This window comes from Heterodontus francisci, chromosome 10 (genome assembly GCF_036365525.1).
Source record: "Heterodontus francisci isolate sHetFra1 chromosome 10, sHetFra1.hap1, whole genome shotgun sequence".
NCBI lineage: Eukaryota > Metazoa > Chordata > Chondrichthyes > Heterodontiformes > Heterodontidae > Heterodontus > Heterodontus francisci.
Window position 1 is genome coordinate 89,947,049 of NC_090380.1, and position 125,021 is coordinate 90,072,069.

Genomic DNA, 125,021 nt, shown 5'->3' on the forward strand with positions numbered 1-125,021 from the left:
CAATACACCAAACATCTCAGTGTGCATCAGCACCGGTGTTCTCCTGTAGGCTGCCCCATCAAAGTCCTTATCCGAGTCTCTGGCAGCGTTCTCCAGTGAGCTGGTACACAAACTATCCTTCCTCCAGCCTGGCTGCCATCCACTCATGCCCGGTGAGTCACCACATGCAAATCTCGACTCGATACTACCCTCTAAGGTATGTGCAGTGCCAGTATCTGGTGACCACACTGCAAGCCCGACTGACAATCTTAAATTGGTTGTCAGCGTAATTCCTAGCACACTGAGGAGCAAATGTTGTCCAATCACATCTAATGTTGGAGACTGTGTTTTGAGTTTTGCAAGCACGGGCTGGCTGGGTACAACCTGTACCTTGCCCGTTGCGAACAACGGAAGGGACATGTTGTTTGATATGATCTGATTGTCAGTTGGGCTCGCAGTGTGGCGCATTTGTGCGTACTGTAAGCTATATATATTAATACACAGGGCCATGTTCTTTGCAGACAGAAAGAACATGTACACACACGGTGCCTGTTTCAGCTAAACAAAGTAAATGACAGCCATTCGCTGATTCATTCTTCAGGGCAATGCCTTGACCAATCAGAGTCAAGCTGCCTGGTTTAAATTTCTAACAAAGCTGGGCAGTTAACTGTCAGTCACCACAAACTGGTGCATTCTCCATGGCAACGCCTCTACCACAGTCCATTTGCCAACCAATCAGAACTCTCTTCTCATACAGTATAAATGTGTTGTTTTCCCTTACATTGGTATTCTCATGAATTGTCCTGATGAGTGCAAGATGAAAAGCTTCGACAAAATGCCTTTATTTTAAGCAATAATCAAGTTCTGTACTACCAAACAACTATCTGATAATTCAATTTTTTAGCATACAATTTCTCATTTTGCAGTGTCATTTATGTTCCTCAGTTCAACAAATAATTTTGAATTACTGTGATTATATTTTAGTATTGCTGAAAATAGAGACATGTTGTCAAAGCTTTTCGTCTTGCATTCATCAGGACAATCTGCAAGAATACCAATGTAAGGGAAAACAACAACTTTATACTGTATGAGAAGAGAGTGCTGATTGGTTGGCAGGATTACACTTTAATTTTTGGTCCATTGTATCATGTGGTAGATTTTCTTAAAAGAATAACCCAGAATTTTCTGTAATAATAACGACAAAGCTATCAATGCTCACCATTACTACTGAGTAAAATGGACAGAAACTTCTGCAGTCTGCACATATTCAGTAAAACACAGATATCCAGAAGTTACTATCAGTGATATGCTGCTCCTCCATAGGTTGCGCAGATAGAATCTGCACAGAGGTCATAAGAACATAAGAAATAGGAGCAGGAGTAGACAATATGGCCTCTCGAGCCTGATACACCTTTCATGGCTGATCTTCTGCCTCAACTCCACTTTCCTGCCCACTCCCTAAATCCCTTAATTCCCTGAGAGATCAAAAATCTATCTATCCAAGTCTTGAATATACTAAACAATGGAGTATCCACAATCCTCTGGCATAGACAATTCCAAAGTTTCACAACCCTCTGACTGAAGACATTTCTCCTCGTGTCAGTCCTAAATAATCAACCCCTTATTCTGAGGCTATTCTCCTGTGTTCTAGATTCCCCATCCGTGGGAAACAACCTCTCTGTATCTTCCCTGTCAAGCCACTTCAGAGTCTTGTGCACTTCAATGAGATCACCTCTCATTCTTCTAAACTCCAGAGGATAGAGGCCCAATTTACTCATAAGATAACCCTCTCATCCCAGGAACCAGTCTAGTGAACCTTCACTGTACTGCCTCAAAGGCAAGTATATCCTTCTTTAGATATGCCAGTAGGTCATTGTAGAGTCATGAATTTAGGCTAATTTCCCAACATTTTCACTCTAAAAACTGATGCAAATGTTAGGGCTTGTATGATCAAGAGTTTTTAATGCATAATAAGTGATAATAACTGCTGAACAATCTCTCTGACCTGCAAATTTAATTTTATAAATGTAGAGTCTCATTCCCTCAGGAAAAAAAAATGAATGATGCAGATTTTTTAAAAAATAGACACAGACGTGTTTAGGAAGGAAATTTCAGAGCATGGGGTCTAGACTCCTGAAGGCATGACTGCCAATGGTGGGACAAAGGGAGTTGGAGACATTGACATCAAGAGTTGGAGGAAAAGAGACAATGGCAGAATAGGAGTCAAGAGAGGTGATGGGAGATAGAACTGGTGTTACCAGTTTACATGTAGAAGCTGACAGAATGTCTATGGATGATCTTGCCAAAGGACAGTATGTAGATGAGGAAGAGGAGAGAGCCAATGACTAATTCTTGCGAGATTCTATTTTGGGGTGAGCAGGAAAGCCCCACAGACAGTTGAACATGAGGCCAGGTCCATTTTCACTCTGGGTCTCATTTAAATGCAAACAAAGGAAAAAATGACCAGGCACATATATTTGAAATTAATAATTTTCTCAAGCATTTCATTGTAAAATTATTTTAAACTTTACTAATAGCCTGGTTAAAGCAGGTTGCCTGTTAAAATAAACTGGTGCATGCCTCTGTTATTTTAGTGCAAGACCAGCAGTGTTTTGTTAGGTTTCTGACTTGAAGATGATACACCATATTGACTTCAAATGCCAAATCATGTTTCTGAAAGTGACCCTCTTCGAGAAAGCAATGCTCACATGTCAATCAATCAGATTGCTGGATTATAAGTGACAAGTTGCTTGACATCCTTCCATCTACAAAAGAGGATGGACACACAGCAATTAGTCCATTTAACAAAGAACAAAGAACAGTACAGCACAGGAACAGGCCATTCGGCCCTCCAAGCCTGCGCCGATCTTGATGCTTGTCTAAACTAAAACCTTCTGCACTTCTGGGGACCATATCCCTCTATTTCCATCCTATTCATGTATTTGTCAAGATGCCTCTTAAACGTCGATATCGTACCTGCTTCCACCACCTCCCCCGGCAGCAAGTTCCAGGCACTCACCACCCTCTGTGTAAAGAACTTGCCTCGCACATTCCCTCTAAAGTTTGCCCCTCGCACCTTAAACCTATGTCCCCTAGTAACTGACTCTTCCACCCTGGGAAAAAGCTTCTGACTATCCACTCTGTCCATGCCACTTTGTAAACCTCTATCATGTCGCCCCTCCACCTCTGTCGTTCCAGTGAAAGCAATCCAAATTTATCCAACCTCTCCTCATAGCTAATGCCCTCCAGACCAGGCAACATCCTGGTAAACCTCTTCTGTACCCTCTCCAAAGCCTCCACGTCCTTCTGATAGTGTGGCGACCAGAATTGCACACAATATTCTAAGTGTGGCCTAACTAAGGTTCTGTACAGCTGCAGCATGACTTGCCAATTTTTGTACTCTATGCCCCGACCGCTGAAGGCAAACATGCCGTATGCCTTCTTGACTACCTTATCCACCTACATTGCCACTTTCAGTGACTTGTGGACCTGTACGCCCAGATCTCTCTGCCTGTCAATACTCCTAAGGGTTCTGCCATTTACTGTATACTTCCCACCTGTATTAGATCTTCCAAAATGCATTACCTCACATTTGTCCGGATTAAACTCCATCTGCCATTTCTCCGCCCAAGTGTCCATGAGGGACCTTGTCAAAGGCTTTACTGAAGTCCAGATAGACAACATCCACTGCCCTTCCTTCATCAACCATCTTTGTCACTTCCTCAAAAAACTCAATCAAGTTAGTGAGACACGACCTCCCCTTCACAAAACCATGCTGCCTTTTGCTAATAAGTTCATTTGTTTCCAAATGGGAATAAATCCTATCCCGAAGAATCCTCTTCTAATAATTTCCCTACCACTGACGTAAGGCTGACCGGCCTATAATTTCCTGGATTATCCTTGCTACCCTTCTTAAACAAAGGAACAACATTGGCTATTCTCCAATCCTCTGGGACCTCACCTGCAGCCAATGAGGATACAAAGATTTCTGTCAAGGCCCCAGCAATTTCTTCCCTTGCCTCCCTCAGTATTCTGGGGTAGATCCCATCAGGCCCTGGGGACTTATCTACCTTAATGTTTTTCAAGACGCCCAACAGCTCCTCCTTTTTGATAATGACATGACCCAGACTATCTAAACTCCCTTCCCTAGACTCATCATCCACCAAGTCCTTCTCTTTGGTGAATACTGATGCAAAGTACTCATTTAGTACCTCGCCCATTTCCTCTGGCTCCACGCATAGATTCCCTCCTCTGGTAGTCCATTTAGGTGGAGTGTCTTCTCTTCTCTTGGTGTATCTTTGCTGATGGTTGTGAAGACCAATCCTTGAGAGGTAGGTTCTACCACGTGACGCACGTGAAGCTGCCAAGTGATGTTGTGAGTTGTTGTTTTTGACATTGACGCCTGTTGCCAAGCTCCTGTAGCAACTGGTCATCGTGGTAGTGCACACCAGTCCACAGGATGTGTCGCCATTTCCCTCTTTCGCCAGCCCGTGTCTCCCAGGTGTGATAGTCGACATTTAGAGCCTTCATGTCACGCTTGCAAGCATCCTTGAAGCAGAGCTTTGAGCACTCCACTGGTCGTCTGGGCCCCGCTACTTCACCATACAGAGGGTCCTTGCGTATGCGACTGTCTTCCTGCAGACGTGCTCGATCCACCGAAGCTGCCTCTGTTTGATTAGTGCCAACACACTTGGGAGTTCTGCCTTTGAGAGGACTGCTGCATTTGTGATTTGTCCTGCCAGGATTTATTCAGAATGTGCCGCAGACAGCGAGGATGGAAATTATTGCGCTTCTTTTTCTGGTATTTGTAAGTATCCCATGGTTCACTTCCACACAGCAAGATGCTGAGAACGCAGACCTTATAAACCATCAGCTTGGTGCTAAGGGTCAGCTTGGTGTTATCCTATGCGTGTTTCGCGAGTCGGTCAAAGGCGGTAGCTGCTTTCCCTATGTGTGTATCGATTGTCTGTCACCATGGACCCAAGGGAGCAGAATTTGCGAAATATTTCCAGTTGGGTGTTATTTGTGTGTCTGGGGTAGGGATGCAACACCTTGTCCCATGAGCACGGTTTTCTTGACACTTATTGTCAGGGAGAACAAGTTACATATATGGGAGAGACTGTCCATTAGTCTTTGTAGCTGAGTTTCTGTGTGAGCGACTAGCGCAGCATCATCAGCATGGCAACACGTAGTAACAACACTATTAGTAATACTTGGCATACTATAATGCTTTATGCCATGGAAGCATCGCAGAACACTTCAACATGGGTTACTTTAAGACAGCCATGATTGTTGTGAAAGCAAACAACTGTCAGCTTGCACCAGTAGCATCCCACAAGAGAATAGAAGCAAAATACTGCAGACACTGGAAATCTGAAATAAAAACAGAACCTGATGGAAATACTCAGCAGCTCTGGCAACATCTGTGGAGAGAGAAACAGTTAACATTTCAGGTCAGATACGACTTCTTCAGAACCACAATAAAATGACTGACCAGTTAACTCAAAGGAAAGGCAAATACTGTGGATGTTAATAATCTGAAATAAAAACAGAAAATGCTGGAAATACTCAGCAGGTCTGGCAGAATCTCTTCTTCTTTGGCCTACTTGTCTTGAGAGACAATGGGTAAGTGCCTGGAGGTGGTCAGTGGTTAGTGAAGCAGTGCCTGGGGTGGCTATAAAGGCCAATCCTAGAGTGACAGACTCGTCCACAGGTGCTGCAGATAAAATTGGTTGTTGGGGCTGTTACACAGTTGGCTCCTTCCTTGTGCTTCTGTCTTTTTTCCTGCCAACTGTTAAGTCTCTTCGACTCGCCACGCTTTAGCCCCGCCTTTATGGTTGCCTGCCAGCTCTGGCGATCGCTGGCAACTGACTCCCACGACTTGTGATCAATGTCACAGGACTTTATGTCGCGTTTGCAGACGTCTTTAAAGCGGAGACATGGACGGCTGGTGGGTCTGATACCAGTGACGAGCTCGCTGTACAATGTGTCCTTGGGGATCCTGCCATCTTCCATGTGGCTCACATGGCCAAGCCACCTCAGGCGCTGCTGGCTCAGTAGGGTGTATATGCTGGGGATGTTGGCCGCCTCGAGGACTTCTGTGTTGGAGATACGGTCCTGCCACCTGATGCTAAGGATTCTCTGGAAGCAGCGAAGATGGAATGAATTGAGACGTCGCTCTTGGCTGACATACGTGGTCCAGGCCTCGCTGCCGTAGAGCAAGGTACTGAGGACACAGGCTTGATACACTTGGACTTTTGTGTTCTGTGTCAGTGCGCCATTTTCCCACACTCTCTTGGCCAGTCTGGACATAGCAGAGGAAGCCTTTCCCATGCGCTTGTTGAATTCTGCATCGAGAGACAGGTTACTGGTGATAGTTGAGCCTAGGTAGGTGAACTCTTGAACCACTTCCAGAGCGTGGTCGCCGATATTGATGGATGGAGCATTTCTGATGTCCTGTCCCATGATTTTCGTTTTCTTGAGGCTGATGGTTAGGCCAAATTCATTGCAGGCAGCCACAATCCTGTCGATGAGTCTCTACAGACACTCTTCAGTGTGAGATGTTAATGCAGCATCGTCAGCAAAGAGGAGTTCCCTGATGAGGACTTTCCGTACTTTGGTCTTCGCTCTTAGACGGGCAAGGTTGAACAACCTGCCACCTAATCTTGTGTGGAGGAAAATTCCTTCTTCTGAAGACTTGAACGCATGTGAGAGCAGCAGAGAGAAGAAGATCCCAAACAGTGTAGGTGCGAGAACACAGCCCTGTTTCACGCCACTCAGGATAGGAAAGGGGTCTGATGAGGCGCCGCTATGCTGAATTGTGCCTTTCACATTGTCATGGAATGAGGTGATGATACTTAGTAGCTTTGGTGGACATCCAATCTTTTCTAGTAGTGTGAAGAGACCACATCTGCTGACGAGGTCAAAGGCATTGGTGAGATCAATGAAAGCAACGTAGAGGGGCATCTGTTGTTCACGGAATTTCTCCTGTAGCTGGCGAAGTGGATCTCTCTGCTCGAAAGCCACACTGTGTCTCAGGGTGGACACACTCAGCCAGCTTCTGGAGCCTGTTTAAAGCGACTCGAGCGAAGACTTTCCCCACTATGCTGAGCAGGGAGATTCCACGGTAGTTGTTGCAGTCACCGCGGTCACCCTTGTTCTTATAGAAGGTGATGATATTGGCATCGCGCATGTCCTGTGGTACTGCTCCCTCGTCCCAGCACAGGCAAAGCAGTTCGTACAGTGCTGAAAGTATAGCAGGCTTGGCACTCTTGATTATTTCAGGGGTAATGCTGTCCTTCCCAGGGGCTTTTCCGCTGGCTAGAGAATCAATGGCATCACTGAGTTCCCATTTTGTTGGCTGTACGTCCAGCTCATCCATGACTGGCAGAGACTGGGCTGCATTGAGGGCGGTCTCAGTGACAACATTTTTCCTGGAGTACAGTTCTAGGTAGTGTTCCACCCAGCGGTCCATTTGCTTGCATTGGTCAGTGATTGTGTCCCCTGATTTAGATTTGAAGGGGGCAATCTTCTTGATGGTTGGCCCAAAAGCTCTCTTAATGCCATGATACATTCCTGTGATATTTCCGGTGTCAGAGGCCAGCTGAATATGACTGCATAGGTGTTGCCAGTAGTCATTTGCATAGTGCCTGGCTGTTCTTTGTGCAGCGCTTCTGGCTGCTTTAAGTGCTTCAGATGTTAACTCGCTGGGGGTTTTCTTGTAGTTCAGCAGTGCAATGCGCTTAGCGGCTATGACAGGTTCCAGCTCTTCAATGTGAGATTGAAACCAGTCTGCATTCCGTTTCACACAATTTCCATAGGTGGTCATTGCTGAGTCGTAGATGGCATCTCTAATGTGGGCCCACTTGGTCTCTGCATCCCCTGTGGGAGTGTTTTGGAGGGCTTTTTCAAGTGAATTTAGAAACTTGCATGACAGCTGTGGATGAGAAATTCTGCTCGTGTTGATGCGCGGGCGGCCCTTCTGCTTGGAGTGATGCAGCTTCTTTGGTTTGAGACTAACCTTGCTGCACACCAGGGAGTGGTCGGTGTCACAGTCTATGGAGTGTAAAACAGAGTTAACGCTTCAACTCAAAGCAAACAGCTGCCAATACAGGCAGACCTTCTGACCTTGCCGAAGTACCAGACCAGAGTGGAACCTCATTTTTTTTTTGCACAAATTGAGTTTTTATTATGTATTATTTATTTCCTTTACAGCAATGGGGAACTTGACAGCCACAGCAAAATTGACTCTGAAGGGGACCAGCAGCCCCAAGACGACCTCATGCTGCTGCTTGTTTATATTGAACAGCATAGACGGTGTGTGGGCAATTAGGAAATGCGATTTATATTTTGAGCACACAAGTGATAATATTACTGGTGAAATCAGGATACATTTCTTCTCGGAAAATGTATGACGTTAAGCTTGTATTGTTGGAGAAAATAATGCAGAATTATAGCCTACCCTTCCTCACACAACAAAGAATAGATGCTTGAAGATTTTGTGACTACAATAGTCGACTATATAATCAAAATGTATGGATTCCTCGTTGAATCAAATCAATGAGTGGAAAACAAGTGGGTTTGTCAACTAACTGAAATCTTAACCTTTCTCCACATAAACATGTACACATGCGAACCTGACAGAGTTAGGAAGCTCTGACAAAGTTTTGACGGTGCCACATCGACCCTCGGAGGCTTGCGCCCGCAGTTACACCATCTGCCCGGGAGGTGGCGCAGCTAAGCACGCCTGGCAACGTAGGGAGGATTGGCAGCTGAGCCGACCATTCGGAGGTGGCAGATAACGCGTCAGGCCCGAGTTGTGACCAATAGGCGTTCCCAACGGGCGGGGTGGGCGGGCCAGGCCGCCTGTATTCTTCACAGTGGGAGCGCTGCTGCTACTGCTGCTGCCGAGTTGGAGTTTAGCGGAGTTGGACGACTTTTAAACTCTTCGCTTCAAAACAACACAAAAAGAGGAGACGAAAGTATGACATTTGGAACTTCCGGAGAAAGGATCCCTTCACTTTGAAAGAGTATATTGAGGGGAGACTACATGGAGCATCTTTAAAGCACTTTGGGGCAAGTCAGTCAATATTTAAATTAGTCAAATCTCAAAAGAGCTGAAATCCAACTGTTTGTTCCATTGTATCTGTACTTTTTTTCTCGGGATGGTGCTTAGCAACAATATCTGGGCTTTAATTACGCTAAAACGGCACCATTATTTGACTCATTGTCTGAATATGAAGCAACAGTGACTCATTATACGCCCGGGCAGATTTGTGACTAAATAATTATTAATCTGCACTGTTTTCCCATTTACAATACACCGGGCCACCCCTCTTAACATATGGGAACAGTTAGTTGTCACGACTGCGGCAATGTTGCTGGACCAGAGCAGTCTAGCCATAATAAAAACAGAAAATACAGCGGTCTGGCAGAATCTGCGGAGAGAGAAACAAGAGTTAACGTTTCAAGTCTGTGACCTTATTTTGCAGCCAGTTGAGCCAGAGTATGTTTCTCTGAATAAAGTGAATGAAATAGTTGAGTGTTCGATTCAGCGAGCTTGCAATGTTCGTTCATTTGTCGCTGAGTAGATTCGAAGAGTGAAAAGGGCATTTTCAGTTAGTTTGCTTTATAAAGATCCTTTGCCGCCTATGATTTGTATTTAGTTTTCATTCATCTCTTTCATTCGATCGTTATATTCAACCATCAACTAGGAAGATGGGTGACTGAACAATGCCCTTTTCCCGTCCCCATATTCAGTGCTGCAGTGTCCTCGACAAAAGATGTACTTATGCAGGGTTGCTTCTTCCGCGTTAGACATACATATTTATCCCGTGTATCATTAGGGCTGAAAGATTGGTGAAGTTTCTCCACGGAGAGAACTGGATTTCATATTTTTTTAAAGCGTGAGTTTTGTATTCAAACCAAGTTGCTACTTCTGCCAGATTGTGGAATATTCACTTGGGCAACCTTGATTCATGCAGCTTTGAATAGTTTGGGTGGAATTTACCAATCAAGCATAATATTATCCATAGAATTGACATGTGGTTTATGGTCAATCTACAAATTGTTCAGCAGCATCAAAGATTGTGTAATAAGCATGATCTGTCACGATTTGCTCAGTTTTATTAAAAAGGTCACTTTTAAGTAGAATCAAATATCAAGTTCGGTATTTCCGAACCAACATAATCCAACATCCAAATCAATCAGTGGCTGATTCTGCTACATGACAACAATTCTTCCAAAAGAAACACTTCTGAATAAGAAATCTAAAGTTTATAAAGTATGTTTTATCAGTTTCAAAAGGGATTTCATTATAAATGTTTGTGTGAACTGATTTTTTTTGGATAATATTTATTTAGGAACGCACTGCCTGAGAGTGTGGTGGAGGCAGATTCAATCATGACTTTCAAAAGGGAATTGGATAAGCTCCTGAAGGAAAAAAATAATGAGGGCTATGGGGAAAGGGCAGAGGGGTGGGAGTAGCTAAATTGCTCTAGCAGAGAGCTAGACAGGCCTAATGGCCTCCTTCTGTCCTGTAACTGTTTTATGATTATATCTGTCTACTTTCATAATCCTGTGAAAAACATATCCAAATTAAGTTTCTTAGTCTTGTGCAAATTCCAAATAATGCTCCATTTAAAAGAAATGCATTTATCATACTATGATTGGCATGGCACATTTACACTGTTAATTGTGAGGCATGCTAACCAGTAGGGTTCCAGGTTTCACATTGATCTATGGCATGCCAGCTGTTCTCAGTTGGAACACTGGTGCGAGTTAAGTACCCCTGGATTAAGGAGGAGAAAATCAGCTAGGGTTTCTTCTCTTGTTGTAAATGCACGGACAGTGGTTGAGGACATGATCAAACTCAATCGGTGATGCTCCCACAGTTGAATACTGTGCTGACTCACATTGTTAAGGTTCACACATGAAATAATGGCTTCTTGAGGAAGATACTGGGTGGTCTCTGGCACACAAGGAACTATACACCTTTAAAAGAGGAGAAAGAGAAAACAAATTGCCAAGAACAGTGGCGCAGTGGTTAGCACCGCAGCCTCACAGCTCCAGGGACATGGGTTCGATTTTGGGTACTGCCTGTGCGGAGTTTGCAAGTTCTCCCTGTGACCTCGTGGGTTTTCGCTGGGTGCTCTGGTTTCCTCCCACAGCCAAAGACTTTCAGGTGATAGGTAAATTGGCCATTGTAAATTGCCCCTAGTGCAGGTGGTAGGGAATATGGGATTACTGTAGGGTTAGTATAAATGGGTGGTTGTTGGTCGGCACAGACTCAGTGGGCCGAAGGACCTGTTTCAGTGCTGTATCTCTTAAAAAAAGAAGCCTGTAATAGACAAAATCAGGGTGATTTTTATGACCCAAGTAGAGACAACTTTAAAACTAAGAGATATGAACCCCCCCAGACCGATTAAAGAATTACATGACAAGTTTTCATCTTAAGACTTTTAGTATAACAATTAAACTAAAAATTAACATTAACTAAACAGTAATTAATAGGCAGCTAATACATTAAATTACAAAGAAAGGTATTTCCCATTAACTTATTTATGCACTTGAAGACCCCACACCACATTTATACATTACAGTGTTCTCATCGAAAAGGTATCCTTGCAATTAAAAGTCCCAAACTCCTCCAGCTTCAATGGGTTGGATCTCCCAGTGTCCTTCTCAAAGCCAACATCCTCTTCATTCACTTCTACCGAGCGCATTCAACCGGACTTCTATTAATAAGGCAATCTCTAGCAACCATGTTGGTCTTTTCTCCTCTGCAAACCTCGAGCCTTTGAAACGGGTTCAAATCATAGCAGCTTTTTGCTGTATCGGTGATCTGAGAGCAGCTGTCTCCCTAGAAAGAGCTCACTGGTCTTTCTCTCTCTCATCATGCTCTGCATCTGACTGCTGATCTTCGTTTCTTCCTCTCAGCCCCTAGACCTGGGAAAACCTATTGAATTTATCCAGATCAAAAGTCAATAGTCATTTGCCTTTTGCAATTCTCAGAAACCATATAAGTCTGACCATAGCAAAACTAGCTGGGCCTTCCTTTGTTTCCAGGTGTTAAAAATTGCAACTCAAACCTGCATTTTTAGAGCCCCAGGCTCCCTATTTACAATCTGTGAGCCTGGGAGAGCAAAATCCAGTTCCGAAGAAGGGTCACTGACCCGAAACGTTAACTCTACTTCTCTTTCCACAGATGCTGCCAGACCTGCTGAGTGAATCCAGCATTTCTTGTTTTTGTTTCAGAGCAAAATCCATTGTCTTCTCTGTGTTACAACCTTGCACCTTTCTTTCAAAAAGGTCTTTGATCTGGATTCCTTGTTCTCATGGTAACCAAAAGCCCTGGCTTGTCTCTGAGCAGATTTTAAATGCAATCACATTTTCCTCCGAATGTCCATTTTACACTGCACTGCACAGTTTTCAAAACATAACCATACTACAACATCCAGCATTCATAACATATACACTGTCATCTCACCTCCGGGACTTAACTGTCAAAGCTTCACTTGATGGCTCAGTAAGTAAATACTGTGCCTGATATATAGAACAGAGAACAGTATAGCACAGTACAGGCCCTTTGGCCCACGATGTTGTGCTGACCCTTTAACCTACTCTAAGATCAAACTACCTACATACCCTTCATTCTACTATCATCCATGTACCTATCCAAGAGTCGCTTAAATGTCCCTAATGTATCTGCTTCTACAACCACCGCTGGCAGTGTATTCCACGCACCCACCACTCTCTGTGTAAAGAACCTACCTCTGACATCTCCCCTAAACCTTCCTCCAATCACCTTAAAATTATGCCCCCTGGTGATAGCCCTTTCCGCCCTGGGAAAAAGTCTCTGGCTATCCACTCTATCTATGCCTCTCATCATCTTGTACCCCTCTATCAAGTCAGCTCTCATCCTTCTTCGCTCCAATGAGAAAAGCCCTAGCTCCCTCAACCTTTCTTCATAAGACATGCCCTCCAGTCCAGGCAGCATCCTGGTAAATCTCCTCTGCAACCTCTCTAAAGCTTCCACATCCTTCCTATAATGAGGCGACCAGAACTGAACACAATATTCCAAGTGTGGTCTAACCAGGGCTTTATAGAGCTGCAGCATAACCTCGTGGCTCTTAAACTCAATCCCCCTGTTAATGAAAGCCAACACCCCATACGCCTTCTTAACAACCCTATCAACTTGGGTGGCAACTTTGAGGGATCTATGGACGTGGACCCCAAGATCCCTCTGTTCCTCCACACTGCCAAGAATCCTGTCTTTAAGCCTGTATTCTGCATTCAAATTCGACCTTCCAAAATGAATCACTTCACACTTTTCCAGGTTGAACTCCATCTGCCACTTCTCAGCCCAGCTCTGCATCCTGTCAATGTCCCGTTGCAACCTACAACAGCCCTCCACACTATCCACAACTCCAGCCACCTTTGATTCATCGGCAAACTTACTAACCCAGCCTTCCACTTCCTCATCCAAGTCATTTATAAAAATCACAAAGAGCAGAGGTCCCAGAACAGATCCTTGCGGAACACCACTGGTCACCGAGCTCCAGGCTGAATACTTTCCATCTACTACCACCCTCTGTCTTCTATGGGCCAGCCAATTCTGTATTCAGACAGCCAAATTTCCCTGTATCCCATGCCTCCTTACTTTCTGAATGAGCCTACCATGGGGAAACTTATCAAACGCCTTGATAAAATCCATATACACCACATCCACTGCTCTTCCTTCATCAATGTGTTTTGTCACATCCTCAAAGAATTCAATAAGGCTTGTGAGGCATGACCTGCCCCTCACAAAGCCATGCTGACTATCTCTAATCAAACTATGCTTTTCCAAATAACCATAAATCCTGTCTCTCAGAATCCTTTCCAATAATTTGCCCACCACCGACGCAAGACTGACTGGTCTGTAATTCCCAGGGTTATCCCTATTCCCTTTCTTGAACAAGGGAATAACATTTGCCACCCTCCAATCATCTGGTACTACTCCAGTGGACAGTGAGGATGCAAAGATCATCGCCAAAGGCGCGGCAATCTCTTCCCTCGCTTCCCGTAATATCCTTGGGTATATCCCGTCTGGCCCCGGGGACTTATCTATCCTCATGTCTTTCAAAATTTCCAGCACATCCTCCCTCTTAACATCAACCTGTTCGAGCATATCAGCCTGTTTCACGCTGTCCTCACAAATGTCCAGGTCCCTTTCACTAGTGAATACTGAAGCAAAGTATTCATTTAGGACCTCCCCTACCTCCTCCGACTCCAGGCACAAGTTCCCTCCACTATCCCTGATCAGCCCTACCCTCACTCTGGCCATCCTCTTGTTCCTCACATAAGTGTAGAACGCCTTGGGATTTTCCTTAATCCTACCCGCCAAGACTTTTTCATGTCCCCTTCTAGCTCTCCTAAGTCCATTCTTCAGTTCCTTCCTGGCTACCTTGTAACCCTCTAGAACCCTGTTTGATCCTTGCTTCCTCAACCTTAAGTAAGCTTCCTTCTTCCTCTTGACTAGCTGTTCCACATCTCTTGTCATCCAAGGTTCCTTCACCCTACCATCCCTTCCTTGCCTCATCGGGACAAACCTATCCAGCAGTCGCAGCAAGTGCTCCCTAAACAACCTCCACATTTCTGTTGTGCATTTCCCTGAGAACATCTGTTCCCAATTTATGCTCCCCAGTTCCTGCCTAATAGCATTGTAATTCCCCCTCCCCCAATTAAATATTTTCCCATCCCGTCTGCTCCTATCCCTCTCCATGACTATAGTAAAGATCAGGGAGTTGTGATCACTATCACCGAAATGCTCTCCCCCCGAGAGATCTGCCACCTGGCCCTGGTTCGTTGCCAAGCACCAAATCCAACATAGCCTCCCCTCTAGTCAGCCTAGCTACATATTGAGTCAGGAAACCTTCCTGGACACACCTGACAAAAACTGCTCCATCCAAACTATTTGCACTAAGGAGGTTCCAATCAATATTAGGGAAGTTGAAGTCACCCATGACAACAACCCTGTTACTTCTGCACCTTTCCAAAATCTGCCTCCCAATCTGTTCCTCCGTGTCTCTGTTGTTATTGGGGGGTCGATAGAAAACTCCCAATAAAGTGACTGCTCCTTTCCTGTTTCTGATTTCCACACATACTGACTCAGTAGACAAACCCTCCTCGACGACCTCCCTTTCTGCAGCTGTGATACTATCCCTGAATAGCAATGCCACTCCCCCACCTCTTTTACCTCCCTCCCTATTCCTTTTGAAACATCTAAACCCCGGAACATCCATTCCTGCCCCTGTGATATCCAAGTCTCCGTAATGGCCACAACATCGTAGCTCCAAGGACTGATCCATGCTCGGTTTAAGTTCATCACCCTTATTCCTGACACTTCTTGCGTTAAAATAGACACACTTCAACCCATCATACTGGCTGCAACTTTGCCCTGTCAACTGTCTAACCTTCCTCACAGACTCTCTGAACTCTGTATCTGCCTGCTCAACAGCTACCCCATCCACTGACCTGTAGCTCCGGTTCCCATCCCCCTGCCAAACTAGTTTAAACCCTCCCGAAGAGCTCTAGCAAACCTCCCGCCCAGGATATTGGTGCCCCTCCAGTTCATGTGCAACCCGTCCTTCTTGTACAGGTCCCACCTTCCCCAGAAGGTATCCCAATGATCCACATAACTGAAGCCCTCCCTCCTACACCAGCTCTGTAGCCACGTGTTCAGCTGCACTCGCTCTCTGTTTCTAGCCTCACTATCTCGTGGCACCGGTATCAATCCTGAGATTACTACTCTGCTCGTCCTGCCTTTTAGCTTCCAACCTAACTCCCTATAATCGCTTTTCAGGTCCTCATCCATTGTTCTAGCTATGTCATTGGTACCGATGTGTACCACGACTTCTGGCTGCTCCCCCTCCCCCTTAATAATCCTGTAGACTCGATCCGAGACATCCCTGACCCTGGCACCCGGAAGGCAACATACCATCCGGGAGTCTCGTTCGCGACCACAGGATCTCCTGTCTGTTCCTCTAACCATTGAATCTCCTATCACTATCGCTCTCCTATTCTGCCCCCTTCCCTTCTGAGCCACAGAGCCAGGCTCAGTGCCAGAGACCTGGCCGCTGTGGCTTTCCCCTGGTAGGTCGTCCCCCCAACCGTATCCAAAACGGTATACTTATTATTGAGGGGAACGGCCACAGGGGATCCCTGCACTGTGCGCCTAATCCCTTTCCCTCCCCTGACGGTCACTCAGCTACGTTTATCCTGTAACTTAGGTGTCACTACTTCCCTATAACTGCTCTCTGTCACCCCCTCAGCCTGCTGAATGATCCGAAGTTCATCCAGCTCCAGCTCCAGTTCCCTACCGCGGTCTGTGAGGAGCTGGAGTTGGGTGCACTTCTCACAGGTGAAGTCAGCAGGGATACAAGTGGTGACCCTTACCTCCCACATCCTGAAAGAGGAGCATGCAACTGCCCTAGCTTCCATCCCCTCTGCTCTAAATTGACAACAGAGAATAAAAATTTAAAATAATAAAGGAAAACCTTACCTTACCAAACCCTCCACACAAGAGTCCTTTTTTGTTGGTTAGAGGAGGAGGATGGGTGGGAGACTCTACACGTGTAGTGTTTCGGGTTTAGCCACTGCCCAAATATATAAGTTCACTTACCCAGCAGTCCCCGTGTCACGAGGTAACTACTTTATTGCTCAACTTACCTTCCCGTTTCTGGCGCGTTTTTTGAAACCTCCGGTCCTGTTGCTCCTTGGGCTGCTCTGGCTCCTCTCTCTCTCTCTCTCTCATGGGTTTTGGCGCGTTTTTTTTTTAAACCTCCGGTCCTGCTGCTCCTCGGCTGCTCTGGCTCCTCTCACTCTCTCCTTCACGGGTTTTGGCGCGTTTTTTGAAACCTCCGGTCCTGCTGCTCCTCGGGCTGTTCAGGCTCCTCTCACTTGCTCTCTCACGGGTTTTGGCACGCTTTTTGAAACCTCCAGTCCTGTTGCTCCTCGGGCTGTTCTGGCTCCTCTCACTCTCTCCCTCACGGGTTTTGGTGCGCTTTTTGAAACCTCCGGTCCTGTTGCTCCTTGGGCTGCTCTGGCTCCTCTCACTCTCTCCCTCACGGGTTTTGGCGCGCTTTTTGAAACCTCCGGTCCTGTTGCTCCTCGGGCTGCTCTGGCTCCTCTCTCTCTCTCTCACACGGGATTTGGCGCGTTTTTTTTTTAAACCTCCGGTCCTGCTGCTCCTCAGGCTGTTCTGGCTCCTCTCTCTCTCTCTCTCACGGGTTTTGGCACATTTTTTGAAACCTCCGGTCCTGTTGCTCCTCGGGCTGCTCTGGCTCCTCTCTCTCTCACGGGTTTTGGCACGTTTTTTTAAACCTCCGGTCCTGCTGCTCCTCGGGCTGTTCTGGCTCCTCTCACTCTCTCTCTCACGGGTTTTGGCACATTTTTTGAAACCTCCGGCCCTGTTGCTCCTCGGGCTGCTCTGGCTCCTCTCTCTCTCACGGGATTTGGCGCGTTTTTTTTTAAACCTCCGGTCCTGCTGCTCCTCAGGCTCCTCTCACTTTCTTTTGGGCCTCCTTATCTCGAGAGACAATGGATACGCGCCTGGAGGTGGTCAGTGGTTTGTGAAGCAGCGCCTGGAGTGGCTATAAAGGCCAATTCTGGAGTGACAGGCTCTTCCACAGGTGCTGCAGAGAAATTTGTTTGTTGGGGCTGTTGCACAGTTGGCTCTCCCCTTGCGCCTCTGTCTTTTTTCCTGCCAACTACTAAGTCTCTTCGACTCGCCACAATTTAGCCCTGTCTTTATGGCTGCCCGCCAGCTCTGGCGAATGCTGGCAACTGACTCCCACGACTTGTGATCAATGTCACACGATTTCATGTCGCGTTTGCAGACGTCTTTATAACGGAGACATGGACGGCCGGTGGGTCTGATACCAGTGGCGAGCTCGCTGTACAATGTGTCTTTGGGGATCCTGCCATCTTCCATGCGGCTCACATGGCCAAGCCATCTCAAGCGCCGCTGACTCAGTAGTGTGTATAAGCTGGGGGTGTTGGCCGCTTCAAGGACTTCTGTGTTGGAGATATAGTCCTGCCACCTGATGCCAAGTATTCTCCGAAGGCAGCGAAGATGGAATGAATTGAGACGTCGCTCTTGGCTGGCATACGTTGTCCAGGCCTCGCTGCCGTAGAGCAAGGTACTGAGGACACAGGCCTGATACACTCGGACTTTTGTGTTCCGTGTCAGTGCGCCATTTTCCCACACTCTCTTGGCCAGTCTGGACATAGCAGTGGAAGCCTTACCCATGCGCTTGTTGATTTCTGCATCTAGAGACAGGTTACTGGTGATAGTTGAGCCTAGGTAGGTGAACTCTTGAACCACTTCCAGAGCGTGGTCGCCAATATTGATGGATGGAGCATTTCTGACATCCTGCCCCATGATGTTCGTTTTCTTGAGGCTGATGGTTAGGCCAAATTCATTGCAGGCAGACGCAAACCTGTCGATGAGACTCTGCAGGCATTCTTCAGTGTGAGATGTTAAAGCAGCATCGTCAGCAAAGAGGAGTTCTCTGATGAGGACTTTCCGTACTTTGGACTTCGCTCTTAGACGGGCAAGGTTGAACAACCTGCCCCCTGATCTTGTGTGGAGGAAAATTCCTTCTTCAGAGGATTTGAACGCATGTGAAAGCAGCAGGGAGAAGAAAATCCCAAAAAGTGTGGGTGCGAGAACACAGCCCTGTTTCACACCACTCAGGATAGGAAAGGGCTCTGATGAGGAGCCACCATGTTGAATTGTGCCTTTCATATTGTCATGGAATGAGGTGATGATACTTAGTAGCTTTGGTGGACATCCGATCTTTTCTAGTAGTCTGAAGAGACCACGTCTGCTGACGAGGTCAAAGGCTTTGGTGAGATCAATGAAAGCAATGTAGAGGGGCATCTGTTGTTCACGGCATTTCTCCTGTATCTGACGAAGGGAGAACAGCATGTCAATAGTCGATCTCTCTGCACGAAAGCCACACTGTGCCTCAGGGTAGACGCGCTCGGCCAGCTTCTGGAGCCTGTTCAGAGCGACTCGAGCAAAGACTTTCCCCACTATGCTGAGCAGGGAGATTCCACGGTAGTTGTTGCAGTCACCGCGGTCACCTTTGTTTTTATAGAGGGTGATGATGTTGGCATCGCGCATGTCCTGGGGTACTGCTCCCTCGTCCCAGCACAGGCATAGCAGTTCATGTAGTGCTGAGAGTATAGCAGGCTTGGCACTCTTGATTATTTCAGGGGTAATGCTGTCCTTCCCAGGGGCTTTTCCGCTGGCTAGGGAATCAATGGCATCACTGAGTTCCGATTTGGTTGGCTGTATGTCCAGCTCATCCATGACTGGTAGAGGCTGGGCTGCATTGAGGGCAGTCTCAGTGACAGCATTCTCCCTGGACTACAGTTCTAGGTAGTGCTCAACCCAGCGGTCCATCTGTTTGCGTTGGTCAGTGATTATGTCCCCCGATTTAGATTTGAGGGGGGTGATCTTCTTGATGGTTGGCCCAAGAGCTCTCTTCATGCCATCATACATTCCTCTGATGTTTCCAGTGTCTGAGGCCAGCTGAATATGACTGCATAGGTGTTGCCAGTAGTCGTTTGCGCAACGCCTAGCTGTTCTTTGTGCAGTACTTCTGGCTGCTTTAAGTGCTGCGGATGTTAAATCGCTGGGGGCTTTCTTGTAGTTCAAAAGTGCAATGCGCTTAGCGGCTATGACAGGTTCCAGCTCTTCATTATGAGATTGAAACCAGTCTGCATTTCTCTTCGCACTTTTGCCGTAGGTGGTCAAAGCTGACTCATAGATGGCGTCTCTGATGTGGGCCCACTTGGTCTCAGCATCCCCTGTGGGAGTGTTTTGAAGGGCTGTTACAAGTGAATTTAGAAATTTTTGTAACAGCTGTGGGTGAGAAATTCTGCTTGTGTTGATGCGCGGGTGGCCCTTCTGCTTGGAATGATGCAACTTCTTTGGTCTGAGTCTAACCTTGCTGCACACCAGGGAGTGGTCGGTGTCGCAGTCCGCACTGTGGAAGCTGCGTGTGATTTGACCACTGTTTAAGGCGGCTCGCCTTGTGACAATGAGGTCTAGCTGGTGCCAACGACGTGATCTTGGGTGCCTCCATGAAACCTGGTGACAGGGTTTAGTGTGAAAGAACGAGTTGGTGATGCAGAGGTTATGATAGGTACACAACTCAAGCAGTCTCTGCCCGTTCTCATTCATCCTTCCAACGCCATAGCGCCCAAGGCAGGAGGGCCATGAGTCATGGTCGGCCCCAACCCTGGCATTAAAGTCCCCCAGCAGGAATAGGTGTTCGGTGTTGGGGATGCTGCTAATGATGTTATGGAGTTGTTCATAGAACTGGTCTTTAGCTTCAGGTGCGGAACAGAGTGTTGGAGCATAGATGCTGAGTAGGTGTACTGGACCAGAGGTGGTGAGCAGTCGGATGGACAGTATGCGTTCCGAGCCATTTGAGGGAGGCTCTATCATGCTGAGCAAGGAGTTTCTGATGGCGAAGCCCACTCCATGCTGTCTTGGTTCTTCAGGATCCCTGCCCTGCCAGAAGAAGGTGTAGTCTTGCTCTGCTAGAGAGCCACTCGCGGGGAGGTGAGTCTCCTGAAGTGCTGCAATGTCCACATTGAGTCTACTGAGCTCGTTGTTAATGATGGCGGTCTTCCGAGAATCGTTGATTTGTGTAAGGTCTTCCGACAGGCCAGGACACATAGTTCTGACGTTCCAGCTTGCAAAGCGAAGGGCTGGTACCTTCTTTCCTTTTTTCATGTTGTTTGGTGCGGTGTATCAGTCCACCTTTCGGGCAATGACCCTGAGCTCCAAGCACCCATTGAAGCAGGCAGACTGTGGCGGGACAGAACCTTATTGACCGGGGGCTGCCCGGTTTGAGGCGGGCGGTAGCTGTCCAGTGAGGTGCAATGACCTCTCCCACCGACAAAGGCAACCCGTGGCGCCCAGTTTCTACGCCAATTTATCTGGACTTATAACCCGTAACTGCTGCCTTCCGTGTTGTTTCAGTCGCTGTGAGGCAACTATGGAGTGACCTCTCCATGGCGCATGCCTGGGCAAATTTATGGAGGTTGAGAGTTGCCCAGTCGTCAAAACCCCCCTCTCGGCCTTTCTGGTGGGGTCCAAAGGAGTGCAGGACACGACGTTTGGCACCAGTATGGCTGCAGGAACTGCCGGAAACATGCCAAAGGTGACACATGACCGCCTACGGGGTTCCGCTCCGGATTTTCTGTTAGGGTTTACTCCCTTAGCCTTGGTCTCTCCCGAGACGCCCACAAGGCAGTGGGGTTGTTGGGGCCCCTACACAGGTGTAGGATGGTGCCGGTGGGAGGAGGGGATGCAAGGGGGAGGGGTAGAGGGAGGGGGTGGGGGGGGGGGTGCAGGGGAAGGGGGTGCGGGGTGAAGATGGTGCGGGGGGGGCGGGCTGGGACGGGGTTGTGAGGGGGTGAGCTGAGAGGGTGGAGCAGGGAAGGGGACGGGGGTGGGGGGGGTGGAAGTGGGGTAAAGGGGGGGGGGGGGGTGGAATCTGGTGCAGGTAATAAGCCATTTCCTCAGTGCCCACCATCGACGTCCGGAAAGCTCATCCACGTCCTTCGGGAGGTGAAGCATCATTTGGCAGACTTAGAGGTGATTACATTTGCTAAGGGTTTTTTTTTGCAGTGGTTTAAATAAAGGCATGCAGCATTGCCGACAGTGCGCTGCAGATGCTCTCCGAGCCATCTCCCGCGGGCGCTTTGAAGTTGCGGCCGGGGGGGCCGTTCGTGGATGTTTTGGGTGTTCGGGGCACCTTTTCACAGGACTTCTCTCGGGTCCCGCAGCTCCTTCTTCACCTCAATGGACTTACCGCATGCCGTGGCTGCAGACACTCTGGACTGTGAAGACAGCAGGATCGGAGATTAAAGTATCGGCAGCTGTGCTCGTCAGTTTCATCCGGATCAATTTCATTGAGAAAACAAAGAGCAGGTGTGGCTGGGTGAGGGCAGTGGGCCCAGGTAACATACACTAAACTAACTGTTAACTTTTAGATAGGGCTAAAATGAACTGATTTAAAGAGCCAGGGGAATTTAAACAGTTTAAGAGGGCAGATTGGGGGAGAAAACGTTAGGGATGGGAGCAGATGGCCATGGATAGAGTTGAACAGCAAGGGAGCTTCCAGCCCAGGAGCCATCCCAGGTTTGATCCTTAGCAAAGATCATGGATATTTCACAGTGTCATGAGATATTTCAAGTTGTCAGATGAGAGTAAATTTACCAATTCTATACTACCAGCTGGGAACACAGAATGGGCTCAGACACTAGAGTGCTGATTTTTTTCAGCATCAAGCTCAGGATTATTGAATTCAGCCTACAGTGATGCACATTTGAGGAAACATATTTTCGAACTTACTATTTGTTATAATTTTTGTATGTGAAGTTATTCAATTACCTTATTACATCTAAAAAGTACCACAAATTGAACTTTTAGGGATTAAATAGAATCCACCTTTAGTACATGCAAATACTGTATAAGGAAAGAATTGATAAAATCCTGATATTAAGCAGATCATTACCAAGTATGATTCCACAGTATACCTGATGTAGTTAGATAGGTCATAAACATTTTTTTATTGTTTTAACCTGTAAGTCTTCCAGTTTATTACATGTAATGGGATTTCACATTTTCTTTTTTAAAAAAATGTTTCCCACCAATTTTACTTCACTCTCTTCAACTTCTGAAGGTGTTGTTTTCTCACTGATTAATGGTTCTGCAGGTATCAGTTGCCTGTTGTAAGCTTGCCCAAACTATTCATGTGTGAGGTTTGACAATGAGTATCTTTAGGCATTTTGCCCAGGAGGAAATTGATTTTGATCCTGTGTTTACCCAAAGACCACACAGACTGTTTCCAATAGGGGTCACTGCATAACAGTCAGGAGTCAGAATCCTGGCTAATTTTTATTTGCACTTATTAAAGTAATGTGTCTGGGCAGATTGCAGTTTCTCAACTGTTGCCCCATCTGAGACAAAGTAAGGCAACAGAATTTGAATGTCAAACCATGGATCTTCTAGTAGGTACAGCATTGTGCCAAACTTTATGTAGAAGGTCAATGGATGAGCCAACTCTGCTTTTTTTTAGTTTTTAGTTTAGTTTAGTTTAGAGATACAGCACTGAAACAGGCCCTTCGGCCCACCGAGTCTGTGCCGACCATCAACCACCCATTTATACTAATCCTACACTAATCCCATATCCCCACCTGTCCCTATATTTCCCTACCACCTTCCTATACTAGGGGCAATTTATAATGGCCAATTAACCTATCAACCTGCAAGTCTTTGGCATGTGGGAGGAAACCGGAGCACCCGGAGGAAACCCACGCAGACACAGGGAGAACTTGCAAACTCCACACAGGCAGTACCCAGAATTGAACCCGGGTCACTGGAGCTGTGAGACTGTGGTGCTAACCACTGCGCCACTGTGCCGCCCTTCCTTCCTTCTCTGCCCCCACGACTCCCTTTGCAGAAGTACTATACCTTGATTCACTGCCTGACCTAAAGACCCAGATGAAAATGGGAACTCAATGGGTGGAATTTTATGGGCCCTGCAAAAGCAGATTTGGTGGGATGACTTAATCAGGCATGAGTTGCTTTTTTGAATTTCTGATGGCAGGATTTTGTTTACCGAAATTAAGTCGGCGTCGTGTTTGCGGCGTTCCAGGGTTCCCCCTACATGGTGGTGGATTGCAACTTTGCATTCATTTCCGTACCATGAATACTCATTACCCTACACTTAGTTCCAGTTAAATACTACTACCTGCCAGATTAATTGAACAGCGAGCAGTATTCCCGTGCCACTAGGCGCTCGTTCATTTGAACTTGGCATGCAACAGTTGGCTTTGTGCAGTTGAGTCTAAGGTCAGTGTTTTCCTTTCTTGAACTCATTGACAAAAGGAACACGAACATTGGAATGGATGTTTGTCTCCAGACTCCAGAAGGGCGATTCTTCACAGGGAATGGCGGCGAAGGCATGGTTGGGTCTACATGGAGGAGCAGGGGAAGCTACTCGGGTAGCACAGGGTGGGGTTATCGGGTCTACATGAAGGAGCAGGGGTGGTTACTCAGGGAGGACAGGGTGGTGTTACCAGGTCTACGTGAAGGAGCAGGGGAGGTTTTTTATTCATTCATGGGATGTGGGCATCGCTGGCTAGGCCAGCATTTATTGCCCATCCCTAATTGCCTATAAGAAGATGGTGGTGAGCTGCCTTCTTGAACCACTGCAGTCCTTGGGCTGTAGGTACACCCACAGTGCTGTTAGGAAGGGAGTTCCAGGATTTTGACCCAGCGACAGTGAAGGAACAGCGATATAGTTTCAAGTCAGGATGGCGTGTGGCTTGGAGGGGAACTTGCAGGTGGCGGTGTTCCCATGCATCTGCTGCCTCTTGGTGGTAGAGGTCTCGGGTTTGGAAGGTGCTGTCTGTGGGGCCTTGGTGATTTGCTGCATTGCATCTTGTAGATGGTACACACTGCTGTCACTGTGCATTGGTTGTGAAGGGAGTGAATGTTGAAGGTGGTGGATGGGGTACCGATTAAGTGGGCTGCTTTGTCCTGGATGGTGTCGAGCTTCTTGAGTATTGTTGGAGCTGCACCCATCCAGGCAAGTGGAGAGTATTCCATCATAGTCCTGACTTGTACCTTGCGATGGTGGACAGGCATTGGGGAGTCAGGAGGTGAATTACTCACCGCAGAATTCCCAGCCTCTGATCTGCTGTTGTAGCCATAGTATTTATGTGGCTAGTCCAGTTCAGTTTCTGGTCAATGGTGACCCCCCCCAGGATGTTAATAGTGGGGGATTCAGTGGTAGTTATGCCATTGAACATTAATGGGAGATGGTTAGATTCTCTCTTGTTTGGGATGGTCATTGCCTGGCACTTGTGTGGCATATTACTTGCCACTTATCTGTCCAAGCATGGATGTCGTCCATGTCTTGCTCTATATGGACATAGGCTGCTTCAATATCTGAGGAGTCATGAATGGTGCTGAACATTGTGTAATCATCAGTGAACATCCCCACTTCTGACCTTATGATGGAGGGAAGGTCGTTGATGAAGCAGCTGAAGATGGTTAGGCCTAGGACACTACCCTGAGAAACTCCTTCAGTGATGTCCTGGGACTGAGGTGATTGACCTCCAAGAACCACAACCATCTTCCTTTGTGCTAGGTATGACTCCAACCACTGGAGAGTTTACCCCTTGATTCCCATTGACTCCAGTTTTGCTAGGGCTCCTTGATGCCATACTCAGTCAAGTGTTGCCTTGATGTCAAGGGCAGTCACTCTCACCTCACCTCTGGAGTTCAACTCATTTGTCTGTGTTTGGACAAAGGTTGTAATGAGGTCAGAAGCTGAGTGACTCTGGCGGAACCCAAACTGAGCATCACTGAGCAGGTTATTGCTTTTTAAGTGCTGCTGATAGCACTGTCGACGACCCCTTCCATCACTTTGCTGATGATCAAGAGTAGTTCTGGAGCAAATGTCTTCAATACCATTGCTGGAATGTTGTCAGGGCCCAACATGGCCTTTGCTGTGTCCAGTGCCTTCAGCTGTTTCTTGATATCATGTGGAGTGAATCGGATTGGTTGAAGACTAGCACTTGTGATGCTGGGGCCCTCAGGAGGAGGTTACTCGGGGAGGACACGATGGGGTTACTGAGTGCATGGGGGAGCAAGGGAGGTTACTCAGGGAGAACAGGGCAGGATTACCAGGTCTACGTGGAGGAGCAGGGGAGGTTGCTCTGGGACGATAGTTTAAGGTTACCGGGTCTACATGGAAGAGCTGGGGAGGCAGGAGGGGAGCGTCCAGGATATGTAATGGCTGTTATTGCTGCTGAAGCTGGCTGTGGGCAGCTGTGGGGTTGTTGGGTGGATTTGAGTCTTACAGTCAACAGATGGTCATGAAGGGCCTAAAGGGAGAGATGAGTGCTGTCAATGTTGAACATTTCAATGGTAACAGGAGTTGGAACAGTGGAGGAGGAATACTTGAATAAACTGTGCACAGTGATGGGGGAGGTTCAATGGTAGTGGAGGGAAAGGTTAAGGTTAGATTGGGTGGGTCAAGGGTGATGGGCTCAGGCTGGAAGGTGGCAGGAGGAGGTTGGAAGGTGGGGAGACTTGCCTTAAATTGTACCTGCACCATGGGAGGAGACAAATGATGTTGTATGGCTACGCAACCTGGCTGCATTTCTAAGGGACAGAAAAGAAGACTGCACATTGCCTGGATGGTTCAGCTGACTGGAAACAGAAGGCTAAATTGGAATGCTCTGCTCATTTCATTATTTGCAAAGCTGCAGCGACATAGGTGTCATACCCCCAATTTTTCTCATAATACGGGAAGAGGAGCAGAGGGAGCAACTAAGGATGGATCTTACCCCAAACGCATGATGCCTGAATGCCAGCAACAGGCAGAACAGGAAGGTGAGGATTCTGTGACTGACAACATCCTGGAATGGCATTTTTGAAGACTGGCACTGGCGTGTAATCACATCCTCAGGATGTGGATAAATCACCTTCAAATGTCAGAGAAGCAATGCCAAAAACGCCCAAGGATTTTTCATGAAATGATCACAGAAATTTCTACGATCCTACAGCATGACCTGCAACCACTTGGGTTTGGTGGTAAACCCATCACTTGCCCTCAAGGTGACTGCTGCACTCAATTTTTGCCTATCAGTGTCCTCCAAGGATCAATGTGCGGCATATGCAGCATTTCACAGTCTGCGACCCATAGGTGTATCAAAGAGGTGACCAATGCCCTATTTCGTCATGCCAATGAGTTCATCTACTTACCTGTAGATGAGGACAGCCAGGCAGCAAGGTCTGCGGCATTCAATGCCATCGCTGTTTTCTCTAGAGTGCGAGGGGTGATCGATGACACTCCTGTGATCATTAGAGCTCCCTGGGAGCAGCCTGCTGCATTTGTGGTTCACAAAGGCTTCCAATCCTTGAACAAACAACTGGTTTGCGACCACAGGAGAAAAATAATGCAGGTTTGCACATGTTTCCAAGGGAGCTGACACGACTCGTACATTTTGAGGAAATCAAGCTGGCAGGAGGTTTTGATGAACCAGCCAAAGTAGACGGCTGCATCCTGGGTGATAAGAGTTACCCCCCTTTCTACATGGTTGATGACACCAGTGCGATATCCCCAAAGCGCAGCTGCAGATAGATGCAAACCTGCTCACACATCCACCAGAGCTATCATCAATAACACCATTGGCATTTTAAAAATGCACTTACGCTGCCTTGACTGGTCTGGAGGAGCTCACCGCAACATGCCAGAGAGGGTCTCATGAGCCATTGTTGTCTGCTGTGCATTACACAACCTGGCATGTAGACACGGCTATTTTCTGCAGGCAGAGGAACAGGAGGAATAGCAGTCCTCTGCAGATGAGGATGACCATGAAGAGGCTGAGGAGGAGGACAGCAATGCAAACAATGTTGTTATAGATATAAGGACCATATAAGGAAAAACATGCAAGGGATTTCAGGGAACACCTCATATTTGCACATTTCAGCCAACAATAACCCAATCTAAAAAGTTGGGAGGAGGAAACATACATTCTTCTAATATGTTCACATATGCTTGAGGTCTTAATCATTGCTGCAATCAAAAAGAAGGGCTCTTCTGACAACAGCACATGAACCTGCAGTGGAGATTTGGCAAATGGCCTGTATGCTATCCGTTTCATTGAAAGTGACATGTTTCTCCATTGAAAGCGTTGTCATACATCCAAGCATTAACTCGCACACGTAGGATACAGCACTTTGATGTGACCACCAGATCTAATGTTCTCTGGGCTACAATGCAACAGGGAAAACAACAATGATAGAAAATGAACGTTGTGACTGCAGATCCATGAATGGAAGGCATGTTTGGAGTTTGAACATTGACAAATATACAGACATGATATAGCCATCATTGAGGACTGAAGGCTAACAGCAAACTGTAAAATGGACACTTTCTGAAAGACATTGCAAGCAACAATGCATTCCTGCCATATGCCTCCAATAAACATTTTCCTTTTCAAAAAAAACCAAGCAAATGCCTTACAGCATTAAATATTAAACTAAATAAATATGTGTTGAAAATGGACCAAAATGTGGACAATATTTACAACACCCCTGCCACTTTCGTGCTCATAGCTTTTTCATCTTACGTTTCCTACCACTATGTCTAGGTGCAACCCCAACATTAGCAGCTGAGGTGGAGGCAGTCTGCTCAGTGTACTGTCCCATTGCTGTGGTTGACTGCGGCGGACGTCCTCTGGAGGAACGGGCCTTGGCTCCATCTGACTGGGCGTCTGCAGCACTGGTATCTCCCGTCTGCTCGCCTACTGGAGGTAAGGGGATCAATGTTGGGTGGAGGACGAGACGCAACTTACCCTGGGGGTGTACTGAGAGGAAGGTGCCAGGGCAGCTGGCATGCATTTCTCCTCCATCTGTGTGGATGATGGCACCTGCTTGTCTCCCTCAGGGGAAGAAGCATCTGTAGGGAGGTCCAGGTTCCTCATTCATCTCTCGCTTAGACTCTGCTGCATGGAGCCCACAGCAACAGCGATGGAGTGCAGGACAGATCGCATATGGCTCAAGTGCTCAACCAGACTTACCACGGAGCTTGCCAAACTCTTCACTGAAGAAGCCATATGCTCATATGCCTGTGACATGGCAGATGTCATGGCTTGCATGGACTCCTCCATGGCATATGCAAAGCCACGCATGACCTCAGACATCTCTGACATATTTTCCACATGGCATTGCTGCTGCACATCCAACATACTTCTTGTTGTAACAAACAGAAGATCATCACGAGCTTGGGTTTGAGCAGGGGCCTGGTCCCCAACAGTCCTCTGATTGTAAGGGGGCTCAGCTGGCACATACTCCTTCAGCTGCTGGGATGTGTCTGTGTTGTGACCCGGCATCTAATCTTAAACTCCCCACGGACCGTGTGGATGTATCTGCGCTGGCGGAGTTGGAAAAAGAGACAGGTGATGGTGCACCCTCTGGGACATTGGTTTCATCTTCCTCCCCAGAGGAGGATTCTTGGTCCTTGCAGCATTCTGTGGCTCAAGCGTGGGCACCTGCAGTGGAGACACAAAAGAAGCGCTTTCAGCATTTGATGCACATGAGTTCATATACTTTCCTTTGGTGTCCACAGATGGCTGCAAGAGTGGAGAAGACACTTCATCCTTACGCCTTGAGGATCCTGCCTTGCCATCTCTGATCGCCCTGCCTTCCTCCTCCCTCGCAATTTCCGACACTTCCTCCTCAGCTGGGGTCAGCACCCTGATATCAGGGTCACCTCCTCCGATTTTAGCATGCTCATGCTGGTTGTAGGTGCATTTATCCTGCAGGAGACAGTGCAGATTTAATGACATGTCAAAAGATGCATCACAACCATTGCATTCATGCATCAACATTACTCATTCCGTAGTGGATTTCGCATGACACATCCAAACACTTAAACAATGTCTCATGAAAATGTGCTATACTGGATGATGATTTTAATTCATCAGTTGGAATTCCACATTAAACTTTTAAAAAGGAAAGTTGGAATCCTACATTCAACTTTTAAAAAACTGGCAGCTAAGATGGCCATCACAACTTGCATTGAAATACCTCACATTCCAAGACATTGAAGTGGAAACACACGTCTAAATAGCTGTCATTCAGAACAATAGCTCGAACAGTTGAGTGAATGATCAGGCATCGCCTTTGTTAATAAGACATTCAAAGCCATCTTAGAGCATTCACCCAAGTGGAGACAAACCTCCAGGGGATAATCTTTGAAATGATAAGACTTGAGAAAGATTTGGGATTCTTAGACTGAGATCTATTAAAGTGGAAAAAATAATATACTGAAAGAATCATGTGACAGTCTCCCCAGTCTATGTGAAAACCTGGAGTTTCTGTTACACACGGCAGACAAGCTTTGAGAGCTAATCAGTGCAGGACCCCAGTGGGGCTGTGTGTGTCTCTCTCTATCCAGGTAATACTGCAAGTTTCAAAACCTGTCTGTGCCTGTGGAACATCTAAGTCTATCATTGCTACAGACAGAGACCCCTGGAGGAGAAAGCCACCTACATCACTGTCTCCAAGAAAACCCTGAACCAGGTGTACTTCTACCAGCCAGGAACTTCAGGATTACGACCTCAGCCGGAAGACAACTGAATTGCCAGATCCCACAGACTGTATATTATTTTTACTTGTTTTGGACTCTAATCCAACCAAACTATTCTTCATCACTTTTGTGTGTGTGTGTGTGTGTGTGTGTGTGTGTGTGTGTGTGTGTGTGTGTGTGTGTGTGTGTGTGTGTGTGTGTGTGTGTGTGTGTGTGTGTGTGTGTGTGTGTGTGTGTGTGTGTGTGTGTGTGTTTGAAAGTTGGAGTGTAGCTTATTATTTTACTTATATCAGGTTTTGATTTTAAGTACAATAAAGTAATCTCTTTTTTGGCTAAACTCAAGAAAACCTCTTTGGTTCTTTTATGATCATAGCACACAAAGGATTAAACACTCACTGAATTGGTAAATATATCCACTGTTTAAAAAGGAATAAATCCTGTTGCAGTCAAACAAGAAGAGCAGGTGTGTTGCTGCATTAATGCCAGTCCTTCCATCACAAGGTCAGAAATGAAGCTGTTTGCTGATAGTGTTCTGCCTCTCACAACTCTTCTGATAAAACAGTAGCCTAACCTACTCCACATGGCATTACATCTAGACTTGGGCTGATAAGTAGCAGATGACAGTCATGCCACATAAAGTGCCAGGTATTAATAGTTGAACAAAAAAAACGCAAAACACAATGCAGGACAGAGCAATTTGCTTGGTCAGTGCCTCTGCCACTGAACTCAATATCCACCTCCTCCACCATGGGTTTACTGTGACTGTAATATGTACTAGCTACACTGTAGATTGCAGAAACTTGCACATTTACTTTAACAGAACCAACCAGCCCCATCACCTCCCTCAACAAGAAGGACAACAGTAGCAATATTGTGGGAACACTATCACTGCCAAATTCACTCCAGGGCACATACCATGCTGACTTGGATACATGTATGTATATGTTATGTATAAAGCACTCCTACATCTTTCCTTAGGATAGCAGAAAGTCACACATGTCAACTGGAGTCATTGCTGGAGAGATTTTCGTGTTAACATTTCACAAGCCAGTCTTGTGACTAAAATTAATAAGCAGCGGATTGTGTCTTATATGAAGAACTATTCCACCAACAAAGGCAAAACGTGTGCATTACACCAAAGAAACTGTTTATTAAGGAAGGTTCACAGCAAAACCTTTGTGCACAAATACGGAACCCAAATGATTGGGAAGGATGCTCACAGCAGATTGATGGGAACCATGGCAGTACACTTTGCATATTGTTACGACCAGGTGAGAACTGTGTCTAGGGGTCTTTTGCTGTCTTTACCTGGTCTTATTGTAACAGGGTTTAATATTAAACACACTGTGTTTTGAGCTCTCCCTTTGTGAATCCTTGTTCACAGCTTTCCAATTATAAGGAAAAGCAAACTAGGTTTTACTTAGGTTTAAAGAAGAAAAAATGAAATTTATTAAACCTTAAACTTAAACTCTAATACGGTTAACGCCTACGGATATACAACGCCCCCACGCTAGCATGCACACACAATACACACATGCAAATAGGGACAGGAAAGAGAAAAAAATAAAATGGAGAGGTTTGAGGCAATTTCAGAAGAGTTTCTTGTTTGCTGTGCTTCGAGCTCACTGTAGTCCTTTTGTAAGTAGTCTTGCTTTTCGTTGGGGCCCAGTATTCTTAAACCTTGTTCACTGTAGGAGACTTTTCTCTCTTTGAGGTTCACGTGTCTTTACAAGATTCAGTTCCCTAAGAGATAATCAGGCAGACAGGAGAGGGTTCTGCCTCAGTTCCAGGAGCACACGGCTTTCTGAGTTCAAATTCTGTTCTTCCAATTTAAAACTCCCCTAGTTGGCCAGCAGATGGTCACATGACTGACTGGAGAGGTTGGAAAAACTCGGATTGTTTTCACTGGAATGACGGAGGTGGAGGGGCGACATGATAGAGGTTTACAAAGTTATGAGCGGCATGGACAGAGTGGATAGTCAGAAGCTTTTTCCCAGGGTGGAAGAGTCAGTTACTCGGGGACATAGGTTTAAGGTGCGAGGGGCAAAGTTTAGAGGGGATGTGCGAGGCAAGTTCTTTACACAGAGGGTGGTGAGTGCCTGGAACTTGCTGCCAGGGGAGGTGGTGGAAACAGATACGATAGCGACGTTTAAGAGGCATCTTGACAAATATATGAATAGGAAGGGAATAGAGGGATATGGGCCCCGGAAGTGCAGAAGGTGTTAGTTTCGGCAGGCATCAAGATCGGCGCAGGCTTGGAGGGCCGAATGGCCTGTTCCTGTGCTGTACTGTTCTTTGTTCTTTGTTCTTTGTCTCTTCTGTGTATTGGGGCAGAGACTGGTTTCTCATTGTTCCAACACTGTCTGTTACTATGCAAATGTCTTTCCAGTCACGGGCTTGCAATTTTAAGTTTTAATGTTCATGTGGTGAAATAATGTTTGCCTCAGTCTTGGTAGTTGGGGGCTTGCCTGACAATATGGTCGTGGAACCATCTTGCAAATTGATTCACTGTGGTGGCAGGACAGGGTGTTCAGTGTGTTGCTACAAAGGCAGCCTAGAAGTATACAACCTTTAGTTTCTGTTCTGGCAATTGCATCAAAGGATAGTCTGTCAGTACTCAGTATAATGCTGAACTAGGTCTAATTAATAGATTGATTAATAATGTCTTACAACAGAATGGTATCTCTCTGGCAACTAATTAACATCCCACTTCTGTCAAGTCTATTGAAATCCCTCCAATATTATTCCTGTGCCAAAAATAATTAACTTTTTTGTACCAGTGTAGTTTGCTTTTGGTAATTACCAAGTACAATGCCATTTAACATCAGAAATTCGAAGTAAGTATTTTGTTTTTACTTTATTTATAAAGGTGTAAGTTCCCCCTTTTCCCTTTGTAATTTAATCCCTTTCTTTATCTTTGTGGCCTGATTGTTGTCCAGCCGACAGTATGACTTCCTTCAAAGGACACTGCCAGTTTTGGCGGGAGGCACTAGGAACTACCTAGGTGTGACTCTCCCCTCTAATGTTCCTTCCTCAAAGCTGGGCAGACAATTATCATCTTCTAAGAAAAAAGAATCGGAAATTCCTTGCAGCAGTACATCTTCAAACTCATTCTGTGACATTATGTTAGCACCTTGCCCCAGAAAATAACTTTTACAGATGACGCTTGACAAAAAAAAAGATTTTGAAAGCAGAAAAGCTATTTCCATGCTTAAAGAGTGAATTTTCCAGCCACAAATAATAAATGATGAGCACCTATTATGGGATTTCACACATATGACTCTGGTTTCATACATTTCAAAGTGGTTTCTCATCTGTTGTTGCCTATGGAAACTTGTGATCTGAGGGATGCTGTATGACACATATTCCCACCCCAGCCAGCCTCCAGTACTCCGTTTACATGACAACTGCAATTGAAGTTGCATTTTACTAATAGTGCATTTATTTATGCTCTCTCCCGAGGAGTAAAAGTGCTGCTCATCTCGATTTCTTGCTTTTAAAGTATCCTTGAATGAGAACGTAGATAGCCTGATTAGAATTCTGGCTGTGTTTGTTTTTGTTTTGGTATACACTGTAATGTGAAAACATCACACCCACGGACTGCTTTTGAAACAGGATGGCTTGTAAATGATGCAGAAACTGATTTTTTCCCAGATTAGTAATTTCAAATTGAACCCAATCCTCTGGGAGAGGGATTGAATTGCTTATGCAGGCATTATACTTCCCCAGCTGATGTGAAGTAAATATGCTACTTCTCTTGCGCTGTCCTTACTACCGTCTCCACACACACACTACATGCTATAGTTTTCTCCGAAATTCTGTGCCATGCTGCACATATGTTGTATATGTGACCGTACCAGTGTTACGACTGAGGTGGGAGGAGTACACAGTCTTTTCGAGTTCCACTTCTCCACAGGTCACAACATATATTTAAATGTTTACCCAGTTACCGGTACGGTCAATCATATACTCCATTCTTTATCCCAGAATAAAACACACCAACCAGGTTTCTTCATAAACAACAAAATTATCAGTTTATTATAAAACAAGACTTATCCAGTAATGAAGCAAAGCCTTAACACACAGATTGAGATATGAAAGTTCCCTTTTAAAATTCCCCCCACAGACACACGCACACTGAAAAAATACAGAAATTCTCTCTGCAGAGATCTGCTACAAAAAAAAGAATACTTTGGCCAAATACTTTCTAATTCTTGAAGAAAAAAGAGAAGATATGGAAGGAAGTCAGTGGTCCCTTTTGGTCTGACATCTGGGTACACGGAGATGGGTCACTGGGATCTTTTCTAAAGCAGTTATTTTCAGGCAGCATTGAGAATTAATCTGGCAGGTTTTTCCAGCTTCTCAGGAGAGATGCAGCATCAGGGATTTTAGCGCTCTCACACTGGATCTTTGCAGGGTTTCTTCAAAGAGGTAGAGAAAGAGGTGAGCTGGGTGGTTTCTTTTTTCTTGGCAGGCAAAACACCAACTGTCTTCAAAACAGTTCACACCCCAACTGAACTGTAAACAATCTAAACCCCTAACAGACAGTCAACCTCCTGACCTCCATAAACCTTGACATGTGGCTTCCTGTAAACATCTTCCCCCGGTCACCAAGGTTTCTGTTGTTTATTGAGCTTAAAGCACATGATTTCCAGCACAAGTTGTTTTCAAACAACATCTCAAGTGTCCTTTCAGTGAACTTGGTAAAAAAAAAACACATCCATGGAATCTTTTCAGTTTTAATACAAGTCCTCAAAAAATAAGATATTAAAAAATGGAAGCACTTTCATAACAACCAGTAACACATTGAATTTGTGGGAGAGACTTCATACCCCAATATGCACACTGTAGCTAATGTTGTACTGGATTTTGAAGTTGGATTCCAGGACCATGGCATCTGCGAGTCTGTTCTGTAATATCTGGGTTACTATACTCTTTGTACTGAATAAAGATAGTAGTCTGTGGGGTAAGGTAACTGAAGTTTATTTACAAATGTCTATCATCTATGGCTGCCACTGCAATACTCCTCACATGGGGCTCTGTACAATCAATGACATCACATCCTGTAATAATGCTTACAGTCTATTTACATAGCTACCTAGTAACAACCTACATCTCCCCCCAAGTCTCTGACTTCATTCATCAGGTTAAGTAACTCTGTGGTGTTCTTACAGTTCTGCCGCAACGTGTTCTCCTTTCACCTGAAGATGTTTGGGGTTTAGAGTCTCTTGGTTCTTCCTGTTCACTTTCTTACATTTGACTGGAACTATTCGATGACTCTAGTTCGCTATCTCGGTTGTCTCCTGGGTTGTGTGTTGATTGTCGTATCATCGGTTCATCAACTCTTTCCATTTGTTTCTTCTGTGGAACTGGTAGCAATGATCTTCTCTTTCTTCTTATCATCCCCTGGTTGGTCTGGACAACATACAATCTTGTATATGGTGATATCTTTATCACTTCTCCGTATCTATTCTGATCTTTAACCCAAAATGATTCTGCAGGTTGGATTTCTCACTCTGCAGCGTCTATCAAAGTTCTCAGCTTGAATTGACTGCTCTCTATCCTCTCTCTTTCACACTTTTTCCAAGTCTTCAGCACTAATTCGTGGCTTTAGTGTACTTTGGGAGAATAGGAAGTTGTGTGTTCAGTCTTCTTCCCATTAATAATTCACATGGGGCTAACCCATTCTGGAGTGATGTAGATTAATAGCTCAACAAAATCGTTGTTTTTCTTCAATAACATCTCCACAGTTCTTATACCTCTCTCTGCTTCTCCATTGGCCTGAGGATACCTTGGTGAACTGGTGACATGAACAAATCCGTATGTTTCAGTAAATGCTTTGAAACTTTGTTTGTAAAATTGCGGCCCATTGTCCGATATTGCAAAATCTGGAATGCCATGTGTAGCAAACATTTCTCTTAAAGATTTGATCACAGCTTCTGAACTCTGGCCATGTAGTAACCTAACTTCAACCCATCTCGAGTAATAGTCAACTACAATAAGGAACATCTTCCCTTTATGCTCAAAGAGATCCATTCCTAGACGATCCCATAACATCTCTTGTCTGGTAGTAGCACATGTGATGCAGCTGGATACCATTTCTTCATTATCTTTTGATATCCCGGGCCACCATACTGAGTTTCTGGCTCTTGCTTTATATTTAGTGATTCCTAAATGACCTTGGTGTAATTTCACCAAGATATCCAATCTTAAAGCTCTTGGGGTGGCCAATCTTTCATCCTAGACTAGCAATTCGTCCATAATACTCAAATGATCTCTCTGCTCATAATATTTCCTTAAAACTGGGTTATGTGGCATATATGCTGTCCATCCATTTTGACAATATCCTCTTATTCTATCGCTACCTTGTTTTCTTATTGCAAGTTTCTGATTTCACTCAATTTTTTAGCTGTTGTCGGCAAATTCTTGGTTATTGTAAAAGCAAAGACTTCTACTTTCTCCAGAATTAAGACATCCCTTTCTCCAGGTCTTCCAATTGCTGCTGTTGATAACGCATCTGCTGTTATTTGTTGCTTATCTGGAACATATTCAGTTGTCAAATTAAACCTCATTAGTCTTAGTCAAAATCTTTGTACCCTTTAAGGTAACTTTGCTAGCTCTTTGAATTCAACAGTGTCATGAGTGGCTTGTGGTCAGTTTCAATTTTGAACTTAAGGCCCAATACTTAGTCGGAAAAATTTTTGCACACCCACATTGCTGCCAACACTTCCTTCTCAATAACTGCATATCTCTGTTCAGTGTCAGTTAACGAACAAGAAGCAAAATATACAGATCTGCGTCTTCCATCCTTCTGGATTTGGAACAAGACTGCACCTAATCCTGTTGCTGATGCATCTGCCGCTGTTATCATTGTTAGCTCTGGATCATAGTGCGCTAACACTTCTGATGAAGTTGACATCTCTTTGATTCTCTCAAAGGATTTTTTCTGGCTTCCTCCCCAATACCACATATTACTGCTCTTTGGCAGTTGCCACAAGGGCTTGTTTATCGTAGCTAAATTTACTAAGAATTTCCCTACCTGATTCACTATTCCTATGAATCATTGTAGTTCTGTTATGTTCTTTGGGAAATCTTTTATTGCCTTCATCGTCTGTGGATCTGCCTTGATGTCTGACGCATTGATTATTTGACCAAGGAATTTCACTGTTATCTGCGAAAATACACACTTCTCATTTAACGTGAGACCTGCTTCTTCTAGTCTTTGTAATACAGCTGTTACCCTTGTGTCGTGTTCTTCCTGGTTTGCTCCGTGAATGAGGATGTCGTCCATGTGACAGATTATTCCCTCTACGCCTTCCTGGATTCTTGACATCGTTCTCTGAAAGATCTCTGGTGCCAATGTTATATCAAATGATAACCTCTTGAAACAGAATCTCCCAAATGGTGTTATAAATGTTGTCAACAATTTAGACTGTTCGTCCAACGGTAACTGCCAGAATCCACTGTTTTCATCTTATTTCATAAATATGGGGCTTTTTCCCAGTTTTGCTAAACTTTCATCCACTGATGCCATTGGGTGGATCTCTCTCTCTACTGCTTTGTTATATTGAGTGAGGTCTGCACAGATTCTTATGGATCCACATGGTTTCTTTACTGGAACCATACCAGAACACCATCTAGTTGGTTTAGTTGTTGCTGATAGCACTCCTTGGTTCTTTGTTGTTTTTATTTCTCTTTTAAGCTTTTCCAGGAGTAGGTGTGGGATCTTTTTCGGTGCGAATAAAAACTCAGGCTCTGCCTCTTTCCTCAGACTTATGTGATGTTCTGTTTTCAATTTTCCCAATTCTCTAAATAGCTTCGGGAATTCAGCCTCAAAATCTCTTGGTTGGTTCTCTTGTCCCTTAATTTCTTCTACCCTACATATTAGTTGTAAGTCGACACATGCCTTCCTGCTCAGTAATAAACAACTCTGATTCTTAATAATATACAGAGTTTTGGAAAGCTCTTTATTCTTGTATTTTAAAGTCGTTCTCAGTTCCCCTATAACTTCCAGTTCTATGCCTCCAGATCCATATAGCTTCTTGTTTGTTGTTCTAAAGCTTCCCTTCTTTAGCCATGGTTCCTTACCCGACAGAGCAGAAGCCATTGTGTCTAACTTAAAGCTAGTTTTATTTTCTCCTGCCATGATATCTGTTGTCCAGCAATTTTCATTTGCTCCTTGTATTTCTCTTAAGAAAGGAGTTTCAGTTGTTTTCTCATCTTGTACCTCGTTTATTCTCTTGTTTAAACAATTTCTCCCTTTGCCGGTCTGCAGCAGTTGCTTCTTGCTGCAACACTCGACTGGAAATATCCCTTTTTTCTACATAAGAACATGCTGCCTCCCTGACTGGACAATTTTCCAACCAATATCTCCATTGGCCACACTTACTACAAATCAATGTTGCTCACTCTGGATGCCTTTCCTGTTTTTCAGACTTTTTGGCCATTCTGTTCCGTTTTTTTCCACAAGCTCCACTGATTCTAATGTCTCCAAGATCAGACTCTCCCCATCCCCTCAAATTGCAGGTCAGTTATATTTTCTAACCTCCCACTGTCTGCTTAACTGAAAGTCTTCTCTCGACTGTAGTTGATCTGAAAGCACATCGTCAACAACTCTGACTACGATTCTATCTCAAATCAATTCCTCATGCAAGCTACCATACTCGCAAGCTTCAGCAATCTTGCTTAGGTCATTAATAAATGATTCAACGCTTTCCCTTTTTCTCTGGCTGCGCTTATTGAATTTTGCCCGTTCAACGATAACATTTTTCCTGATCTTGAAATACCCATCTGTAGCTTTTATGACTTCAGCATAAGTAGTTTGCTTCTCATTGATTCCTTGGGTTATGAGAGTTTTGTCTGCATACTGCCCCATGGTGTATAACAAAGTACTGACCTGCTCTTTGTCTGGTCTCTATGCTAAACCCGACACAGCGCCTCTTGAACCTTCAGACTCATTTCGGCCACACCTAGGCTTGGCCAGGACCTTCTACCAGCTCGAAGGCTTCTGGCAAGGGCAATGAGTTTTCTCAATGTTATTGTTTCTTGTCTTCTACAATAACTTTTCCGCTGCCACCATGTAATATCTTGGTTACTATACTCTTTGTATCGAATAAAGATAGTAGTCTGTGTGTTGAGGTAACTGGAGTTTATTTACAAATGTCTGTCATCTATGGTTGCCACTATACGCTCCTGGCATTTATGCAGTTAAATCTGGCTTCCATAGGCTGGCAGCAGACTTGTAGACCTGGATAAAATGCCAGGAACAGGCTCCTAGAATCCAACCTAAAAGAAGATCAATATTGAAAGTCCTTAAATTTACTTACTGGCTGGAGATGAAACCCAATATGGTAGAGAGCTCTTTCAGTGAGCATTGTGGTGACATGACATATCATATTTTCGTTGCTGTGGTCGTTCTAAATGTGATTCTGGAACTGAAGCATCTCAACTTGATCTGTGAGCTATTTATTTGAATGCATTTCATTGAAGGCAAATCAAAGTAACAGTTGACGCTTCTACACCATAACTTTAGAAACAAATTTCTGCAAGCTGTATGCAAATAATACATTACAATGGAGAGGCAAGAGACCTTCAGCTCACTTAAATTTATTTTTATCTGGTAAAGTTGAAGGGTAATTGGTTGTTAAAGAACTGCAAAATACGAGGTACTCTGTTTAAAGCTGTTCTAAAGTTGTCTTCAAAAGTGCTTGAACTGGTCAACCTGCTATGCCATATTGAACATAGTCACGTGCTGTTGGCAGGTTCAGAAGTTGGATGGAATTCAGTCACATTGAGGAGTTATCTATAATTAATTGGCATGTAGCAAAAGCTAAAATAACTTGATTAACAAGTAACTTTGCTTACTTGTTAATCAAGAGGATGAGTTCTTTGTGAATGTCACAAAGAGTTTCGCTCCTGTGACCTGGAATATGTCTCCAGCTTAACACTATTTTGTGGTTTGGCTCCTAGTTATGCACTGACTGAAGTAGTTTGATCTCTCCAGGACTACATTGTGTCTTTTAAAAAAAAACTTGCAGATAGGATTGGTAACAAATATTTTATTTTTGCATAATATCTGTTCATTGTTATCAGTGCCAACTCTAATATGTAAAGCATGAGTATTAGTATAATGTCTGTTTCTCGGTCAGTTCTTACAGTAAAAATCATTTCTGCTCAAAACCTTCAATAACACCGAGTAGTATTTGAGAAGGAATGGAAATGATTGATCCATATAATTGACTCTATAACAAAGTATGTGCATTGCTTACTTGATGTTTTTAGTTTTTTTTTCTGGGCAGGAAACAGTAATGTTTCCTGATTATGTGTGTGAGCAGGTAAGTGCAAAATATAAGAGCTTGCTAATCTGATGTATGATGACATTTGTTTCTTCCAATTGATTCCTGGTCATGAAGTGGTATTGAATCAGAAGTCCAGTTTAAAAATATTTTCTTAAAAGATCTGTAAGATTTAACCTTTTCAATGCCCTGTTGATTCTACAGAGGTCCCTGGGAGAGAACCTAATATTTATTCTTGTGAAGTTTATTCTGAATGTTGCTTTTGGATGTTAAATGTCAGTGGACTGATGTGCTAGCTGGGGGTTGTTGTAGGCATATTTTTAGAGAATGAAAACACCATTCAGGTATTCAGTCTGGTATCCTTAAGATAGGGAACAGAAATGGAATAGATGCACCACCTGAGTGGTAAGAAAACTGGCAGAAAAATAGTGGGGAATATAGTATAATGCTCCTTTAAAAGTGCCAGTGTATATAGTGTGGGTCTATTTGTTTAGAATAAAGTATCGCATGCTTATGTAGATGATGCATAATACAGAACAGTGCTTGTGTGGAAGGTAAACACCATCATGGATTGATTGGGCTAAATGGCCTATTTCAGTGTTGTAACTTCAATATATTTCTATGTAATACATTATGGGAAACATCATTAATGCCACAGTTGTATCTGGATGTGATTCAAGTTCTTTCTTTCCATCTGACAATATTTGCACAATCCACAGATTCATCAAGTGTCATTTGTTAGGGGATAGTTGGACCTAGTTTGATGTACATCATTCTGAAAAATAAACTCATCTGTGTGTTGAAGCAGCTTTATAATCAATGCCACTGTTGTTGACCATAAACTCCACGTACACCATTTTCCAGATGTTGACATTTCTCAATTTGCGGCAGTTTCGATGTCCATGTAGCAACAAATTCACTTTAAAATTTGGATTAATTTAAAATCATACTTTGCATGTGCGGATCATTACAGCAACATATATTGTGCTTCATTTACCTGTTTAACATTTCTGCAGCAAACTTACCATACACTTATTTGTTTATAACCTGTGACTTTTCTAATATTTGTCAGTTCCGAAGAAGGGTCACTGACCCGAAACGTTAACTCTGCTTCTCTTTCCACAGATGCTGCCAGACCTGCTGAGTGATTCCAGCATTTCTTGTTTTTGTTACCATACACTTTGTTTTGTTACTTTTAAATTTGAAGGAAGAATAACATTTTAACTGTAGCTAAAAGATTCTGAAGGGAAAAAAGAGCAAAAATACATTCAGGGAGTTTGTCTGCAGCCATTTTTGAACCGAAAAAGCATGAAAGCAGGAAGAGACACTGGTTTCTTCCATTATCAGTTGAGACCACATGATGAATAGTTTGACTTGATTATATTGTACACAGGAGGAATAGATTTCATTGTAAATGGGAATTTTACAGTTTCTGAATAACTCACCCATGCTGCAGAGACAAATTAGTTTTTGAGCCCATGTCTTTGGTGTTATATTTGTCCCACAATGCTCTTCTGCCAATTAAGGATGACCATGCAAAAAAAAAGCTCCCTAGAGAACATTAAAGGAGATAGCTGATAGGCTAAGGTGATTACATTAGAGTTTGTAATCTGGTTGTGCCATAGACTTGTCAGAAGTTGCTAAATAGTTAATTTTAAGAATTAATTCATGGAAGATTCAGAAAAATATTAAGAGGTTTCATGATCAGTGACTCATTTTCCCTTCTAGCAGATTTCTGAAACATAACTGTTGCTTTATCTTTGTACCTTTCTGGTGATTTAACAAGTCATTTTATACTGGTTGAGTAAAGTAACAAATTTACTTACACCAGTTCTCCAGAACTAGTGTCACAAGAGGCTACAGTACACAGTTAACAACTTAATTCTATATATCTGTTGTATATCTCATCAAAAGACTGGTTTAGATGAAGAAGGCTGTTAAGCCCATTTTATCTATTTTTTTCTAGTGCTGAATGGTAACGGGCACAGCACCTTGGGGGTGTGCAGTCTAGAGCACATTCTGGCACTGTGGGGCAAAAACTGCATAGCAAAGCGTAGAACTGCAGTGGTCATAGGGGATTTGTTAGTCAGTTTCTGCAACCACCCATGTGAGTCTCGCATGATGAAAGACATCACTGAAGGGGTGCAGGAGATTTTGTGGTGGTCCATATTAGAACCAAGAGCATAGGTAGGAAAAGGGTTGAGCTCCTACCGACAGTTTCATCAGCTAGGGTGGAAGTTAAAGAGCAAGACATTAAAGGTAGCAATCTCCGGATTGCTTCCAGTGCCACGTGTTAGTGAGTATAGGAACAGTAAGACAGACAGCTTAACGCACGGCTGGAGAAATGGTGCAGGAGGGTGGGCTTCAGATTCGTGCGGCATTGGGACTTGTTCGGGGCAGGAGGGACCTGTACAAGATAGATGGGTTCAACATAGCTGGGACAAATGTCCTTGTGGGGATGTTAACTAGTGACATGGGTGAGGGTTTAAACTAATTTAGCAGGTGGAGGAGAAACCATGAAGAAGCATTAGAGAAAAGATACAAGGTGCACAGAGGACTGGGAGAGACAAACAGCATGAGAATAAATAGTGGTTCAGAAATATGAGGGATCAGACAGGGAGAATTGTGAAGCAAATGGGTTTAGAGTGCATGTGCGTAAATGAATGGAACGTGGTAAATAAGGTTGGTGAGCAGTGTGCATAAGTAGCCACATGGGATTATGATACAGTGGCAACAATGAAGACATGGTTCTTGGCTACAAGGTATTCAGGAATGATAAGGAAGGAAAAAAATGTTGGGAGGGGGTGGGAAATGACAGTTTTGATTAAAGATATTGTTACAGCATTAGAAAGGGATGATGCACTTGAAGGTTCAAAGACAGAATCTAATTGATTAGAATTAAGGCACAATAGAGGAACTATTATACTTTTAGGTGTATAATATGGACAGAGGAGCAAATGTTCAGGAAATTTTCATAAAGACAGAAAAATAACAGTGTAAAGAGCAAAGAAGGATGCAATTCCTAAAATGTGTACAAGAGAATTTTCTTGATCAGTTTATTTCCAGCCCAACGAGAAAATAAGCACTGCTGGTTCTAGTTCTGGGGATTGAAGTGGGGCAAGCATGTTTCACTGGGAGAGCATTTGGGAAACAGTGATCACAATATTATTAGGTTTAGAGAAGTTATAGGCAAAGAAAATTTCTGAATTGGAGGAGGGCTGATTTTACTGAGTTGGAAAGGGATCTGGTCCAGGTGGATTGGAATCAGAGATTGGCAGGTAAAACAGTAAATGAGCAATGGGAGACCTTTGAAGAGGAGATAGTTCGGGTATAGACTGGACATTCCCATGATGGGGAAAGGAAGGGCATCCAAAGCTAGAGCTCCCTGGATGATGAAATATAGGGGCTGAATTTTTGCAGCCCCCGAAAGTAGGAACAGAGATGTGGGGGGGGGGGGGGGGGGGTGGCGTGGGGGCGGCCCGAAAATACCAGCGCCAGCTGTCAATTTCAAGGCACCGACCAGGGCACCAGCAGTAATCACCAAGCTGGGGGGAGGGAGGGTCAGGAATCCTGCTCTTCCTCCATGGAGACCAATTAAACTTGTTAAAAAGCTCATTTACAGCTTGTTGAAGGGGGAAGGTGCAATTTTAAAGGAGCGCACAGGTTTCAGAAGCTGTTAGTTTCTGAATAGCTGAGGAGAGGAGTGTGCACATTGGGGAACTGGTCATGGCTGTAGCAAGGCATCATCCTGGCCCCATAAGACGGTCAGCGAGGCAAAGGGAGACTGGGCACTTGGTGAGGGGGGGCCCTTGGCACTACACAGCTGGCAGGGAGAGTGGGAACTCAGCACCCAGGCTTTGAACAGTTGGTACCCCTGTGGCATTGCAGGAGAGGAAGAGCATGGGGCAAGACTGCCAAGGACAACTGGCGGCCAACTGCCCAGAAGGAAGGCTACGGCTGATAATGGGGGCACAACTGTCAGTTTCTGGGCTCAGTGGCAATGAGGGGCAACACCCTTCGCAGAAATGGCAGAACCCTGTGCATCAGAAGGGCATGGAGGAGGAAAGAAAGGCAGGAAGGCAATGGAGGCCAAACCCTCAGCACGAGATCGATTGCCAAGGACAGAGCTACGTGTGCCGCAGGGGACTGCAACTCCCCAGGCAGATGGTCACATCTGTGCCCTCGTCACCGAAGACATTGCACCTCGCAGCACTGGTTGCCGTGGCCGTCAAAGACACTGTAGCCTTGAACTTCACTTCTGGCTCCTTCCAAGGATCAGCTGCAGACCTTAGTGACAACTCAAAAATGGCTGCTCACCACTGCATCTCACTGGTCACTGATGCTCTATTTGCCAGAACTGCACAGCACATTCATTTAAGGGAAGACAAGGCCTTGTAGGGACAGAGAGCATTGGATTTCATCGCCATCACCGGATTCCCCTCGGTGCAGGGCATCATCAATTGCACCCATGTAGCCATCAAGACACCCAGTGACCGGCCAGAGAGATCCATCAACAGGAAGGGCTTCCACTCCCTCAACCTCCAACTGGTCTGTGACCACAACAAGAGCTTCCTCCATGTGCGAACTCACTTTCCTGGCAGTTGCCAAGACTCCTTTATCATCTGCCAGTCCTGGCTGCCTCAGATCTTCATAAAGCAAAAGAACAGCAGAAAGATGGATATCAGATTTCCCAGCATAAACTGCAAGGCCATTGATATCCTATCCAAGTTAAAGCTTTTTAAACAAAGAATGCAGTTATGCTTCACAGATAAAGCAGTTGTAGAACCAGAGAAGCAAGCTGTGGAAGTACTGATAGCAGTTGGAAATGAGGGGTTGTACAGAATCAATACCTCTGGCTTATCTGAAAAGGACCAGAAAGATCTCACAAAGATATGGAAAGTGCTGGAAGATCAGTTTTGGGTAAGAGTTAATTTTAGAATTCATCACCTGGAATTGATGTCCTACAGGGAACAGCCACTGGGATCAATAGATCAATTCATCAGTAGATGCTGTAATAAAGGCAACGAATGCAATTTTTATTTTATTCGTTCAAGGGATGTGGACATCGCTGGCTAGGCCAGCATTTATTGCCCATCCCTAATTGCCCTTGAACTGAGTGGCCATTTCAGAGGGCATTTTTTTTGAGAGTCAACCATATTGCTGTGGGTCTGGAGTCACATGTAGGCCAGACCAGGTAAGGACAACAGATTTCCTTCCCTAAAGGACATTAGTGAACCAGATGGGTTTTTACAACAATTGACAATGGCTTCATGGTCACACTAAACTAACTTTTTAATTCCAGATTTATTAATTGAATTCAAATTTCACCATCTGCCATGGTGGGATTTGAACCCACGTACCCAGAGCATTAGCCTGGGCCTCTGGGCTACCAGTCCAGTGACATTACCACTGTGCCACCGCCTCCCCTGATTTTCCAGAAACTGAGCTGCCAGAGTGAATAATGGAGCTGGTTATTGTCTCAACACCTATTGAAACATTTCAAAAAGATCTCTTGGGAATAAAAGGTCACAGCATTGATGCGCTGCTAGAAGATGGCAGGAAATACAAAACCATTGTAGCTGGACAAGGGCATCAGCAAACACTAGGTGCAATCGACAGTATCAGCATGATAACCAGGTCGCAAAAAGCAAACAAGCTGTGTAGTAAGTGTGGTCTGTCCCACTCACTGTGAAGTTATCCTGCATTTCAAGACCTGTACAAGGTGTGCGGTGCAAAAGGACACTGGGCCCGCCTATGCAAGAAATCTGGCTCCAAGGATGCAGCCAGAAGTCACAATAGGACATAAACAAACAGAATAAAAGCAAAATACTGCAGATGCTGGAAATCTGAAATAAAAACAAGAAATGCTGGAAATACTCAGCAGGTCTGGCAGCATCTATGGAGAGAGAAGCAGAGTTAAAGTTTCAGGTTAGTGACCTTTCATCAGAACTGGCAAATATTAGAAATGTAATAGGTTTTAAGCAAGTAAAGCGAGGGTGGGGCAAGAGATAACCAAAGAGAAGGTGTTGATAGGACAAGGTCACAGAGAATAACTGACCAGAAGATCATGGAGCAAAGGCAAACGGTATGTTAATAGTGTGGTGAAAGCCAAAGTGTTAGTGCAGAGAGAGTGTTAATTGACAGAAAAATGAACAGCCTGGCCCCAAGCACAAACATGAAAAAAAAGTGAGTAGGCACAGTAGAAACAAACTAAAATAAAATAGTCAAATAAAAAGAACTAAAAATAAAAATAAAAAGGGGGGCCCGTCGTGCTCTGAAATTATTCAACTCAGTATTCAGACCGGCAGGCAGTAGCGTGCTTAATCAGTAAATGAGGTGCTGTTCCTTGAGCTTGCGTTGATGTTCACTGGAACACTGCAGCAATCCCAGGACAGAGGTGTGGGCATGAGAGCAGGGTGGATGTGTTGAAATGGCCAGCAACCGGAAGCTCAGGGTCATCCTTTTAGACTGAGCGGAGGTGTTCCGCAAAGCGGTCACCCAATCTGTGTTTGGTCTCCCCAATGTATAGGAGACCGCATTGTATACTAAATTGAAAGAAGTACAAGTAAATCGCTGCTTCACCTGAAAGGAGTGTTTGGGGTCATGGATAGTGAGGAGAGAGGAGGTAAAAGTGCAGGTAATACACCTCCTGCGATTGCATGGGAAGGTACCGTGGGAAGGGGACGAGGTGGTGGGGGTAATGGAGGAGTGGACCAAGGTGTTGCGGAGGGAACGATCCCTTTGGAATGCTGACAGGGGAGGGGAGGGGAAGATGTGTTTGGCAGTGGCACCATGCTGGACGTGGCGGAAATGGCGGAGGATGATCCTTTGGATGTGAGGCTGATGGGGTGGAAAGTGAAGACAAGGGGAACCCTGTCGCGATTCTGGCAGGGAGGGGAAGGGGTGAGGGTAGAGGTGCAGGAAATGGTCCAGACACGGTTGAGGGGGGGAATCCTCACTTGAGGAAAAAGGAAGACATATCAGAAGTGCTGTCATGGAAGGTTGCATCATCAGAGCAGATACTTTGGAGGCGGAGAAACTGGAAGAATGGAATGCAGTCCTTACAGGAGTCAAAGTGTGAAGAAGTGTATTCGAGGTAGCTATGGGAGTCGGTCGGCTTATAATGAATATTAGTAGACAGCCTATCCCCAGAGATGGAGACAGAGAAGTTGAGGTGGGGGAAGGGAAGTGTCGGAGATGGACGATGTAAAGGTGAGAGAAGGGTGGAAATTAGAAGCAGAGTTGATAAAGTTCTTCAGTTCCGGGTGAGAGCAGGAAAGGCACCAATACAGTCATCAATGTACTGGAAAAAGAGTTGGGGAAGGGGGCCTGAGTAGGACTGGAACAAGGAATGTTCGACATATCCTAGCATAACTAGGACCCATGCGGGTACCCATAGCATAACCTTTTACTTGAAGGAAGTGAGTGGAGTTGAAGAGAAGTTGTTCAATGTGAGAACAACTCACAGTTCAGTACAAACAAACAGAAGACAGGCGCAGCTACAGGAGAGCAGCAAGAAGAGACCTGTCTAAACGCAGCCGATACACGAAGTCCACAGTGAAATAGACCCGAGACAAGGCTCAGTGATTCTCAGCTAGATGACAATCAGGTGTTTCACATTGTGAACCTGACACATTGTGTTTATGAAGTCAAACAACTGGAAACCTTTGCTACTATCAATATCATGTGCCCAAAGAACAAAAGAACAAAGAACAGTACAACACAGGAACAGGCCACTCGGCCCTCCAAGCCTGCGCCGATCTTGATGCCTGCCTAAACTAACACCTTCTGCACTTCCGGGGCCCATATCCCTCTATTCCCTTCCTATTCATGTATTTGTCAAGACGTCTCTTAAACGTCGCTATCGTATCTGCTTCCACCACCTCCCCTGGCAGCAAGTTCCAGACATTCACCACCCTCTGTGTAAAAAACTTGCCTCGCACATCCCCTCTAAAGTTTGCCCCTCGCACCTTAAACCTATGTCCCCTAGTAACTGACTCTTCCACCCTGGGAAAAAGCTTCTGACTATCCACTCTGTCCATACCGCTCATAACTTTGTAAACCTCTATCATGTCGCCCCTCCACCTCCGTCGTTCCAGTGAAAACACACTGCTGGCAAACACACACTCAGGGCTGAGAATGACACGGGAGCTAGTGCAAATATCTTACCAGTCTGAATTCTGAAGGATATGTGCCAGGGCCGTTGGAAATTAATGATACAACCGACAACGCCAAAGTTAACTGCATACAATGGGTCACCCATCCCTTGCAGTGGCACATTATGCAGATATGACAAGTTGGCATGGAAACCACAAATATGTTACCTGGTGGACACAGGCGGACCAGCAGTGGCAGGGCTACCAGCATGTAAGGACCTCAACATTGTGAATGTCCACCGATCCCTGAAGGTAGCAGGACAGGTTGATAAGGTGATTAAGAAGGCATATGGAATCTTTTCCTTTATTAGCCAAGGTACAGAAGAAAAGAGCAGGGAGGTTATGCTGGAACTGTATAAATCATTAGTTAGGCCACAACTTGAGTACTGTGTGCAGTTCTGGTCACCTCATCACTGAAAGGATGTAATTGTACTGGAGAGAGTACAGAGGCGAATTATGAGGATGGTGCTAGGACTGGAAAAATGCAGTTATGAGGAAAGATTGGATAGGCTGGGGTTGTTCTCGTTGGAACAGAGGAGGCTGAGGGGAGATTTGATTGAAATGTACAAAATTGTGAGGGGCCTTGATAGAGTGGATGTGAAGGGCCTGTTTACATTAGCAGAGAGGTTAGTGACTAGGGGACATCGATTTAAAGTGATTGATAGAAAGATTAGAGGGGAGATGAGGAAAATGTTTTTCACCCAGAGGGCAGTGGGGGTCTGGAACTCACTGCCTGAAAGTGTAGTAGAGGCAGAAACCCTCAACTCATTTAAAAGGTGTCTGGATGTGAACCTCAAGTGCCGTTACCTGCAGATCTACGGACCAAATGCTGGAAGGTGGGATTAGGCCAGGTGGCTCGTTTTGGGCCGGCGCAGGCACGATGGGCCAAGTGGCCTCTTTCTGTGCGTAAACCTTCTATGATTCTATAAATATTGGCCAGGACACCAGGGATAACTCCCTTACTCTTCTTCAAAAGAGTATCTTGAGACTTTTACTTTCACCTAAGAGAGTAGATGGGGGCCTTGCTTTAACAGTTCATCCAAAAGACGACACATCCTGCAGTGCAGCTCTCCTTCAGTACTGCACTAAAGTGTCAGCCTTGATTTTTGTGTTCAAATCCTGGAGGGGGATTTGATTCCACAATCTTCTGACTCAAACAAGAGTGGTACCAACTGAGGCACAGCTGACACTTATTTAACTTAAAATTTTCCCTTCTCTGCTATTTTTTTTCATATAAATGGAAGAGATTCAATCGCCCCAACCACTCAAACACATTACAAAATAAAGGAGCAATGCAAAGTTTAATTTGTCACTTAACACAAGTGTGGCACTAATAAAATCCAAGTTCCTAAATCATTCCAAAATTTGAAGACAGATTAAAAGATATAAAAACATGGCCCTGAAATTATATCGTGGGATACGACAAATGATTAACCCTTGTGGCTGAAATTTTCTCTCTCTGCTGTTTTAGCTAAGAGATTATTCCAGTCACTGGAACCTATCGTACATAAATTGTATATGTATTGTAACAAGCTGAAGCAGCCCCACGACCCAGTGGCCAATTAAGCCCACAGACTTGAACTTAAAACTAGGGAGGTTTATTCACCCACAGCAGTTGCAATAGCAAGTTTAATGGCAGCAATGAAAAATACAGTAACAGGGATTACGATCCAGCCTTCACCTCAGTGCCTTCCTTTCCAAACTCCTCTCTTCAAGTGGATTATTTTCCTGCCTTTTATTCTTACAGGCTGGGAAACATTCAATTAATGGCAATGATTTCTTAAAGTTATACTGCCTTGGTCATTCTAATTTTTTATATAACTTCTTATGGTTATACCGCTCTCTCAGATACAGAGCTGTCCAAAGACTATGGCCGTAATTTTATGTTGGGTGGGAAAAAAGTCGGGAACAAGCCCACCTCTGCTGGACCTGGTGAGCCATGCCAGGATTTTACGCTCCCCAGGCCCTGAATTGGACTTGGGTGGGACTTCCACCTTTCTGAGGCAGGAGGACCCACCTCCAAGAGCTGCCGGCCCACTGATTGGCCCAGCAGCGCCACTGCGAGCGGTGGCCACTGCTGGGACTGCATCCAGAAGACAGCAAGATTGTGGATGCTAGCCCCAGAAGAGTGGTAAGTTTTGGGGCCTCGCCAGGCACAATCAGGTGGGAAAGGGTAGGACTTTATTTCAGTATGTATACCTTATATCTTTTGGAATTGTCTCAAAAAATTTCACATACAAGGATCATTCTGAAATGCTATAGTTGTTGTTACATATATGGCAACAAACAACATAAATCACTAAGTCTACAAGACAGGTCACAATTGTGAATCAGAGCATATTGAGCAAAACATATTAGACATTGAGTGGGAAGGAAGAATGGATGCAGGTTAGGGTGCGAATGGCAAGGCTTCAGCTTCAGCTCCACCCACTAGTGATCAGCAGAGTCAGAAAGCCACTGTTACACAGTGTTAGCTGTGCTCACCTTAGGAGAAGAAAATTTAATTTGAAAGTATCACTAGTCCTCTTTGTTTGGAGTTGATTAAGGCTGTCTGTGTTTGCTGAAATAGTAATTTCTAAAAAAATAAAGTCAAAAACACATGAGAAAAATAAGGAGCTCTGCAACAAGATTAATATTGGTTCCACATACTGACTGGAAATTCAAAAGGGAGTAAATAAAGACACTGTACTAAATCTGTGGAAAATAGACATGTGGAAAATTGGAAGCTGTAATTTTGCCACCAAACCATTATCTCAGCAAATGACCTCAGTTTAACTGTAGAGACATCATTCATCTATTTTCAGTAAATAAAGCTTGTTTGTTAACAAAGCAAAAGCAAAAATCTATCTGTTGAAGCTGACATTGTGTGGAGGGGAGGGAGAATGGGAGCGGTTCAACTAATTATCATTTGCAAAGGAGGCAGAGTTACTTTAAGGGAGGTTCACTATATTTATACATCTGCTAGAACTTCCGAGACACCAGACAAATGAATACTTGTTCATATGACTAACTTTGTCCTATTCACAGAATCATAGAAAGTTTAAGGCACAGAAAGATGCCACTTGGCCCATTGTGTCTCTGCCGGCCAAAAAATGATCCACCGGTTCTAATCCCACCTTCCAGCATTTGGTCTGTAGCCTTGCAGCTTACGGCACTTGAGGTGCATATCCAGACTCCTTTTGAATGAGTTGAGGGTCTCTGCCTCAACTACCCTTTCTGGCAGTGAGTTCCAGACCATCACCCCCCTCTAGGTGAAAACATTTTTCCTCACCTCCCCTCTAATTTTTCTACCAATCACTTTAAATCTATGCCCTCTTGTCACTGACCTCTCTGCTAAGGTGAATAGACCCTTTTCAAATCACAGATTTTCTGCCATAGTGGTTATATAGATTACTCAATTTACACCACAAAGTATGGGAGTTGACATCATGAGGCCCTCAAAGCAGTACAAAGATAAACATCAAGACTAATGCCTGGCAGCAGACTGAACAGAGCTATGAGTTAGGGCTCATCCTCCTCAAGGAGACAGCTCAGAAGAGACATTAAAAAGGCATCCAAGATACTTTATCAAGCTAGAAATTTTAACTCGGAGCAATACTTCCAGATTTGCCAAAACAAGGACAAGCTTCAAGATTGCAAAGGGGGAACGGTGGCGTAGTGGCAATGTCACTGGACTAATAATTCAGGAGACACGGGTTTAAAATCCAACCAAGGCAGCTGGTGGAATTTAAATTCAATTAATTAATAAAAAATGGAATTGAAAGCTGATCTCAATAATGGTGCTATGATTGTCATAAATACTCATCTGGTTCATTAATGCTCTTTAGGAAAGGAAATTTGCCTTCCTTACCTGGTCTGGTCTACATGTAATTCCAGACCCACAGCAATGTGGTTGACTCTTAATTGCCCTCTAAATTGGCCTAGCAAGCCATTCCGTTCAAAGGCAATTAGGGATGGGCAACAAATACTGGCCTTGCCAGTGTCACCCACATCCCATATTTAGTACTGATAGCAGAAAATAATTATAGAGGGTGTTCAATAGCTCCAACAGGTAACAGGAAGCGTGACTGAGATCAGACGATTCAGTTAACAAAGTTTTAGATAATACAATAGGAAGACAGTAGAGTTAGTATGAGAATCATAGACAGATGTGTCATGTGCTGTTTATGTTATCTTATGCAACACAATGAAGTATGTGGATTTCAATTCCTTGAGGATCTCAAATAGGTTTATTAACAGCTAACTAGTATATAAAAATACAGATCAAACTATTTACAGAACCTTTGTCTGGGGACTTACAGTTGCAGAGTGACTGTGGCTCCTAGTCACATGACTACATCCTAGTAGTTAGCTCATTAGCACAGTGGCGCAGTAGTTAGCACCGCAGCCTCACAGCTGTAGCAACCTGGGTTCAGTTCTGGGTACTGTCTGTGCGGAGTTTGCAAGTTCTCCCTGTGACTGTGTGGGTTTCCTCCGGGTGCTCTGGTTTCTTCCTACATGCCAAAGACTTGCTGGTTGATAGGTAAATAGGCCATCATAAAAAAAAATTGCCCCTAGTGTAGGTAGATGGTAGGAGAATTGAGGGAAGGTGGGGATGTGAGAGGGAAAATGGATTAATGTAGGATTAGTATAAATGGATGGTTGATGGTCAGTGCGGACTCGGTGGGCCGAAGGGCCTGTTTCAATTTTGTATCTCTCTATGACTTAATTCTTAAACGGAGATCACTCTTAAGGTGATCATACAAAATCCCCTTTCTTTCCAAAAATAAGTCTCATATGCTATAAGTAAAAACACAGAAACTTGATAGCAAAATTATTTACACAGGGATAGATATATAGATATTATGAAATTTGCACATGCAGAAGCTCCAAAAGATATGATAAAGTTACCCAGACAATTTGATCTAGGAGGCAGTCCCACATTTAAGCTAGGAAGTGATACCTTTCTGGTTAGTGGTCATAGAGAGGAGGGTGTTACTGCAAGGTAGGCAATGGAACCCCAGGTGCTGGAGGACCCTTTGCCCTTATCCAACAGATATGAGGTTCTTGCTGCCTGTGTGGAAGAGGGCAAGGTCTGCAGGGTGGTTGAGCAAACTGCCCATGACATAGGAGACGACTCAAGTGAAGGGAGTGAAAAGGAATATTGTAGTGGTAGGAGACAGTATAGGCAGGGGTGCAGATACTGTTCTCTACAGCTGTAACTAGGACTTCCAAAAGTTGTTTTGCCTGATGGTGCCAGGGTAAAGACATCACCATGGCTCGAAGAACTTGACGTGGGAGGGGGAAAGTCCAGTTGTTGTGGTCTGTGTAGGAACCAATGACCTAGGTAGAACTAGGAATGAGGTTTTGATGAGAATTTGAGGAGCTAGAGTCTAAATTAAAACACAGAACCTCACCGGCAATAATCTCTGGATGATTGCCTGAGCCATGTACAAATTGGCATAGGGACAAATGGATTAGAAGGTTAAATGCATGGTTGAAAGATTGGTATGGGAGGCAGGGATTCCACATCATGGGCCACTGGCACCAGTACTGGGGAAAGAATGTGCTGTTCCATTGGGATGGATCAGTGTCCTAGTGAATCAAGTAACTAGAGCAGTAGATTCTTTTGGGCCTCCTTATCTCGAGAGACAATGGATACGCGCCTGGAGGTGGTCAGTGGTTTGTGAAGCAGCGCCTGGAGTGGCTATAAAGGCCAATTCTGGAGTGACAGGCTCTTCCACAGGTGCTGCAGAGAAATTTGTTTGTTGGGGCTGTTGCACAGTTGGCTCTCCCCTTGCGCCTCTGTCTTTTTTCCTGCCAACTACTAAGTCTCTTCGACTCGCCACAATTTAGCCCTGTCTTTATGGCTGCCCGCCAGCTCTGGCGAATGCTGGCAACTGACTCCCACGACTTGTGATCAATGTCACACGATTTCATGTCGCGTTTGCAGACGTCTTTATAACGGAGACATGGACGGCCGGTGGGTCTGATACCAGTGGCGAGCTCGCTGTACAATGTGTCTTTGGGGATCCTGCCATCTTCCATGCGGCTCACATGGCCAAGCCATCTCAAGCGCCGCTGACTCAGTAGTGTGTATAAGCTGGGGGTGTTGGCCGCTTCAAGGACTTCTGTGTTGGAGATATAGTCCTGCCACCTGATGCCAAGTATTCTCCGAAGGCAGCGAAGATGGAATGAATTGAGACGTCGCTCTTGGCTGGCATACGTTGTCCAGGCCTCGCTGCCGTAGAGCAAGGTACTGAGGACACAGGCCTGATACACTCGGACTTTTGTGTTCCGTGTCAGTGCGCCATTTTCCCACACTCTCTTGGCCAGTCTGAACATAGCAGTGGAAGCCTTACCCATGCGCTTGTTGATTTCTGCATCTAGAGACAGGTTACTGGTGATAGTTGAGCCTAGGTAGGTGAACTCTTGAACCACTTCCAGAGCGTGGTCGCCAATATTGATGGATGGAGCATTTCTGACATCCTGCCCCATGATGTTCGTTTTCTTGAGGCTGATGGTTAGGCCAAATTCATTGCAGGCAGACGCAAACCTGTCGATGAGACTCTGCAGGCATTCTTCAGTGTCAGATGTTAAAGCAGCATCGTCAGCAAAGAGGAGTTCTCTGATGAGGACTTTCCGTACTTTGGACTTCGCTCTTAGACGGGCAAGGTTGAACAACCTGCCCCCTGATCTTGTGTGGAGGAAAATTCCTTCTTCAGAGGATTTGAACGCAAGTGAAAGCAGCAGGGAGAAGAAAATCCCAAAAAGTGTGGGTGCGAGAACACAGCCCTGTTTCACACCACTCAGGATAGGAAAGGGCTCTGATAAAGTATATATATATATATTGTAACAGGGTGAGAGGGGGATGATATTTGATCCATAGCCTGAAATTTTACACCCCCGCCCCCCCCACAGAAGCGGCTGGTGGCGGTGGGGGAGGTGGGTGGGAGTGGGGGAGGGACGTAAGATTGAATGGGAGATGGGGAAGTGCCATTTCTGATGCCTTCCCACTGCAATTTTACCGGGGGCAGCGATGGTGAGAAACAGCCCGCCCGTCCCAGGCTAAGCAAGGCCCTTAAGTAGCCAATTAACTGCCATACATGGTGGCCTCCTAGCGGGCTGGGGGGAGCCCTCGTGATCAGGCACCCTATGCCTCACAGAGGGCCCCCCGAAGCCCCAACCTCCCCAACTGAAATAAAATCCTACCCTTTCCTACCTGACCCCCCTTGCCTCGCCAGGGCCCATCTGATTATCCCTGGTGAGGCCCCAAAACTTACCACTCTCCCGGGGTTAGCATCCACGATCCTGCTGTCGGCTGGGTGCAGTCCCAGCTGTGGCCACTGGCATGGCTCCCCAGGTCCAGCAGAGGCAGACATGTCCCCGACTTTCTGGCAAGTGTGCGGGGTCTCCCACCCAACATAAAATTACGGCCATAGTCTTTGGACAGCTCTGTATCTGAGAGATCGGTATAACTCTAAGTTATATAAAAAGTTAGAATGACCAAGGCAGTATAACTTTAAGAAATCATTGCCATTAATTGCCTTTAATCAGGAATGTCTCCCAGCCTGTAAGAATAAAAGGCAGGAAAAGAATTCACTTGTGGAGAGGAGGGAACTGAGGTGAAGGTTGGATTGGAATTCCTGTTATGCTGCCATTAAACTTGCTATTGCAACTGCTGTGGGTGAATAAACCTCCCTAGTTTTAAGTTCAAGTCTGTGGGCTTAATTGACCACTGGGTCGTGGGGCTGCTTCAGCTTGTTACAATACATATACAATTTATGTAAGATAGGTTCCAGTGACCGGAATAATCTCTTGGCTAAAACAGCCGAGAGAGAAAATTTCAGCCACATGGGTTAATCATTTGTCGTATCCCACGATATAATTTCAGGGCCATGTTTTTATATCTTTTAATCTGTCTTCAAATTTTGGAATGATTTAGGGACTTGGATTTTATTTATTAGTGCCACACTTGTGTTGTGACAAATTAAACTTTGCATTACTCCTTTATTTTGTAATGTGTTTGAGTGGTTGGGGCGATTGAATCTCTTCCATTTATATGAAAAAAAAATAGCAGAGAAGGGAAAATTTTAAGTTAAATAAGTATCAGCTGTGCCTCAGTTGGTACCACTCTTGTTTGAGTCAGAAGATTGTGGAATCAAATCCGCCTCCAGGATTTGAACACAAAAATCAAGGCTGACACTTTAGTGCAGTACTGAAGGAGAGCTGCACTGCAGGACGTGTCGTCTTTTGGATGAACTGTTAAAGCAAGGCCCCCATCTACTCTCTTAGGTGAAAGTAAAAGTCTCAAGTTTGAAGAAGAGTAAGGGAGTTATCCCTGGTGTCCTGGCCAATATTTATAGAATCATAGAAGGTTTACGCACAGAAAGAGGCCACTTGGCCCATCGTGCCTGCGCCGGCCCAAAACGAGCCACCTGGCCTAATCCCACCTTCCAGCATTTGGTCCGTAGATCTGCAGGTAACGGCACTTGAGGTTCACATCCAGACACCTTTTAAATGAGTTCAGGGTTTCTGCCTCTACTACACTTTCAGGCAGTGAGTTCCAGACCCCCGCTGCCCTCTGGGTGAAAAGCATTTTCCTCATCTCCCCTCTAATCTTTCTATCAATCACTTTAAATCGATGTCCCCTAGTCACTAACCTCTCTGCTAATGTAAACAGGCCCTTCACATCCACTCTATCAAGGCCCCTCACAATTTTGTACATTTCAATCAAATCTCCCCTCAGCCTCCTCTGTTCCAACGAGAACAACCCCAGCCTATCCAATCTTTCTTCACAACTGCATTTTTCCAGTCCTAGCACCATCCTCATAAATCGCCTCTGTACTCTCTCCAGTACAATTACATCCTTTCTGTAATGAGGTGACCAGAACTGCACACAGTACTCAAGTTGTGGCCTAACTAATGATTTATACAGTTCCAGCATAACCTCCCTGCTCTTTTCTTCTGTACCTGCCATTTTTACACCACCTTTAAGTTCCAGCCTAAATTGTGCTAGGAATAACAAAGTGTGTAAAATAATTGGTGCTACCGGAAGTGAAGCCATGCAAATGATTTGTTTAGACAAGGATGACATTGTGTGCAGGATTCTCCTCAAATGGAGTAGAATATTGCAAGGGTGGGTCATCTGCCTACACTCCCAATCTGTCCCAACCCCAACCCATTTCCCTGGGTCAAAGGCCATTACTGATGCAGGTCAGTCTTCTGATGGGATTCCTATCACCAAGCATCAGCCTGCCAGTGCCTGGCTGCAAAATCCAATAGTACTGCAGTGAGAAAGTGTATGTCAAAAGAATGTATATTTCTGTCAGTTACAGACAGTTAAATGTAACCATTTCAGAATTCTCAACAAATCTTGTGGAATTCCACTGAACCAGAGTTTTCAGTGGGCACCCTTGCATTGCAGGATGACACATCTATTTAAATGAAGCCTTTCGTATGTAGGTATGACGACAAATCATTTAGTGCATAGGGTGATACCCTTAGATTTATGAATGCATAGAAAGATAGAAAATAGGAGCAGGAGTAGGCCGTTCGGCCCTTCGGGCCTGCTGTGCCATTCAAAAAAGATCATGGCTGATCGTCTCATTCAGTACCCTGTTCCCGCTTTCTCTCCATATCCCTTGATCTCTTTGGCATTAAGAAATATATCTATCTCCTTCTTGAATATATTTAATGACTTGGCCTCCACTGCCTTCTCTGGTAGAAATTCCACAGCTTCAGCACCCTCTGAGTGAAAAAAATTTCTTCTCTGCTCAGTTCTAAATGGTATGCCCCATATCCTGAGACTGTGACCCCCGGTTCTGGATTCCCCAGCCATCGGGAACATCCACGCTGCATCTAGCCTGTCTAGTCCTGTTAGAATTTTATATGTTTCTATAAGATCCCTCTCATTCTTCTAAACTGTATTGAATATAGGCCTAGTCGACCCAACCTCTCCTCATAGGTCAATCCTGCCATCCCAGGAATCAGCCTAGTAAATCTTCTTTGCACTCCGTCCATGGGAAGAACATCCTTCCTCAGATAAGGAGACCAAAACTGCACACAATACTACAGATGTGGTCTCACCAAGGCCCTGTATAACTGCAGTAAGTCATCCTTGCTCCTGTACTCAAATCCTCTTGCAATGAGGGCCAACATACCATTTGCCTTCCTAACTGCTTGCTGCACTTGCATTTGCATTTCCAGGGTAAAGACAGTTCTACTGTCAAAATATACAAAATGTACATTAATGACAGTTTGCAGCCATCTCTCCTTTGCTGACTTTGTGACAGAATTAATTCTCATCTTGCATTGTTCAGGGTTTTTTTTTATCCTTCATGGGATGTGAGCATCGCTGGCAGGGCCAGCCCTTGAGAAGGTGGTGGTGAGTCACTTTCTTGAACACCCACAGTGCTGTTAGGAAGGGAATTCCAGGATGTTGACCCAATGATAGTGAAGGAACAGCAATACAGTTCCAAGTCAGAATGGTGTGTGACTTGCGGGAAACTTGCAGGTGGTGGTGTTCCGATGCATCTGCTGCCCTTGTCCTTCTAGGTTGTAGAGGTTGTGGGTTTGGAAGGTGCTGTCAAAGTATGCTTGGTGAGTTGCTGCAGTGCATCTTGTAGATGGTACACACTGCTGCCACTGTGCACCGTTGGTGGGGGGAGTGAATGTTTAAAGTGCTGGATAGGGTGCAGATCAAGCGGGCTGCTTTGTACTGGATGGTGTTGAGCTTCTTGAGTGTTGTTGAAGCTGCACTCATCCAGGCAAGTGGAGAGTGAGTATTCCATCACACTCCTGATTTGTGCCTTGTTGATGGTGGACAGGCATTGGGGAGTCAGGAGGTAAGGTACTTGTCACAGAATTCCTGGCCTCTGACCTGCTCTAATAGCCACAATATTTATATGGCTGGTCCAGTTAAGTTTCTGGTCAATGGTAACCCCCAGGATGTTGATAGTGGGGGCTTCAGTGATGATAATGCCATTGAAAGTCAAGGGGAGATGGTTAGATTTTCTCTTGTTGGAGATGATCATTACCTGGCTCTTGAGTGGTATAAATGTTACTTGCTACTTATCAGTCCAAGGGTGAATGTTGTCCAGGTCTTGCTGCATCTGGACATGGGCTGCTTCATTATCTGAGGAGTCGCAAATGGTATTGAACATTGTGCAATCATAAACGAACATCCCCACTTCTGACCTTATGATGGAGGGCAGATCATTGATGAAGTAGCTGAAGTTGGTTGGGCTTAGGACACTACCCTGAGAAACTCCTGCAGTAAGGTCCTGCGGTTTACATGTTTGGTCTGCAACAACCACAACCATCTTCCTTTGTGTTAGGTATGACTCCAACCAGTGGTGCGTTTTCCTCCCGATTCCCTTTGACTTCAGTTTTGCTAGGGCTCCTTGATGCCACACTTGGTAAATGCTGCCTTGATGTCACTCTCACCTGACCTCTTGAAATCAGCTCTTTTGTCCATGTTTGGACCAAGGCTGTAACGAGGTCTAACACCAAGTGGCCCTGGCAGAACCTACGTTAAGCATCTGTGATCAGGTTATTGCTATGTAATTGCTGCTTGTTAGCACTGTCAATGACACCTTCCATCACTTTACTGATAATCAAGAGTAGACTGACGGGGTGGTAATTGGCCAGATTGGCTTTGTCCTGCTTTTTGTGGACAGGACATACCTGGGCAATTTTCCACATTGCCAGGTAGATGCCAGTGTTGTAGTTGTACTGGAACAGCTTGGCTAGGGGCGCGGCTAATTCTGGAGCACAGGTCTTCAGAACTATTGCCGGAATGTCGTCAGGGCCCATAGCTTTTGCAGTATCCAGTGCCTTCAGCTGTTTCTTGATATCACTTGGAATGAATCAGATTGGTTTAAGATTGGCATCTGTGATGCTGCGGACCTCAGAAGGAGGCCAAGATGGATCATCCATTCGGCAATTCTGGCTGAAGGTGGTTACAAATGCTTCAGCCTTGTCTTTTGCATTGATGTGCTGGGCTGCTCTGCCATTGAGGATGCGGACATTTGTGGAACCACCTCCTCTGGTTAGTTATTCAATTGTCCACCACCATTCACGACTGGATATGGCAGGACTACTGATGAGCTTTGATCAGATCCGTTGGTTGTAGGATCGCTTAGCTCTGTCTATCTGGGGGTTATAAAGTTGCCACTTCCTTCCAAATGCTGCTGGCTGCTGTATTGGTAAATAGCTTGCCAGCCAGTTTCATTATTCCATCCCCCCACCATGTCGAATTTCAATTAGAATTATAGTTATATCACACTCTGAGAAGTTTCAGGCTCTTCCTGCTTCCATTTTGATTCACACTTTGCAATTGATGTATGCTGGTTTTGCTTTAACAGCTGTCCAACTTTAAGTGCAGCACTCATACCTTCACACAGGCTTGCCGAAAACCCCACAAGTTTTCTGGGCCTCCCACAGTAACTGGGTAGTTGCTGTTGGGGTGTGCATGTTTGTCCCACCAGGCAGTATTTAAATTTGCTTTTCCTGGAATTTGGAAGGGAGTCTGTGGCAGGCTGGTTGAGGCAGATGAGATTCACACCACATATTGGTGGGTCACAGGACTTGGAATTCTGTGGTCTCTGTCACTAATCGAATCAATGAAGATGTGACACTCCTTGAAACACTGGAATGCAGGTTGACCAATTAGAACAAAGAACAGTACAGCACAGGAACAGGCCATTCGGCCCTCCAAGCCTGCGCTGATCTTGATGCCTGCCTAAACTAACACCTTCTGCACTTCCGGGGCCCATATCCCTCTATTCCCTTCCTATTCATGTATTTGTCAAGATGTCTCTGCTATCGTATCTGCTTCCACCACCTCCCCTGGCAGCAAGTTCCAGGCACTCACCACCCTCTGTGTAAAAAACTTGCCTCGCACATCCCCTCTAAACTTTGCCCTTCTCACCTCAAACCTATGTCCCCTGGTAACTGACTCTTCCACCCTGGGAAAAAGCTTCTGACTATCCACTCTGTCCATGCCGCTCATAACTTTGTAAACCTCTATCATGTCACCCCTCCACCTCCGTCGTTCCAGTGAAAATAATCCGAGTTTTTCCAACCTCTCCTCATAGCTCATGCCCTCCAGACCAGGCAACATCCTGGTAAACCTCCTCTGTACCCTCTCCAAAGCCTCCACGTTTAGTTTAGAGATACAGCACTGAAACAGGCCCTTCGGCCCACCGAGTCTGTGCCGACCATCAACCACCCATTTATACTAATCCTACACTAATCCCATATTCCTACCACATCCCCACCTGTCCCTATATTTCCCTACCATCTACCTATACTAGGGGCAATTTATAATGGCAAATTAACCTATCAACCTGCAAGTCTTTGGCATGTGGGAGGAAACCGGAGCACCCGGAGGAAACCCACGCAGACACAGGGAGAACTTGCAAACTCCACACAGGCAGTACCCAGAATTGAACCCGGGTCGCTGGAGCTGTGAGGCTGCGGTGCTAACCACTGCGCCACTGTGCCGTCCTTCTGGTAGTGTGGCAACCAGAATTGCACGCAATATTCTAAGTGTGGCCTAACTAAGGTCCTGTACAGCTGCAACATGACTTGCCAATTTTTATACTCTATGCCCCAACCAATGAAGGCAAGCATGCCGTATGTCTTCTTGATCACCTTATCCACCTGCGTTGCCACTTTCAGTGACCTGTGGACCTGTACGCCCAGATCTCTCTGCCTGTCAATACTCCTAAGGGTTCTGCCATTTACTGTATACCTCCCACCTGCATTCGACCTTCCAAAATGCATTACTTCACATTTGTCCGGATTAAACTCCATCTGCCATTTCTCCGCCCAAGTCTCCAACCGATCTATATCCTGCTGTATCCTCTGACAATCCTCATCATTATCCGCAACTCCACCAACCTTTGTGTCGTCCGCAAACTTAATAATCAGACCAGTTACGATTTCTTCCAAATCATTTATATATACTGCAAACAGCAAAGGTCCCAGCACTGATCCCTGCAGAACACCACTAGTCACATCCCTCCATTCAGAAAAGCACCTTTCCACTGCTACCCTCTGTCTTCTATGACCGAGCCAGTTCTGTATCCATCTTGCCGGCTCACCTCTGATCCTGTGTGACTTCACCTTTTGTACCAGTCTGCCATGCGGGACCTTGTCAAAGGCTTTACTAAAGTCCATATAGATAACATCCACTGCCCTTCCTTCATCAATCATCTTTGTCACTTCCTCAAAAAACTCAATCAAATTAGTAAGACACGACCTCCCCTTCACAAAACCATGCTGTCTCTCGCTATTAAGTTCGGTTGATTAATAAATTAGGTTGATATATATTCACCCCCCTTTCTAAAGCAGGCTTTTTGTCTGAAACTGGAACTTCTCCAACACTGCTACAGTTCCATCTATCATACCAAAACACAAAAACTACTCCTATGAAGGCTATTGAAAGACAAATGATAAGATCATTATTTCTGAGAACTAAACAGATTCAAATTTCAATGACCAGCCTCAAGTTTCATAAGACTTCAGATGGTAGTCTGGAAAGAGTTCAGCCAAAGGTTGCAAATGGACTACTGTACTCTTGTCAGAGGGCATATTTCAAGGAAAGAAAGAGGTTTTTTGAAATTCCTGTTGGTTAGTTCGCTAAATTAGAAAGGAAATTGAATTAAATAGTATATTTTTCATAAGCTTTTCTACAACACTGGTGAAAACCAGGCAGCAGGCAGTTAGAGTAGCTTTGTAACCTACCCACACTAACCTCGCTGCCTTCTCATGGGTTCAGATAGTAACCTGCTGTTCTGAACAGACGACAGGGACACCTGCCAAAAAGCAGTGGGATCCTTCTTTAAATATGCAGTTCAGTCTTCGATTATGTCATTGAGGCCCGACTGCAATCTTAACCAGAGGTCTGTGCCGAAACACCATTGTGGCAGCAAGAAGAGGCGGACCCAGGAAAGGGACAGATGCTAAGTTGTGTTTTTCTTAATTTCCTTGTGGGTCAGGTGGAGCAGGAGTGCTCCCCCAGTCCCTGCAAGGAAATCATGGGCCTCCACTGCCCTGGCCTTCCCTCCCCCTCACCCAACTATGATGCCTTCATGACTACACAGCACCCCCGCCCTCGCCCAACCACTTTCTTGAATGCCACGGACTGTTAATTCAGCACCCTGGTGGCAGTCTGGAATGTTGCTGCTGCCTGCTTGATAGCTACCGTTTCCAGGCGGGAATAAAACTCCTGGGCCTCATGCTGCAGAGAGCTGGCTGGTGTGTGTTGCAACTCAGCCCCCACCCACACAACTCTCAGATGGGAGTTAAAATCAGGACTTGTATTATATAGAACTGTTTTAAAATGTTAGGAATCTGTTAATTGACATATCATTAGCTACTTTGGCATTTTCATGCCATTAAAAGCACACTGCTGGTGCTGAAGTGGGAGAAGCCAGAAGTTATGACCTGGAGCTAGGATTATAGTACATTCTTAGAGAAGGATAGGGACACTATAGAATGTGTGGACTGAATATATTGTTGATATTTGCAAGCTGGTGTAACGGGCATAGGAAAATGTGTGTTTTGCTTACTTTAATTTGTTAGTAATGTAGACATAATCCCAAAGAGGTGAGAAGGTTCAGCAACTGGTCACATGCCAGAATTTTTTTACTTTCTTGGCTTAATGTGTTCATTTAAATGGTTTCTGTAGGGATAAATGAGCTGGCGTGGGATCAAGCTTTATCGCCTGTTCGGTTAATGGTTCTTCAGGCCCTTGCCCAAATAAACATTCTTCATATGTCAGCCTTAGCAGTTAGTGTTTCCCAAGCAATTCAACTGTGGAGAACATCACAGCCAAGCCTGGTTCTGTTCTTATCAAGTGTTGCTAGCAGACCTTTCAGCAGTGGTCACTGGCTAGAAAACAAGAACAGAAGACCCTTTTTTTAGTCAAATGGCAAGCAAACAACTGGTTTCACATTTCTGAGAGTGCTGCTGTGTAAACAGCTGTTAAAGACTTGTACGAAAGGGTCCTCAGGTAACTTCATCCTCTGGTTTTAATTTTATTTTATATTATTTGAGTTGTTTCAACAGCAATTTACACTTCATCCTGATGGGCAGCAGAAATTCTGAACTTATGAGTGTGAACCTGTGACCTCTCATTCCGTAGCACGGAGCAATAAAGCAGCAAGTTCCTTGGATGGCTTTAGAAGTACAAAAGGGGGTTGCTGTTGGAACCAGACACAGCAATACTTTTGAGCCAGAACAGCTGAAGTGTTTCAGCCTACCCTAAAGAGGCCAGGAAAGTAGTTTTGTGATTGATGACCTATTGTGACCGTCACAAACCACTGAGGAAGGTACTCCTCCCAGCTGAACGGTCATGAAGTATGCGTGTGTGTGTGCACGTGCATGGAGGCTTTTGCATGTGGATTTCTTTTAAACTGAAGCCAGCTGCTGTAGAAACTATGCTGTTTATAAGCTGTGAACTGGTTTCACAGAAAAAAAAGCCGAACTAACCTTGATCCTTACAAGTGACAGCAGACAGGCTGTTGTTTTGCTTGTAATTTAGCACAAGATGGAACACAAGCCAATGAAAGAAGAACAACTAGTCCAGTGTCTCTGGAGTGAGACTTGAACATACAATTTTTTGACTTCGGGTTGAGAGTGCTACCAAATGATACTATTGCATCCACGCATGCTGATTGAAATGCAGACAACACGCCATATTTATTACTGCATGCAGTCACACTAACTGTGGTGTTCATTGGCCTGCACACATCAGCAGGGGAGCTAAAATTGGAATGTCCTGACACCACTAAAAGCTAGCCTGCACTGCTTAAAGCTAACATGCATCTTTTAAAGGGGAAGTGCATTGTGACTGGAGCAGGTGCTGCCAATCGTGCAGGAAGTGAATATGACCTTGGAAACAGTGAAGCATGGCACAACATGGGAGACTGTGGGCTCCAAGGTTTTCACACGCTGCACCAGAGGTCTTGTTGGAAGGGGTGGAAGGAAGAAAAGATGTCCTATATTCACAAGATGCCGGAAAGGCCTCCAAATGCATGGTTAAAAGGCAATGGAAGCAGATAACTAGGGAAGATCAATACCAGGAGTCTAGCCCTGAGGACCTGGAGGCAATGCTGAAAGCAGCTCAATAATCTCACATGAGTGATGAAGATCAGTGACTGCATCTTCAAAAGCCATATCCCACAAACTGCATCACTAGCCTCAGACACTGCTCAGTTCACCACACACGCAAAACTCACCTATCAACAATCTCTATCAATCAGGCCTCAAACCTAACTTTTATAAGCTCCACTGTATTCTCACACCCTTAGCACTGCTTCAAGCCTCGCACCCACATCTCACAGGTTGCACACATTGCCAGCTAATCAACCATGACAGTCACATCACCCAGACTGCACAACAAACACTGACATACTTCCTTCCCTCTTGCAAGGTAAGGTGGTGTACAACCTGAGGCAGCAGGAATTAACTGGAGGCAGACAGTGTGCCTGCATGTCTTAATCCTAATGGAGGTGATGGTGCTGGTCATTATTGGAGTGGCCATTGCCAAGGCTATGCCCAGCGGTAGGACTGAAACCATTCAAGATGATGCGATCCTCATACATAATCCTCCTTCTAACATCCTACTACCCCCTCATTCCACTATCTATTCTGATGTACAAGCTGCAGATGGCGTAAGCATCTCTTCCTTCCTCCAACCCCCACCACCCTCCCCTGATCACAACCTTACCCTGTGACTTTTACCTTTCAGATGGCCAAAAACTGCAACAGGATTAGGCAGTGGACGAAAACCATGAAGAGAGGGATGATGATTACACAACGTCACTTGATTTCACACTCACAGCCACCAGCATTAGATACTGACCACACGCATATTAAAGAGGATGGATTAGAGGCAAGATCTGCATGTAGTGAGAAACCAGGCATAAGTGTGCTACAACCAGGGCAGGGGGGCAAAGATTGTGCAGGTGCCAGCTTGCCAAAGTTCTACTACAGAGGACTTCGATGGGATGTTGTTCAGAAAAAGGCTGATAAGTTGGCACACAGAAATACTTGGTGCAGTGGCAGGCTTGCCACATTCATTGGCAAGGAGCATATAGGAGTCCAGCACCAACCTTTCAGAGGGCCTTGCATAAAGCTTTGGGAGCTATCCTTTCCAGCATGGGAGTGGCGGCCAACTCAATTAGCACATTTGTGGATGCGTCCATTTCCGCCCAGCATTGGCGCCCATGCCTTCAGCCGTACAGCTCTGGAATTCTTTCTTCATCTCTGTTGATAAAGATTTTGACCATTTTCGTAATATCACCTTCTTTGTCTTGGAATCCATTTTTTCCTGATTATACCTTGAGACATTTTGCTATGTTAATGGTGCTAAATAAGTGCAGGTTGTTGTTCTTGTAATAATTGAAAGCCCGTTAGCAAGGGAGAGCCAATGTTCAAAACACTTTTGTCTATGGCAGGGAGAATCTCTCTCACCAGAGGCTGGGGGAGGCCTTAAACCAGTGACATAAACCTGGACATCACATTGTCTTATAGAGGATAGTTGCTTCTCTCTCTATGTAACAACCTCATTGTCCAATGCCATGGTATCATTATGGGGCAAGGCAGTAGGCCTCAAAAACTACCTCAGCCAGTACAGGGATTGAATCCATGCTGTTGGTGTTATTTTGTACTGTACATTAGCCATCTAGTCAACTGAGCCAACAAATCCCGACAGTCGTTTCAGGAACAGGAAATGCCAATAGTTTTTTCTGTTAACTATATACAGTGGTTGCAAGTGGGCCACTGATTACAATTGGTTACAGTAGATTGGATAAAATTGGATACAGATTATTGCATCTTTTAAAGGACAATTCAATCAACATTTGAAGCAGAGGAAGATGGTGTCCTGTAGAGTGAGAGCAAGGGAATGGGATTAATTTTGGATTATAGTAGCAAAGAGCCAGCACAGGGTAATGGCGTCCTGTGCCATAAATCTATGTGATCCACTGGGAGGATGGTCTAGCTCTGATAGGTGGTATCAATACAGAACATACGAGGACATGCACACAGAGCTGCTTTCTCCAACCAGAATGAAAAGTATAACTTTGGTCCACCAACATCCCATTGCTTTAAGCAGTTGCTAGTCTTGTAACACAACATGTGATATAGCTGTAATCTTAGGTTAAATCAAGGTGAACTGTTTTCATTACAATTGCTCAGTGTAAACACATTTAGCTCATAGCTGCATGTGGTACAGATTGGAAGCAAGCATTGCTTGAGCAGTTCAGCAGCTGTGATGTTTTCTGAATGCACAATCACATAATGCTTGCAAAACATAATCTATAAAACTGAATGTCTGCAGTATTAAATGTACATGCTCGAATTCCCTCCCTAAACCTCTCCATCTCTCTACCTCTTTTCCTTCTTTGAGACGCTTCTTAAAACCTACCACTTTGACCAAGCTTTGGTCATCTGCTCGAATGTTACCTAATGTGGCTCAGTGTCAAATTTTGATTTATAACACTCCTGTGAAGTGCCTTGGGATGTTTTATCATGTTAAACGTGCTATGTAAATGAAAGTTGTTGTTGAAAGTCAATGGGATTGACGCATGGCCTGAATTCCTGATATATGCTCCCACTGGGTGAGGGTGTGCACCAGAAAACAATTTCATTAAACAACCCTTACTGTGTGGTGAAATGAGGGCCCAATCCCATATTCTCTATTTCTGTGTCATAGGCCTAGATTTTACACCTACTCGCCTGGTAAGAATGGTGATAGCATAGAGTCATAGAGTCACTTACGGCACAGAAGGAGGCCATTCGGAACATCGAGACCTTGCCAGCTCTCCACAGAGCTATACAGTCAATCCGACTCCCCGGCCCTGCAAGTCTATTTCTCTCAGGTGGCCATCCAACTTCCTCTTGAAGTCAGTGATTGTCTCCTCTTCCACCACCCTTGTGGGCAGCGAGTTCCAGGTCATTACCACCCGCTGTGTAAAAAAGTGCTTCCTCATATTCCCCCTGTATCTTTTGCCCAAAAACTTTCAATCTGCCCGAACATAAATTAAAGGGATTATTAAAAAACAAGAGTGGGAAGAGAAATTTTAAAAAAGCAGAAAAATGGGGGCAGAGGTTGTGATCTAAAATTGTTGAGTCTGAAAGGCTGTAAATTGCCAAGCCGACAGATGAGGTGCTGTTCCTCGAGCTCGCGTTAAGCTTCATTAGAACACTGTAGCAGGGCAAGGACTGAAAGGTCAGAGTGGGAGCAAGGTAGAGAATTGAAATGACAGGCGACAGGAAGCTTCAGGTCACACTTCTGGTTCCCAGCTCCAACCCGCTGTGTTCTCATCAACTGTAAATTTTATGATGGTGCATCATGCCATCAATGAGAGTCCTGCTAAAGGCAGGTGGGGGCCTACTTAATAATAGTAAAGAAGGCTAATAAAATGCGATCCTTTATTACTAGAGGAATTGAAAATAAAAGTAAGGATGTTATGCTTCAGTTATACAGGGCATTGGTGAGTCCACATCTCGAATACTGTTTGCAGTTTTGATCTTATATAAGGAAGGATGTAAATGCATTGGAAGCAGTTCAGATGAGTTTTGCTACATTGATACCTGGAATGAGCGGGTTGTCTTATGAGGAAAGGTTGGACAGACTGGGCTTGTTTTTGTTGGATTTTAGAAGAATGAGGGGAGAATTGATTGAAGTTTATAAAATCCTGAACGGTCATGACAAGGTGGATGTGGAAAGGATGTTTTTTCTTGTGGGTGAGTCTAGCACTGTTTTGAATTAGGAGTTGCCCTTTTAGGACAGAGATGAGGAGAATTTGTTTTCTCTCAGAGGGTTGTGCGACTTTGGAACTCTCTGCCTCAGAAGGTGGTGGAGGCGGGGTCATTAAGTATTTTTAAGGCAGAGGTAGATAGATTCTTGTTAGGCAAGGAATCAAAGGTTATTGGGGGTAGATGGGAGTGTGGAATTTGAGACACAAAGAGATCAGCCATAATCTTATTGAATGGCGGAGCAGGCTACAGTGTCCAGTGTCCTATTTCTGCTCCTAATTTGTATGTTCCTATTCACAATATTAACAAAATCAAGGGGAATCCTGCACTATTTGCAGCTCGGCAGCCAAACCACAGTGGGAGGTGCCAGCCTTCCAGAAGGGGCCAAGGTAAGTCTTTAAAAATTAATTCTGTTAGATCTGCTTATGGACTAGGTGGAACAGTACAGCTATGCCTCCAGACTCTGTATGGTCCTGAGGCCTCTCCAGCACACCCCCTGCCCCCCCTCACCCTCCCGATCCAGCTTCCCCCAGATCCCTAATTGTCCTGGAACACCTCCTCTATCTCCCTCCACTGTTCACTTCCAAATACCTCCTCCCACTGACTGTCGAAGACTATACCCATGGGTCACTGGCTGCGTCCTCCTGCGACCAAATTCCTGCTCCTGCCCGCTGGCCAAGTTGTCAATCTGGCCATGTGTCGAACAGGACTCTGAGAACCTTTATTTAAATGAGGCCCTGTTAAGATCTGCCAAGTCTCCATGTCCCCTACTTTCCTGGTGCGCCTGCAGCTTTGGGGCTTGCACACACATTTTAGAATCATGTTGAAACTGCACTACATTTCCTCCTCTACTCGATTTTCTAAAATCTCTGTGCCCTTCTTTATGTTCTCACCATTGCCAAACATGGTTTGCTGGGTGGGGGCGAGGGGCTGGGGGGAGGCTTGCTGGGGGGCTACACCTGGATGAGAAATGTTTGAATCTCTGAGCTATCATAAAAAGTGATATTCATGTATACCAATTTATGGGACTGTTGTAATGGCAGCTTCTAAGTGCAGTTTGTAAATATTAATCCAGTATTACATTTTGAGTCTGGGTAGCTAGGGTGCCTCCTAAGAGTGCTTTTTCTATTACCAAAGGCATAATTTGCTTTCTGTGTCTATTTTTATTTTAAAGATGTTGTTTCCAGGTGATATGGGACAAACTAAGTGAGTTACTCAAACAGAAACAAAGGTCACTTGTTGGCCATTGACAGCAGGTACAGACTCACGTCTCTCTCGTTCTCACTTAATCATGTGACTGTTTCCTCACAGTGTTTCCCCAGGCCTTGCTATTTATAATGCAGTTATTGCTTCCACTGTTAACATAAGTATTAACCCTTTGGGGCTGGAGAACTTTTTACATTTTATTTGGAATAACTTTTTAAGAATATTTCATAACCTTTTCTTTAATGGTGCTATACAAAAACTATGTATATATTATGTGCGTGTAGCTACATGTCATATAAGAATAGTATGAGACTTGGTTGTGTCATCTCCCTCTCTTCCTCCTACTATTAAATATTACACAGATGCTTGATGTTTATATTTAGATGTGAAGACCTATAATGATGTACTGAAGGGCTGTTGTTATCAATGGACTCAAATTTCAACACAAGTCGCACCCTTTAGAAAACAAGGGAGCTGAGGGCAAATAAAAGAAACTTTTAAGACTTAACTTCAGTTACACATTACAGATAGTTCCTGCAGGATTAGTGTGTTTTGGATCTTTTTTCCTTCTGTTCCCCAATTTTAAAATAAATCAATACTAAAATGACATTTTTTATCACAAAAGTAAGGTTATATATATAAAAGGGAAAGACTTGTTTTTGACTATTCTTGGCATAAATGAATTTATCTTTGTATGGAAATATTTCACAAACTTTAAGCTTAATGGTTCTTGTTTTCCCCTCCCAGGTAGGCCGAGGGCTACATGTGCCCATTTTAAAGACAAATACATTAAAGAATGTTAATTATTTCATCTGTGTCCTTTTTATAATTCTGTGTTTTGCTCACTTATTTTTAGTAATAGATAGGTATCCTGTTTTACAGATGCATATCAAGTTTCATTGTTTCTGCAGGGGCCGTACTAGCAATCTTTGACAAGATAGGCATGCCACTTTAGTAAATGATTAACAAACTGCCATTATTTTTATAGAGTGAGAAGTTCTCATTAGCTGCTAAATCATCTGCTTGCATAGTCTATCAGGAAGGAAATATATCCTGCTTGAGAAACCATCTTTTTTAAAAATGAAATTAAATCCCGCTAAAGCTACAGAAACAGAAGGAGGAGAACTGTTGATATTAAAGGTATGACATTCCTTAGATTCTGATCTCTAGAAAGATGCTATTTAGTGTGAGTTGGTTTATCTCAGAGTGGCCTGCTTTGTATCGTGCGTGCTATACAGTGAAGTGGTGTACGTTATAGCAAAGAGCGATATGCAAGCATGTTGCTAAATGTTAAAGTAGGATATGAGTTGAGAAAGTACTATGTGGACTTTACAGAAAATGCCAATTTACTTGAAATGTAGTACTTGCAGTTCTCTGAATAATGAGAAATTTGAGCAGGAGCTTAGTACCTATGGTTGAGTGCACCTCAGTAGTAAATTGCAATTTGTGGATTCGAGTTCAGTTTCTAGGTTTGTCTCTTACTGATCCATCAGTCACAGTTGAGTAAATATTGTCAGTATTTGGCAATGTTACCAGATGGACCACCTCACAATAATAATACAAGAGTATTCTTCTCTTGGAACAGGTGGCAGAAGTGTGTTGGTGAGCAGTTGTTAATTTTCTGCTATCTAAATCCATTTTCACTTGCATCTAATAAACAATCACAGAAACTCTAAAGCCTGAACGTCTCTGTCATAGTTAACTATTGAGGCTGTATGCTATTAGGTGAGTATTTGAGAAGATCAATGAGATATTAAAACTAAAAAGTGGGCCTGCTAACTTTGCAAACCAATACTGTAAGCAGGATTCTCCAATTCTAATTGTATGCAGTACATTCTAAACTCCTGTTTTGTGTGAAGCTGTAATTATGGTTCCTCAATATTTAACAGTTATTGTGCTCCTTATCAGATTTTCTGAACTGATGTAAGTTCAAAGTCAACTCTGGCAATTTTCATGCTTTCATGTTTTAATTGAATTTATTAAAATCTGCCAATGGACACATACTACCACTTGCGAAAATAAAATCTAATTTGTGGCAATAGGTAGCCCCGTGTTACTGAATTTTAAAATCTCTAGCTCCAGTTTGGCATCGAGGACACTTGGCTATTTCAGAGATACTAATTGTTTTATATTCGTTCATGGGATGTTAGCATCACTGGCTAGGCCAGCATTTATTGCCATCCCTAATTGCCCTTGAGAAGGTGGAGGTAAGCTGCCTTCTGGGACCCCTGCAGTTGGTGTAGGTACACCAACAGTGTTGTTAGGAAGGGAGTTCCAGGATTTTAACCCAGCGACAGTGAAGGAATGGCGATATAGTTCCAAGTCAGGATGGTGTGTGGCTTGGAGGGGAACTTGTAGCTGGTGGTGTTTCCACGCACCTGCTGCCCTTGTCCTTCTTGGTAGTAGAGGTTGTGGGTTTGGAAGGTGCTGTTGAAGAAGCCTTGGCAAGTTGCTGCAGTGTATGTTGTAGATGGTATACACTGCTGCCACTGTGCATCGGTGGTGGAGGGAGTGAATGTTGCAGGTGTGGATGGGGTATCAGTCAAGCGGACTGCTTTGTCCTGGATAGTGTCGAGCTTCTCGAATGTTGTTGGAGCTGCACCCCATCCAGGCAAGAGGAGAATATTCCATCACACTCCTGACTTGTGCCTTGTAGACGGTGGACAGGCTTTGGGGAGTCAGGAGGTGAGTTACTCGCTGCAGGATTCCTTGCCTCTGACCTGCTCTTGTAGCCATGGTATTTATATGGCTACTCCAGTTCAGTTTCTGGTCAATGGTAAGCCCCAGGATGTTCATAGTGGGGGATTCAGCAATGGTAATGCCATTGAACATCAAGGGGAGATGGTTAGATTATCTCTTGTTTGAGATTGTCATTGCCTGGCACTTTTGTGGTGTAAATGTTACTTTCTACTATCAGCCCAAGCCTGGATATTGTCCAGGTCTTGCTGCATTTCTACACGGACTGCTTCAGTATCTGAGGAGTAACGAATGGTGCTGAACATTGTGCAATCATCAGTGAACATCCCAACTTCTGACCTTATAATTGAAGGAAGGTCATTGATGAAGCAGCTAAAGATGGTTGGGCCTAGGACACTATCCTGAGGAATTCCTGCAGTGATGTCCTGAAGCTCAGATGATTGACCTCCAACAACCACAACCATCGTCCTGCACGCTAGGTACGATTCTAACCAGCGGAGAGTTTTCTCCCTGATTCCCATTGACTCCAGTTTTGCAAATGCTCCTTGATGCCATACTCAGTCAAATGCTACCTTGATGTCAAGGGCAGTCACTCTCACCTCACCTCTTGAGTTCAGCTCTTTTGTCCATGTTTGAACCAAGGAACCCAAACTGAGTGTCACGGAGCAGGTTATTGCTAAGCAAGTGCCGCTTGATAGCACTGTCAATGATGCCTTCCATCACTTTACTGATGATCAAGAATAGACTGATGTGGCAGTAGTTGGCCGTGTTGGATTTGTCCTGCTTTTTGTGTACAGGACATACCTGGGCAATTTTTCACATTGCCGGGTAATTGCCAGTGTTGTAGCTGTACTGGAACACTGTATTGGCTAGGGGCGGGGCAAGGTCTGGAGCAGAGGTCCTCAATACTATTGCCGGAATGTTGTCAGGGCCCATAGCCTTTGCAGTATCCAGTGCCTTCAGTCATTTCTTGATATCACGGGGAGTGAATCGAATTGGCTGAAGACTGGCATCTGTGATGCTGGGCATTTCAGGAGATGGCCGAGATGGATCATCCAGTCTGCACTTCTGGCTGAAGATTGTTGCTAATGCTTCAACCTTATCTTTTGCACTGATGTGCTGGTCTCCTCCATCATTGAGGATGGGGATATTTGGTGGAGTCAGCTCCTCCAGTTTGTTGTTTAATTGTCCACCACCATTCACGACTGGATGTGGTAGGACTGCAGAGCTTAGATCTGATCTGTTAGTTGTAGGATCGCTTAGCTCTGTCTATCGCATGCTGCTTCCTCTGTTTGGCATGCAACTAGTCCTGTGTTGTAGCTTTACCAGGTTGACACCTCATTTTGAGGTATGCCTGGTGCTGCTCCTGGCATGTCCTCCTGCACTCTTCATTGAACCAGGGTTGGTCCCCCAGCTTGATGGTAATGGTAGAGTGGAGGATGTGCTGGGCCATGAGGTTACAGATTGTGGTTGAGTACAATTCTGCTGCTGCTGAAGGCCCACAGCACCTCATGGATGCCCAGTTTTGCATTGCTAGATCTGTTCAAAATCTATCCCATTTATCACGGTGCTGATTCATCACCTGCTGATATCAGAAAAGCAGGTCACATGCAATGATGAGACCTGAACTCTAAATTTCCCATGAAGGCAATTTAGAGTAAACAATCTTATCTACAAAATAGGAAGGTTTTTGAAAGGCTTTCACTTTTTCAATACAATACATCCAGCTTACACATATGATGGCATCAGTAATGATTTTGGTGGGATGTAATTATACACTAAGCAACATCATCTTGCGTTATACAGCTTCAATACTAAGTAATATCAGTAAGCCTTAGACTGTGATACACAAGGAGGGTGGATTGAGAAGATTGGCTATCAATGAAAAGGTAGTGCTGAAGTTATAGTAGGCACCCTTGGTATACAGGTAACTGTTGGACAGGAATATGGCCGCTATTTAAAAACCTGTAGTCAAGAAGGAAAGAAATTGCAATTAAAATTGAATGCCAAGATAATTAAGATAATATTAATGGGCTGACAGCTCACCAAGACAGATCACAGTAAAACAAGCAAGTAGATTTAGACACTTGCAATTAGACAAAATGGTGAATGTAAGACAAACATAACATTTATCTTAAAAACTATATAACAAAAAAAACTGGGATGTGAAGAGTTTGATGGTTGAACTGAGAATTATTTAAAGGGACTATAATGCAACCAACCCTATTTAGCACTTGCTAATAAACGTGTTTGTTGTGTTTGGAGGTGCAGCAAGAGGGAGGAATAGAGGGAATTGACTTCACAAATTAAAGAACATAGGCACAATAGAATTCAGGTGTTTGAAGTGTGGATTTAAGAGTAGATTTTCCAATCAGTTACACCCAATAAATGTGAGTAAAGTGTGTCCTACCCGAACAGCACTGTTGGTGTACCTGCACCCCAAGGACTGCAGCGGTTCAAGAAGGCAGTTCACCACCACCTTCTCAAGGGCAATTAGGGGATGGGCAATAAATGCTGGCTTTGCCAGTGATGCCCACATACCCATACGAATTAATAAAAAAAGTCAGTAAAATGAAGGAAATCCACTGTGGTGAATTTCTGTCCATTTAGGGCCCTGTCCAATTTTGCAGTTGGCTTATATACTGGAATCAGAAGTGCCACCAGTTTGCAGGTTGTTATATTAAAATAAACCCCTGTGAAATCATTCATGCATGAAATTTCCTGGCTTAGCCTGGCATAATGCTCTGTCATCTACCCAACTATATAAAATGGGTGTTCAGGCCTGCTAGGGACTGCGCTGTTTATGGAACTGTATTTACAGAGCCCAGTCGTACGATTTATAGTAGAATGTTGAGACTATTTCAGGACCCTTGCTCTTTTTTCTTTCCTGTTTTCAGGAGACTTTATGCCAAGTATTTTGGCATTGCAATATTTTGGTACATCCAAATTATGGTTTTCCCTGTGGGTATTCCATATATTGTTTGGAAGAAAATGAAGAGAAGCAGTGAATGGAGGTCAGGCTTCACAGGCACATAGTCCACCCTCATTTGTAGGCAGAGGCACAGCTACTTGGCAATACCCAATTAGAACTGACTCAACAAGGCTTTCGGTCAGCAGGGAACTACATCTGGAGTTGTGCCGTGTTCTGCAAGGATATCTGCACCTTAAATGCATAAAAGAACTGGAACTGCCTATGGCTATGCCCTCAAATTCTCTTCCTCTGTGTCTTTCCTGGCAAACTGCTATGCAATCCTATGGGGTGTGAAAAAGAAGGACTTATGTTTATATAGCACTTTTCACAACCACCAGACATTCCAATGTGCTTTACAGCCATTGGCGTGCTTATAAAGTATAGTCACTGTTATAATGTAGGAAATGCAGCAGCCAATTTGCACTCAACAAACTCTCACAAATAGCCATGTGATAATGATCAGATAATCTGTTTTTGTCATGTTGATTGAGGGATACATATCAGTCAGGACACCAGGATAACTCCCATGCTGTTCATGAAGATAGTGCCATGGGATCTTTTACGACCGAGGTGGGAGGAGTGCACTGTCTTTTCTGGTCCCACTTCTCCGCAGGTCACAACATATATTTTAAAAATGTTTACCCAGTTACCGATTCGGTCAATCATAAACTATACACTTTATCCCAGAATAAAGTACATCAAGCAGGTTTCTTTAATGAACATCAAAATTATCAGTTTATTATGAAACAAGAGTTGTCCAGTTCCCTTTAAAATTCCCCCCACCCTCAAACACACTGAAAAAAATACAGAAATTCTCTCCTTTGTCTGTTACAAAACAAAGACCAAAAAAAGAACACTTTGCTAATTCTTGAAGAGAAAAAGAGAAGATATGGAAGGAATTCAGTTGTCCCTTTTGGTCTGGCATCTGGGTATATGGAGACGGGTCACTGGGATCTTTTCTAAAGCAGTTCTTTTCAGGCGACGTTGAGAATTACTCTGGCAGGTTTTTCCAGCCTCTCAAGAGAGATGCAGCACCAGGGATTTTAGCTCTCCCACACAGGATCTTTGCAGGGTTTCTTCAAAGAGGTAGAGAAAGAAGTGAGCTGGGTGGTTTCTTTTTCCTAGGCAGGCAAAACACCAACTGTCTTCAAAACATTTCACACCCCAACTGAACTGAAAACAATATTCTAACCCCAAAACAGAAAGTCATCCTCCTGACCTCTATAAACCTTGACATGTGGCTTCTCTGTAAACATCTTCCCCACATCACCAAGGTTTCTGTTTTTTATTGAGCTTAAAGCACATCCACCTACACAAGCAGATGGGGCTTCAATTTTAACATCGCATGTGAGAGATTTCCCACAGTGTAGTACCCCCTTCATACTGCACTGGAGTGTCAGCCTTGACTTTTGTGCACAAGTCTCAGAGTGGGACTTGAGCCCAGAACCGTATGACCAAGAGTTAAGACTGCTACCAACGGAGCCACAGCTGACAGTCTCTAGTGTGAGGCAGGACCACCCTACTTGTTACCATTTCCTCCACTCGGCCAGCTATTTGATGTGGGATTTGTATATTGCACTGCTGTATCACTTGGGTAGTTTCCTGTCTCCATTCGGTCTTGACAGCTATTTTTGATATTCAAAAAGGTCCTTGTAAAAGCTGATATATTTTAAATGTTTTACCTGCCTGTGTTAAAAATCTACCAATATTTTTGTCCCCATGTGTGCTTTTTTCTGGAATGATTAAAAGACGGGCCTTGAGATTGAGCAATGTATTTGCAGATAGTGCACAGGCAGTCCCTCTGCTAAATTGGTGTGTGTTGCACCCATTTTATAATTGAGAAACAGGTGCAATGCATACCAATGTCGATCCCAATAATTACATACATGATTGAAGACAAACCAAAATAACGGGGAGAGATGGGTGGGAACAAAGATGTTCCTCATTCAGCTTTATGATACAAAGCATCAGAAAGTGCCAAAAAATAATGGCCCAATTTCGCTGTGAGTCACAAGTTAGATTTGTACTTGCCTATAGTCTTTCTCTGAGGTTTTGCACAGCAAGTTGCTGTCAGCCAAACATCCAGGGAAAGCAACTGTGTATCTCCATAACCAATCATATTAAAGAATCATTAATAAGCAGCACTGTCTAAACCAGGAAGTGCAAGTTAGAATACTTAATTCAATGTCAAACCAGGTACAAAAAGTGAAATAAAGAGAGGGAAAAAAGGGTGGATTAAGAGAGAGGACAGATAAAACAGGCAGAAAGAAAAAGAAATGTTACTTTTTAAAAAAAATGCTTGAACGATACAAACTGAAGAATAAGAGTGCACACTTATAAAAGTTAATTTTCAGTGCTAGAGAGGTCATTTGGCAGTAACTATGAGTTCCCAGCCAATAAAAGGATACGTAGACTGGAATGGACAAAGGCCTAACTTTTTGTGCCGAGTCTAGTCCATATCTGTAGATCTATATAGGAACTTCATACTGTTCAATACATTTTGAATGGAGAGCCACACGGCGAGATGCCGTTTCACGCAACTTATGGAGCATCTCAAACAGTAACTTTTGAATCTTCGTGTTTAACTGCACATGTATGCTAGCCGGAAGTTGCTGTCTGATTTGCACATAAATAACGATGAGCACCGTTAGCCTCATCATTATTTTCAGAGCAATATCTAGACCAATGTTCGATAGTTCTAAATAATTGAAAACTTGCACGCATTTGGCAATCAGAAAATGGTCTTTGGTAGTCAAAAATTGCACAGAGGAAATGAAATGCAATCTGTTTGTTGTGCAACCTGAATGAACCCTTGAGGATGCTTGTTGTTCCAGATTATTCTTCTGCTTTCACTGTTACTTATGATCAAATACAGGAGTGCTTTAGTAGTCAGGAACAGGTGTATGGTACAGTGGATGTGCTGTTTTTTATCTCATGAGCCTTTCGGTTCCATTCAAAGTGTGAGTTCCAAACATGTGCCGTACTTTGATAACTAATTACACTGAATATGCTGGGAAGCGTAAGTGTGCAGCTGTTGATATTCAAAACAAGGATCTAATTATCTCAGATAACATGCAGTACGATGAGCAGTTGATGTGCTTTGGATTTAGGGCATTTGTAAATTCTAATTATTATACTATTTGTTATTAGTATTCCTCCAAGACACACATTGTGTGTTTTATTTTCATTAAACCCATTCCAGTGCTTCCATATTTACAGGTCTCTACCCTCCCAACCAACAAGCCTTTGCCTTGCCATTTTAAAAACATGTGAGTACGATTCACAACGATATACTTATGAGTCATATTTTTAAGAATAATCATGGCCTTTGTAAACTGATTCTATGTAAAAGCTTCCAGTGTAGGATACAACCATACAGCAAAGCCCAGGTTGTTTCCTACCAAGCCATGATACTGGGACAGAGAAATGAGTGGCATTGACCAAAAAAAATGCAGTTGGCCAGGATTTTATGCTGACGATGGGGGTTTTGACTGGAAAAAGCAACGCCAAGAACGCCGTGTCGCCTCTTCCCTGAAAGGCCTGCAGAATCTGGTGCCACTCAGGCACTTAAGTGGACAGCGGCAAGCCTTTCACAGGATCAAGGACCCCAACGCGGAAGTCCCACCCTTGGAGAGCTGCCGGCCAATTGGAGGCTGCCCCATCCCAATGCTGGGTCCCTCGTTCAGGAGCTAAATGCCTTTTAATGAGGAGCCTCTCCCCCCGCCCCCACCCGGCTTCTTTGGAGCCAGGAAGCAACCTGCATGGTTCTACATGCTGTGCTTCCCGTGCGGTGACAGGGCCGCCCGCCATACAGCTAATGGTGGCATCTGCAGGATGAGGCCCTTAATTGGGGTTAATTGTCCGGTTAAGGGCTCCAATTGGCGCCGGGCACGGCAGGATGGCTGGAACCCTCCCCCCACCACCACCACCATCCCACCCAATTTTATGCTCTCCCCACCTCCAAACCTGCCACGAGGGGGAGCATAAAGTTCCCACCAGTGAGTCAGGAATAGAAACAGACAAAATGGAGTGAAGACGACCAGAACAAAATAAGGTAGGAGGATTTACAGTTTTTCGGATCATAGACTCTATATATTGTTGGCAAAGGTCATGAAGACGTCTGTAGCCGGAGCCAAAGAGGACATGTAATGATTAAGGTAACCCCAGAAAATCTATAAAGGAGCAGAAAATTATAAATGCTACAATATTTACTTGGTCAAAATATCTCAGCAATTCCATCAATTCCACATTTGTTTCATGCTGTGGTCTGTTTAAACAGGAAGACCACCAATGGAATATGAGGGGGGAGAAAGGAAAAAAAATATAGTAGACGGACTGGGACTGCTGTGCAATCTCTCCGTCACTTCTTGTTGCTAAAAGAAATAAGGGTGTTCCATTCTGTATTTATATACTGTTTCTCTTTTTGAAATTTAATGTTCCTCCTTGCCAAGCACTATCCTTAGCTTCCAAGACTCCGCTAATGCAACTCTGTCATTCCAACAAACACAAGCCCTTTGATTGAAATACATTTTCTTTTCTATTTCCTTCTCCATCATGGAGTGTGTGTCCTTCACTCAGCACCAGCACATCAGCCCCTAAAACATTGGGAAGTTGCCATATAGGGAATTATGGATGGTAACCAATACCATACCACTCTGAGGGCAGAAAACTGCCATATAAGCAACAACTTTTGTTCCACAACAGTGCCCTCAGATGCTTTAAAGGTTGGTTGGGGTTGTGTCTTGTGGGTGCTGGCATCAGACTATTACAGAAACTGCCAGGCTGTTTGTGAAGAAGAAACTGAGACTGGGATGCTTTGGTGGAGACTGTTTATTATTTGCCACAGAGCATTACTTCTTCACTCCTAACAACACCCAGCCAGTGCTGGCTGATTCTTTCTATATACATATTTAAATGCAATTAATTAATCAACAGCCAACACCTGTTCACCCTATTACCTTCAACCACTAGGTATTTAACATCCATTAACAGAACTTAGACACTAACACAGATCTGATTAGAAACAGAGGAAAATTAAAAGTGACCGAAGGCCTTGTCAAATTGCTGTGTGTAGTTTTGAATTGGGGAAAGATGTAGTAAGGTGGATTTATAGATGGTATTCCATATTAGGAGGCAAACATTGATGAAGGCTCTGTCATCAGTGGTCAAGTGGAAGGAGAGGGAAAGAATGGTAGACCACAGCTGGAAGAGAGTGTGAGAGGGAGACAGGCCTGGAGGAGGTTCCAGAGATAGGGTGGCACCAGGTCATGATGGGATTTGTAGATAAGAACTCGATGTGCTGAGGAGTAGAGAGCCAATGAAAGTTGGCAAGAAGAGATGATGGGTGAGCAGGCCTTTGTGCAGGATAGATTGCAGGCGGCAGTGTTCCGGGTGAGTTGGAGTTTATGCAGAATGGAGTTTAGGAGAGCGGCAAGGAAAGCAGTGGAAAAATGGAGTCTGGTGATGACAAGGGCATATTTTGCCACCTGCTAACAGTTTTATTGGCATTGGTGGTGAGCTCAGAGGCTAAACATCATCCTGCTGTACTACTGCAATACCGTATAAAAAGGATCAATGTTATATGCCAGTCAAAAGCAAAATACTGCAGATGCAGGAAAGCTGAAGTGAAAACATAAAATGCTGGAAATACTCAGCAGGCCAGGTAGCATCTGTGGAGAGAGAAACAAGAGTTCATGTTTCCAAACAACAACTGAAAGGTCATGAAAGGTCATCGACTTGAAAAGTTATCTTGGTTTCTCTCTCTTCCTATGCTGCCTGACCTATTGTGTATTTCCAGCATTTGCTGTTTTTATATTTAAGTTAACCTCACTGCACTGCAACTATCAAAGAGGAATATAGAAATACACAGAAGTATAGCAAATTATTCTAATTTTAAGCTGTCAGTTAACTACACAGATAGCTCGAAAGACAAACAAGTGCAAACTTTATCTCAGGTATAAAATGAATTAGAGGCTGATTTAAAATATTCATTTAAAGCAGCTTACTTTCAATATTTTTAAGACTATTTAATAGCTGAGAGCCACCTATAGTCATTTGGGGGAGTTGTATATGTGGGAATGTGTTTGTGTTCTTTCAGCATTTTTCATTGATTGTGCTTCACTTTTTTTTACAGAAACTTAGCACGACTGAAAAACCATGGGTAATTTCAAAGGACACGCACTCCCTGGAAGCTTTTTCCTCTTATTTGGCCTGTGGTGGTCAGTGAAATACCCTATGCGGTACCTCTGCAGAAAGAATAAGAGTGTTTGTTACCTAGTATCAATCTCAGGGCATCGGCGATTAGACATCATTGAGGGAATTGTGAAAGCCAGCTTTGCAATGATAGGTAAGTGAAAAATATCTGATAGTGCTGGTTTCATGCTTATCCATTTCTACATAAACCCAATACTTACAGTGGGATACCTCTCCTGTTTTGAAAACTGATGTAGGTTACACATTCCTCCTGGGTAGAAGTGTACCACCAGTTCTTGCAGATGATAGTGACGTTAGTGTACATTATGCACATGCCTTTTAATAATCCTCTTTGGGGCATGATTTAGGATAAGGATGTATATACAACCAAAAGGGAAACATAAATTGATAATGAATATAAAGGAAGACTAAGGACTTTACATACAATTACACAGAATATACAGCACAGCAACAGACCATCCAAGACAAAATGCCGGCATTTATGCTCCACTTGAGCCTCGTCCCATCCTTCCTTATCAAGTTTCTGATCAGCATAACCCTCTATTCCCTTATCCCTTGTTTACATACTGTTTGCCTCAACCACTCCTTGTGGTAGCAAGTTCCGCATTCTACGTCTCTCTGGGTAAAGACGTTTCTTCTGAATTCCCCATTCGATTTCTTAGTGATTCTCTTATATTGATGACATCTAATTTTTCTGTATCCCACAAGTGGAAAGACAGGGCTGAATCTTAGTGCCCCAAAACAGGTGGGCTCTGGTCAGGTCAGATGCACATAATCTGGAATAGGAACCCAACCCGCCAGGAACCCACTACTTCCAGTTTTAATGATGGTGGGCAACCTATCCACTCATGGAAAGCAGTTTGGTCATTTATATATTATAATGAGGCTGTGTGCCTTAGTTTTAACAGTCATTCTATTTTTAACCACGGGGTTTCCTGGGCCTTGGGAAAGTCAGCAGCTGAGAGAAGACGAAAAGGGCTGAATCCATGATGACTTTACAGCACTATCTGTAGGCAGGAGGAGCAGGAGTGTTCGCTCCCTGTCCAACAAGTTACCTAGTAAAGCCTCACCATGTCACGATCTGGCTGCTCTTCCCCGCCTGACCACTATCGCACTCCCTCCTGACCACCATTGGATGATGATTGGGACCCCATCCACTCAGACCAGCATCGCACCCCACACCCCCATGATCCAAACTCCTCACCCTGCGATTGGAATGCCCCCGCACCCACCTTGCATTTGGGATACCCTCACTACAATCTTTCTCATTCCCCCAATACATCTACCTGTTCTCATCAGCTTCGGCCTTGTGAAGTAGTCTTTCCATCCAAAAGGCCTCCAGTATGGATCAGGCTGCCTGAAGGCAGGAACGCCACAGAAAAAAAAAATCAAAGCAGCCCTGCAGTTAAGTTCTACAGGACATTTGGGAAACTCATACTTCAGGGTTTTTCAATCTCACAACAATGCCACACCACCGCCCCCCCCCTCCACCCCCCAGCACCCCCACAACACCTCTCCGCACAGGCGAAAATTTTGGCCACACTCTGTGTCTATTCTATCAAAACCTTTCATAATTTTAAAGCCCTCTATTGGGTTACCCCTCAGCCTTCTCTTTTCAAGAGAAAAGAGGTCCGTCCTGTTCATCCTTACCTGATAGGTGTAACCTCACAGTTCTGGTATCATTCTTATAAATCTTTTTTGCACCCTCTCCAGTGCTTCTCTATCCTTTTCATAATATGGCAACTAGAACTGTACGCACTACTCCAAGTGTGGACTTAACTCAGTTTGGCAATAGAACTGGACATAGTCAATGTGATTTGTCAAAATGATCATTTAGGTAGGTAGACTGTATGGCTCCTGTTTGTTTACAATGTTATTTATCTTGTTAAATAGCTTTCTTTTAAGAATGATGTTTTATCAAAAAGCTTCACTCCAGTCTTTAGAACCATTGCTGTCCTTGGTACTTGATATGCTTTTCAGAACTTTATGGCAAACAGCTCTCCCAACTATGTTATGTGGTACAGGAATATTCTAGATTCATTGCCCATCTATGCTGTGAGCCAGGGAGCAGGTAGAGATTCTCCTATTCGCCTCAGTGAAAGTGGTAAAAACAAGCAGGGTGATTTCCAATAACCCCTGGTAGAAAGTGTGCTTACTTGAACATCAGGTGAAGATTGAGGTAGGATCCTCATTTGACAAGATACCGGAGAACTCCCTGTGCCTATGGAACTGTAGCCCAGCGTAACTCATTGTCTTCAGGAGAATAAAGGCAAGGTAAGGAGATGAGTAATCGTGACAAACCAAAGCATGGCGACTGGGCGACAAGGGCTATCATTTAACAACATGAGTGATGACTCCAGTGTGCAATTCACACACACGTGGACAGCATGCATTCAATGAAAGCCATGCTGCCACACAAAATGTGATAGATCATACCATTGATGTGCTAAAACAACACTTCTGTTGCCTGGATTGCTCAGTGGAGCAGGTGTCAGGATTCATGGTGGTCTGCTGCGTGCACACAACCTTGCCATCCTGAGGGCACAGCCCTTACCGCCAGCCATATGGCGAACAGCTGAAGAGCAGGTGGAAGAGGAAGGGAGGAGGCAACCTAGACAGCCCCTTTCTGCCTGGGTTGTCCATAAACAACTCATCCAACTGCGATACCAGTTAATGTAACCACAATTCACCATTCACCAACAGTCTCACACCTTATCTTCCCTTTGTCACTGATCATCAGAGTGTCTGCTTGACCACAGTGCAAAAATAAAAAGCCACCGTAAGGTTAATATTCCAAACCAAATTTATAAATTAAAGCATGCCACATTCATACAAACGTCAACCAATCACCCTTATGCATTCCTTTAGTGCCTGTCTTCCGTGTGCCTTTGACTGTCCTAGTGCTCCTACATAGTGTTACCCCAGTGGCTGCAGCATGGCTGGTGGAAGGCTGCTCATTGTAGAGTCCTTGATTGTAGGTAGATCTTGCTTTTCATTGGGGCCCAGTATTCTTCTTAAACTTTGTTTGCTGTAGGAGACTTTTCTCTCTTGGGGTTCATGTGTCTTCAGTGGATTCAGAGGCTTGTGAGAAAGAGATGGGAGCAGGCAGACAGGAGAGGCTGTGGTGAGCCAGCCAGGAGAGATCTTCAGTTCAGGAGCATTGTTAGTACAAATTCAAAAATTCATGTTGCCCAGCAGGTTAGTCATGTGACTAGCTGGTTTGACCATGTCCGTTTGTGCATTCGGCCATCTTAGCAGTCAACCTGCTAGTCTAATGATGGCCATGAAACCATTGTCGATTGTTGTAAAAACCCATCTGGTTCACTAATGTCCTTTCGGGAAGGAAATCTGCTGTCCTTACCTGGTCTGGCCTACATATGACTCCAGACCCACAGCAATGTGGTTGACTCTTACATGCCCACTGAAATGGCCTAGCAAGCCACTCAGTTAGGGCAATTAGGGATGGGCAATAAATGCTGGCCTGGCCAGCGACGCCCACATCCCATGAATGAATAAAAAAAAAACTTGGAATGAGAGCTCCCCCATCTTCAACGTCTGGTGATCAAAAGTCCATTGTGGGTTGAATGTGTCAGGGAATGGTCCGTTGTCCTTTCCAAACACTGTCTGTTAATATGCAAATGTCTTTCCAGCCAAGATCTGGCAATTTTTAAAGCAAGTCCTTTCTTCACTTCAACAACAGTTTGAAATTTAATGTCCATGTGGTGAAATTAATATACCTCATGCTTGGCAGGTGGGGGCCTGCATAACATATGGCCTACCATTCCTATCCTTCCCAGGTCAGAATCAGTTGTAGATTGACATCCTGCACCTGCTCCAGCTGTAGTGCAGCTCCCTTTAAAGAGGTGCAGGCTAGCTTTAAGTACTCCAGGCTAGCTTTAATTGGTGCTAGCCTCTCACAATTTTAGGCATGCAGCCACTGAAAAGTATGGTTAGCACTGGCTACACACTAGAATCATGGTAATGAGCAGGCAGCATGAAGTTGGCATGTTTCCTGCATCAGAAGCAACGGGTGCGGGTTAATCGCGCATCGCGATCCCTGTGCCCATTTTCGGAGGTTGTTGAATTTCGTGGCCACTGTGTCTTTCCAGCATTTTCTGTTCTGGTATATTTCTAAAATTCCATCTTTGTATTTTCTGTAAATTGCTCATTGTAATTAGAGGTAAGATTTATTTTCGGCATAGCCACTCATGCAATCGCAGGAAGCTAATCTTGCTTAGCTTCTAATGTTCACCGGTTGCCATAGTGTAGTCTCTTGATTATAGCAATTGAAGTCATTTACTGCTGATGTTCTAAATTGAATACTGTATGTTCTGTCTGCAAATCAGAGCAGGGCAGTTGGTAATATGATTATGAAGTGACTTAAGACACGATGATGAAAGTGATCAGGGAGATGAAAAGGTGAGCAGTTATTATTGGAGACCTGAAATAAAAGAAAAAGCTGGAAATGCACAGCATGTGGGTCAGCATCTGCAAGAGAAAGATAGATAAATGTTTTTGGTGTGATTCTTTTCAGAAGCTTCAAGCGAAGGGCTCCTCTTGAAGCATGAACCTACCTTTCTCTTTCAATTGCTGAGGTGGCCAACCTGCTGTGCATTTTCCAGCATTTTCTGTTTTCACTTACGATGAATATGATGATATCTTGGTGCTCCCACTGGTTCAGTTCATGAATCAGGTGTTATAGCTCGACACACATGCTGTGTTTTTCAAATATGGCAGTAATTGACCAGAGATGTACAGTAGGCATTTATATAAGTCCTAAAAATATTAAATATATATTATGCCACATATAATAACATCAATGGGCTCAATTCCTGCCTTTGCAATGCAACGTTGGAGCAACTGGTTTCCTTATCCGATCCTCTACATCCCTTGACATCCAGAGTTCCCTGGATTTATTGATCCTACCCTTCATCTTTACGGGAACATGTTGGCCCTGAACTCTCACTATTTCCGTTTTGAATGACTCCCACTGGTCTGATGTAGACTTTCCTACAAGTAGCTGCTCCCAGTCCACTTCGGCCAGATCCTGTTTTATCATATTGAAATCGGCCTTCCCCCAATTCAGTACCTTTATTTCCGGTCCATCTTTGTCCTTTTCCATAACTACCTTAAATCTTAGAGTTATGGTCACTATCCCCGAAATGTTCCCCCACTGGCACTTCTACCACTTGTCCGGTTTCATTCCCTAAGATTAGGTCCAGTACCACCCCTTCTCTTGTAGGACTTTCTACATGCTGGCTCAAAAAGCTCTCCTGGATGCACTTTAAGAATTCTGCCCCCTTTAAGCCTTTTAAGTCATTTCAGATACAGCTGTTCCCATGTGGTGTGAATTAAAGATACTAAACTAGTTTTAGGTGGCAGGTGCATTTTATCATGGGATCTCTATGCTCTGTTAAATTGCATCAACTTGTGATCATTTTCCCCACTCACATGTAATTGCTGTGCACTGATCAACTGGTGCACTGCGGGGCTGTGAAAGTGGTGTCATTATATCAACAAAGGAATATAAATATAACAGTTTGGTTGGTTTCTAAGGCAATGGCTTGGTAGGTGTTAAAGCAGCATGAAATAAAAGTGAACATGGGGGAAGTTGGGAGAGGCAGCAAGCAAGCAGCATCAAAATGGGTTTGTTTAACTATTTTTGTATTTTTTTCATAAAAATACTATTATGCTCAAGCAAAGACACTCAACAAAAGGAGACACCATTTTTTTAAGATGAAGGCAATAACTTTTGCAAACTGGCGAAGTGTCATGTGATCTAATGTCACATGATCCAGCCTCTGGGAATTTATTCAACCAGAGTTGGCTATGTTGTCCTGCATTCTAGGGGTCAAGTCATGGAAAATGCAGCCAGCTTACTTACCCTATCATGACATACAGTGTGGAACTGTTGGGTATGATCAATATCCATGCATGACATTTACAGCTTTGTTGATTTGTAATTTGGTAGATCAGCCTACTTGGATATTTGTATCTCATGGCTCTTCATCAAATATTTTCCACAGTGAATTCTCTGGTAACTTACAACAAGATACTACATAATTATTAATAAGAAATGCTGGAAATACTCAGCAGGTCTGGCAGCATCTGTGGAGAGAGAAGCAGAGTTAACGTTTCAGAGTTGGCTATGTTGTACTGTTCTGAAGAAGGGTCACTGACCTGAAATTTTGCATTTACATCAATGTAATTGATCGTACTCACTGTTGGTATTGGTTTCAACAGTGTAATTAAACAATTACCAAATTCTGAAGCTCTGCAGAGCAACAGTACCAAAGGAACCAATGTTCCCTCTAAGCTGCGTGGCTGCAAAGGGAACAAACAGGCCATGCACAAATACAACTTTGCGACAGTCTTAAAGGAGCTGCACAGTGCCAAAAGCCAGCCACGCACAGCAAAGAGAAATTAAAGGGAACATTGATGAGAACCTGAAAATGTTGGCCCACAAATGCTTGGAAATTTGGGAGGAATTTTACATCAGTCAGACAGTGCATTTTGGGTGCAATTTACTGATTGCTCCCTTGGAGCAAATTCTGCATAACCTACAGTAACACAAAAGCAAAATACTGCAGATGCTGAAACAGAAACAGCAAATACTGAAATACTCAGGTATTTTAAAGGTCACACAGACTTGAAACATTAACTCTGTTTTTCTCTCCACGACTGCTACCTGACCTGCTGAGTATTTCCAGCATTTTCTGTTTTCATGTCTAACAATGCTAACAATTTCTGTTAGAAAATAGAAGATAGGGTTTAGAACATTATAAATACATGTGCTTAATGTTGCATGGCTATTCTGCATAAGACTGAGAGGCTGATACTGCACTCTGAATGCAGTAGTGCCAGGGATCACTGCTGTTTGGGTGCTTACCCTGCATTTATATGACCTCATGGGCTCAGCTCACTTATACAATATTGTGCATGTTCAGTACATAGAGATTGAATTTCCCCAGGGGTTCTGAGAGCTAATTGGTATGACTATCATGAAGGAGTAGGACACATAGAAAGTAAACAAAAAAATGGGGGCAATAAGCATTCAGTTATGTAATTCTATTCAATATAATGTATCAAGGTGTTCTGCATCCCATAAAGATGAAAGGACTGTGAAGTGTTCAGCGTTTTTGAATAACAATAGGGATTATCTATGAGACTGAAATGTCCTCTTAATCTCTTTTTGTTGCAGGCATGATAGCTGAGCAATTTGTTCCTGATGGGCCTCATCTGAAGCTATATAACTATGAGGAACAGCACTGGGACCACCTGATGAACTGGCAGCATGCAACTATGTATCTCTTCTATGGTATCTCAGGGATTGTGGACATTATAGTCCATATAACACCTTCGGTGCCTTTAGCCCTGGACAGGCTCATGCTTGCCATTGCAGTCTTCATTGAAGGTTTGCTTAATTCATTCTTAAAGTAACAAAGGGTTCTGGCATAACTGTATATTGTTTATAACTGATATTTAGCCACAAGGTGGCACACATCATAAAATTCTTCAGTGGCTGACAACCACTCAAAATGGTCATCCAATGTGGTACCTTGTCAAAAAATGTATATGTATCTTCAAAGAGATCACATCATTTAACCATGAAACTTTTTAAAAAATCAATCTGTTTTAATGATAAAGATTACTAATATAGTTAGAAAACTTTATTTGATACCTATAGTCACATATAAAGTAGCTGAGAAGATTAAAGTTTGAAATTGTTGGAAATACCTGTGACACACTTGTTAGGTGATTGTTATCAGGATAGTTTAGCTTCTCTATTCTTGTGGCTATGCATATTAAAAAAGAACTTGTATTTGTATAAGATCTTCTTACATCTTGGAAACGTCCCAAAGAGCTTTCCATATCCAATGAATTGCTTTGAGAACACTATCATTATTATTAGACAAATGTAGGAACTATTTTACACACAGCAATGCTCTGCAAATAACAATGTTCTGTATATTTTGGTGTGGTGGTGAAAGAATTGCACTGCTAAAATCAGCCCAATCAGTCCACGTTGGGGTTATCACCCAGAAAAGCAGTCGTCCTAATCCCATGTTCCCACACTGCTCCCATATCCCTTCATTCCCCTATCTTTTAACTAGCTATCAAACATATTCTTAACTGTTGATACAGTCTCCACCTCAATTGCTAACTCCAGCAGTACATCCCACAGCCTCACAACCCTGTATTAAAAAAAAAGGTTTCTCCTGCTCTCTGTCCTAAACCTCTTGCATTTAATCTTATCTATCTGTCTTTTTGACATCATGAGAACTCCTGCCTTTCATTCTGTGACTTGGAATCTCTAACATTCACCTGAACCACTAGAACAGACAAAACAAGGTCTTCATTTAACATCTGATCTGAAGGAGAACACTTTTGACAATGCAGAATTCCCATAGAATTGCGCGATCGGCCCAGATTATGTGCTGAAGTCAGGGTGTGGGGCTTGAGTCCAAAACATCCTGATTCAGAAGTATGTGTGTTACCAACTGACCCAAGCTAACACAGAATGTACAGAACATTTCCTGGGGTGTTAGTGACTGGACCTACTGTCAGATTCCTATTTTCTTGCTCAATCCAACTGATTGCTGCATGGCTGTCTGCATCTACTCTCTAAAGTGGGGATTAATTTCCTTAGTCAAGCAATCTCACTTACTTATTTCAATTGCGAGGATGACTCTTACTGACATTGTTTGTGATATTGTACCGATCATGACAACTTACACTCAATTTCCTTAGCCTGTCCCTTAACCAAATGCTTTAGAAGGAGAAGATAAGAATCAATTTTATTTCCCCGTACCGTTTAACAGTGTTCACAGTAAAAAGGACATTTTAAAATGCTGACTGACTCTCCAGTAAAATGAAGGCATCTCCTAATGCATGTTGTAAATAGGATAGTGTACCATATTGGGATTGAAGGCAGACAAGTCCCCAGGGTCTGATGGCCTACATCCTAGGGTCTTAAAGGAAGTGGCAGCAGAGATAGTGGATCCATTGGTTATAATATTCCAAAATTCCCTGGATGCAGGAAAGGTTCCAGTGGATTGGAAAAATGCTAATTTAATGCCCTTATTCAAAAGGGAGGGAGGCAGAAAGTAGGTAACTATAGACCAGTTAGTTTAACATCTGTCGTTGGGAAATTGTTAGAATCCATTATTCAGGAAGTAATAATAGGACATTTAGAAAGTCAAAACGCAATCCATCAGAGTCAGCATGGTTTTATGAAATCGTGTGTGACTAATTTGCTAGAGTTCTTCGAAGCTGTAACAAGCAAAGTGGATAATGGGGATCCTGTAGATGTAGTATATCTGGACTTCCAGAAGGCATTTGATAAGGTGCAGCACAAAAGGTTAATACACAAGGTAAGATCACATGGGGTTAGGGGCAATTTATTAGCTTTGATAGAGGATTGGCTAACCAACAGAAAACAGAGTCGGGATAATTGGGTCCTTTCTGGTTGGCAAGAAGTAACTAGTGGGGTGCCACAGGGATCGGTCCTCGGGCCCCAACTATTTACAATCTATATTAATGACCTGGATGCAGGGATAGAAGGTACTATAGCCAAATTTGCAGATGACACTAAAATAGGTGGGATAGTAAGTTGCAATAAAGAAATAAGAAATTTACAAATGGATATGGATAAGTTAGGTGAATGGGCCAAAATTTGACAGATGGCGTTTAACCTGGATAAGTGTGAGGTTATCCATTTTGTTCGGAAGAATAGAAAGGCAAATTATTATCTAAATGGAAAGAAACTTCAGAGTGCTTCGATGCAGAGGGATCTGGGTGTCCTCATGCATGAATCGTAGAAAACTAGTACGCAGGTACAGCAGGTAATAAGGAAGGCAAATGGAATTTTGGCATTTATTGCTAAAGGAATAGAGTATAAAAGTAGGGAAGTGTTGCTGCAACTGTATAAGACATTAGTGGGACCGCACCTGGAGTATTGCGTACAGTTTTGGTCCCCTTACTTGAGGAAGGATGTAGTTGCATTGGGGGCAGTTCAGAGGAGGTCCACTAGATTGATTCCAGGGATGAGGGGTTTGTCTTATGAAAAAAGGTTGAGCAGTTTAGGCCTTTACTCTCTAGAGTTTAGAAGAATGAGATGAGATCTAATTGAGGTATATGGATGATTAAGGGGATTGACAAAGTAGACGTAGAGAGGATGTTTCATCTGGTGGGACAACCTAGAACGAGAGGTCGTAGTTTTAGGATAAGGGGTATCAGATTTAAAACAGAGATGAGGAGAAATTCCTTCTCTCAAAGGGTCGTGAGTCTGTGGAATTCACTACCCCAGAGTGCGGTGGATGCCGGGGCATTGAGTAAATTTAAGGAGGAGTTAGTTAGATTTTTAATTAGTAATGTGTTGAAGGGTTATGGAGAACAGGAAGGAAAGTGGAGTTGAAGCTGAGATAAGATCAGCCATGATCGTATTGAATGGCAGAGCAGACTCGAGGGGCTGAATTGCCTACTGCTGCTGCTAGTTCTTATGTTCTTATGTGATGAACAATTATAGTCGTAGAACCGTACAGCACAGAGGGAGGTCATTCAGTGCATCAAGTCTTTGTTAGCTCTCTGAAAAAGTATCCAATTAGTCACTTTCCCCATACCCTTTAAAATATTTATTTTTCAAATATTTATTTGCTTCCCTTTTCAAAAAACTATAACGGATTCTGATTCCACCATTGTTTTTGGTAAGTGTTCAATGTCTTAACAATCGCTTGTGTAAAACAAATGATAACTTCTCCATTCATTCTTTTGGTGATGGTCGCAAATTAATCTCCTAAGGTTACTGACTCACCAACCTGTGTAATAATTTTTCCCATCATTGAAATATTTCATAATTTTGGGTGCACAAATTTCTTCTGAATCTTCTTTGTTCTAATCATAACATCCCTTTTTTTCTAGTCTCTCTTGATACCTAAAACCTTTCAACCCCTCCGATCATTTTAGTTAATTTCTTAGTACCCGATCAGTGGTTTTTAAAAAATTTGTTCTCGGGATGTGGACAATGCTGGCAAGGCTAAATTTATTTCCTATCCCAAGTTGGCCTGAGGACATGGTTATGGGCATTCTCTTTAAGCCATTCCTTGTGTGGCAATGCTCCAATGATGGAATTCCAGGATATTGACCCAGCAATGAAGAAAGTACGGGGATATATAAACAAGTGAGGGTGATGCAAATTGAAGAGGAATTTGCAGGTGACGTTTCTGCTTTTGTCTTTCTCTATGGTAGAGGTCACAGGGGAAGGAAGTGTTGTTAAACTCACAAAAGTGAGTTGCTGTATTACAATAAGGTAAATATTGATTGATTGTTTACACTGTTTGGTGAGACAGTAGCAAGAGGGCACAAATTTAAGGTCATCTCAAAAAGAATTAAAGGAGAGATTAGAAAAAATGCATTTACATAAAGAGCAGTTAGAATTTTTTCCATTGCTAAACTTTTATTTTCTAAACCCTTGCTTCAATATGCAATTTCCTGGGCAGGATCAAAATGCTTTGGGGATTCTGGTGTTGTATCTGCATTTGTAAGTGGAAAACATTTCGTGACAGGACAATAATAAGCAGATGTGACTATATTTCATCACAAACCCTTACTCCCAGATCCTCATTTACTGGCCCAGATACTCCCTCCTAAGTACGCCAGAGGAGACCTGTCTTTGGCACATCTGTTTCACATAGGAAGCTGCTACATATCTGTGACACCTGCTGGAGGTTGACCTACAAACATCTTATGCTACAAGAAAGGTTCTACCCATAGGCATAGAAAGTTCATGCCACTAAATACTATCAGGCTATCATAGTGACAGATACCAAAGCAGTCAGTCAGCCAGCTCAACAGAACACAAAACATTTCCTGGTGGTAAGCTTCCCAAGAATGGTGAGCGTCAGAGATGGCACACTAGTACAGTGCAGACCATAGAGCCTGGCTGTCACCTCCTGACACATAAGATATGCTGCTGTCAGCCAGGGCTTAGTGGTACCCCTCTCCAAAAACTTGAGCCAAAATCTAGGCTGACACTCCATTGCAGTGCTAAGGGTGTGCTGCACGATTGGAGGTGGCATCTTTTGGATGAGACGTTAATCTGAGGCCCTTTCAGGTAGATGAAGAAGAGCAGGAACATTCTCCCTGGTGTCCTGTCTAATTGCTAAAACTCAACCCATATTACAAAAGTAGATTATCTGATCATTATCACATTGCCTTTTATGCAAATTGTCTGTCATGTTTTCTACATTACTACAACTTGTAGTTACATAATGCCTTTAATGTTGTAAACTGTCCCAAAGTGCTTCAAAGGGTATTTACCAGGGAGATAGAACAGGTGGACATGACATTGAATGATGAGCTTAGCAATGAGATAAACTCATTTCAAATTTAAAAAGGGGTATGTATTGACTTAACTAATCAAACTCAAAGAGGATAAAGCCATTGGTGCGGATGTTTGGATCCACTTATTTTAGAATCTAGGGAAGAGATAGCAGATGTATTACTACAGATATTTAATAATACATTAGAAAAAGGTGTTGTGTCAGAAGACGGGCAGATGCTAACGTAATTCCTACATTTAAGAGAACAGAACATGTCCAGGAATACATAGTCAAATTAACATTGGTGTCAGGAAAAATAATGGAATCGCGACTAAAGCAGAGAATAGAAGAACATCTCGAAATGAAAAATATAGGCCAGAATTTTATGTTGGGCGGGAGGTCACACCCACCAGCCCAAAAGTCAGGGGCGAACTCGCCTTCGTCAGGCCTGGGGAGCCATGTTGGGATTTTATGCTCCCCAGGCCCTTAATTGGCCTTGGGTGGGACTTCCACCTCTCACCGGGAGCAGTGGCCACTGCTAGGGCTACAACCCAGCCACTGCAGCAAGTGGGATGACGGCCCCAGAGCCCTGGCAAGGCAATGGGGGGGTGGGGGGGGGGGGGGGGGGGGGGTTGATTGGGAGGGAGGGGAGGTTGATTGGGAGGAGGCGGGAGCTTTCTTACAGTGAGGGCGGTTGGAGTTTCGGGGGTGGGGGGCCATCCGTGGGGCACAGGGTACCTGATCAGGAGGGTTCCCCCAGCCCGCAAGGAATGACCCCATTCTGGGGGCCTGAGCCGCTCTCCCGCCACTGGGAAAATATCAGCAGTGGTGGGAGGAGGCCGTGGAGCAGCAGTTAATTGGCCACTTAACGGCCTTGATTGGCCTGGGGTGGGCGGGCCGTTTCTTGCCGCCGCTGCCCCTTGTAAAAGTGCAGTGGGGCGGGAAGGTGTCGGGAATGGCACCCCCTGCCTCCCACTCAATTTTATGGCGCCCCCCCCCCCACCACCACCACCAGACAGTTCCAGCTATAACAATGAATAGTCAGCATGGATTTCAAAAGGGAAAATCTTGCTTAAACAACCTTTTTGAATTTTTTGAGGAGGTAACAGATAGAGTGAACAAAGGTAATGCAGTAGATGTAATTTATTTGGATTTTCAAAAGGTCTTCAATAAGCTGCCCTGTAATAGACTAATGAATAAGGTCAGAGAATGTGGAGTCGGGGACAAGTGGAAGAATGGATTACTAGCTGGCTTCAAGACAGAAAACAGAGAGTGGGAATAAAGGGTAGTTATTCAGAGTGGCAGAAGGTGGGAAGTGGTGTTCCACAAGGATCAGTGCTGGCACCACTGCTGTTCACAATTTACATGAATGATTTGGACTTTGGAATCAAAAACACATTTTCTAAATTTGCAAATGAGATCAAATTGAGAATTTTGGTCAATTCTGAGGACTGCAACAAATTACAGGAGGACATTAATAAACTCTCAGAATGGGCAAATAATTGACAAATGAAGTTCAACACAGATAAATGTGAGGTGGTACATTTTGATCAGAAGATTAGGGAGGTCACTTATTACTTGGAAGTCTAGGGTGAGGTAGAGGAACAAAGAGATCTCGGAGTACAAATACACCAATCACTAAAAGTTGCGCCACAGGTTAGCAAGGCCATAAAAAAGCAAACCAAGCACTAAGCTTTATTTCTAGAGGGATGGAGTTGAAAAGTAGGGAGGTTTTGCCAAACCTGTATCAAACCTTGGTTAGACCACACTTAGAGTCCTGCATGCAGTTCTGGTTGCCATATTATAGAAAGGATACAGAGGCACCAGAGAGGGTGCATCAAAGATTTACAAGGATGATATCAGAAATGTGTGGACATACATATCAGGAAAGGATCAACAGCGTCTCTTTTGAAAAAAGAAGGCTGAAGGGTGACCTAATAGAGGTCTTTAAAATTATGAAAGGTTTTGATAGAGTGGATATTAGAAGCCATCAAGGGGTGGCACAGTGGCGCAGTGATTAGCACCGCAGCCTCACAGCTCCAGTGACCTGGGTTCTGTTCTGGGTGCTGCCTGTGCGGAGTTTGCAAGTTCTCCCTGTGACCGCGTGGGTTTCTGCCGGGTGCTCCAGTTTCCTCCCACAGCCAAAGACTTGCAGGTTGATAAGTAAATTGGCCATTGTAAATTGCCCCTAGTGTAGGTAGGTGGTAGGAGAATGGTGGGAATATGGTAGGGAATATAGGATTAACGTAGGATTAGTATAAATGGGTGGTTGTTGGTCGGCACAGACTCGGTGGGCCGAAGGGCCTGTTTCAGTGCTGTATCTCTCTATGTCTATGTCTTAAATTCAATAGGGAATGCGGAAGAAACTTCTTTACCCAAAGAGTGGTGAGAATGTGGAACTCGCTACCGCAGGGAGTGGTTGAAGTGGATAGTATAGATGCATTTAAGGGGAAGCTAGACAAGCATATGAGGGAGAATGGAATAGAGGGTTACAATGATAGATTTAGATGAGGAAAGATGGGAGGAGGCGTGAGTGGAGCATAAACACACGCATAGACTGGTTGAGCTGAATGAACTGTTTCTGTGCCACATATCCTATGTAGAATGTGACATTCAGGCTTCGGCTGATAAGTGGCAAGTAACATTCATGCTGCACAAGTGCCAGGCAATGACCATCACCAACAAAAGAGAATCTAACCATTCCCCTTTGACATTCAATGGCATTATCATTGCTGAATCCCCCACCATCAACATCCTGGGGATTACCATTGACCAGAAACTTAACTGGACCAGCCATATAAATACTGTGGCTACAAGAGCAGGTCAGAGGCTGAGAATTATGCAGTGAGTAACTCACCTCCTAACTCCCCAAAGCCTGTCCATCCTCTACAAGGCACAAGTCAGAAGTGTGATGGAATACTCTGCCCTTGCCTGGATGATTGCAGCTCCAACAACACTTAAGAAACTCGACATCATCCAGGACAAAGCAGCCCGATTTATCAAATCCCTATCTACCAACTTAAACATTCACTCCCTCCCCCCACACAGTGGCAGCAGTATGTACCATATACAAGATGCACTACAGCAGCTTGCCAAGGCTCCTTCGGCAGCACCTTCCAAACCCATGATCTCTACCATCCAGCAGGACAAGGGCAGTAGATGCATGGGAACACCACCACCCGCAAGTTCCCCTCCATGCCACACACCATCCTGACTTGGAACTATATCGCCGTTCCTTCACTGTTGCTGGGTCAAAAAACCGGAACTCCCTCCCTAACAGCATTGATGGACTGCAGCAGTTCAAGAAGGTGGCTCACCACCACTTGCTCAAGGGCAATTAGGGATGGGCAATAAATGCTGGATTTGCCAGCAATGTCCACATCCCATGAAAGAATTGAAAAAAATTGAGCCACATAGAAGACATTAGGGCTGATGATCAAAAGCTTGGCTAGAGGTAGGTTTTAGGGAAGAAAGAGAGGTGGAGAGGTTTAGGGAGGATATTCCAGAGCTTGGGGCCTAGGCAGCTGAAAGCATAGCCGCCAATGGTGGATTAAAATCAGAGATGCTGAAGAGGTCAGAATTGGAGGAGCACAGATATCTCAGAAGGTTGTGGGCTGGAGGAGATTACAGAGATAGGGAGGGGTGAGTACATGCAGGGATTTGAAAACAAGTATGAGAATTTTAAAATCGAGGCATTGTTTTACCTGGAGCCAATGTACATCAGTGAGCGCAGGAGTGATGGGTGAACAGGATTTAGAATCATAGAATTATAGAAAGTTTACAGCACAGAAAGAGGCCACTTGGCCCATTGTGTCTGTGCCAGCTGAAAAATGAGCCACCCAACCTAATCCCACCTTCCAGCATTTGGTCGGTGGTCCTGCAGGTTACGGCACTTGAGGTGCTTATCCATTTGGTGTGAGTTAGAGCAGAGATGTGGATGACCTCAAGTTTATGGAGGATAGAATGTGGAGATGAGTTAACAAAGGCATGGATGAGTGTTTCAGCATCAGATGAGCTGAGCTCGGGTGGAGTCGGGTGATCTTGCAGAGGTGGAAATCAGCGGGCTTAGTGATGGCATGGTTATATGATCGGTGCTCACCTCTGGTTCAGATATGACACCAAGGTTGCAAAACGTCTGGTTCAACCACAGACAGTTGCCAGAGAGAGGAAGGACTCGGTGGCTGGGGAACAGAGTTTGTAGTGGGGACCAAAGACAATGGCTTCTGTCTTCCCACTATTTAGTTGCAGGAAATTTCTGTTTATCCAGTACTGGATGTTGGACAAGGAGCAAGTAAAACAGTGACTGCACTTCAGAAGTATCTAATTGGCTGTAAAGCACTTTGCAATGTCTTGAGGTCAAAGGTACTAAGTGTGCTAGATAAATGCATGTTTCTCATCTTTCTTTCTGTCTGAAGGGAGGGTGATCTAGAATGCCGAACAGGTCAATCTTCCTCCTGTCGCAGCAGGTCCATTCTACCAGCCATCAGACAGGGAGTAGGATGCTGTGTTGCCCACAGCCTCTATTTCATGCCTTGTGCCACAGTGTTGTTCTACATTATCAGCCCCCATCGGACTGATATTTTATTTTATAATTCTGTCAGGTTCTGTAAGATGCATGTACAAGAGAATAATGGCATTACAATTATTTGTCTTTAATTGACGTCACCAGTTTTAATCAGTAAGAGTAAATTCAACTATCCCATGCTCCATTGGGACATTGCACATGAAGGGAGTGTGATTTGGAGAATTTGAGCCTTTTGCAGCTCCCTCACGGGAATCGTGGGATTACTGAATTTACTGTGTAAATCTGTAATTATAGTTAATTTAAAGGCAACACTGTCCTCAACCATCAATTCTAATAAAAGTCAGGTTTTCAGAGCTCCCTAAAGAATATACTCAAACTTTTCATGTAGATTAAAACAATTATTTTTACTATTATAAATACCTCCAACTGTGGGCTGGATTTTACGACCCCGCTGCGATCTCATTGGCGAGCACAAAAAATGCAGGCCACACGCCAAAGAGCTGCTGTGATCTCAAGCGCAGCGGCTCATTTAAATAGCTGGGGCGTCCCGCACAACCACCCCCCCCCAATCTTGTGGAGGGGGGGGGTGCTGCCTGTGCACAGGCCCTGGTGCCATTTTTAAAATGCAGCCAGCCCTGCCGCCCAATTTAAATTTTTAAACACATACCCCCAAATTAAATAAATAAATTTATAACGCCCCTTTCCCACTTCCCCAATAACAATTACAATAACCATTTGCCCTTCCCCCCCCCCAAAAACACTTAACATTTAATTGTGAGCTTCCCCCCTGCCCCAGACTGCACAAAGTTTGAAGTTCAACCCTTCCCACCATCCCCTACACCCATTACATGTTTTTGAGCACCGCATCCACCCCCTGCACTGAAAATCCTACCTCCTCCCCCTTCCCCACCAGTGTCACATCACCTTTCCCTGGACAGGGAATTGAAGGCGCAGGAGTGTAGGCCGCCACGCCGAAGATCATGGCGGGCCCTCAAGATTGCAAGTAAGTCTATGTAAACTTATTCATTTTATTCATTTGAATATTGTAATTGAGGTCCCGTCGCCCAGCAGTGGGTTGGCCGCCACGGAGCCTCGCCACTGCCTGAAGGATTGGGCCAGGACGTCCTGGCGTTGAGGTCCGTGGCGGGCCGCTTCCAGACCCATCTCAGGCTGCCTACCCTCCCTCCCCCGCTGCAGAGCCGGAAGTCGAGGGCTTGGTAAAATCCAGCCCTGTGTTTCTGTTTATCTGATGCACAATGAAATTAAATAAGCATTAATTGGAGTGCAGCCTCCTTAAATAATCTTGTTTAGTTTTGCCCTCAAAGATGTTTAGTTTCTCCTGATCATCCACTTTCATTTCAGCAAAGCCTCCATCAAAGTTACAGCAGGCAATTGGGAGAACCCCACTGTGGGCGGCACAGTGGCGCAGTGGTTAGCACCGCAGCCTCACCGTTCCAGCGACCCGGGTTCAATTCTGGGTACTGTATGTGTGGAGTTTGCAAGTTCTACCTGTGTCTGCGTGGGTTTTCTCCGGGTGCTCCGGTTTCCTCCCACAAGCCAAAAGACTTGCAGGTTGGTAGGTAAATTGGCCATTATAAATTGCCACTAGTAGAGGTAGGTGGTAGGAAAGTATAGGGACAGATGGGGATGTGGTAGGAATATGGGATTAGTGTAGGATTAGTATAAATGGGTGGTTGATGGTCGGCACAGACTGGGTGGGCCGAAGGGCCTGTTTCAATGCTGTATCTCTAAACTAAAAACTTCACCACCAAATCGTCAGGAGAGCCTTCGACTTCCACACCTTCGGTAGTTCACCTTGTAAAATCCAGTGTGTCTTAAAATCACAAAGAATGTATTCACTCCCCCTCCCTTTATTTTATTTTGTCTACAGGTTTCTTGTTTTATTATCATGTCCACGGGCGTGCGATGCTTGACATTCATGTGCACATCCTGCTGTTGGTGGCAGTGTTTGGCGGTTCCATTAGCATCTTTCTTGAAGTCTTCCTCCGGGGTAATATAGTACTGGAGCTTTTAAGGACAAGCCTTTGTATATTGCAGGGCAGCTGGTTCTGGCAGGTAAGAGATTCTTTTCATTTGAGTTCCCTCCTCCCCCTTCCACAAACTATTAATGCAAATACTTCCATGTAACGATGCAAATAGAATAAGGGACAATGACAGAGTAACATTGGTACGCGAAATTGAACAAAATTTAAGTTAATAAAGGAAACAAGAGTGAGGGTAAAGGAGCAAAATCAGATTTGTTCCAATAACAGCAAAATTATACCAATTTATGTAGATAAATGCTTTAAACATGGGAGTGGGAAATGCTCTGCAAACACTGAGGACTACTGTGGAGGCCCATCATGCGTGAACAAAAATAACTTCTTCAGTTCTGATGATGGATCATTGACCTGAAACGTTAACTCTGCTTCTCTCTCCACAGATGCTGCCAGACCTGCTGAGTATTTCCAGCATTTCTTGTTTTTATAACAAAAATAACTTACTGCTCTTGGTTTTATTGTTCCATTCATTAGTACACAGAACCTGCATTGCCAACATATAATTGCATGTGACAGAAATATAAGCACTGTAACCTTACATATATTTTTCCCTTATAGATTAGCTAGCATAACAAGTGGGTGCAGATGGAACAAACTATAACTAGGATAGATGAAATTGACCCACATGATTACTAGGAACATGGGACACTGAGAAATTGTACTTAGATACCAATGGATAAGATTTGCAATTGATTTATGCGTGCTGCAATAACCCTGATTATAGGGTTCTAATATAAATATGCAAAAAAGGCCACTCACCCCTCTGGGTTCATTATCAAGAATGACTCTGCAAAGCCCCATCATAGTGCCCAACTGCTAGGTCTCCCTGATGTATTAATTGCTCTTTGTGATGAAGAATCTCCTGACATCAGGCATAAGTTTGAACTTGTGTCACCTTGTGCTAAAGTCACAGGTCAGTTTGAAGTAGTATTCCAAATTTACTTTTTCTATAAAATACTCTTAAATACCTCCACCTGCTTCTGAATTTAACAATCTAGCTAGAATTCTGTTTTCTTTGATTGCTGCTTTGCACTGATTGACATTTTGGCTGGAATTTTACAGGCCCCCCTGAGGCAGGGTCGGAGCTGGAGGGCACGGAATATCGTGATAAGGTTGGGGGGGTGGGGGGGGGGGGGTGGAGATTGCGGATGGCCCATCGCCAAGTGATCATCCCAGGGGGATAGGCTGACGACGTTCTTCCCATCCAGAAGCCAATTGAAGCCCTTAAGTGGCCTATTAATGGCCAATTAAGGGCCTCTTCTCGCCGCTGCTGGGATCTTACCAGCAGCAGGGGGGGAGGCCTCCGCCACACCGGAGGTCGCCTTGTAACACGAGGCGCATTGCCTGCGGGCTCGGAGGGGGGAGGGGGCTGGTCTCTCCTCCGTGGGCAATTTGTGGCCCACTGAGGACTCCTGCCATGAACTACTTCACCCGCTGGGATCCCCCTCTCACTGGACTGCACAACCACTCCCTCACCAGGGCCTTCCAGACTGGTCCCAGCAACCCCGTCTCACCTACCTCTGGTCCAGGGTACCAGCTGATGCCTCTGCACTACTGGCAGTGGCCATCGCTCCCGGTGGCACTGCCGAGACTGCTGAGCTGCCAGCCTCTGACTGGCTGGCAGCTCATGGAGGCGGGATCCCTGACTTTAAAGGGACGGCAATCCTGGCTCGTGAAACGGAGGTTAAAAGACTCAAGGATAGCTTTGGGAGGGCGAGGTACAAAAAGGTTGGGGTGTGGCTCCCCCTGCCTTTTCAGCCCGGCGCTGGGAGCCCAGCCTCCAATACACAATCCAGCCCTTTGAGTACAGTCTAGTCAAAAACAGTAGGTGGTATTTATTTTGGCCAAAAGGCGAAATGAGGTGCTAAATGGGTGAAGTGCTGTTAAGATTAGCCTGCTTGAGAGTCTGGATTTAGCTCACAATTTGAGTCCTAATTTGCTGATTACCATAATTTGAATTTGCCTGGAAAAACCTGCAGGTTTAGCTCTCAAATACTGATTAAGTACCATTTTCGTGGAGCAGCATATGTGGGCTAAATGGAAGGTTCTGTTTAACACCCCATCTTGGTCACTTTGGAGGCTCTTTAGCGCCTAAAGTATTTGGTGAAAATCGCTCCCTGAATCACTTAGATACTTAGTCCTAGAAATTGTTTGCACCTCCTACCTACTAGACCTCCCTCGGCAATTGCTGATGAAGAGAATATCAATTCCAGTTGGGGAGGCGATCAGGGCTTGGGGGGAGAGGTGTTGAGGGGAGGAGCGATCTGGAGAGGGGGAAACGAGGTGAATTAAAGGATATAAAAGCGAAATACTTAGGATGCTGAAAATCGGAAATAAAAACAGAAAATGCGGAAATACTGAGCAGGTCAGGCAGCATCTGTGGAGAGAGAATTAAAGGATAACTCATTACGCTATTTCATCAGATGGGCCATGGGCATCCATGGAGGGAGTGAAGATTCCCCCCTCCTTGATTTACAAAGGCCAGCCGTCTGTTTTTCAGTCAAGAAACAGGCAAACATATGTTGAAAATCTGCCTCAACAGTGTAGAGTTTTTCTTCAATGCCTTGATAGTAATCTGTTGGAGCAGATGTTACAGCTTTTATAGAATCTGCCTGATTTTCATTTGATACAACATAAAGGGCATCGGAGGTGTCCCACAGGATTACCTGTCAGATATTGTGGACAAAAATCTACCATCTCCTGACTTAGGTGTGCCTAATGCTAAATGCTGCAATGTTTATCAAACATAATAAGAATTCAGTCTGCAGCGCTATTATCTTGACCTTGATTAATATACTTATTCGCAAAATGATGGCTGTTTAGTATCTTCATGCACATGGTACATAACTGGAGGTGTGTATTGTGTTTTGAACCTTATAGATTTGAGACATTTGAGTGCTCAGTACTGTCAGTAATACCGTAATTAGATTTAAAACATGGTAGTTACCTTTAAAATCACCACCCAGTTTTCACATATTCCTTGCTTTTGTCTAGGTTGTTCTTTCTATTCTTCCTAGACATAACACATTCCTCCAAGGCTATTTAGCCCAAAAGTAATAAAGGCAGAATACGGATAACAGTTTTGGCATCTGGTAAATTCATACTCTGCAAATGAGCCACCTTCTGTGATCTGAATCCAATTGCCCTCAAAGAGAAAGCAAACACTGTCTGACAGTGAGTTTTAAAGTACTGTATGTTTCTCTGACGAGAAGTGTTGCATAATATTTTGTGGAAATTTAATTGATTGATTTTAGCTCTTTTAATGCCAGTGGTGAAAAATGTCCATAGTATGTTTTAAATGAAATCTTTGCTCTTTTCCGTTAACACAAAGATTTTCAATTCCCTGTTTAAAAAAAAAATGTCTCCCCCTTTAGAATTTAGAGAACAGTTGGCGCTGATTATATAGGTTACAGTTGGCAATATGATAGATACTTCAAATTACAATCATCATTAAACCATGGTACGCTATGATGAAACCTGTAGTTTAAGGAGATTTGGAGCACTGTAAGTTAAAGATTGCCTGTGAATTAGAATGTAGCTCATGCTGATTTTTTTTTATTGTTCGTCAGGGTTTTTGATTGTTTTCATATGGTTAACTTTACTTAAATTTTTCATTATTTATGTCTGCATATTTCTAATTTTCTCTTTTTACAAAATTTCAATAAAGAATAGCAGCATAATTTGCATCTGTTGAAAATTCCACTGGAGAGGTGGAGGACAGCATTGTTTTCATACTACAACTGTAGTCACACCCACTTTTTAAGTGAGTGCAAGTGATAAGCACAAGTTCATTTTTTCAATTATGATAACTAATAACTGATGTTGCAAGCAAACATGCAAAAAAGTGGCAACACAGACTAATTAGTTTGGTATCTAAACTGCATGTTGCCTTGTCATTGCACTATGTTTTCCTTTTGTCTGTTTTAATGGGCTCAGTGCCATATTTTCAGAGTTACCAGATGGCAAACAGATAATAGCATATGCATAGGAATTATTCCTGTACCACTCTAAAGGCTACTTAATGAAAAAGTTACTGCAGATCATTACATCAGCATTATATTTATTTAATATTTAATTATATTTGTGCGTTTGATTTCACAATGAACAATTAGATTGGTAATTCTTGGTCTGAATCTAATATCTATTTTCAGCTCAAAATATTTCCTGAAACAATTTTCAGGCACCAAGGAAGATGATGGCAGAATGTGCTTTTAAATCATAATTTTTAGATTTTTGATCAGTCATTGTTATTGACAAGTGCCACTCTCATAAAGCCATATTACTGTATGCCTTTTTAGTTACAGTGATCTTTTGTGTGGAAGGCATCGTTGCTAAACCATTACTATTAGCTTAAAATAGTGTAATTGTGTCATTAGAAAGAAATTTAATTTTTAGCTACATTGCTGGAATTTGTTTTTAAAAGCCTATAAATATTTTCAATCACCTTTCTCCAGATTTTTTCATTTCTTTTTTGCAGATTGGATTTATTTTGTATCCTCCTAATGGAGGCTCTGAATGGGACCAAAACAGCCATGACAATATGATGTTTATTACCATGTGTTACTGCTGGCATTATGCCTTTTCACTTCTCATTGTGGCTGTTAGCTATACTGTTGTCAGTTGGTGAGTAAAACATTTTCCCCTCAAATATTTGAACACTAAGGGACTTATTTCCTCTGGAAAACAGTGGTGGTTGCATTACATAAAATACCTTAGTGGCACTATTTTAACACACACATTAATTTAAATGCGTTCACAACTGAACAAAGAAACTTTGTCAGAAATGCGTTGATCAGTACACCATCAGAGAAAATTAAATCTCCAAATTAACTTCTTTTAATTAAAGATTAGTCTTTCATAAAGAAATACATAAACAACCTGCACTGTTATCCAATTTCTGTAACCTTTTGAAGACTGTAACAGTGGGCTGAATTTTACCAGCTCCCTGACGTCAGGGGTTGTGGCAGGGGGGCCCGGAAAATACCTCCAGGAAAGGCCCACTATGGGCCTTGATGCCGGGAAGGCCCCGCCCCATTTTACCAGCAGCGGCGAGGCCTCGGGGCTGCCCCCCCACCCCCCAACCGCTCAGCAAAAAAACCCCCTAATTTATATATTAAAATCAATGCTAATAAATGAATAATTACCTACCTTGTCGTGACAGCCGTCCCACGCCGATATTCCGACCAGTTGCCGGAAGTTCCACACCTTTCAGAGATCCGAGGTGTAACACTGGCTGGGAGGGAGGAGGAGTGAAATTTTCAGGGTGGTGAGGGATAGTGGAGAAAACATTTACTGTTGGCTGAGGGGATGGTGGGAAGGGGTTGAAGGGCAAAGATCATAAAATTCGGGGGTGTAAAGTTCAGGGTGGGAATAAAAATTTTGTTACTGGGGAAAAGGCAATAACTGAAGTTTAGTTTAGTTTAGAGGTACAGCACTGAAACAGGCCCTTCGGCCCACCGAGTCTGTGCCGACCATCAACCACCCATTTGTACTAATCCTACACTAATCCCATATTCCTACCACATCCCCACCTGTCCCTGTATTTCCCTACCACCTACCTATACTAGGGGCAATTTATAATGGCCAATTTACCTACCAACCTGCAAGTCTTTTGGCTGTGGGAGGAAACCGGAGCACCCGGAGAAAACTCACGCAGACACGGGGAGAACTTGCAAACTCCACACAGGCAGTACCCAGAATTGAACCCGGGTCGCTGGAGCTGTGAGGCTGCGGTGCTAACCACTGCGCCACTGTGCCGCCCTTGGGGGGGTGGGAGAGGGCCTGCGATCTTTTATTAAATTTAGAAAAGTAAATTTAACATCCATTTCACTTTAAAAATTTAATTATCGGTAAGGGCTTGAAGCCCTTTAAAAGTGGCGCTGGCACCTGCTCTCTCAACCTGTTCTGACACCTTCAATGACCTATACACATACACATCCAGGTCCCTCTGCTCCTGCACCCCCTTTATTTTATATTGTCCCTCCATGTTCTTCCTACCAAAATGAATCGTTTCACATTTCTCTGCATTGAACTTCATCTGCCACTTATCCGCCCATTCATCAACTTGTCTGTCCTTTTGAAGTTCTACATTATCCTCATCAAGTTTGGTATCATCAGCAAGTTTAGAAATTGAGCAAAGTTATTACAAAACCTGTGAGTTTAAAAGTTACTCTTCTTACTACCATAGTTTAGCTATTGGTTTACTCAGTCAGCACTACTTTTTCCCTGCATAGCTGCTTCTGAAGCAGGAACCAAACAAAGCCACCTTCCATGCAAGTGAATGGAACTGCTACAGGATGCATACAGATGTGCTTTGGCATGTGCCATCTTGGTTCAGGGATGGGGGCAAGGAGTAGAGGGGAGAGACACAATTAGTGGCCCTGGGTAGGAAGAAAATGATTCATAAAATTAAAGATTGAAGTGATATGTAGCATATTTTCCTTTTTCGTACTCCTAATGCATGTTGGACTGCTTTCTTGTTCTAATTCGTCTTGTTACTTTAAAACCAGAGTACATGCACATGAAATTGTAACAATCTAGAGTCAGGTCTCTGAGTCATCATTCAGTATGATTCCAGTATGATTGCTCCTATACGGTGATTTGCTCACCCTTAAATACTACTATTTATTTTGGTCATACATTTCATGCATGTTATCAATAAATCACGATGAAGCAAAGATACATGCAGGTGGCATTATAACCAATTAATTGTGGTGAAGCAAAGATACATGCACATTGCTAAAATAGATTTTGTCCTTCTCAATCCCTTCCAATTATACCATTACCATGGTTATGTTGCCTTTATTGGCTCAGTACCATTTCTTACAAGCATCAGTCATCAGATAGGCATATTCCAGATCACTACAGACTTTGCTGAGCACTTACTTTCAGACCCCTTCTATATCTGTGGAGATTCTCATTCCCTGCGCTTGCTTACACAATACATGGCTTACAATCCCTTATTCAGTAGAAAACAGTTTTAGCTCATTGTGCAATGATCCTACATTGCTGTGTGCTGATCCCACAAGCTGCCCGGGACACTGAAGTCCTCGGGTACTGTGGACTCTCAATCCTACAATGCAGAGCTACGATCATCAAGAACACTTGTAAATTTGGTTTGCGCACCTCCAATGTTTTCCATCTGTTAATATTAAAATTAAAGGATGCAAAATCATGGAAGCATGCCCAAAATTCCCATTATTTGTTCCAGCATCAAAGCTCTGGGCTGAGAGGGTGAGAAATAAAAAAAAAACTAATTTCTTAATATTTCTTTCTTGTCCAAAAGTGACAGTGAATGGAGTAAGTTGGAATAAACCAAAATATAAATGTGCTAGAATTGAATTTTATAGTGGGCTGAATTTTACCGGCCCCTGGACGCCGTGGGTTGTGGTGGGGAGGCCCATAAAATGCTAGCGGGAGCAACCTGCCACGACACCGAGAAGGCCCCACCAGATATAAGCGGCGCCGGCGCCTGCATGGTGGCGCCGGATTCTGTTGCCGGGGACGTGGTGGCCGCCTCACTTATGTCATCGGGGGTGGCTGCTCCGCCCCTTCCATTTAAATCAGCCTCTGCGCAGAATATCGTGGGGGCTGCGCGGCAGAACTTCCGTGTCGGAAGGTTGCTGCTTTCACAGTACGCCACTGTGGAGTGTGGTGTGCTGATAAAATTCAGCCTAGTATCTTTGGGCTGGATTATTTATTAAGAACAATTTACTGCCTGAATTTATTGAAGGTTCTTTGTGCTATTTCAGTGAAATGGTTTTGTAGCCATAAAAGAACCTACTTACAAATATTTTTTTTATAATCAGTTCTATACAAACTGACAGCCACAACACAGGCTTTAAAATACTTGATAGATTTTGTTAATATAACAAGCAGGCACAAATGTATTATTGAGCTTCTGCTTAGTGTATTTGACTGGTTGAAGAGTTTGAGTATTCATTTCAACACATCTGACAGCAGCAGAGAAAACAGTAAATGGTTGTTTTTAAAGGTGTGCATATATTGCATGGTACCATAATAATCTGTCAGTTTTTCTTGTGTCAAGTGCTTTGTGATATTTCAGCATGTGTTCTGACCGACTGCTCAAGACAAAGCTCCCAATCAAAATATATGATTCTGATTGTGGTGGGAGAAATGCACTGTTGATTCAGTCCCGTCCCTCCACAGATCGCCTAACATATCTCTTTAAACTTTCCAAATTGAAGAAAGTCACAGCCAAATTGACCATCTATTAACCCCGAATGACTAACCAAACCAGGTGTCTTTAGATTAACAAATTAACCATTTAATTAGAAAAATTATTCTTAACCACTACTAAAATATAAACAACATTTAAAATAGAAAAGAATAGTGTCCTTGCAGATTTACGCTCCTGCTGAAGTAGAATCTTCCAATGTGGAATAGTCCAAGGATGCTTGAAGTCCTCACAGCCGTCCAATGGGGAAATAAAGGTTCTTCAACAGTAGAACAGTCCGTAGTCTAGTTCAGCAGTTCAAGTGATGCTTTTCTTCCTTTTCCAGCGATGAATTCAGAAATTACAGTTCAGTAGTTAAAGTAATTGGTTACTTTCTTTTAAGAAATTAATCTGGCTTGACGAATCAGAATTCTGAGAGTATAATAAATAGGGTTTAAACAGACTGAGCGAGAGCTCTATTTCCTTCAGTATGTGCTGGCAGAACAGCTGTCTGCGTATCTGTCAACTGTGTCTCAAAAGCCAGTTTTTCAGCTAGTTTCAAACTATCAATCGCAACAATGTATATTTAACCTCAGTCTCTGAGTGGCTGTATCTGGGACAACCAAGATGCACATCTGAAGCTGACTGGTTCTTCCACTCTGTAGGGTTGTATCCAATGGCAACCAAAATGCATCTTTTGACTCACAGTCCCTGGAGCTTGTTGCCTTAAAGCAGTACTGATCCTTTTACAACCTTAAAGGCACACCGCATACTCCCGAGAAAAAAAAATTACAGAATCATAACACATGGTAAAGCAAGTATTTATTATAATAGTGCTACTGACTGTATTGAATACACTGATTTACAGTTGCAGGATGTTTCTGGTACTGCCATCATTGGTGTGCATTGTTTACATACCTCTAAACTCTTCTGTTTTAATTGGGATAACCCCATATTAATGACAAAAGCAGCACCAGTGCACAAGAAAACTGAGTTGCTGCCAAAATCACTTCCGGCCCCAAACACTAAGTACAACTGTTTATGTCACAAAGGTGTAATGACCAGCATTTCTTACTCAGTGCAGCATTAATATGCACTCAGAGACTAAAAACAAGGCTAAAACTAAGTACAAAAACATGAATTAGTTGAAATGAAAATTGATTGTATTTGAAATGCCGGTGCATGCCAACTTGAATTGCTGAGTTCAAAATAATGTAGCAATTCTGCCCTCTAGAGTCAAAATATTCATCTTCACAGAAGCTGGAATTTTTCTCACATCACCGTGGCAATTCAGTCATATAAATTTTTAAAATTGAGAGTAGCAGGAATTTCTCCCAGGAGACTTCAATAGATGTGTGCTACAATCTTAGGAAACCTGAAACTATTCTTGCGTTTGTAGTCTATATAGGTTTCTCCATCAGAGAAGGAAGAATCAATTAAATGAGGAGAAAAAACACAGCCTTAGTAAAAGCAGAGCTTTGGATAACTGGCAAATTTGGATAAATAAAAGCATTGTACCATAATGCATCAACAATCAATAATATATTTTTTAATCTTCAAACTCACACCATCATTGATTTCACCAAATTTATGTATATCTTTTGTGTGTTTGTAGGGTGATTCATACAAAGTTAAAACAGGTCGAGTCTCTGGAAATGGGACTGTTGAAATCATCTGAAAAAGATCAAGAGGTTGAAGAAGAAATATAGCCAGATAAATCTTGTAGTTTGCTACTATTGTGCCTTCTTTATTATAAGAATATACCCTTTAAGAATGTTTAGTAGTTTCTGATGTTAACCCCTTTCACAAGCATAACCCCGTGTCTGCAATGAAGCAAATGTATCGAACTATCATGAGTTTATGCATAGAAATGGACTGCATGTTTCTGTACTGCTGTCTTCAATTCCTGTCAAATCAATTAGCAGAAAATGGCAGTATTGTGCAACTTTACAATACTCAAAACTTAGCACAGCACTCTACAATCATTAGTGAAGTGGGGGAAATACATCCTTTGCTACTGGCAGCCTGTCTTTTATTTTCTGTGTTTTAAAACTCGTGACTAAGAATGAGCAAGGCCTAAAAGAAAGTTGTGATCATCCTGATAATACTTCAAAAGAATTTTTAAAAAGTGGAAGCTTCATAAATAATTTTTTAAATAAAGATGACGGGGATAAAATTGGTTTTCGCCAGTAACGCAGAATGGGCTCATAGTAAACCAAGCCCTCCACATTTATTGAAAAGAGGATCGTCTGCAGTGCAAAATGGGCTGCTGAGTCCATTCACACTATTGCCATTTCTGTTGACAAAAGTCAAAGAAATATTTAGGTGTTGGGAACCATGGCCAGTTAGAATGGTGATTTAAAAACTTCTACCGAGACATATTATGCAAATTAAAAACAAAACATCTTATAACTATGTACAGCAGCTCAGATATTGTTATTTCAGTCCAGGGTCTAATCCATGAATCCACACCAATGATTTGAGGTGATATAAAATTCAGTTTGTATATGTGTGAGATGACATAATGTCTGATTTTCCAATAATTTTATTATTATTTTTAAAATGCTCCTGTTGAAGTAAACTCTTCAGTTTTGAAAATGTGTTACCCAGAGACAGATATATGGATAAAGGTGCGTGCTTTCGCAATGAAACTTGAAAGTCTATCCTTTCTGAATACTTGCAGTATGCTGTATACCAGCCTGTTTAAGTTCGGGCTTCACTCCATTGTCAACCATAGTGTTCTCCTACTAACCCGTGAGGATGAGTAAGTGGCTTAGATGCTTTAGGTTAGCATTGTTCATTATAGGACATTGTTCATTAATATGATCTTTCAGATAATTACATTTCCAAAGAACTTTAAAAAGTGCAAGCTCCATAAAGAAATTTTTAAATAAATTGATTTTAGGCAGTAACATAGAACCAGTGAACTAGCAACCCATATTACAGCCATTGGAAAGGAAATCGAGTGCTGTGTAAAATGGGCTGCCGAGTCACCATGAGCCCATTTCACACTATTGTCAAAGATAGTTTCACCCCCACACATGCTTAAAGTGTCTGCAATAGCATCATTGCAAAGTTTGTTACAGAGCCACATTCTGAAGCAATGTTCAACATCACGGGGGAAGTCTTTCTATCTTCGCTATGTGTAACTAAATCACGAAGATGTGTTTTATATATGTGCTTATGCTTTTGTTACAACTAACAAACAAAAAAATCATCCTTGCAAACTAGCATAAAAGCAATTATTTCTGATTTCCACTTGAGGACTTATGGATGCCTAGAATCTCCTTGGGGTTTTCCTGTCCAGATACTCCGTGCAAATGGGATTTCAGCCAAAGTTACACAGACTGATTATAGAATTCTGAGAAAATTCCCAGCTGGGATTACTTGATTGCAACTTAATTATGGGACATATACTTTTCCATGCTAACATTTGTGTTGGATCATTTCACTTCAGTTATTATGTGTTATGAATTTTAAATATCATTGTGTCTATTATCACAGAATCACAGAATTATTACTGTGTAGAAGGAGGCCATTTGGCCCATCATGTCTGTACCAGCTCTCTGAATGATCAGTTCACTTAGTGCCACTCCTCCTCCTTTTCCCCGTAACCCTGCAGATCCTTCTTTTTCAGAAAACAGTCTAATTCCCTTCTGAATGCTTCAGTTGAACCTGCCACCACCACACTCTCAGGCAGTGCATTCCAGACCTTAACCACTCACTGTGTGAAGAAGTTTTTCCTCATATCGCTTTTGCTTCTTTTACCAATTACTTTAAATCTTTAGTGTTTAAAAATACGTTTAAAGGGAAGAAACTCCATATAGTACGATTGATCTTAAGGTTCTTTAATACCTCTTTTGGAATGAGAACATTATTAGAAATCATTTTAGGAAATAAAACCCAGGACTGACTGAAGAGTAGTAGCTAATACCAGAAGTGAATATTTAGTGAAAAGCTTCTGGTAGCAATGTGCAGTTTTCACCACGAAAATACTAAATGACAAAACAAATAGGAAATCGTAACATAATACCTTTTATACCAACAGTTTCATTGAGGATTCATTTTTGATAAATCATACAGTTTAACGTGAAATAAAATCTCTTATAGATTGGAAATGAAAATTATTGCTGCAATATGGTGGCATAATAGGTGCCCTTCAGTACATTGGTGCATTCTAAAATATAACAATATTGCACCTTTAAAACATGTTTATTTGAAATCTTTGTTACTGGGGAGGACAAGGAACTGAGTTGCAAATCTCTTTATCAGTTCTGATGCTAATAATTAGTTGTGCTCCATTGCTGGTCACATTTATTATTAGATAGTAGCCAATGCTTGTTTTTCCCCCTTCTCCTGCTCTGAAAGAGAAGGTTCGCCTTGACATTTGAGCATTGCATTCCAAACACTGAGCATCAAGTCTGAATCACTTTCTGGACTAATATTTGACCCCACCTGCTGTCCTTAAGGAAGATTTTCCCTTTCTCAGAAATTAGTTGGAAAATTGGCTGGAAGCAAATGGTTCCATCACCAATAGGTGACAATACTGTTTAAAAAGTACTCTTCTTGTGTGGTGCAGCAGTGATTTAGAATAAGTATACCATATATGATGGATGAAAATCTCTCACTGAAAGGGGGTTGAAAGTTTTGGGCCATCCCCCCTAAACATTCTGAATTTTGACATCTTTTACACACATGCCTACATTTTAGGATATGTGCACTACTTTATGACATTAAAAATATGTTACACAATCAAAGCAAATAAATCATGCTCAAACAAATCATAACATTGTATTAACTGTTACTACCTACTTGGGGTGTTCCTTTGGTGAATCAGTAATCTTATTCAATGTGTGATTGAGTCTTAAAGGCCAGAAACCTAGCGAGCCCTTGAGCCTATGACTGGCTACCACCATCACCGAAATTCAGTTTGCCAGCACCAGGAGCTACCTATCCATAATTGCTAAAACCAGAAACTATCCATTGAAAACCAGCTAACAGCTACTACAACCACCCATTCATAACAATCAACCATCCACAATCACAACTAGCCAGCAAAAGCTATCCAGCAATCAGCAGCAGCCAGTCAGTGGAACCCACCTATCTACAATCAGTTCACAGCTAGCTGCCAGGATAGAACTGGAGGCCTGGAAGGGGAAGTGGTAAGAGAGAAAGTCCAGGATTTGGCAGCCAAGGGAGAGTTTGGAACTTAACTTGTGAAAGAAATTGAATTAACTGCTGCAATTATTACTACCTGGAAAGTGAAAAACTGCTCAGTGTATTATTGGGCTGCCAAGGAACTTGCATAGACACAGCACCAGTTGAATGTAGTCCTTGAGGCTAGAAAAATCTACAGCTTGGCTGTTGGTACGATGACAGAACATATAAGCACTCTTCTGCTTCCCTGCTAGAATTAAGCAACCCACCGACCTCCCAAATTCTCCTGTTCATTAGTGTCCAGTTTATGCTGGCACTATGTCCAACTCCCTGCTCTTCCCATGTTGTCACTGCATCCTTCCTCTCCCATTCCCATTTGATCCCCTTCCCTATAATGTCATTGTGTTTCCAACAACAAAACTCTGGATTACCCTTCTCTCTTCCCGCTCCCTACACAAGCGTCATCAATGTTTGTCTCACCCCTGCCTGAGTGGTGGCGCTGCTCCTATTCTGTTGCTGTCCGAGTAAAAGCAGAATTGATTGATAGTTACATACAGCAGACACGTTTAATCTTTTTTGCTTGTACTAAGCCAGAAACAGGATTCAGTAGGAGCTGCAGCAGTAGTTGGTATGGGATGGGCTGAGAATGACTCTAAGACAATTGGTAACCAGTTAATGAACGTACGGCACTGTTTCAGAGTCCCCACAAGTGAGCAAAAACTTAACAAAACTTAAAGTGGGTATACACCATAAACCTATGTAGACCCTCCACCCAGCCTCAGCATGAGAACAGGAGGCAATGGTGGATAGCCTAAAATCTAGAGAAAGTGGCGTTTAAACATTTAATGCAAGAAATGATATTGTAGTTTTGTACTTGACCATAGAGTGGCCATCATATTTCAAAGTCCTCCTGATTAAGAATTTGTATGGAATGTAATTTTGAATTGATCAGGGTTATTGGTGTTTTAACAACTGCCTGTCTTCCAGTACACAATTGATGGACACTTTCTTGGCATTTAATAATGTGTGACTGGATGCAGAGTGCAAAAAATGCAAAAGTGTTTTGGACAATCACAGAACATTCCTTTTTTCCATATGTAGTTTGTTCTCAAGTAGATCTTAAAACCTTTCTGTACATTCTCCCAAATATTCTCCAATCCTACATATTTATCTAATCAATTTTAAAATCTTGAAGATTCACAGAAAATCATATTTATAAATAATGTACAAAAAAATTGACATGTTTTTAGAACCATACTTGATGTGTAGCATGTAAAGGATTGAACATGGAAACTTGAAAACATAAAAACAAATTAACTGTTGCAATTTTTTGTGGAAACATTTTCTAAACAAATACAACTTGGATGAACTTAGCTTTCCCTCTTTTGTAATCTTAGATAATATATTATTGTTAAATAAATAGTATGTACCTGAGATAAAATGAATATTTATTTTCTATGACTGAGAAAAATATATTATTTAGTTTGCTTACTTTGTAAAACAAGCACAACCTTTGGAGTTGATTCAGTTCTCTATTTAAATGTTGTCTTGTATGATGTGTACTTGATTCAGTTTGTCAATGAGCCTGTTCACAATGCAATATTGTTCAGCAAGGACCAAAAGAAAATCTCCAAGATATCTCAACTTTAAAAATAAATGTTAATTATTGATTGATAGTGTATTGATTTGTTTTCCATTTAACTGTGTTACTATGAGATACATTAAATTTCACAGGCTTTTTATGTCTTTAATATTTGTTGTTGAGAATTGTTCCTGTCGCAAATGGCAAATGGTACTGTTTTTAGGCAGTTATATGAGTATATCATTGTGTTGTCATAATGTATTCGTATTATTAGTGAAGGTAAAAAAAGAAATTAAGATTTTTTTCAACTTTGTTCAACAAGGAATTGTCAAGAGTTTTTTGTTCAATTTTGAAGAATACCTGCAGTTTCTGTTAAATTACTGATAACTTCGGCAGTTACTGTATATAATTATATCTGTGAATGAAGAGTCTCTACCTTCTGAAAAAGAATATTTTAATTAAAATCAGTGTTCTTAAATGCACTTACCTTTTATTGTTCCATAAATTGTGTTCAAGTGATTTAAGAAGTATTTAGACGAGCACTTGAAATGCCCTAGCATACAAGGCTATGAGCCAAGTGCTGGAAAATGGGAGTAGAATAGTTAGGTGCTTGATGGCCGGCACGGACACAAGGGCCGAAGGGCCTGTTTCTGTGCTGTATAACTCTATGACTCTATGATTGACTGACTTAGTCTGCAAACAAAAGGACAGTCAAGGATGAGAAAAGAGCATTCAGCCTTTCAACACTTGGAACTCTAGTACTCTTACTGCTTCCAGCCCAGTATCCAATTACATTTGAACTTCCCTGCCTTGCTTCCAAGTAATCTCAAACAATTCAAGAACTTGTTTCCAGCATATGTGGTTTAAATTTACTTTTTATCAATCTAATTTTATGTCCTCTAGCCCTACTGACCTAATTTACCTTGACAATATTCTAGGTTCAAGTTATCTAGATCACTTTTTTCTTTATATATTTCAATCAGATTTCTCCACCCCCCCCCCCCCCCCCTCCCCAATGCCCTTATTTTGTCTCTGTAATTCTATGTTATAGAAAGTAAGTTTCTCTGTTCGTTCCACAAAACTCTTACCGTTTACACCTGGGAACATATTGTTCTTCTCAGAATTATCATTAACAGGGGCACATTCTTTTTGAAACCCTTTTTGAAGACCAAATTGAATGTAGTGTTTCCAGTAAGTGTGGTCTGACCAGTGCATTACCACATCTTGGGGCTAAAAATTGGTTTCCTCCTATTTTTGGGTGCGGGGGTTGCAATTTGCGATCTGCCCATGCATGGTCCTGTTGAGGCAGGCAACATGTAAACTTTTTGCACTATTGCACTGTTTAGCCAAGTGTAAGCCACGCTGCTGGCTGGCTGAATGCTAACAGAAGGCCCAGCAACATGTGTGCTAGCTTGTGCTCCAGCTAACCTGACAGCCTGCCCCTCCTAAAGATGAGTACACTCATAAGAAGGAAGCTGCTGTTGACTGTAGTTCAATTGGCTGCAAGTTGAAGCTGAACAAATAGTTTGTGTACCAACTCACTGCAGGGTGATGACACAGATGAGGTCAGGGGACTCAGAAGAGAACATCGATGGGTTAGCCTACAGGAGAATGCTGATGAGCATGCATATGGAGATGCGTGGTGCATTGACAGACTTGCCAGATAGCCTTTTATCACTGTCAAGGAGCACAGTGGAGACCGGCTCCAACACGGTACAGGGCATCATGCAGAGCTTGGAACCTATCCTTTCCAGCGTGGCAATGGTGGCCAACTCCATGACAGCACTGGCAGATCCAGCCGTGATGCAACGTCTGTTGGTTGATGTCTCACCTTCCACTGCAGCAGAGATGGAAGCCACCCAACATCTTTGTGCTGCAGTGGAAGCTCAGACGGAGGTCTTGGGATCCATGCTTTCTGCCTCGCAGACTTAGACTGCTGCATCATGGCAGCAGATCTCAGAGCTCAAAGGAATATGCAGACTATTGTGGGGAGTCCAGCAATCTGTTCTCCAACAGATTACTAAGATTGTTGAGACACTGCCCCGTGGGAGGGACAATGGCACCCTGGAGAAAGAACCTGCTGTCTGCTCTCAGTATGACGTATTCGTGCTCCCACCACTGCCAATCCACCAGTACCCTTGCTGTTGCCTGTCAACCAATCAGCCCAGACTGCTACAACAAGAACAGAAAGTGCTGGAAATACTCAGTAGGTCTGGCAGCACCTGTGAAGAGAGAAGCAGAGTCAATGCTTCAGGTCTGTGACTTTTCATCAGAACTGCTGCTGCCCAGGCTGAAGTCTGAAACCAGACTCTCAAGGCTCAGAGTCACTCGAGGGTGTTCTGCAAGGCCATCTGCAGTCTCCCCAGTGAAAGTCAGCAGCCTTTCAGAAACTATGCTGCAGCCACTGGGGTGATAGGGGAGCAGCAGTAGGGCAGGCAAAGGCACCCACAAGACAGGCACAAAGGGAAAGTATAAGGATGAATAGATAATTGTTGTTCATAACATTACATGTGTGATTGGAGAAAAATATTATGATAAGGTTTTTGTTGGTGACTTTTATAGCATGATTTTGCCAAGCGGATGCTATGGTGGAATATAGCAGATAGATGGGGAAATGGGGAATAGTGGTGAAAGGAACCAGAGTCTGAATAGACGCATATGGACAGCCCGTCTGGAGAAAAGGGGTCCCTGATGCCTCCTTCCTGCCTCCTCCACCTCCTTCTCCCGAGATGGCCTCTGGATACCTGGTGGAAATGGCTGCACCCACATAATAGTGATGTTGTGGACGATGCAGCAGACCACCATAAACCTGGAGACATGCTTCCGACTGTATTGTAGGGGTCCCCCTGAGCAGTCCAGGCAGCAAAGCAAGGTTGTTTATGAATGCCAATGGTCTGCTCTACAATGTTTCTGGTGTCAGTGTGTCTCTTATTGTATGCCTGTTTTCCTTGTGTGGTCGAGTGACAGAGGAGGATCATCAGCCATGTGTAGAGGAGGTATCCCTTGTCTCCGAGCAGTCAGCCTCTGGTTCTTCATGGTGGCCCGAAGACAGCAGGAATGGCAGAATGTCTCAGGATGAAGGCATCATGGCTGCAGCCAGGATAGAGTGCATTCACTGATGTGACGTATTGTGTACAGTCACACAACAACTACACATTAATAGAGTGGAACCCCTTGCGGTTCCTGTACACACCCCCGTTTACATGGGGGGGTCCAACAGAGCCACTTGCGTGCAGTCGATGGTGTCCTGCACCTTTGGGGAGCCAATATCCTGGCAAAGCCACATGCCTGCTCATCCTGATAAGACAGAAAGTGATGAACTTGCCCCTTCTCACACAGAGTGCCTTCATTGCTTTCTGATGCAGCGATCAAAGATGTACATATGTTCGCTATGTTGCCTGTTCCCACCTGCAATGATCTGGTCACGTAGAAGTTTAGAGCGACAATCACCTTGACAGCCACTGGCAGCGCAGTCTTTGCCCTGCTGTGAGGGTGCAGTCCAGTTGAAGGAGGTGGCACAGTACTGGGACCACCTCCTTGTTGAATCTCAGGTGTCCCAGGCATTGCTCCTGGCTAAGGTGGCAGTAGGAGAAGTGTTCCTGGAAAACCTGTGGTGGGTAGGGACTGATGTGTAGATCCCTCCTTCTCCAACCCCCTCTGAGCAGAGCTTCCCCTCTCTGTAGCATCTGCTCCATTTGCCTGTCATTGCAGACCCAGAGGCACTGCAACTACAGCCCCCATACCTGTTACAATCTTTGTGTGGATGGATCACCAAATCCTCTGCCCTCCCTGTACGGTTGAAGCAACACTCCCTGCCAGCTCCAGCAATTCACCACAACACCTCCAAAAATACTCCACAGTACTTGCACAACCGTTACAATAGCAGAAGTTAGTCCAAATTACCTTAACTTTAAGTTGGATATGTGGCCCTTTAAATAGCACAAGTGATGGGTTCCACGTACAGATAAATGTTTGTTCAGCTGAGAGAGATTAGTTCAGGCACGGTCCAAGTTTCAAAAATGTGCATCAAATCAGCTGGCACGGCTAAAAGTTTCTGGTGCATGCACAGCACGCCCACAGTAGTGCCCTTCCCAGCATGGAGCATCACAAGAACCACACTAGGAGTGGCCAAAAGTGCAGTGAACCTTTTTCTGATTTGCACACCAACGGTGGTACGGCACCCAATTTCAGTGTTGGTATCATCGCTGTACAAATATACTCAATTATTTATTTATTTTTATTCAGTCATGGGATGTAAGCATCACCACCAAGACCAGCATTTGTTGCCCATCTCTAATTGCCCTTGAGAAGGTGGTGGTGAGTTGCCATCTTGAACCGCTGCAGTCCACGTGGTGTAGGGAAGGAGTTCCAGATTTTTGACCCAGCAACAATGCAGGAAGGGCAATATAATTCCAAGTCAGGATGTTGTCTGTCTTGGAGGGGAACTTACAGGTGGTGGTGTTCCCATACATCTGCTGTCCTTGTCCTTCTAGGTGGTAGAGTTTGCAGGTTTGGAAGGTGCCGTTAAAGGAGGCTTGGCATGTTGCTGCAGTGTATCTTGTATATAGTACACACTGCTGCCAATGTGCACAAATGGTGGAGGGAGTGAATGTTTAAAGTGGTGAATGGGGTGCCAACCATTTGGGCTGCTTTGTCCTGAATAGTATGAAACTTCTTGAATGTTGTTTGTTACGACCAAGGCGGGAGGCGTGCACTGTTTATTCTAGTCCCACTTCTCTACAGGTCACAACAGGATACGGGGTATGCCATTTAGAATTGAGATGAGAAGAAATTTCTTCACTCAGAGGGTGGTGAACCTGTGGAATTCTCTACCGCAGAAGGCAGTGGAGGCCAAGTCATTAAATATATTCAAGAAGGAGATAGATATATTTCTTAATGCCAAAGGGATCAAGGGATATGGGGAGAAAGTGGGAACAGGGTACTGAATTAGATGATCAGCCGTGATCTTTTTTGAACGGTGAAGCAGGCCCCAAGGGCCAAATGGCCTAATCCTGCTCCTATTTTCTATGTTTCTATGGAACATATATTTTAAATTTTCCCACTTACAAATACAGTCAATCATATACTCCATTTTTCCCAGAATAGAACACACTAACCAGGTTTCTTTAATGAGCAACAAAATTATCAGTTTATTATAAAACAAGTCTTAACTAGTAATGAAATAAAGCATAAACACACAGATTTAAATTTTAAAGTCCCCTTTTTACCTTAGCCCCTCACACACACACACACACACACACATACATACAATGGTTAACCGGAAAAATAAAAGGGATTTTTAAAATTCAGAGCTCTGTTACAGACACAAAAAAAACTTGGGCTAATTACTTGCTCATTTCTGAAGAAAACAGCAGATGAGATATGTTGTTCCAAAACTGGCATACAGTCCAACTTCCGAGTACACATAGACAGGTCACTGGGATCTTTTAGAACAGTTCTTTTCAGGTGGCACTGAGAACCAGTCTAGCAAGCTTTTCCTCAAAAACAGGAGACGAGATGAATTGACACAGTGGGCTTCTCAGGGTCTTTTAGAGATGCTGGAAAGTGAGCTCGGTAGCAGTCTTCTCTCCTTCCTTCACTTCTTCAGCAGAAGGCTAACTTTATCAGCCGCTCACTCCAGAAAGTAAAACATACTGACACTACAACCAAAACTTGTGAGTCTGCTGCCCTCTCTGGTGCACTCTGCTGCATCCTGGCTTGTTCTATTAGGGAGCGTGACTGAGTTCTCTGCCCACATCTTCCCCTGTACCAGGGTTTCTGTTCTATTTTTAACTTGAGTCATGTGACAACCAGTATACGTTGTTGCCAAACTAGTTCTTTCAGTGCCCTTAAATACCCTCTTGAACAAAAATGGTCCAACATTTATTCAGTTTGACTATAATTCCTTTAAAAAATATTTCTAACAATTAACAGAAACACCTTCATAGCATGTTGGAGTTGCACCCATCCAGGCAAGTGGAGAGTATTCCATCACACTCATGACTTGTGCCTTGTAGCTGGTGGACAAGTTGTGCGGAGTCAGGAGGTGAGTTACTTGCTGCAGAATTCCCAACCTCTGGCCTGTTCTTGTAGCCACAGTATTTATATGGCTGGTCCAGTTAACTTTCTGGTCAATGGTAACCCCCAGGATGTTGATGGTGGTGGATTCAGCGATGGTAATGGCATTGAATATCAAGGGGAGATGGTTAGATTCTCTCTTGTTGGTGATGGTCATTGCCTGGCGCTTGTGTTGAGCGAATGATCCTTGCTACTTATCAGCCCAAGCTTGGATGTTGACCAGGTCTTGCTGCATATGGGCACAGACTGCTTCAGTATCTGAGGAGTTGTGAATGGTGCTGAACATTGCGCAACCATCAGCGAACATCCCCACTTTTGACCTTATGATGGAGGGAAGGTCATTGATGATGGAGCTGAAGATGTTTGGGCCTAGGACACTACCCTGAGGAACTCCTGCCACAATCTCCTGGGGCTTAGATGTTTGGCCTCCAACAACCACAACTATCTTCCTTTGTGCTAGGCATGACTCCAACCAGTGGAGAATGTTCCCCCTGATTCCCATTGACTTCAATTTTGCTAGGGCTCCTTGATGCCATATTCAGTCAAATGCTGCCTTGATGTCCAGGGTAGCCAGTCTTACCTCACCTCTAGAATTCAGCTCTTTTGTCCATTTTTGGATTAAGGCTGTACTGAGATCTAGAGCTGAGTGGCCCTGGCGGAACCCAAACTGCACTCCACATTAAACCAAGGTTGATCCCATGGTTTGACGGTAATGCTAGAATGAAGGATATGCCGGGTCTTGAGGTTACAGATTGTGTTTGAATACAATTCTGCTGCTGATGGCCCACAGCGCCTCATGGATGCCCAGTTTTGAGCAGCTAGATCTGTTCTGAATCTATCCCGTTTAGCACAGTGGTAGTGCCACACAACAAGATGGAAGGTATCCTCAACATGAAGACAGGACTTCATCTCCACAAGGACTGTGCAGTGGTTACTCCTACGAATACCATCATGGACAGATGCATCTGTGACAGGTAGGTTGGTGAGGGTGAGATCAAGTTGGTTTTTCCCCTCTTGTTGGTTCTCTCACCACCTGCCGCAGGCATAGTCTGGTAGCTATGTCCTTCAGGAATCGGCCTGCTTGGCCAGTAGTGGGGGTGCTACTGAGCCTCTCTTGGTGATGGACATTGAACTGCTTCTTCCAAATGGTGTTCAACATGTAAAAGTACTGATTCATCAGCGGAGGGAGGGTGGTAAGTGGTAATAAACAAGCGGTTTCCTTGCCCATGTTTGATTTGATGCCATGAGACTTCATGAGGTTCGGACACGATGTTGAAGACTCCCAGGGCCATTCAATCCCGACTGTCTACCACAGTGCTGCCACAGCCCTGCCTATACATCCCAACATTATATTTGTTTTCTGGATTGCTTTACCACAATTAAAGCAACAAGGACATGACATTTGGCTCTGTAGCAGTGCTGATGCTGGTGCTATGAAACCTCAGAACTCAAAATTTTGGTCAGAAGACTTCCAGCACAGCCTGTGCAACACGCCCTGACTATAAGGGTGCTAGCGAGGGCATGCTATGTACATGCTGGAAGTATGCAGAGTGAATGGATCGTGGTGCCAAACAGCCTCTAATGCTAATTTGGCACATGATTTATCATTTTGGATCGCGCATGTCCAGCTAATGCCCTCTTTTAATCAGTTCAAGCTGACTGCATTCAGCGCACAAGTGACCACTCCACACTACCGCTATTTGAAGGGATAATCAATCTTCAGGGGGAGTGATTTTGACTTTCCTTTGCTGTTGCAGAGTTAGTGGAAGTTTTGTGTTGAATGCTATAGGGGGAGTTTTGCAAGCCTTTTGGATTTTCAAGGGAATGGTGTTGGATTCTGACAGTGAGGTCAGAGGTGTTGGAAGATCTGTCAAGAAAAAGCCTGCTTTAGTAATGGGGGCGATAGCTGCAATCTCTCTTGGACTGCAGCATGACTTGGAGGTGGTGAACAGGCAGCAGACAGGGGAAGCTGTGTACAGAGGGAGGAGGAGGAGGTGGGCTCTTAATAATGGGCCCTACCCACCAAAGGTCTTTCAGGCGCACTTCTCCTACCTTTACCTTAGCCGGGAGCAATGTCTGAGGTGGCTATTTTACATCAAGGAGATGATGACTGAACTGTGCCACCTCCTACAACCAAACTTGCAGCCACACAGCAGGGTGAGGGTGGTGCAACCAGTAGCTGTCAAGGTCACTGTGGCCCTCAATTTCTATGCCAGCAGATCCTTCCACACTGTTACAGGCAACATTAGCAAACATCTCCTAGTTTTCTGTCCATCACTGCATCAGCAAGGTGACAGAGGCCCTCTACAGAAGGAGAGGGGACCTTATCGCCTTCTCACTTACCAAAGAGAAACAAGAGGCATGAGCACATGGCTTTGCCAGGCTAGTGGGATTCCCAATGATGCAGGATGCAATGGACTGCACACATGTTAACAAGGAGATGTACTACAAATGCAACCACGCCATCAAAGTGCAGTTGATGTACAACCATGCTCAGAAGATCCTTTCGGTGAATGCTTGCTATTCTGGCAGTAGCCACAATGCATTCTTTCTGCACCAGTCAGCCGTACCCACCATCTTTGGCCCACCACGAAAAACCAGAGGCTGGCTGCTAGGTGACAAGAGAAACCTATCTGGTTTATGACACTCCTCTGCCACCCTATCATGCGT

At 43.8% G+C, this 125,021-nt stretch overlaps 1 protein-coding gene across 5 annotated transcripts; it reads left to right on the plus strand.

The window, feature by feature from the left end:
• The first annotated feature begins 8,857 nt into the window (after window positions 1-8,857).
• LOC137374623 (transmembrane protein 45B-like) lies at window positions 8,858-116,713 on the plus strand. Of its 5 annotated transcripts, none has more exons than XM_068041029.1 (7): window positions 8,858-9,058; window positions 79,460-79,509; window positions 82,374-82,586; window positions 89,655-89,867; window positions 101,190-101,374; window positions 105,836-105,981; window positions 111,150-116,713. In XM_068041029.1, exons 3-7 carry the CDS (start codon window positions 82,397-82,399, stop codon window positions 111,241-111,243), a joined length of 828 nt encoding a protein of 275 aa, XP_067897130.1. In that variant the 5' UTR covers window positions 8,858-9,058; window positions 79,460-79,509; window positions 82,374-82,396; the 3' UTR covers window positions 111,244-116,713. The 5 variants fall into 5 exon arrangements, with proteins under 5 accessions (XP_067897130.1, XP_067897129.1, XP_067897128.1 ...); XM_068041030.1 differs by lacking the exon at window positions 8,858-9,058 and adding an exon at window positions 71,693-71,712; XM_068041028.1 differs by lacking the exon at window positions 79,460-79,509.
• Window positions 116,714-125,021: the final 8,308 nt, after the last annotated feature.

Bases quoted from the DNA above. Each gene is read 5' to 3' on its own strand.
- LOC137374623 (XM_068041029.1), top strand. From the start codon at position 82,397: ATGGGTAATTTCAAAGGACACGCACTCCCTGGAAGCTTTTTCCTCTTA. The intron at 89,868-101,189 runs GTTTGCTTAATT...TTTTGTCTACAG, and splicing joins CATTGCAGTCTTCATTGAAG to GTTTCTTGTTTTATTATCAT. The intron at 105,982-111,149 runs GTGAGTAAAACA...GTGTGTTTGTAG, and splicing joins AGCTATACTGTTGTCAGTTG to GGTGATTCATACAAAGTTAA.